This window comes from Pongo abelii, chromosome 6 (genome assembly GCF_028885655.2).
Source record: "Pongo abelii isolate AG06213 chromosome 6, NHGRI_mPonAbe1-v2.0_pri, whole genome shotgun sequence".
Classification (NCBI taxonomy): Eukaryota; Metazoa; Chordata; class Mammalia; order Primates; family Hominidae; genus Pongo; species Pongo abelii.
Window position 1 is genome coordinate 125,936,449 of NC_071991.2, and position 114,413 is coordinate 126,050,861.

Consider the following 114,413-nt stretch of genomic DNA (forward strand, 5'->3'; position numbering starts at 1 on the left):
TTGTTAGCATAGTACTACTCTCAAAAATCTATTTGGCTTTTTCTCTGGTTTCAGAGTTTCATGTGCCAGTAGTTACCCTCTTCTAGTCATACTTCTTATATTTGATATATTTTCTCATGCCTCTAATTTGGGGTATTTTTGAACCTTCAATTGGAGAGCCTGCACCTTAAGTCTCTCCTCCAAGTGGCTTAGTTTAATTGAAGTGATCTGTGTGCCACCACCCCCTTGTGGTTGGATGGGGCCATGTCATTAGTTCTGGCTAATGAGCTGTGAGTGGTAGTGGCTTGCGTTAATTCTACGTGAGAGCATTTCAGTGCTGGAGAAACTTGCGAGGCCTTCTTTTTCCCTCTGCGCAGTGACCAGCAATGCTTCCTATGGAACTGTTCATTAGTGTAGGTCCTGGAATGAGGATGCCGTGGTGCAGGGCCCTTAATCTGTCCAATCTGACTGTGATGTGGGAGAGACTTCTAGACAGGTTGCTTTCTCTAGGGCACGTTCTTATATTTCCCATTACCCCCCACCCCCTGCAAAAGGACTAGGCCTGTTTCAGGAAGATGACTGATACCTGCACTGTAGCACAGGAATTGTGCTACTGATATCTGGGGGTTTTGTTAACTGAAGTGTAACTTAGCTTATCCTGACTGGTGCGTTGTGTACAGCACCTATTGGATGCCAGGCATCAGCTAATACCTCATCGCTACCTGCCTCAAATGTACACAAGGTATTGGGAGGAAAGCATGTGAACAAATAATGTGTCATGGTTTTATGATAGAAATACATATACAGGATAGTGGGTACATAAAGTTATTTGTAGGCTGGAGGGGAATGTTCAGGAAAAGCTTCTTAGAGGATCTCAACCACTACCTGTCCCAAAATGTACACGAGGTAGTTGGGGGAAAGCATGTGAACAAATAATGTGTCATGGTTTTGTGATAGAAATATGTATACAGGACAGTGAGTACATAAAGTTATTTGTAGGCAGGAGAGGGGTATTCAGGAAAAGCTTCTTAGAGGATCTCAATTTTTAAAAATGCGTAGGTTGTAGGCTGCTGGCCAACTTAGGAAAATGTGTCTCAGTGGAGGGAACAATGGGAGCAAAGGCATGGAGATGAGCCTATGCACAGCTCATTTAGAAAACTGCAAGTGCAGGCCAGGCGTGGTGGCTCACGCCTGTAATCCCAGCACTTTGGGAGGCCGACGCGGGTGGATCACCTGAGGTTAGGAGTTTGTGACCAGCCTGGCCAACATGGGGAAACTCCATCTCTATTAAAAATACAAAAAATTAGCTGGGCGTGGTGGCAGGTGCCTGTAATCCCAGCTACTCAGGAGGCTGAGGCAAGAGAATCACTTGAACCTGGGGGTCGGAGGTTGCAGTGAGCCGAGATGCGCCATTGCACTCCAGCCTGGGCAACAAAAGCGAAACTCCATCTCAAAAAAAAGAGAACTGCAAGTGCAGGCCAGGCACAGTGGCTCATACCTGTAACCCCAGCACTTTGGGAGGCTGAGGCAGGAGGATTGCTTGAGCCCAGGAGTTCAAGACCAGCCTGGGGAACAGAGAAAGACCCCGGCTTTATTAAAAAAAAAAATTATTAAAAAAAATTTTTTTTTTTCTATTCAGGATCTCATTTTGTTGCCCAGGCTGGAGTGCAGTGGTGGGATTGTGGTTCACTGCAACTCCACCTCCTGGGCTCAAGCAATTCTCCTGTCTCAGCCTCCCCAGTAGCTGGGACTACAGGTGCACACCACCATGCCCAGCTAATTTTTGTATTTTTTTGTAGAGATGGAGTTTTACCATGTTGCCCAGACTGTCCTCGAACCCCTTGGACTCAAGTGATCCACCCGTCTCGGCCTCCCAAAGTGCTGGGATTACAGGTGTGAGCCACCGCACCCGGCCCACTACCCCCCCAACATTTTTTAAGCATTAGCTGGGCATAGTGGCGCATGCCTTTAGTCCTAACTACCAAAGGGGCTGAAGTGGGAGGATCACTTGAGCCCAGGAGTTTGAGGCTGAAGTGAGACATGATCATGCCACTGTGCTGCAGCCTGGGTGACAGAACTAGACCCTGTCTCTTAAAAAATTAAGGCTGGGCACGGTAGCTCACACCTGTAATCCCAGCACTTTGGGAGGCCAAGGCAGGTAGATCATTTGAGATCAGGAGTTCGAGACCAGTCTGACCAATATGGTGAAACCCTGTCTGTACTAAAAATACGAAAATTAGCTGGGCATGGTGGCAGGCATCTGTAGTCCCAGCTACTGGGGAGGCTGAGACAGGAAAATTGCTTGAACCTGGGAGGCAGAGGTTGCAGTGAGCCGAGACAGTGCCACTGCACTCCAGCCTGGGTGACAGAGTGAGACTCCATCTCAAAATAAATAAATAAATAATAATAAATAAATAATTTTTCAAAGTGCAAGTACAAATTTTAAATACTAGCTTGTGGCCTGAACTCTAGTGCCACCTAGTGGACCCTAAAGAAGGGAATATTTTATATACTGTATGCTGTGCAATGCTTTCTGAATTTGAATGACACTACCTCTGAAGCTTAAGATAACTATGAGAATATTAAGGGCTGGAAGATAAGATCTAGCCCAGCACTGTCCAATAAAAACATAATGCAAACTACATATATAATTTAAAATTTTCTAGTGTCCCATTAAGGAGTAAAAAGAAACTGAAGGTATTTTTAACATATTTAACACAATGTATTCAAGGTATGGTTCCAAAATATAACATAAAGTGTTATTAATGAGATATGTTAAGTACTTTTTTTGTGATACTAAGTTTGTATACTGGTGGGCATTTTATACTTAAAATATGTCTCTACTTGGATTTGCCACATTTTCTTTAGTTTTTGTTGGTGGTTTTTTTTTGTTTGTTTTTTGTTTTGAGAGTTTTGCTCTGTCGCCCACGCTAGAGTGCAGTGGCGCAATCTCAGCTCACTGCAACCTCTGCCTCTGGGTTCAAGCAATTCTCATGCATCAGCCTCCTGAGTAGCTGGGATTACAGGCACCCACCACCATGCTGGGCTAATTTTTTTTTTTTTTTGGTAGAGATGGGGTTTCACCATGTTGGCCAGGCTGGTTTTGAACTCTTGGTCTCATGTGAACTGCCTGCCTCAGCCTCCCAAAGTGCTGGGATTACAGGTGTGAGCCACTGCACCCAGCCTGGATTTGCCACATTTTAAATGCTCACCAGTCACATGTGGTAGGTTAGTGGCTGCTGCACTAGACAGTGCTGGTCTAGCTCAGTCTTTTTACTGCTGTGGAAATTGGCAGAAGATGACTAGGTCACTTAGACAGTATTATTGAGCTAATTAGTAGTCAATTCCCAGAATGCAGCTCTATTCCCTCCTTCATGCTTTTCTTTCTTCTTTTTCTAAGACTCTGAAATGCAGTATAACAAAGCATGTCAATAATGAGCTTTGTCACTCTCAGGACATTCTTAGGTGGAACATGTTCTTATTACTATTTCCTTTTAGATCATGTCCATACACATGGGGATTTTTATTTATTTATTTATTTTTTGACAGTGCCTCACTCTGTCACCCAGGCTAGAGTGCAGTAGTGCCATCTCAGCTCGCTGCAACCTCCGCCCTCTGGGTTCAAGCAATTCTCCTGCCTCAGCCTCCTGAATAGCTGGGACCACAGGCACCTGCCACCACACCCGGCTAATTTTTGCATTTTTAGTAGAGACGGGGTTTCACCATGTTGGCCAGGCTGGTCTTGAACTCCTGACCTCAAGTGATCCACCCGCCTCGGCCTCCCAAAGTGCTGGGATTACAGGTGTGAGCCACCGTACCCAGCCAGGAATTTCTATATTGTTTTAATAGCATGAATGCAATTTGGCCTCTTGTTTTCTTTTTTACTTACCATTATAACCTGCGGAATTAAATAATTAATAAAACTAGGTAGTCCAATGTAATCTGAGGAATTCTAATTTGGAGAACATTATACTCATATAAGACTTATTAGCAAAATATAATGTTAAATAAAGAAATACTATATAAACTTCTCAGGCTTTAACAGATCTTAGGTGCCCAGGGGTGACAGAAATTAATAATTGGATGGAAGAATACAGAGAAGGCAAGACAATTCATGCTGGAAATGTGCTAAAAGTGCTTCAAAGGGAAACTATTACCCAGTAACCAAAAAGAAACCTGCTTTCCTCTCCCTTTTTATGTAAAGCTTTCCCTTCTTTTTTGGATATTTCTTCTTGGTAGTGGTGGTGGGCTGCATTTGTTGGGGTTAGTATATTAGTTGTCGATTGTTGTGTAACAAATACACCTTAACTTAGCAGTTTCAAGCAATTATTGTCTCATACAGTGGCTGATGGTCAGGAATCTGGGAGTGGCTTAGCTGCATGGTTCTGGCTCTGAGCCAGAACTGAGGTTGCGGTCAAGCTGTTGGCTGGGACTGCAGTCATCTGAAGTCTCATCAGCAGCTAGAGGATTCATTTCCAAGTTAGCTCACATGGCTGTTGGCAGGCCTTCATTCCTGGATGGCTATTGGCTAGAGGCCTAAGTTCTTCACCATGTGGACTTCTCCACAAGGCTGCTGATGACATGGCAGATGGCTTCCCCTTGGGTGGAATGACAGGAGGGCGAGGGCCAGGGTGAGGGTGGTACAGAGAGAGAAAAAACTACCAAGATGAAAGCTGCAGTGCCTTTTATAACCTAATCTTGGAAGGGACATATCACTCCTTGTGCCTTATCCTTTCAGTCACACAGACCAACCCTGATATGTTATGGATAGGGACTTGGAGACTGCTCCAAAGACCAGGAGGTGACGATCACTGGAGTCCTCTGGGAGACTGGCCACCACAGTTGCCTTTTCCTTTTCAGGTCACTTACAAGGGTCTTTGTTGCTATGGAGGTGGATGTGGGCATAATCAAAGGATAAGTGTTGTACAGGCCTTTATTACAAACCTCTGCAATAAAACAATGAATAACACATCACTGCCAAGACAGTTATACAGTGTTAAATTGGAATGGAAAGGAAGGAATCAGAATTTCATGTGATAGAACACTTAAAGTCTGCCTGTGCACATGTATGAATATGCATTAGGGAGAAGTAAAAGAGTGGCCTGAAAATCTTCCTAAAGTAATATTGTCTAGAAAGTTTGAGAGGTTTAACTGTGGCTAACAAGAATTCTTGAAGATAAAATGTTCCTGGGGCCTTAATAGTTACAAGAACTTTACCAAATCAAGAAAGCAAATATAAAGGAGTCTAAAACTTATTTAGTTTTGCGTATTCATTTCAGAGTACCAATTATAACTTTATTTCTTTTTAATTTTTAAAAGTTTAGAAAAAAACGAGAACCAATTACAATGTTAAAAGGAAACAGGAAGGATAGATTTGGGGCCAATTATATTCCCATTTGGGTTTTTGTTACTATAAAAATGGAAATATTAAAGATTTTTAAAAATGAGTATGGTAATAGAGTACAAATCTGCAAATGATGAATCAGCAATTATATTTTTATATCAAACGGTATGTTTGTGATATTGATATAGTATTAATGCACTGTGAATTTATTTATTTATTTTGAGATGGGCTCTTGCTCTGCCGTGCAGACTGGTGTGCAGTGGTGCGATCTCAGCTCACTGCAACCTCTGTGATATGGTTTAGCTGTGTCCCCACCCAAATCTCATCTGGAATTCCTATGTGTTGTGGGACGGACCTGGTGGAAGGTAATTGAATCATGGGGGCAATCAATTCTTTCCTGTGCTGTTCTTATGATAGTAAATAAGTCTCACAAGATCTGATGGGTTTTTTTTTTTTTTTCCGAGACAGAGTCTCACTCTGTCACCCAGGCTGGTGTGAAGTGGCGCAATCTCAGCTCACTGCAGCCTCTGCCTCCCGAGTTCAAGCAATTCTCCTGTCTCAGCCTCCCAAGTAGTTGGGATTACAGTTGCCTGCCACCATGCCTGGCTAATTTTTGTATTTTTAGTAGAGAGGGGATTTCACCATGTTGGCCAAGCTGGCCTTGAAGTCCCGACTTCAGATAATCTGCCTGCCTCAGCTTCCCAAAGTGGTGGAATTACAGGCGTGAGCCACTATGCCCAGCTGAGATCTGATGGTTTTAAAAAGAGGAGCTCCCCTGCATGAGATCTCTCTTTTTGCCTGCTGCCATTTATGTAAGATGTGACTTGCTCCTTCTTGCCTTCCGTCATGACTGTGAGGCTTCCCCAGCCGTATGGAATTGTAAGTTCAATTAAACTTATTTTCTTTGTAAATTACCCAGTCTCGGGTATGTCTTTATCAGCAGCATGAAAATGAAGTAATACAGTAAATTGGTACCAGGAGTGGGGTGTTGCTGAAAAGATACCTGGAAATGTGGAAACAACTTTGGAACTGGGTAATAGGCAGAGGTTGGAACAGTTTAGAGGGCTCAGAAGAAGACAGGAAAATGTGGAAAAGCTTGGAACTTTCTAGAGACTTGTTGAATGGCTTTGCCAAAAATGCTGATAATGATATGGACAATAAGACCCAGGCTGAGGTGGTCTCAGATGGAGATGAGGAACTTACTGGGAACTGGAGCAAAGGTGACTCTTGTTATGTTTTAGCAAAGCGACTGGCGGCATTTTGCCCCTGCCCTAGAGATTTGTGGAACTTTGAACTTGAGAGAGATGATTTAGGGTATCCGGCAGAAGAAATTTCTAAGCAGCAAAGCATTCAAGAGGTGACTTGGGTGCTGTTGAAAGCATTCAGTTTTAAAAGGAAAACAGAGCATATAAGTTTGAAAAATTTGCAGCCTGGCAATGCGATAGAAAAGAAAATTCCATTTTCTGAAGAGAAATTCAAGCCAGCTGCAGAAATTTGCATAAGGAAGGAGGAGCCAAATGTTAATCCCCAAGACAATGGGGACAATGTCTCCAGGCTATGTCAGAGGTCTTCACGGCAGTCCCTCCCATCACAGGCCCAGAAGCCTAGGAGGAAAAAGTGGTTTCATGGGCTGGGCCCAGGGTCCCCAAGCTATTTGCAGCCTGGGGTTTGGGCCACTGCATCCCAGCTGCCCCAGCTGTGGCTGAAAGGGGAAAATGTAGAGCTCAGGCCCTGGCTTTAGATGGTGCAAGCCCCAAGCCTTGTGGTGTTGAGCTTCCATGTGGTGTTGAGCCTGCAGGTGCACAGACATCAAGAATTGAGGTTTTGGAACCTCCACCTAGATTTCAGAAGATGTATGGAAATGCCTGGATGCCCAGGCAGAAATTTGCTGCAAGGGTGGGGCTCTCATGGAGAACCTCTGCTAGGGCAGTGCAGAAGGGAAATGTGGGGTTGGATCCCCCACACAGAGTCCCTACTCGGGCACTGTCTTCCAGACCCCAGAATGGTAGATCCACCGACAGCTTGCACTGTGTGCCTGGAAAAGCCGCAGACACTCAATGCCAGCCTATGAAAGCAACCAGGAGGGAGACTGTACCCTGCAAAGCCACAGGGGCAGAGCTGCTCAAGACCATGGGAACCTACCCCTTGTATCAGCATGACCTGGATGTGAGACATGGAGTCAAAGGAGAACATTTTGGAGCTCTAAGATTTTACTGCCCTGCTGGATTTTGGACTTGCATGGGGCCTGTAGCCCCTTTGTTTTGGCCAGTTTCTCCTATTTGGAATGGCTATATTTACCCAATGCCTATACCCCCGTTGTATCCAGGAAGTAACTAACCTGCTTTTGATTTTACAGGCTCATAGGTGGAAGGGACTTGCCTTGTCTCAGATGAGACTTTAGACTGTGGACTTTTGAGTTAATGCTGAAATGAGTTAAGACTTTGGGGGACTGTTAGAAAGGCATGATTGGTTTTGAAATGCGAGATCATGAGATTTGGGAGGGGCTGGGGCGGAATGATATGGTTTGGCCATGTCCCCATTCAAATCTCATCTTGAATTTCCATGTGTTGTGGGAGGGACCGGTGGGAGGTCGTTGAATGATGGGGGCAAGTCTTTTCTGTACTGTTCTCGTGATAGTGAATAAGTCTCATGAGATCTGATGGTTTTAAAGAGAGGAGTTTCCCCGCTCAAGCTCTCTCTCTTTGCCTGCTGCCATCCATGTAAGATGTGACTTGCTCCTCCTTGCCATCTGCCATGATTGTGAGGCTTCCCCAGCCATGTGGAACTGTAAGTCCAATTAAACCTCTTTTCTTTGTAAATTATCCAGTCTTGGGTATGTCTTTATCAGCAGCATGAAAACAGACTAATGCACTCTGCCTCCCAGGGTTCAAGCAGTTCTCATGCCTTAGCCTTCCAGGTAGCTGGGACTACAGGTGTAGACTACCATGCCTGGCTAATTTTTGTATTTTTAGTAGAAACAGGGTTTCACCATGTTGGCCAGGCTGGTCTTGAACTTCTGCCTCAAGTGATCCACCTGCCTCAGCCTCCCAAAGTGCTGGGATTACGGGCATGAGCCACCGCACCTGGCCTGCACTGTGAATTTATAATCCCAGTGATTAGATGTGGATATTAATGTTATTCATTTCCTTTTTTACCTTATTTTATGTTTGTTTTTAATAATAATAATTTTGTAACATTTGAAGATATAAATATCCTTAAATACTTTTACAGTCATATTAAAAATTCTTCGGATTTCAAAAACAATGACAAAATTGATAATGCATTTGGAAATTGTAGAAATATGAGAGAGTCCTAATTTTGAAAATGAGGCACTCTGATACAGGTCAGTTGTACAAGGACATTAGTACATTAGTACTGTTGATTCCTTCATGTTTGGCAATTATAATCAGGTACTTCTTTTATGAATTTAAAATTAGTAATTTATTTTATGACCAACTTTTCAGGAGCTGTTATTGTGAAAGTCTTTTTGCTACTATGAGTTTTATCCACTCAGAAACAGGAACCAATTGTAAACAATTACTTCTATTGCTGCAAACAATTTTTGAAAAACCTGCCAAATATGCAATGCCTTGCTATTCAAAAGAAAAAAAAAATTCATTGGTTTAACTCCATAGTTTTTTTGTTTTTGTTTTTGTTTTTTTGAGACGGAGTCTTACTCTATTGCCCAGGCTAGAGTGCAGTGGCACCATCTTGGCTCACTGCAAACTCCGCCTCCCGGCTTCAAGCGATTCTCCTAAGAGTAGCTGGGATTACAGGCCTGCGCCACCATGCCCAGCTAATTTTTGTATCTTTAGTAGAGACAGGGTTTCACCATGTTGGCCAGGCTGGTTTTGAACTCCTGACCTCAGGTGATCCACCCACCTTGGCCTCCGCAAGTGCTGGGATTATAGTAGTGAACCACTGTGCCCCAAAAGAAAAAAAAATTCAAATTTCATACCTTAAAAATTATCTCCTTCATGAGATTAACACCTGTGGAAAGAAAAGAAAAAAGAAAACATTATTTCCTTCCAACTAACCTGGTAAAGTTTGGAAATACTATAAATCCTCAATATTTAAAACAGTGTAGTACCAGAGTGTGAATAGACAGATCAAAGCAATGTAAAATAAATTCTGAAACTGGCTCATTATAGTTAAGACTTTTGATTATGAGAAAGGTGGCATTGTCCTCATGAATCTCAATGAGGCTTAAACTGACCAGTCTATTTAATAGCACAGCCTTCCACCACATCCATCCCCAACATTCCTGGTCCCCCTCATCCTGTTCTTCTTTTCTTTCTATAGCACTTACTACCTCCTAACACAATATGTAATTATTTATTGTGTTTTTTTTAATTCTTGGAATCCCCTCACATAAACGTAGCCTTTTTATTTTGTTCACTGATCTATGCCAAGCATCTAGGAAAGTGCCTACCATATATAGTAGATACTTGATAAACATTTGTTAAATGAATGAATCTCAAATCAGTGGTGAAAGATGTAACATCCTATACAATAAGTGACACTGGACAATTGATAGCCATCTGGGGAAATACAGACAAACACATTGGTTCTAGACTTTACATTACACACCAGGAAAAAATCTAGATGGATTAAAGGCTTAAATAGAAGGATAACAACCGTAAAAGTCATTCAGGAAACCACGGGGAAGTGATTGTATAACCTTGGAATGGGGAAACTTTGTCAAAATATACAAAAATCCAAAAGCCATAAGTGAAAATATTGATAAATTTAACTACCAAAAGAAATTCCACAAGGCAAAAACACAGTAAACATATTCGGAGACAAATAAAAAACTAGGAAAAAATCACAAGTCAGTCTTTCCAATATAAAAAGATTGCCTATAAAATAGATAAGAAAAAGACCAACAGCCTAATAGAAAAATTGACAAATGTTATGAATTAAAAATTCATAGAATAAAAACCAATGAGATAAATGAAAAGATACCTAATTAAAATTACATTGAGATATCATTTTAAAAACTCAGCCTGATAAGTTCAAATGCTTGATGACATACTGAGATGGTGGATTTATGAGAAGCACAAACTCTCAAACATTGTTGGTGGAAATTTAAATTTGTATACTTGTGATGAAGTTCATCACAGTAGTATTCATCAGCATATACACTCTTTTTTAAAAAAAATATTTATTTGTTTTGAGACAGGGTCTCACTCTGTTGCCCAGGTTGGAGTGCAGTGGCATGATCTTGGCTCACTGCAACCTCTGCCTCCCAGGCTCAAGTGATCCTCCCACCTCAACCTCTTGAGAAGCTGGGACCAAAGGCATGCACCACCATGCCTAACTAATTTTTTGTATTTTTTGTAGAGATGGGAGTTTCACTGTGTTGCCCAGGCTGGTCTCAAACTCCTGGACTCAAGCAATCTCACCTCAGTCTCCCAAAGTGCTGGGATTATAGGCGTGAGCCACCACACCCAACTCATATGCATCCTTTCACACAGCAATTCTACTTTCAAGAATTTTTTCTTGTTACCAGACAGGATTAGCTAGGTTAAGTTGAGGTAATAAACAATCTCAAAACATCAATGGCTTAAAATTACAAAGGGCTTTTAAAAATGTCTCACTAGTGCCATGGAAAGACTATCCTTAAAAAAGTATCTCAAAAATATGTTTAAGAGAAAAGAGCAAGTTGAAAAAAAAATAGTGCCATTAGTCGTTATGTCAATGTAGATCTAAGCTGCCATCTGGTGGTGTTTTTCTTCCTCCTGAAGAACTCTTAGTGTTTCCCGTAGTTCGGGTCTACTGGAAACAATTTTTCTCAGCTTTTGTTTGTCTGAAAAAAATTTTTTTTTTTTTTTTTTTTTTTTTTGAGATGGAGTCTCACTCTGTCACCCAGGCTGGAGTGCAGTGGTACGATTTTGGCTCACGGCAACCTCCGCCTCCTGGGTTCAAGCGATTCTCCTGCCTCAGCCTCCTGAGTAGCTGGGATTACAGGCACGCGCCACCACACCCGGCTAATTTTTGTATTTTTAGTAGAGAGGGGGTTTCATCGTGTTGGTCAGGCTGGTCTCGAACCCCTGACCTTATGATCCACCCACCTCAGCCGCCCAAAGTGCTGGGATTACAGGCATGAGCCACCGCACCCAGCTGAAAAATTCTTTAGTTCACCTCAAATTTTTTTTTTTTTTTTTTTTTTAAAGATGGGAATCTCAATATGGTGCCCAGGCCAGGTGGGACTTGAACTTCTGGACTCAAGCAATCCTCCCACCTCAGCTTCCCAAGTAGCTGGAACTATAGGGATGCACCATGGCATCCAGCTTACTTCATCTTTATTTATTTTTATTTTTTTATTTTATTTTATTTTTTTATTTTTACTTTTTGGAGAGAAGTCTCACTCTGTCGCCTGGGCTGCAGTGCAGTAGCATGATCTCGGCTCACTGCAACCTCTGCCTCCTGAGTTCAAGCGATTCTTCTGCTTCAGGCTCCCAAGTAGCTGGGGCTACAGGCATGCACCACCGCACCTGGCTGATTTTTGTATTTTTTAGTAGAGACGGGGTTTCACCATATTGGCCAGGCTGGTCTCGAACTCCTAGCCTCAAGTGATCCATCTGCATCAGCTTCCCAAAGTGCTGGGATTACAAGTGTGAGCCACCACATCCAGACATTCATCTTTATTTTTAAAGGGCATTTTTACTGAATATAAAATTATCTGAGTTGGCAGTTTTTTCTTTCAGCAATCTTAAGATGTTTATGCCTTCTGGCTTCAAGAGTTGGAGCAAGAAGACTGCTGTAATTCTTATCTTGGCTCCTCTGGATATTTTTAAGGTTTTCTTTCTATCAGCAATTTGATTATGATGTGCCTCATGAGGATTTATTTGTGTTTATCTTGCTTGGGGTTTATTGAGCTTTGTGGACTTGTACATTTATAGTTGTCACTACAGTTGGAAATTTTTCAGCCATTATTTCTTTAAATACATTTCTATCTCAAGAAGTACAGTTATCTCCAAAAGAGCGTCATCTGCATGTCCACAACTCTGATCAGACCACTCTTAGAGCCAGTAATGATTATTTTAATACCTACCATACTTTGTGTATATTTACTCCTCAGTAAATATTTGTAGAGCTGCACATAGGGAATTTCTTTAACACCTTTAAAGTTTATTTATTTAAATAAGAAATATATGCCCATGGTAAATATTTCAAATAGTACAAAAAAGGAGGTATTCTGTGAAAAGCAAGTCTTTGTTTCACCAAAGATACCAATCCCTGCCCCCTCCCCATCCAAAGGCCATCACTGTTAAAATTTCCTTTTTTTCTCCCAAAATTGTCTGTGCATGTTCAAGTATATATGGATATATATCCTTGTGCTAGCATACTATATACACTGTTCTGCATCTTTTTAAAGTTTAATAATCTTGGCGATCGTTCTATATCAGTGCATATAAAGTGGGCTTTTTATTAGTGGCCTAACATTACATCATATAGCTGTATCATAATTTAATTAAGTGGTGCCCTGTTGGTGGATTTTCAAGTCATCTGGTCTTTTGCTATTGCAAATAATGTTGCAGTAAAGTAAAATGTAAAATAAAAGTAAATGTTTTACTTACTTAAAAACCTACTTCAAAAGTAAATGATGGACTTTAGGGGGTTAAGAATTAAAAATTAATAAACATATAAATAAATGAGGTACTCTAGCACTTGGGGTCATGCTGATGTTCTTGTCATCTAAATTTTTGGTTTATATGCTGCAAACATTGTCAAAGAAATTTCCTATTTCTTTTACAAGGAAAAGAGAAAAACATGTCAAGAATAGGGAGTACTATTATAAGAAAGCAAAAGTAACAACTTTGAAAGTTTGAATTTCTAGTGTTATAAACTTTGTACACTAAAAAAAGATAAATGTTAGTTTCCGCTTCTAATGATCAAGTCTTAGGAAGATATAAGCCAATAAGATATGAGCACCTGCTTCTGATGGTACAGCTTCAGGGAAACAACAGTGAGAAGCAGGTGTCTCCCCTGATGAGAAGAGAAGTGCTAGGAGATTGAGCCTCAGTCACAGGCAGATGTGTGTCTTGACAGCCACGGTGTGTGTCTTGAGAGTTTAAAATACGTGAAAGAATGATTTGACCCATTGGCTTGCTTGCTGAATAAGCACCAAGGCAAGAGAGCCTGGTAGTTGTCCTGCATAGTCTAGGAAGGACATTCTGAGAAGGATAACTAATACTTCATCCCTCTTCAACTTGATGCAACCTGAAGAGCAAGTCCTTGGGTGAAAGTTTCTTGTCTGGTACCAAAGATAGGAGATAGCAGGTAAAGGGAACAAGTTGGCACCACAGCAATGGTGTCCTAGTAAATTTTTATTTTGTTTTGTTTTGTTTGCAAGAACAGTATGGGATAAACAATAGCAAATATACAGCCTTGGTTTCCCCAAATCCTACAATCTCAGTGCAGGAAGGTCATCTTCAGCAGTCAGCTCAGAATAGCCTCAAGGGACATGATGTCTACAGCTTCTGGCTTCAGAATAATGTCCTATTACTGTCAAGTGGCACCCCCCGCCATTTCTTCAAAGGCTGTGATAAGTTTTGCACAGATGAGGGCAGCAGAAAGGAGGTAGTTGCTGCTAGACACCATCCTTCTCTGTATATTCCACAATGACCTTGCTCTAGGCAAAGGCCCCCACCACAAAAACAACAGGGTCACTGCTGAACACCAGCTCTTACACCTACCTCGCTGATGCCCGGAATGGAAAAAGAAGTGCCGATTTTCTTTTTCTTTCTTTCTTTTTTTTTTTTTTTTTAGACAGAGACTCACTGTGTGGCCCAGGCTGGAGTACAGTGGCACAATCTTGGCTCACTGCAACCTCCGCCTCCCAGGTTCAAATGGTTCTTTTGCCACAGCCTCCTGAGTAGCTGGGAATACAGGCGCACGCCACCACACCCAGCTAATTTTTGTATTTTTAGTAGAGACAGGGTTTCACCATATTGGCCAGACTGGTTTCAAACTCGTGACCTCGTGATCCTCCCTCCTTGGCCCCCCAAAGTACTGGGATTAAAGGTGTGAGCCACCACACCCAGCCAGAAGTGCCAATTTTCATACATCTAACTGGGAAGTGATCTGATGTTGGATTCTTTTGTCTTTCTTTCTTTTTTTTTTAGACGGAGTTTTGCTCTTGTTTTCCATGCTGGAGTGCAATAATGGTGCGATCTCAGCTCACTGCAACTTCCGCCTCCCAGGTTCAAGTGATTCTCCTACCTCAGCCTCCCGAGCAGCTGGGATTACAGGTGCCTGTCACCATGCCCGGCTAATTTTTTATATTTTTAGTAGAGATGGGGTTTCACCATGTTGGTCGGGCTGGTCTCCAACTCCTGACCTCAGGTGATCCACCCACCTCGGCCTTCCAAAGTGCTGGGATTACAGGCGTGAACCACTGCACCTGGCCCTGTTTCTCTTTTTAAATATACAATTTTAGGATCCCTTTTTTTTTTTTTTTTTTTTTGAGATGGGAGTCTCATTCTGTCACCCAAGCTGGAGCGCAGTGGCACAATCTCTGCTCACTGCAACCTCTGCCTTCTGGGCTCAAGTGATCCTCCCACCTCAGCCTCCCAAATAGCTGGGACCACAGGGTGTGCCACCACGCCCGGGTAATTTTTGTATTTTTTGTAGAGACGAGGTTTTACTATGTTGCCCAGGCTGGTCTTGAACTCCTAAGTTCAAACAATCCACCCACCTTGGCCTCCTAAAGTGCTGGGATTACAGGCATGAGCCACGGCACCTGGCCTTATAATACTCTTTATTGTAAATTTCATATGACCAGTTGATTCTTACCGAAAGCTTTTGTTGATTTTTGTCAAATGCTGGTATTTCTAGCCAACCTATGGTTGCATCTGACAAGCAAGTATAGTTCTGACATGAATATTGGTTGATATTTTGATTTACATTAATGAGCAAGGCAAAAGTGAAATAACAAAGTTGTGTATTGGAACTTTATTTATTTGTCAATGACGTGGGCAACTTCTTTGCTAAATTAGGTAACAATCTTCAAATACTGGAAGGCTATTTTCTCAGATTTTTCTATGCCCAAAATATAATAGCTACAGACACATCTTTAAGTTTAATCTGCATAATTAACATTTTCTCTATCACTTTAGTTTAGACAATCAACAGAACAATAAATCAAACCCTGATTTGTAGCACTTGCTGATTTCAAGCTAGCTAACAACATGAAGTTCCTGAACACACCCTGGGAAGAGATATGCAGCAGCCCACCACTGTATACTGTTTCTTTTCTTTTTTTTGAGACAGAGTCTTACTTTGTTGCTTAGGCTGGAGTGCAGTGGCACCATCTTGGCTCACTACAACCTCCACCTCCCGGATTCAAGTGATCCCCCTGCCCCAGCCTCCCAAGTAGCTGGACTACAGATACCCACCACCACACCCGGCTAATTTTTGCAGTTTTAGTTGAGACGGGGTTTCACCTGTTGGCCAGGCTAGTCTCGAACTCCTGACCTCAGGCGATCCACCCACCTCGGCCTCCCAAAGTGCTGGGATTACAGTCATGAGCCACCAAGCCCAGCCAAGTTTATATCATTTAAGTTTTAAAGGCTGGGCACAGTGGCTCACACCTGTAATCCCAGCACTTTGGGAGGCCGAGGCAGGCGGATCACCTGAGGTCGGGAGTTCCAGACCAGCCTGACCAACATGGAGAAACCCTGTCTCTACTAAAAATACAAAATTAGCTGGGTGTGGTGGTGCATGCCTGTAATCCCAGCTACTTGGGAGGCTGAGGCAGGAGAATTGCTTGAAGATGGGAGGCAGAGGTTGTGGAGAGCCGAGATCACGCCACTGCACTCTAGCCTGGGCAACAAGAGCGAAACTCTGTCTCAAAAAAAGAAAAAGTTTTAATAATTGCTGTGTTTAACAACTGGTTTGTAGCATTCCTGAAAATGCAACAACCAGCTCTCGTGACCTGTTTTGGTCTGGCTCCAGCATACAACTGTGCCACTGCCTTCTCCTTTGCCCACTGTTTCCAAATAAATAAGCTTCTTAGTTTAGTTAACAGGTGTCCATTTCTTAAAAAAAAAAAAAAAAAAAAAAATCTCCTTTTCTCCCATGAGATGGGGTAGGGAAGATGAACTCCCTTTTTCCTATCCTTAGACTTCCCTGGGCAGGTGAACAAGTCACATGGAAGTTTGGTGAGAGGCTTCACTGGGAGGCAAGAGGATTAAAGCCTGTGTGCTCCCGAGAGCCTTCCTTGCGTCTGGCCAGCTCACTGCTGCCTTGGCATAACTTTGGGAGGGTCATTTTCCCCATTTGGGATAAGGGTGAATGTTTACAAAGTGGAATAGGCTGCATTACTGCTGGTTTGTAGTTGGTGGAAAGAGGGAGAAAAGAGCCTGGCACATTCTCTGTCCTTCCTCTCCTCTTCTTCTTTTTTTTTTTTCTTTCCTTTTCTGTTGTCACCATCACATTCCTTGATGTCATTCCTGCCATTGTGAGCTGACAGGCCCTCCCAGCCCTGGTGGACAGCCCATAAGTAAATGGGGAGGAAATGCTGGGGAGGTGGGGGCAGATCACATCAACATCTTGGCATTGGGCTGGGTCGGCGTGGAGCCCCAGAAATGTTCCCAAGCCCATTCTTACCAAGAACCAATGAGTAAAATCAGAGGCCTCCCACCTGAGGTCAGGGAACCAGGCCCTGGAATGGAACTTGGGGTGGAAAATGGCCTTCTTTGTCAACTGATTCATTCTCCAGAATTCAATTTGTTCTCCAACTCGGTGGTGTTTGAAAGCAACTTTATCCAGGTACCCTCGTGGAGCTCAGGGCCAGCTGTCTTTCTGTTTCCAAAACCTGTTCCTTGGTTAGGAGATGCTGTGGCCTTTTAAAGCCCTGGGCGGGGGGTGGGGGGCCAAAGAAGCCACCAAAGCTAGAGAAAACCAGAAGGTCTGGGTCCCAAGTTCACCTTCATTTGTGCCTACCGTATGATAGAGCTACCTGCAGGTCATCTGCTCTAAGGAAATTGATTTATGCCTTACAAAAGGAGAGATCAGAGCTCAGTCTCCAGGCAGGGTTCACAGGCCCTTTCTGGGCCACTTGTCCAAAGTGGATGGTTACAGGGAATGAAGGTTGCTGTTAGAAACTCTGCTCTGAAATCCATCCTCCTCACTCTGGGATGGTTTAGAAACAGCCTTGTTTGAAAGCAAAGACACTGGGTAAATAGGTCTTGCCCAGATTCTACCATTCCCTAAAAGGATGGTGGAAGTGAGCCTGGGATGGGGCCACTGGGAGTGGAAGGTGGTCGTTTTCATAAGTATCAAGTCTTACGCGGGTGCTGCCTGCCTCCCTCTAGCGGTCTAGCCTGAACCCGTGCTCCTGTGCAGGAGAGCATAACCAGTTAATCAGCCAGTAAGCACACACTAAACTTCTACTGAGTGCAGGGCAGGAGGTGCAGAGAAAGATCAGAGTGTCCCTGGCCAGGAAGCCTATGAGTTTGGTTTACCTGATATTTGGTAACTGTCTAAGCAAGCTCTATGTCAGAGAGTTTGGGCCAGCTGATGCACCAGGCATGACAGCAGAGAGCAGGTGCTGGGGGCATTCAGGGCATTCTCTCTGGACTTTGGCAGTTGAAGAAGGCTTTCCAGAAGGGTCTTAAGCCATTCTTTGAGAGACTGCTGAGATTTTGGTAAGTGGAAGAGCAGTGGGGAGGATATCCCAGACAGAGGGGCTTCAAAGTACCTAAGGAAAGGCAGGGAGGCTGGAATGCAAGGTCTGCAAGACACATACCCATTCAAATGGAGTGGGAAAGCAGCCAGGGGTTATAGGAGAGTAGGTGGGAACAGTTTGAGGTGGGTCTTGGGCTTAATTTGGAGACTCTTCACAGAGCAGTGAGCTACTCCCTAATGGAGTCCCCGGATTTTGGAGAGCTGTGTTTATGGCTCCTGCCGCTCCACGGTCCCTTTGCTGCGCCCCAGGAGATGTGTAGTTGGGTGATCAGCTGGCAAACCTGGGGCGAGCTCATTCCTAACATACCCTTGGTGGAGACAGAGCAGTAACATGGGAAGTCCAGTCTCAGGATCCAATTTCTAGTCATTTCTATTTGGGTGTAATGATTCAGCTGCAAATTTCTTTTCTTAATGTGTGCTTTTTTTTTTTTTGAGACGGAGTCTCGGTCCATTGCCTTGGCGTGATCTAGGCTCACTGCAACCTCTGCCTCCTGGGTTCAAGCAATTCTCCTATCACAGCCTCCCAAGTAGCTAGGACTACAGGCATGCACCACCTCACCCAGCTAATTTTTTTTTGTTTTAGTAGAGATGGGGTTTCACCATGTTGGCCAAGACGGTCTTGACCTCTTGACCTCATGATCTGCCTGCCTTGGCCTCCCAAAGTGCTGTTTTCTTTGGCCTAATATTAAAACTGTTTAGATTCTCTGAATGGACACTAAGTGACCTGGGTAGCAGCAAACTCAGAACGTGCTAGGGAGAGGCTGACCCGCACAGAAAAGTTCAAAGTTTGATTTTTTTAAAAAAATTTTTTGATAGAGACAGGGTCTCACTATGTTGCCTAGGCTGGTCTTCAACTCCTGGCTTCAAGTGATACGCCTGCTTTGGACTCCCAAAGTGCTGGGATCATAGGCATGAATGACCGCACACAGTCCAAAGTTTACTTGAAGTGATGCAATCCACATACTAGTTATAGTTATAGTTGTTATAGTTACAGTACAGTTACACTGCATCCTCTCTCCCCCTTCCTGCACATCGCCATCACTATCATCATCTCAAAGCAGCATCACCCACAAACATTTATTGAGCACTTACTCTCAATGTATACAACCCTCTGTGTTTTGCAGAGGACATGAATTTCATTCCTCAACATGGGCTCCAAGAAGTGTCACTTTTTTTTTCAAAATCAAAATTCACTTTTCTGGGAACACCATTCTGGTCAGGCTGGTGGGAAATTACATTTCAGTCATCCCTGGGGCTTTCCCTTGTCCCCAGTTCCACCAAGGACTGTGCAATGGTGTTGATGGTTTTACAAAGTCTAGAACATTGGCTGGGCATAGTGGCTCGTGCCTATAATCCCAGCACTTTGGGAGGCTGAGAAGGGAAGATCACTTGAGCCCAGGAGTTTGATACCAGTCTGGGCAACATAGTGAGACCCCATCTCTATTTTCTAAAAAAGATGTAGAGCATTGGGAGAAGGCCCTCTGGCCTTGGAAACATAGGGGTCCCTCCTCATATGTTCCTTACCCAGGTCCCTGTGGCTCCTTAGTGGCCACAGCTCTGGTGCTTTTCTGCCAGCCGTGCACAGTGAGGTGGGGGGTGTCTTAGCTGAGGCACTGTGCCCAGTGGTGGGCATCCAGTCTTTCTGTCTTGTGATGGCCCCCTTCTGCTTCAAGAGAATAGGTCCTCATTCCACTCAAGACCCAGCAACAAGATGGCCCCTCCATCATCCTGGGAGAAGTGCTCCAAACCTCCCTCAACTCAAGCTGTCTGGGTCTTCCCCATTCAACAGCTTTTTCCTCACTTTCCTCCCCTTCTGGGACTTTCTTCACACAATCTCCCTTTTGGGCCATTAGAAACCAGTGCTGGCTTCTCCTACCCAAAGATGGGGGAATGAAAACTTCAATGCCACTCAGCTTTTTCTTGCTAGTGCATCTTTTTACAGTTAGATGAAACAGAGGACCCAGAGAAGGATGACACAGGGTTTCTGCGGCCAAGGACCTTAAAGTGTATTTGGGGAGACCAACAAAAAGGATCAATAGCAGGTCAGGGCCCAGCCCAGTGTGCTGCACACCTGCCCCCAAGATGACATGCCACTTTCCAGCATCTGTATTCTTCCACCCCTTGTTTTCTGCTCCTTTCTGACCCATGCACCTGAGGCTGATTTCCAGGTCACTAAGCCCGGGAAATGGAGAGATGTCTGTGAAGGGTCTGCCACCGTGATCCTTGGGGTGACCTCCTCGGTGCCCTCCCTGCCTCTCCCCAATGTCCTCCTGATGGCCAATGTTACCTGGCCCCAGGGTCCGTTTACCACCTGGAGCACACCTGGTGATGCCCCAGTCATCAACCTCAGCAGGTAAAGGCTTGAGGGAGGGCCGGAAGGGATGGAATGATTGAATGGGATATGCATTGCTTTGTAGCTGGATTTTAGATCAAAAGAAAAGACAGTGTTCTTTAGTGCATAAACCCTGTAGAACTCATTCATTCATTTGTTTAGCAAGTATTTATTTAGTATCTTTTTTTTTTGAGACAGAGTCTCTCTCTGTTGCCCAGGCTGGAGTGCAGTGGTGCGATCTCGGCTCACTGCAAGCTCCGCCTCCCGGGTTCACGCCATTCTCCGAGTAGCTGGGACTACAGGCGCCTGCCACCATGCCCGGCTAATTTTTTTTTTTTTTTTGTATTTTTAGTAGAGACGGCGTTTCACCGTGTTAGCCAGGATGGTCTCGATCTCTTGACCTCGTGATCTGCCTGCCTCGGCCTCCCAAAGTGCTGGGATTACAGGCGTGAGCCACTGCGCCTGGCCTTATTTATTTACTACCTATATTTACCGAGCACTGTGCTTCATTCTTGGATAGGGCAGTACACAGTCCTTGTCTCGAGCCTGGTTTTTGAGAATCTTGGCTTCCTTTTCTGTAAATGTGTGTGTGTGTTAGTGTGTGTGTGTGTATGTGTGTGTGTATACGTGTGTGTATATATAGACACGTTTCCATGTCTTTTAAAATCTTTTTAAATATTATTTCGATAATTTCTTTAGTAATATGAATGAATTAAAATTTACTTGACAAGTCCCTAATATTAGACATTTAGAAATGTTTCTTTGTCAATATAGATAGAGGAGGTTTCCAAGGAAAAGGTGGGGATACGAAAGTCAAACATGACTATGAAATGCTGAGATTGAAAAAAAAATACTAGATATATAGGAGACAGCTATCCTTTTCCTTGCCCTTTCGACACAGTAAGTCAGGATATAGGGAGAAAGAGTCCTAGAAACTGAGTCAGGAAATCTTAGTTCCAGGTCATACTTAATAAGATGTAAACTTGGGCAAATCACTTAGCCTCTCTAAGCCTCAGCCTCGAAATCTGTAAAGCGGAATTAATCATACTTATCTTGGCAGGGCACAGTGGCTCACATCTGTAATCCTAGCTCTTTGGGAGGCTGAGGTGGGAGGATCGCTTGAAGCCAGGAGTTCAAGACCAACCTGGGCAACATAGGGAGATCCTGTTTCTACCAAAAAATACCAAAAAAATTAGGTGGGTGTACTGGTACACACCTGTATTCCTACTAAAGTCCTGGAAATTGGAGAAGAGTCAGTCTTAGTAATCACCCCCACTTTCATTACATGAGCTTTCTCCCTTCAGCATCCCCCAAGCAGAGAGGTAGGAGGCCAGTGACGCTGAGCCACCTCTAGGTGGGCACCCACATGGTCGATTGAAACCATGAGCTCTCCCATGGAAATGTCCTGATTATGTCCAGGCTTCTCCCCCTGAAGTATGTGGAGCTACGAATCTACGACCGGCTCCAGCGCATCCTGAGGGTTAGGACGGTGACTGAAAAGATCTACTATCTGAAGCTCCACGAAAAACACCCAGAGATTGTGTTTCAGTTCTGGGTCCGCTTGGTGAAAATTCTGCAGAAAGGCCTGTCCATCACCACCAAAGACCCGAGAATCGAATTCACTCACTGCCTGGTGCCCAAGATGCCCACCAGCTCCACAGAAACAACAGTAAGTGGGCCTCCCTCCAGGACCTGTCGAGAAATAAGTATATATACATATATATGTAAATGTGTGTGTGTATATATAGACATGTTTCCATGTCTTTTAAAAGCTCTTAGTAAATATCATTTTGATAATTTCTATTCAGTAGTATGAATGAATTAAAATTTATTTGACCAGTCCCTAATATTAAGACATTTAGAAATGTTTCTTTTTTTTTTTTTTTTTTTTTTTTGAGACAGAGCCATGCCCTGTCACCCAGGCTGGAGTGCAATGGCGCGATCTCGGCTCACTGCAACTTCTACTTCCCGAATTCAAGCGATTCTTGTGCCTCAGCCTCCAGAGTAGCTGGGATTACAGGCGTGTGCCACCACACCTGGCTAATTTTTGTATTTTTAGTAGAGATGGGGTTTCACCATGTTGGCCAAGCTGGTCTTGAACTCCTGTCCTCAAGTGATCCACCCGCCTCGGCCTCCCAAAGTGCTGGGATTACAGGTGTGAACCTCTGTGCCTGGACTGTATTTGTTTATTATTGTAAATAATGCTAAAACAAGCATTTATATGTATGATCTACATTTCTGAGTATATTCTCAGATAGGTTTTTAGAAGTAGAATTCAAAGAGCATGAACATTTTCAAGGCTTTTAACACATATTGCCAGATTATTTCCATAAATATCATACCAAATTATACTCTCACCAATCATATGAGTGTCTGTGGGCTGGGTGTGGTGGCTCACACTGGTAATCCTAACACTTTGGGAGGCCAAGGCAGGTGGATCACCTCAGGTCAGGAGTTCAAGACCAGCCTGCCCAACATGGTGAAACCCTGTCTCTACTAAAAATACAAAAATTAGCCAGGCATGGTGGCAGGCCCCTATAATGCTACTCAGGAAGCTGAGGCAGGAGAATTGCTAAAACCCAGGAAGCAAAGTTTGCAGTGAGCCGAAATTGTGCCACTTTACTCCAGCCTGGGCAAGAGTGAAACTCCATCTCAAAAAAAAAAAAAAAATAGTATGTTACTCTGTATCCTATTACAATTGAGCAGTAAACATTTTAATAAATTTCCTAGTATAATAGGTCAAAAAAGTGGCATCTCTGATTTTCAATGAGTTTCAGCATTGTTACATATATACATATGTAACAATTGTTACATTGTTATGTATTTGTAGTTATATACAACACAAGATTGTTTTAATATTTTTATATATATATTAATGCCATATATATGGCATTGTCTGTTGTGTTCTTTGGCCATTTTTCTGTTGGCAATCTTGCGTTTCTCTAAATTGATTTGTAAAATAAAACTTTTTTTTTTTTTTTTTTTTTGAGATGGAATCTCACTCTGTCGCCAGGCTAGAGTACAGTGGTGCAATCTTGGCTCACTGAAACCTCTGCCTCCCGGATTCAAGTGATTATCCTGCCTCAGCCTTCCGAGTAGCTGGGACTACAAGTGTGCGCCACCACGTCCAGCTAATTTTTGTATTTTTAGTAGAGACGGGATTTCACCATGTTGGCCAGGATGGTCTCGATCTCTTGACCTCGTGATCCAACTGCCTTGGCCTCCTGAAGTGCTGGGATTACAGGTGTGAGCCATTTGCGCCCGGCCTAAAATAAAACTTTTTATACATTGGGATTTTTGACCCTTACAAGTTTTTACAAATATTTCCTCAAGTATTTGCCCTTCCTCTTTGGTTTATTTAGGGTACATCTTTGATACACATAAGGCCTTTGCAGGTCCTGCTTGGTGTAGAAGCACAGGAAGGAAGGCCAATAGATTGGACTGTTCAAAACCTTCAGATTTCAGAATCTAAACGCTTTCCTCCTCTCGCTTAAGTTCTGTGCTTCAGGCATGTTATTGACTTTGAAGGTCAGCAGTTTTACAGCCTGACGGCTCTGCCTCTGAACATTCAGATCTGCACTCTGGACAGAGCAGCCACTGCAGTTAATCAGGGAGCGGGTATGACCCTGCCAGGGGTCTCATTTTTTGTTGGATGATTCTCGGGGCTTAATGCTGAAGGAACAGGTTCCTAGGGTTAGGGTGTGAAACTCAACTGTAATATCACAAAACCCTTCAAAGTTCTACCCCGAGGAGGCCAAGAACTCTCTGAGCAGACCTAGCCTTCTGACGCTAAATTTCTCCATCCAGCCTGAAAACAGCCTCCTGTCATCCCCCCAGCCCAGCGAGTCCCTCGTGCTGCTGGCGGCTGAGCAGACCAGTGGCAGTTTCTCACAGCTCTCAGGAAAGCCCCAGCTCACAGCAGACAGGTGGGTCCTCCGTGGGGTCAGCTCCAGATCCCTTCCTCCAGCATGGAATCATGGGGTCAATGAACCTATCTCAGTTCCTTCTTTGTATTCTTTGTATTTTAGATAGTCATGCACATGGCTTTTTCTGTCAATTTTATTGTAAGCCTGCCTTTGAAAACAAGGTCTTTGGCTCTTTGATCTGAATATTCACTTCTTAGGCAAACTCCAGTGTTTTCTAATGACAGGTGTTCAATAAAAGGAATGAGGGATGAGAAAATTAATTCAAAGAAGTGTAAGCTAACAAAGCAGGCTCATGGTGGAGTTAGCTATTGACTATTTCCAATCCAAGCTCACAAGGATCCCTGGGGTAAAACCCTAGTTCTCTTTGCCTCATCTGCCTCTTCTTTTTTAGTTTTCTTTTTTCTTTCTTTTTTTTTTTTTTTTTTTTGGAGACAGAGTTTCACTCTTGTTGCCCAGGCTGGAGTGCAATGGCGTGATGTCAGCTCACTGCAAACTCCACCGTCTGGGTTCAAGCAATTCTCTTGCCTCAGCCTCCCAAGTAGCTGGGATTACAGGCGCCCGCCACCACACCCGGCTAATTTTTTGTATTTTTAGTAGAGACAGGGTTTCACCATGTTGGCCAGGCTGGTCTTGAACTCCTGACCTCAGGTGATCCACCCACCTTGGCCTCCCAAAGTGCTGGGATTACAGACATGAGCCACTGCGCCTAGTCCTCACCAGCCTCTTCTGCAAAATGGACAGAATAAGGGAAACAACCAGTAGCTCCAAAGTCTCATTAATTTACTAATAATTGTATTAGATTCTTTCTGTAACAAGTGATAGAAACTCAAAGCAAGATAGTGCAACCAATATGCTGCACAAGTGCAACTTGTAGGGTATCATCAGAATGCAAATTTATTTTGTCTGCCCTTCATAACTTTTTCAGTGGGAGAAGGTTTCCTCTTGCCCCTGGATAAAAGCTGGCTTTCTGGGCAGGCCACATAGCATATGGGCTCTCTCTGAGAATATAAAAGGTCCTTTGGTCCATTTAAATTGCAAAAGCAGCCTCGATTCTGAAATTAAAATATCTAATGTCTAAAAACTATCAAAACCCTGAACTTATCACATCTTCTCCTTACCCTCAGTCTGGCTCCCTATCAAGGTGACCTTTCCTAGGGGGGAACTGGGTTGTCATTCTTCTTCTCTTTCTGTTTCCTAATATTTAAAGCTACCTTTTTTCTCTTAGGAGCTTTCTTTCTTTTTTCTTTTTCCTTCTTTCTCTCGTTTCTCTCGTTTCTTTCTTTCTTTCTCTTTTATTTCCCCCTCCCCTCCCCTCCCTTCCCCTCCCTTCCCCTCCCTTCCCCTCCCTTCCCCTCCCCTCCCCTCCTTTACCCTCCCCTCCCCTTCTCTCCCCTTGCCTCCCCTCCCCTCCCCTCTCCTCTGCTCTGCTCTCCTCTCCTTTCCTCTCCTTTCCTTTCCAACAGTGTCTCACTCTGTTGCCCAGGCTGGAGTGCAGTGCCATGATCTTGGCTCACTACAGCCTCAATCTCCTGGGGTCAAGCAATCCTCCCGCCTCAGCCTCCCAAGTAACTGGGACTATAGGCACGCACCACCACGCCTGGCTAATTTTTTAAATTTTTAGTAGAGACAGGGTCTTGCTATGTTGCCCAGGCTGGTCTCAACTCCTGAGCCCAAGCGATCCTCCCACCTTGACCTCCTAAAGTGCTGGGATTACAGTCATGAGCCACCACAGCTGGCCAGGAGCTTTCTTATGTTCTTTGAAATCTCCTTTCTGGCCCCTCAACTGCAACACCTCCCTTTCATCTGGCCACACTGCACCCCCCCACCCCCGGCCATGGCTCTGCAGGGACCATGCTCCCCCAGGCACTAGCTGTCCCCTCACCCCTTTAAGAAGTCCTCCTGGGTAGGGCTTACAGTGGCTCCAGGCTGGTGTACACTTGCTCGCTCTCTCTCTCTCTCTCGTACAGTCCACATCTGGTCCTCAGGAAACATCCTCTCATATTTTGACCAGCCATTGGAGAGGAGGACATTGCTTCCTAGCACAGAAGCAACTCTTCTCCCAGAGCCCAAGAGCCACAGCTCAAGCTCCCTGGGTTGTCCCAGGAAGGCTCTGTCTTTCAGCTTGAGGAGAAGGAGCCAGCAGCTCTTTGCAAAGGACTCTCTCCCCACGTGACAACCCAAGCCCTTGGTTACCAAGGCTGGCAATCCCACAGGCAGCCCAGCTCACTCTCACTTCTCTGATCTTAAATTTTTAGTCCCCAGGATTTTGTCTTTGAGTCATAATACATTATATTCTCAACACATCAAAGTAGTACTTAAGGTTTGAAGAGTTGTTTGTTCCTCCACAGGGCAGGCCTTAGCTCCAGGCTCCCTCCTCCTCCTTGGGTTGCCCTTAACATTATTGCATGTGTGCATATTGTCACTGCCCCACATTTCCATATTTCTACATGTGCTTAAAGCACTGCCTCTGGAAAAAGCCGTGATTAGAAAGTGAGTTTTTGGTTTTGTTTTTTGAGAAGGAGTCTCACTCTGTCACATAGGCTGGAGTGCAGTGGTGCCATCTCTGCTCACTGCAAGCTCCGCCTCCTGGGTTCAAGCAATTCTCATGCCTCAGCCTCCCGAGTAGCTGGAATTACAGGCGTGTGCCACCATGCCTGGCTAATTTTTGTATTTTTAGTACAGACGGGGTTTCACCATGTTGGCCAGGCTGGTCTTGAACTCCTGACCTCAAGTGATCCGCCCACCTCGGCCTCCCAAAGTGCTAGGATTACAGGTGTGAGCCACTGCACCCAGCTGAAAGTGGTTTTTAAGTTAAATTTTAACAATGTTTTCTTTTTCTTCTATTGCTTTCAATAACCCCAAAATTCCCTGGGCTCCAACAGGAACAATGACACTGCCATTGAAATAGACAACTGGAGCAGCTACAAGATACCCTCACCAGTGGCATCTCCAATCAATTTGAATATACCCATGAGAGCTGCCTTAAGCTACAGCCTCTGGGAACAAGAGGACCAGAATGAGCACCTTCTACAAGTTCCTATAGCCAGTTCCCTAGGAGAGCACTTGTTGGGAGCCTGACACCTAGGCAAAACGTGCTCTTCCTGGCATATGAGTACTTGCTACCACCTCTTATAATGCTCCTTTCCCACTGTCAGCCAAGTGACCTTGGGAGAGGTAAGATGGTGTTTCCAACAAGGTGCTTCTTTACTTCCACCAATAAACTTCCAAGTGAGTCCCTAATTGTTGTAGGTTGTGCTATAGGGAGGCTCCAGTTTGGGAAAGGACTGACTGAGAACAGGAGCAGTTTTTGGAAAAATAGGTGGGAAAAGTTACTGTCTGTGTATTAGTCCATTCTTGCATTGTTACAGAGAACTACCTGAGATGGGTAATTTTATTTATTTATTTATTTATTTATTTTGGAGATAGAGTCTTGCTCTGTCGCCAGGCTGGAGTACAGTGGCGTGGTCATGGCTCACTGCAACCTCCACCTCCTGGGTTCAAGCAATTCTCGAGCCTCAGCCTCCCAAGTAGCTGGGACTACAGGCACACACTACACCTGGCTAATTTTTTGTATTTTAGTAGAGATGGGGTTTCACCACGTTGCCCAGGCTGGTCTCCAACTCCTTAGCTCAGGCCATCCAGTCACATTGGCCTCTCAAAGGGTTAGGATTACAGGTGTGAGCCACCAGGCCCAGCCTCGAGTCTGGGTAATTTATAAAGAAAAGAGGTTTAATTGGCTCATGGTTCCCCAGGCTGTACAGGAAGCATGTCTTGGGGAGGCCTCAGGAAACTTACAATCAAGGCAGAAGACAAAAGAGAAGCAGACCTGTCCTACATGTCTGGAGTAGGAGAAAGAAAGAAGTGGGAGGTGCTATGCACTTTTAAACAACCAGATCTCGTGAGAACTCACTATCATGAGAACAGCAAGGAGGAAATCCACCCCCATGATCCAATCACCTCCCACCAGGCACCTCCTCCAACATTGGGGATTAAATTCAACATGAGATTTGAGCAGGGAGACAGATCCAAATCATATATCAGTCTGCTCAATTGAAACCACACAATAGCCAAGCAAAGCCAAGAAAGCCAGTCCAAGGCTGGCTTGGAAAGGGCCTCTGAGGAGAGGAAAGGGCCTCTGAGGAGAAATCAACTTTCAAAGGGGCAGGGGGAAATAGAGGCCGAGCTACTACAAGCCCAGAATAAAAGAAATCCTGAGAAGGATGGTAACCAGCTGGAAGATTCCTTTGTGTTGCTCCACTATATCAAGCAAGAAATTGAGTCTTTGGCTGGGCGCGGTGGCTCATGCCTGTAATCCCAGCACTTTGGGAGGCTGAGGTGGGCGGATCACTTGAGGTCAGGAGTTCGAGATCAGCCTGGCCAACATAGCAAAACCTTGTCTCTACCCAAAATACAAAAATTAGCTGGATGTGGTGGTGCACGCCTGTAGTCCCAGCTGCTCAGGAGGTTGAGGCAGGAGAATTGCTTGAACTAGGAGGCAGAGCTTGCAGTGAGCCGGGATCATGTCACTGTGCTCCAGCCTGGGTGACAGAGCCAGACTCCATCTCAAAAAAAAAAAAAAAGAATAAATTAGGTGTTCATCACCCTGTGTTAGTGTAAAGCTATGAAGGCTCCCCCTGGCTCATACAACATTTCATTGCTAATGAAAACATGGTAAGGAAGATATTGACTGCCCATCACCAGAAATTCTGATTAATTTGACTATTTCTTACCCAGAACCTAATGAAAGTGAACTGGAAGACATGGCATCTTTGAGTATTGGGAATGGGGCAGGAGCTTTGGCCAACCTTTATACACATACGGAATACTTACAAAGAAAATACCACCACTCCTTTTTTTTTTTTTTTTTTTTGAGACAGAGTCTTGTTCTGTTGCCCAGGCTGCAGTAGTGTGATCTCAGCTCACTGCAACCTCCACCTCTCAGGTTCAAGCGATTCTTGTGCCTCAGCCTCCCAAGTAGCTGGGATTACAGGTGTGAACCACCAGTCCGGCTAATTTTTGTATTTTTAGCAGACACAGGGTTTCTCCATGTTGGCCAGGCTGGTTTCGAACTCCTGACCTCAGGTTATCCACCCTCCTTGGCCTCCCAGAGTGCTGGGATTACAGGCATGAGCCACCACGCCCAGCCCCACCACGCCCACTCCAATATTTAATAAGTATTTGTCAGGCTCCTGCTAGGTGCTAGACACTGCGTTTGATGCTAAGTATATTGGAGAGAACAAGACAGATGGACAAGTTACCTGCCTTTAGGGAGGGTCTGGGAGAGATGCCAAGCCCTATTTTGGAGACACAGGGAAGCCATTAATGTTGACCTGATGTCTGAGCCACCCAGTCTACAAATGAAGGCTGGAGGCCCTGCCTTCCAGCATGTGTGGTTCACATCCTATGTGGTGCAGAGAGAAAGAACATGGTTGCCCTCTCTCTTGTGCATGCTCAGTTGGGCTGAGTAGTCACATCTGGCCGAATTGAGTCAGAAAAGACATTTGAGGTAAGAGGATGCCTGATGCTTGTTGGTTTTGTCTTGCCTCCAGTAAAATTGAAAACAAGTTTCCTTTCAGCATGTTACAATCGAATAAGCTGAGCATTGTTGGTGCTGGTGAGGGACATCTAGAAGCTGAACTTAGAAGAGACTAATGTGCAGGGTGATTGTACTTCCCAATGCATGCCTGTTGTCCTGGTATCATTATTAATACATACCCATTTCACTCTGAGAAGTGTCCCTCAGTGAATCACAAATCATGTGGCCATCCTATCTATATGGCATACTTACAAACATTTAAAGGCTTGTCATCCCCACTTCTTTGTCTTGGTTTAAGCCTTCATCAGCCTTCACCTAGACTATTGTATTAATAGTAACCCCAGGCCAGGCATGGTGGCTCACACCTGTAATCCCAGCACTTTGGGAGGCTGAGGTGGGCAGATCACGAGGTCAGGAGTTTGAGACCAGCCTGGCCAATATGGTGAAACCCCATCTCTACTAAAAATACAAAAAGTAGCTGGGCATGGTGGCGCACACCTGTAGTCCCAGCTACTTGGGAGGCTGAGACAGAAGAATCGCTTGAACCTGGGAGGTGGAGGTTACAGTGAGCAGAGATGGTGCCACCACACTCCAGCCTGGGCGACAGAGCCAGACTCCGTCTCAAAATAAAATAAAGTAAAATAGTAACCCCAATTGGTCTCCCATACTTTATCATCATCATAATAACAATAGCTAACATCTTTAGAAATTTGCTACCTTCTAAGCACTATGCTGACTTTACAAAGATCACATAAACCACACCACAAGCCATTGAGAAGTAGATCTTATTATTACATTTTATAAATGATAAACCAGAGCCACAGAGAGGTTCAAGAACTTGCTTAAGGTCACACAGGTAGTAAGTAGCAGAGCCAGGACTTGAAGCCAGTCTGTCTAACTCCAAAATCCAAATTACTCTTGATGCCTCTCCAGTGTCTTCCCAACTCATTCCATTTTCATACCTCTAAAAGAGCAACCTTTTTGACACATAAATCTGACAGAAAGGGCCAGGCACGGTGGCTCATACCTGTAATCCCAGCACTTTGGAAGGCCGAGGTGGGCAGATCACTTGAAGTCAGAAGTTTGAGACCAGCCTGGCCAACATGGTGAAACCCTGTCTCTACTAAAAGTGTGAAAATTAGCCAGGTGTGGTGGTGCGCGTCTGTAGTCCCAGCTACTCAGGAGGCTGAGGCAGGAGAATCTCTTGAACTGGGGAGGCAGAGGTTGCAGTGAGCCGAGATCACTCCACTGCACTCTAGCCTGGGCAACAGAGCGAGATTCCATCTCAAAAAAAAAAAAAAAAAAAAAAATCTGACTGAGCTTGCTCCTTAATAAAATCAGACCCTTTGACATGAAATGACTAGACCCCTGCCTCTCTCTCCAGCCTCTCCACTGGCCACTGCTGCCATAGACTGTTATGCTCCCACCATGCCAAGTTTCTTGTGGTTCCCTAAATGCACCATGTTTGAAGATACTTTGAGGACATTATATATACTTTTGTTCTACCTGAGATACCTTTGTTTACTTTCTCTACATATTGCCTTCATGACACTTATCCTTATTGATGGATTTCTTCAATGCTACTATTGTGCCTTTCATGTGCCTTGTATTATAGCATTTTTATAGCATTTCTCACCCAATTGTGGCTATTTGTTTACATGTCTGTCTCCTTGGTGGAACTATGAACTCTTTGATAACAGATGCCATTTTATGTCAGTTAGACTTCTTTGGTTGCCAGTAAGAGAAGCTGACTCTAATCTAAACCAAAAGGAATTCATTGGAAGGATGTGGGTTGGCTCACAAAATCAAAGAGACAACTGCAGAGCTGGTCTTGGAATGCTCTGACACCAGAACAGCTCTGCGAATTCAGATAGGGGTAGTGAATTGACCATTTCATCAAATGCTGCAGCAGGCTAGGTGGTTTCCCCAAAGGAAATTGAGAAGTGTTACAAGAAGACCAGAAGGGGAACGGGTATCTGGTGGCTGATAATAACAAATTTCCATGGCAGTCTCTTTGCTTTCTGTTGGAAGAGGTACTCCACCGTGGGCCTTGAGCATCTCTACACATCCTTGCTAAGCGTGTCAGATTTCAAGTCCTAACTGTCCTCTGTCTCTGGAGGAGAAGACAGGTTTGGTTACTGTTTGTTGTAAAAATTACTGAGCCCTTCGCCATGGGTGCCTTGGCTGTATGCAAAGCCCCTTGTGTTGCTGGGGGACAGAGCAACTGGTACTGCCATGCTGGTGCTCCTGCTGTTTGCTGTTGGCAATAAACTATTCTGTTTTGGTTCATTGAATCTCTGTCTAGTTTGGGCACCTATGTGATCATGGTAAGTCAACCTGCTTGCTTGCTTAGTCATTTTTTTAGAGTATTGTTACTCCTTGACATCCTCTATGAGACCTAGATTCTTCTCTGACACTGTCCAAACCCACATACAATCTTTTTTTTTTTTTTTGGAGATGAAGTCTTGCTCTGTCGCCCAGGCTGGAATGCAGCGATCTCGGCTCACAGCAACCTCCGCCTCCCAGGTTCAAGCAATTCTCCTGCCTCAGCCTCCCGAGTAGCTGGGATTAAAGGCACATGCCACCACATCCAGCTAATTTTTGTATTTTTAGTAGAGATGGGGTTTCACTAGGTTGGCCAGGATGGTCTCTATCTCCCGACCTTATGATCTGCCCACCTCGGCCTCCCAAAGTACTGGGATTACAGGTGTGAGCCACCACACCTGGCCCCCCTGGTTTCTTTCTTACCTTTGTATCCCCAAACTTCTAGACCAAACAGTAAATATAAATGCCACAAGCATACCTTATGCACAAAATGAGAGAAGGATTTAATTTAAATAACATACATCACTGCAAAGAAAGAAATACAGGTGGAAGTTTTAGTTCTTTCTGCTTCTTGGTTACAAGTCAGTAGTAGCTGTTATTTCTTACTTCCCTCCTATACTACCATTCCAGGTACCTCTTGCTTTGACCGGGTTCATTCCCTGGTAGGGAGTCCACAAACTTTCACTCCTGAAAATCCTAAGCCCTTGATGGTTTTGCACATGTAGAGTTGTGTGATCTTCTTTTGACTTGGCAAGAGCTGTAAAGAGGCATCTCAGTTTCCTCTGAGTACCATTCCTACTCCTCTCTGCCCCCATTCTGTAGAGCCATCTTTTTGCTTTTAATAATAACAGTCAATCCATTCTAACAACTCCAAAACCCCCTTCTACACATAACGCCATGCTCTCCTAATGGTAGGAGGAGACAAAAATGGCAGCCACAGCTCAGTTTTCAGTTGGTGGAATGATTTTTGTGCCCCTGGTGAAATCACTTTCACCCTTAGGTATTAAAATCTCCAAACTTCATACATGCAATTAAAAATTATTTTTTATTTTTAAAAAATCTTTTCCCACATGTTCTATGCAATTTTTCATACAACTCTTCCTTAAGAAACTCCTAGAGGATGTACTCAATTAAAATGAAGTCAACTCAGAAAAACACAGCTCCAGGAAAGGGGTGGGTTCAATGTAGGAAAAAAGTGAAGGCAATATCCAGGTGAAGAGAGATGAAGAAAGAGTCCAGAATGACAGGAGAACAGCAGCCCCAGAAAGCAGTCAGCTCTTACTGGAGCAGGAGAGAGGATTCTGCTAAATGCATCTCCACAAGGATCAAATTGATGGAATACCTGATGTGTTTGAATGCACTGAGAGATTTACACTTATGGCAAAGTTTAGGGGTGTGTTAGGAATAGGACTATTAAGCCAAGCAAACAAAAAATAATATAAATATTAACTCCAAGAGGAAGAAGTTGTACAAAAAAAGAAATATAATTCAAGTATGTACTGTATCTTTATTCATAATACTGTACACATCGAATATAGATTGAATCAAAGCAGAGGATGGTTGAAGGTCAATTTGGGGGATGGGGGGAAAGGGGAAGGGAAAAAAGGTGAAGATTAAACGCTCCTCTTCCGTGGCTGGAAGTTCTGTGCCCCAGAATATCCTTGGTTCCTGCATGTTCTCCAAGCTGATCTACATCTAAGAGCTCATCGCCTCCGGTTTCCAGGTGAGTTTGGCCAGTGGGAAGCCCAGGCAGGAGATCAGAGAGGATGAGGAGAATGGGGTCAGGACAACTATTTCCTCCCTTGTGGTGATATAAGGTAGGCTGTTAACAGAGGGAAACTGTCAGAAGTATTTGAACCAGAGCAACGCCATCTTGAATGGGGGCTGGGTAAAATAAGGCTGAGACCTACTGGGCTCCATTCCCAGGAGGCTAGGCATTCTTAGTCGAAGGATTAGATAAGAGGTCAGCACAAGATACAGGTCACAAAGACACGCTGGCCAAGACCCACCAACACTAAGATGGTGATAAAAGTGACCTCTGGTCATCCCCACTGCTCATTATATGCTAATTATAATGCATTAGCATGCGAAAGGGCTGCTATTCTCTAATAAACTTGCTTTCACTTTATGGACTGACCCTGAGTTCTTCTTGCACCGGGTCCAAGAACCCTCTCTTGGTGTCTGGATCAGGACCCCTTTCTGGTAACAAAACTGCTCCTCTTGTGGTGGCTTCCTCTACTAGACTCTCCTGGATCCAGTAACCACTCCCTCCCTTCACCCTTCAGATCCCTGGTATGGACTTAGCTAGCTGGATGCCCCCTTCCTGAATTGTGTAATGTGAGCAAGAATGTCACTCATCTCCATGCAGGCGTCGTCGCAGTGGGGCCACCATCCTGGCCAGGCAGTCCCGGCCATGAGACAGTCGCTGGGCTTCCCTCCAGCTTACTGCTTTTTGGTTCTGGCCTATTCTCCACACCTGGTTCTTTTAACCTTCAGTTGGTATGAAGAGCTTCCCAATAGTCTTCCAATAAATTCCCTTTGGCTTGGGTTGGCTGCATGTTTTCTACGTGTACACCCATGAAGTCTAATTGATGTGGTTCTGTGCCCAGAAACGTGGATGCTGTGTAGGGAAACGTGCCAGCCATACGTGTGTATCTGCCAGTGCCCGGGTCCTGCTAGACTGACCCAGTTAAATTGTCTATTTCTTGTTAAATAAATCCATTTCTGCCATAGCCAGCTCTGGCTGCTCCACATTGTTTCTCCCTCAAAACGAGGGAAGAAACAACAGCCCTTGCTGACTGGGCTCATCCTTGAAGTTGATTTCTCAGAATCTGTTTCTTAGATGAAAACACCACCACACAAGGGATTGGTGAAATTTCTAATGGCCAATACACACACCATTTAAAAGAGAAAAGAAACAAAACATTGTTATCCGGAGTTAATTATACTCCACCAGGACATGGCATCTGCAAAAACAATCCCCAAGACAAAGTAAAAATGCATCTTAAAGTTTCTGACATGGAATTCAGAGAAAAGAGAAAATGTCCTCAAGGAATAACACCCAAATGGACCCTCTTAAAAGATGTGGTGGAAATTATATGAAAGCTTCATAAATGCCTTTGTAAGTCTTGAGAAAAATAATAAGCAGCGGGTTAATTAGGGCTGTACTGGTGTTGGTGAGGCAGCCGGCAGGGAAGCAGAGAAGCTGAGAGCATGAATATATAGAAACACGTGGTTCTGGGTTCATTAGTGACCTCCCAGAAACACAGGTCATCAATTTAGAAAAAAACAAAACACAAGGGGCTCATCTCGAGAAATCCAAGACCATGGCTTCAAAAGTGGTTCCAATCACTGAGAGTAGTAAAGCGTCATAATTTAAAATGAATATTTAGAGTTATTAAGGCTGAGGCCATTTACAGAAGCTGTAACTTGAAACTACCAGAATTACCACAATCTACAGATAGTCTAAGAGAAGGTGGTTCTGGATTTTGCTCTGTCTCTGATTCCTGCCTGATTTAGAACAAATCAATTTATTTCCCCATTGAGGATACAGATAATTTTCTTTTAGTAAACTATCACTGAATTTTTGAATTATGTCCAAACAAAACATTGTTTTGTGGTGTTAATGATTGCAACAGCAGCCAGAAACACACCATGTATCCATTACATGCAAAGAAATAGTCACAGAGTATTCTAAGTTGCTTTTATAACCTTTCTAAAGTCTCCAAATTAAGTACACTGCCTTGGACAAGGAAGGAAAGAAATGTCTGTGACCTCCATCCCTCCTCTCACTCCATTCAAGGGCCATATCTGGATGCAAGAGGAATGTGGTGTTTTGGGGTCCTGCCACTCTGTCTGCAGTCATTGTGGTGCTGAAGCTTAAGTTCCATGAGCAGAAGCTGCTGGAGCAGATCGACTTCCTGAAATGGGAGGTCACCGACCACAACCTCCACGGGCTGCCTCCCTGGCTGCAGAGGGAGGCTGACCCGTGCTGCTGCCAGCAGAGCCTTGCGTGCCAGAGCTGCCCAAGTGCTGCTGCACAAGCTGTATGCTCTGCGCCTGGTGCCCACACACGGCTTGCTCGAACTCTGTGACATTGTCAGGGCTTTGTCCAGGCCTTGTCCTTGTCGTTGTCGCTGCTGCCTCCTCCCCACCACTCTCCTCAGGCTGCAGGGCCTTCATGGAGCAAAGCCATGTGCTTGTGGGTCCTGGATGTGGTTACCGACTCCACCTTTCTTTGCCACATGCCTCATGGAGGACTTTGTCACCTGGGTTGGCTCATCCAAGATCAAGCAACACATGCTGTCGTACAATGGGGAGTGCAATGACTTTGATCTGGAAGCCTAGCTGGTCTCCCAGTCTCCACGGCTGCCTGTCTTTTACAGATGCGAAAACCAACGCTGGAGATTCTATGAGGGCGCTCCCCGCAAGAGTGTCAGCCGGTTGTAGGTTCTTAGGTTCCTCAATGGCAGGCCATGCACAGAGCCAAGGAGGGGAGAGGGCGTGGTGCCTGTTTTCAAGGAAATTTTCTTAGTATTCTTAGTACTTGGACTACTGATTATTAAATGACTGTGCCTTGGGAGACAGTGAAAAGTGGTTTGGTGCTGTACTGTAGAATTGTTAGCTTCTTGTGTTGGAAACTTTTTAGTGTAAAAGCAAGAACTCCAGCCGAGCACGGTGGCTCACGCTTGTAATCCCAGCACTTTGGGAGGCCGAGGCGGGCGGATCACTTGAGGTCAGGAATTCAAGACTAGCCTAGCCAACATGGTGAAACCCCATCTCTACTAAAAAATACAAAAATTAGCCAGGCATGGTGGTGGGTGCCTGTAATCCCAGCTACTCGGGAGGCTGAGGCAGGGACAATTGCTTGAACCCTGGATGTAGAGGTTGCAGTGAGTCGAGATTGTGCCACTGGACTCCAGCCTGGGCAAGAGAGTGAGACTCTGTCTCAAAAAAAAAAAAAAAAAAAGAAAGAAAGAAAGAAAAAACCCAGCACATGGACTTTAGTCCACGTGTAACATATAACCCATGATAATGTAAGTAAACTTTGATAGGACAATTCTATAAGGGGTACTGGTCACAAGTGTTTTTCCTCTCTAAGTGTAAGAATTCAGTCCACCCAGTCCATGCATCTATATGTAACAATACTTTGGGAGGTTATAAGCACAGGAAAAGGGTTTGTGGAGAATGACTAAACTCACAAACTGAAATGAAGACTAAATATATTTTGCAAGGCAGTTAATTTAGGCATAAATATAGTCACTTAACTGTGAATATCATGCATGGAGTTCTGAAGGCTGAACTTCCAGCCTTCTTCACTAAAGACTGAAATTTGCTTTGCTCAGATCTTTTCTGAACTCCTTTCTTCCTAGGTCCCTTGGTCTTTGTATACTCACATTATCTTCATAGCAAGTTGGCTTCTTGCTTTAAGGTCTATACCAGTCTCACGTTTAGCTGCAAACAATGAGAAACCAATCAACAAGGGCTTAAGGAACTCTATTTACTACGTCTAACCTTTAAAGAAAAAGATGTTACTATCCTTGCAGGCCAAACCAAGTCTTTGGTAATATGCTGGGTGTTTTCTAAGCTCCTGCCCCCATCCCACCCCAGGCCAGGCCAAGCCACTCTCCACCCTCTACCATCCAGCTCTCTGCCCCAGAGGTTGGGAACCTCTATGGACTGTGTCAAGGGAGGCGCACGCTGTCCAGCTTTGGTTGGATTTGACCAATGGGAAATCAAGGAGGACTGGGTATGAGAGTCTCAGGCTGCAGCACAGTTCCAAGAAAGTTTCAGCAGACTGACAAGGAACCCTTAAATCCAGTGCACATTAGAGGAATCTGCGTCTCTCCAGAATGGGCCTCCCTGCAGCTGGAGGTCTGAATACAGCATCTTCACAGTCACCACAAGGAGAAGTATAGATTACACCACTGCCCAAGTCCACCTGAACATTTTTAAATTTTATTTTTATTTTTTTTCTTTGAGACGGAGTCTTGCTCTGTTGCCCAGGCTGGAGTACGGTGGTGTGATCTCGCCTCACTGCAGCCTCCTCCTCCTCCCAGGTTCAAGTGATTCTTATGCCTCAGCCATCCCAGTAGCTGCGATTACAGGTGTGGGCCACCATGCCTGGCTAATTTTTGTAGTTTTTTTTTTCTGTAGAGACAGGGTTTCATCATGTTGGCCAAGCTGGTCTTGAACACCTGGCCTCAAGTGATCTGTCCGCCTCGGCCTCCCAAAGTGTTGAGATTACAGGTGTGAGCCACCATGCCCAGCCATATATTATTTTATTTATTTCCTTTTCTTCCAGTAGAATAAATTCCATACCTATACTACACATTGTGCAAAATAATATTTTTCAGGTTTTAAGACATACTCCCAAGGAAGTGTAGATACTTGTGTGGAATTTCCCTCCCTTCCTCCCTGCCTGCCTTCCTTCCTTCCTTTTTTTTTTTTTTTTTTTTTTTTTGACAAGGTCTCACTCTATCACCCAGGCTGGAGTGCAGTGGCACAATCATGGCTCACTGCAGTCTCGAATGCCTGGGCTGAAGCTATTCTCCCACCTCAGCCTCCTATGTAGCTGGGACTGCAGGTACGAAAAGATGCCTGGCTAATTTTTTAAAATATTATTATTTGTAGAGGTGAGGTCTTGCTATGTTGCCCAAGCTGGTCTCGAACTCCTGGGCTCAAAGTGATCCTCCTGCCTCAGCCTCCCAAGATGCTGGAATTACAAGCGTGAGCCACGGTGCCTGGCTGCTTCTGTGGAACTTCTATACACCTTTTTGTCCATTGTGTTTTGAAACTGCCCGCTGCCCCTCCTGTCTCATTTTTCTAATCCGTCCCATAATCTCTATGTCCTCTTGGCCATTTTAGATGTGTCTTTGTATCAACTTTCTCTAGTTCTCTAGTCTCTCTGTCAACACAGTTTTTTGTCTGGACTGAGATGTGTGACAAGATTATTAACTTTTTTCAGGTCTAACATTCTAAGTCAGGCCAGGTGTGGTGGCTCACGCCTATAATCCTAGCAGTCTGGGAGGCTGAGGCAGGAGGATCACTTGAGGTCAGGAGTTCAAAACCAGCCTCCTGGGCAATAGAACAAGACCCTGTCTCAAAAAAAAGAAAAAAGATTCTAGGTCAATGAGTCCCAGTGGGCAGAACTCCACCATAGGAGGTGTTTGGAATTTCTTAAATGATGGGGTGTCTGGGGAGTCACCGCGGCTGGAGGGCACTAACGGCATTCTAGCAGTTGAGGGCCATGATGCTGGAAGCCCTACAGAGAATAAATAATGATCTTCTTATGCCATTCTGACCATTCCGGCAGGTGAAGAACATGTTTACAGCTACTTGAGTCTAGACCCTAACTCCCCCAACCCACTCACCCAGTTTTAATAAACACACAATTGTCCAGGAATTTAACCATCATGTAAATCAACGGAAGATGGTACTTTGGGGTTTGTGCGTGTGTTTTGTTTGTTTGTTTGTTTCTTTTTGGTGCTAAACCAAAAGTTGTTCACAGTTTGGAAAATCATTACAAAGTTGTTCCTAGGACAGTAAAACCTATTTAATAAGTGGGGTTCAGATACCCTACACAACCCTGGTTTTAGTTGGGATTCACTCTGAGTGGGGCTTGGAGGGAAGGGCAAAGCCAGCAGGAAAAGACAGGCCGCTCCTGCAGGGCAGCTCCCCTGGGTCCAGAATTCTCCCTGCAGTTCTCCCCAGATCAAGCCAAGGAAATGGGCGCCAAGTAACCAGAGACTGCTGGAATCATTGCCAGTGGTCCCATGAATCACAGCCAGCCTCAAGACCTCAATTTCTTCACCTGGCCATGTAAGCAGAGCGGACAACCCTGCGGGCGTGGCTGGGCCGGATTCTTGGGGTAGCCCGGCGCCACTGCCGGCATCTATGCACCCTGAACGCGCCCGATCTGGTCTCATCTCGGAAGCTAAGCAGGGTCGGGCCTGGTTAGTACTTGGATGGGAGATCGCCTGGAAATACCAGGTGCTGTAGGCTTTTGGCTAACCGCTCCCTCCCTCTTCCCTTTTGTCGCCGCGCTTTTCAACCGCCCCCTAACTCTGCTCCCCCTTTTACTCCGTCGCAGCCCGGGACCTCCTGGTGGGGGTCCGCCACTGCAGCACCAGGCGCCACTGCCATACCACCCTGAAAGTGCCCAATCTGGTCTGATATCAAAAGCAAAGCACGGTCCGGCCTGGTTAGTAGTTGGATGGGAGACCGCCTGGGAATACCAGGTCCTGTAGGCTTTTGGCTTCCCGCTCCTCCCTCTTTCCCCCTTTTGTCGCCGTGCTTTCCAACTGCCCCCTGATTCCGCTCACTCTTTTCCGCCCGCCTGCGCCCCCGCTACAGCCCGAGAGGATGGGGATCTGCAACTGCAACACCAGGCGCCACTGCCATACCAGCCTGAATGCGCCCGATCTCGTCTGATCTCGGAAGCTAAGATGTGGCCGCATTTAGGACCCCACCGGATTGGCTGTGCCTCTCCCAGCCCCCTGGCGGAGCGGACTAACCCTAGCATTTCATTGATTCATAATAACGCCACCCCACCCCGACTGACTATTTTGAGCCCCATTTGCCAATCTGTAGTGGATCTTTACCGTTTTGGAGTAGTAAATTCAATACACCTTTATGGGTCTATTTCTGTAACTACTGCGTTCTGGGTACAAGCTTCTGATTCTATATTTCATGGCTTCGAATGACGTCGTGCACAAGCATTTACATATTGACATGCGTTGTTTTATATTTTCCTTGTATATTACAGTGGGGGCAGGATATCGATTTTTAAAATTTATATGTATAGGTAGGTTACAATCATTATGAATTTTATTTCAGGCTGGTGAAACGGTGTGACAAAATATTTGTCGTAAAAAGAGGACTTGGGTCTGACAGGGTTGAGAACCACAACACTGGAGGAGTGTTGACCTCCCCAGTACTTCTCTGTGGACTTTGGTGGCACTGAGACAGCTCCTGCACCGTCTCTGCCTCCTCTTACCCCCACCCCACACTGGGGCTGCTTCTCTAGGCTCCTCTGCTCTGCTCTTCCCACACCTTCTCCTCAGCCCTCAGGTCAGCGAGTCCTGGGCAGCCTCTCCTGCTCCCTAGTTCAATCCCAGCCATGCCATCACCCACGCCTCAGAATCTCTCCTGCTCCTCCTTAGCCCATGCCATCCTGACTCCAACTAGGTCCTATAATCTTCAATCTCTTCTGGGCTGTCTGTGGGAGGGAGGGTTCCTGCCTAGATTCTGTTCTGTCCATAGAATCAGGTTCCAAAGCTCCCTCATTTTTATTTGTTTTACTTTATTTATTTATTTAGAGACGGAGTCTCACTCTGTCACCCAAGCTGGAGTGCAGTGGCCCAATCTTGGCTCACAGCAACCTCTTCCTCCTGAGGTCAAGCAATTCTTCTGCCTCAGCCTCCCAAGTAGGTGGGTCATGTCAGGGAATAGGGGAACATCCTGTATCAGCTAACTTATTGACTTCTCCTGAGGGCTCTTGCTCCTGAAGTCCTGGTTTCTGTCCTTATCACCACAGTATTCCAGGGCAGCCAGGTTCAAGTCCTCATAGTCATCTCTAACTCTTTGTCTCTTACATTTAACAAGGCACCAACTGAATTAAACTCAATGAACATTTAAATGAATTTTTAATGTTCATTAAAAATGAACATTAAAAATGTTAAAACATTAAACGTTAAAAAAACATTAAAAATGTTCAAATATGTATTACAAAAATATTGTTCATAAAGATTCCAATAATACAGAACTAAAGTAATTTTGGGGCCTGTCTGTCCATCCCTGCCGCCATCCCCACCAAAAACAACCCACTTCATTGAAACAAGCACTTCAACTGCTTTTCATTTAACAATTCATTTGTTCATGTGTAATCTGAGGGTGTCAAGTTCTGTAACCTTCTAAGGTCACTGTTTCTTTTATTATCTAAATGAAGTGACTCAAGCCCCTAGGCTACTCCTGTCATGCCTGAGGATTTTCGGGGATGCTCGCACTCTCCTGATTTACAATCACTTTGATGTCTGAATCTCACTGAATCCCACGGCCTAGTGATTTTTTGTTTGATTTATAGCTTAAGTGCATTGCGATCTAGATTTGAATATTGCTACATGCAATTCAGTGATTGAAATTTGCTGAAACTTGCTTTATTGCTCATAATCTGGCCATTTTTTACTTGTAAATTTCCCTATGTACTTAAAATTAAAGCATATTCCACAATTGTTGGGTGTAGTGTTCTCTGCCTGTGGTCTATTAAATCAAGTTTGTTAATCATGTTTAAATATTCTATATCCTTACTGATCTGGTCTGCATACTATATCAATTACAGAAAGGCATTAAAATCACCTTCTGTGATTATTACTTTGTCCATATGCAGTTCTGTCAATTTTGCTTTATATAGATTGAGACTACTATACATTTGAGTTTTTTTTTATGTTCCTGGTGAATTGAACATTTTATCATTCCACAGTGGTCCTTTGTCTTTTTAGCAACAGTTTTTGGTTTAAAGTCCATTTGACTAACATTAATATAGCTCATCAGCTTTCTTTTGTTAGTACTTATATGGTATATTTCTCTTTCATTCTTTTAATTTCAAGCTTTCTTTATACTTTTGTTTTCCTTTTTCTTTTTGAGATGGGGTCTCTCCCTGTCACCCAGGCTGGAGTGCAGTGGTGCATCATAGGATATTTTCCTCTTGACTAATTAGCATGTGAATTGTAGTTATGTAATTTGTAATCTTCAATTATTCTTGCTTTCTTTAATACTGACATTTAGTAAGGTTTGTTTTGTTGTTTTGTATTTTGTTTTTTGGGTTTTGTTTTTTTTTTTTTGAGATGGAGTCTCTCTCGGTCACCCAGGCTGCAGTGCAGTGGCACGATCTCAGCTCACTGCAACCTCTGCCACCAGGGTTCAAGCCATTCTCCTGCCTCAGCCTCCCAAGTAGCTGGGATTACAGGCATGCACCACCACACCTGGCTAATTTTAGTAGAGACGGGGTTTCACTATGTTGGCCAGGCTGGTCTCGAACACCTGACCTCAGGTGATCTGCTCACCTCAGCCTCCCCAAGTGCTGGGATTACAGGAGTGAGCCACCGTGCCCAGCCTTAGTAAGGTTTTATTATTCTTTTAATACAAGATAGATTCTATTTGCTGCCATTTTATTTAGATGTTAAAATCAATACTAAAACATGAGCTTGAAACATACATACATACATAGCTGGAATCCCAGGAGAAGGGAAGAAATGGGATAGGAGAAATATTTGAGGAAATAACAGCCAAGAATTTCTCAGAATTAATGACAGCCATCAAACCTCAGATCCAAGAAACTCAGCGAGCAGAAAGCAGGATACACTAACACGAGCGCGCACACACACACACACACACACACACACACACACGATGCACTACCTACACAGTTTAAGTTCCTGCTGCTGAAAACAAAACAAAAAGAAGACATCTTGAAGGAGCAAGAGAAGAAAGAAACACAGTTGTCCCTCAGTATCCACAGGGGGCTTGGTTCCCCCACAGATACTAAATCTACATAGTCCTAAGTCCTGGTGGAACCAACTGATAGGAAATGTGAGCCCTCCATCTAGGCGGGCTTTACATCCAGCCAATACCATATTTCACATAATGTGTTTAGTTCTGGATGTGGAACCTACCCACATGGAGAGTAAACTGTGTGTATTTTTAAAATCTGGGTGTAAGTGGACCCTCAAAGTTCAGACTCATGTTGTTCAAGGGTCAACTGTATTCCATACAGAGAAACAAATGTTGGAAGTAAATGCTTGCTTCCACCAAGTGAAAATGGCACTCAGGCAAAAGTTTTCTCAGCAAGGCAGTTTACTTCTATAGAAGGGTATGTCTTGTGGATAGAGCAATGGTGAGAGCACGCCGGACAAGGGAGGGGAATGGAAGGGAAGGGGAGGGAAGGGGAGGGGGTCTTATTCCTAATGTAGCTCGTCCCTACTGCTGTGTCTTTCCCCTGTTGGCTGGGATTGGATCACACAGTCTAAGCTAATTCTGATTGGCTATTTTAAAGAGAGCGAGAGGGTATGAACCAGAGTAGCAGTGTGAGTAGTTTTGGCAGAAGGGATGGTTGCAGAGCAGGTGACTAAGGATAACTAAGGACAAAGCAGGTGACTAAGAACAGAGCAGGTGATAGAGGCTAGGAGGGGGTTGTTTACTGAAACTAGGGGCAAGAAGACATAAAGAATGAGGAAATCAAACTTTAAAATGGAGAACAAAGAACAGAGGAGCTGAACATACTGATACATTGGTTCTTTGGAGAGGAACTCAGAACTCATTGTACTTAACAATTTTCTCCCTCTTGAATTTTAAAGGAAATTAACAGGCTTAAATCTTTGAAGAGGAATTTATTATATCCTACACAAAAATAAGAATTACAGTAAACTTCTTATCGGAAACCACAGAAGCCAAAAGAAAATGGTCTGATTTTCTTTAAAGTGAAAATGAAACAAAACAAGACAAAAATCTCTGGCAACCCAAAATTCTATACTCAGTGAAAATATCCTTCACAATACAAAAGAGGTAAAAAACCTTTCCCAGACAAATGAAAACTGAAGGAATGCATTGCCAGCAGACCAGCTCTACAAGAAATGTTAAAGAATATTCTCCAAGCAGAAGGAATGTGATATCAGACTGAAACTTGAATCTGCACAAAGAAATGAAGCACACTGGAAATGGAATAAAAGAAGATAAGACAATCAATTTTTTTACAAATTTTAGTTTCTCTAAAAGATAAAGCGAAAATAGTGGCAATAGATTGTAGGTTTATAACATATATAAAAGTAAACTGTATGACAACAATATCAGAAAAGACAGGAGGGAGATATTGGAAGGACCTGTTGTAAGATCCTTACACTACACACAAAGCAGTATAATGTTATTTGCAGTTGGATTTCAGTTAATCGTAGAAGCATATTATGACTATTAGGGCAACCACTAAAATTTCTTGAAAAGATGTTTTTATACGTTATAAATATGATATATATGTATAAGATAATAGAGATGATAAAATTGAATCATAAAAAATGATCAATAACCCCCACAAAAGGCAGAATAAATGAAGGAAAGACGCAGAGAGCAGATGGAACAAATAGAAAACAGTGATCAATATGGTAGATGTTAATGCAGCTATAGCAATAATCACAGTAAATGTGGACAGTCAGTCTAAACACATCAGTTAAAAGTCAGAGATTGTCAGATAAGCTTTAAAAATGGACAAAACTGTATGCAATCTACAATAAATCTTTTTTAAAAATGTAAAGGCAGGAAGGTTAAAAGTAAAAGGACAGAGAAAGCTATGTAACACACACCAAAAGAAAGCTGGTAGCTATTTTAATATTAGATGAAGTAGACTCCCAGGCAAGGAATATTAGCAGCCATAAGGAGGACATTGTATAGTGATAAAGGGATCAATTCTCCAAAAAGATAAAATAGTTTTGAATGTGCAAGCATGTAAAAATAGAGCTTCGAAATACTTGAGACAAAAACTGTTAGAACAGAAAAATAAAAGACAAGTTCACAATTATAGATCAAGACTTCAATATTCTTCTCTCAGTAAGTTGATAAAATAGGCCATAAAAATCAGTAAAAATACAGAAAATGTAAACAACACTATCAAATAACTAGACTTAATTGGCATGCATTGAACATTCTATTCAATAGTAGTACGATGCACTTTCTTTTCAGGTACACATGAAATGTTTATTAAGAGAGACCACATTTTGGGCCATAAAATAAACCTCAGCAAATTTCATGCAAAGTGTACCATGACAAAATTAAACCGTAAATCAGTAACAGAAAGATTTCTGGGAAATCCCAAAATATAAACTACACACTTCTACATAACCCATGGATCAAAGAGGACTAAAGGGAAATTTTAAAACAGTTTGCGCCCAGCTGAATGAAAACAAAAATACAGCATATCAAAATGTGCAGGGCAGAGCACAGTGGCTCATGCCTATAATCCCAGCACTTTGGGAGGCCAAGGCAGGAGGATCACTTTAGACCAGCCTGGGCAACATAGAGAGATCACGTCTCTACAACAAATTTTAAAAATTAGCTGGGCATGGTGCAGCAGCTTATAGTCCTACTGACTCGTGAGGCTGAGGCAGGAGGATCGGTTGAGCTGAGGAGTTCAAGGCTGCAGTGAACTATGATCTTGCCACTGCACTCCAGTGTGGATGACAGAGCGACATCCTGTCTCAAAAAAAAAAAAAAAAAAAGAAAAGAAAAAGAAAGTGCAGATTAGTAAACAATTCAGTGGGGCCAATTAGGGCTTGGGGGAAGGTTTCACTACAGAGGAACAGCACGAGAGGTGACTCGATGTTGGAGGATACATTACCCTGTGCATTTGTCAAAACTCATAGAAAGGTATGCCACAAAGAGTGAGTTTCACTGTATGCAAAGGAAAAAAATCAATTGAATGTCAGGGGAACCCAGGTTGGAATGCAGACTGTGACAAATGAATCTAACTGTACTATACTGAAGGGAATGGAGAAGAAAGAGCTCACCTCAGTAGATTTGGGAAACTATACTGATTGGCTAAAGACCAAAAGAAGTGCATAAAAGCTGTGCTTTAATTCAGTCGTCCCCAACCTTTTTGGCACCAGGAACTGGTTTCTTGGAAGACAGTCTTTCCACAGATGGAGGGTGGGGTGGCGGGGATGATGTTGATGGTTTCGGGATGAAACTCTTCCACCTTAGATCATCAGGCATTAGTTAGAGTAACCTTTTTTTTTTTTTTTTTTGAGACAGAGTCTTGCTCTGTCACCTAGGCTGGAGTGCAGTGGCACCATCTCGGCTCACTGCAACCTCCATCTCCCAGGCTCAAGCAATTCTCTTGCCTGAGCCTCCCGAGTAGCTGGGATTACAGGCATGTGCCACCACACCTGGCTAATTTTTGTATTTTTAGTAGAGATGGGGTTTCACCATGTTGGCCAGGCTGGTCTCAAACTCCTGACTTCAGGTAATCTGCCTGCCTCAGCCTCCCAAAGTACTGGGATTACAGGCATGAGCCACCGCTTCCGGCCTAGTTAGAGTCTTATAAGGAGCGTGCAACCTAGATCACTCACTCACATGTGCAGTTCACAATAGGGTTCGCATGCCTATGAGAATCTAACGCCGCCGCTGATCTGACAGGAGGCCGAACTTGAGTGATAATGTGAGCAATGGGCAGAGGCTGTAAATATAGATGAAGCTTCACTCACTGCCAGCCACTCACCTCCTGCTGTGCGGCCCGAGTTCCTAACAGTCTGCAGCAGCCTGGGGGCTGGGGACCCCCGCTTTAGTGGGTAAATTTGTTTCTCACACAATATGGGTTAGCAATTATGAAACTACATTACATTATAATGTTCAGCATATTAGGATTGAACAAATAAGGAACCATCATGAGAGCCAGCTTTCTCACCGTCAGAGGAAGGAGTTCAAAATAGGTCAATGGAATCCTACAATATGGAGCTTTCTGTCTTCTTTCACTTAGCCTTGCTGTTGCATGAGTCAATAGTCTGTTCCTTTTTGTTGCCAAATGGTATTCCACTGTGCAGATGTAACGCGGTTTGTTTATCAACTCACTTGCTGAAGGACACCTGGGTCATTTCCAGTTTGGGTGATAAAGCTGCTAGAAACATTTCCCTCACGAACATACATGGAATTTGGTTTCCATGTGTTGTCAGCATGATCCTTCCACCCCATCCCCCAATCCGGAACAGTTTCTTGGCCTTTCCTTGTCTTTCTTGTTCTCAACTGTCTTAGACAGCACAGGCTTTACCTTTTCACGTGGGTCTGTCTGGTGTTTCCTCATGATCAAACTTGGGTCTTGTTTTCTCGGCAGGAGTGCCCTGGGAATGGAGCCGTGCCATTCTCACAGCTACACAACGGGGGACTGATTTTGTTGTCTGCCAGATTTTTCTACCATAACATTATCATTTCCCCTTCTATAATTCAGAAGGTTTTTCCAAAAATATATCCCAAGATTGCATTGATACCAGTTCTTCATCAAACTTCCTCTACTCATCAGCCTTAGCCTCTATTGAAAACTTCTGCCTGAATCAGCCGCAACTCTGATGGCACCAAATGGTGATTTTTTTTGGTGGGTTTTTTTTTTTTTTTTGAGACAGGATCTCACTCTGTCGCCCAGGCTGGGGTGCAATGGCATGATAATAGCTCACTGCAACCTCCACCTCCCAGGCTCAGGTGATCCTCCCACCTCAGCTTCCCAAATAGCTGGGACCACAGGCTCGTGCCACTACACCCAGCTAATTTTTGTAGAGACAGGGTCTCGCTGTGTTACCCAGGCTGGCCTCAAACTTCATGCTCAAGTGATCCACCCACTTCGGCCTCCCAAAGTGTTGGGATTACAGGTGTGAGCCATGGCGCCCTGCCAAATAGTGATTTTCTGCTTCCATTATCCCTTCTACAATTAAGAGCTGGCATTCTACTATAAGGAAGAGGTTCCTCTCTCTCTCTTTCTCTCTGTCATCAGTATGACTCATATGTTCCAATTTTATTCAAGAGTTTGTAACTCATTACTGTCATTATCTGCTTTGACATTCAAACAGTCCCGAATTTGGCCTGCAGGAGCACCTCCAGGCTGTCTTCTGCATTCTTTTGACTTGTCTGCATCATTCTTTGAGCACTTCCTTTCTTTCTGGCAAACAAGAGGCTCCACCCTTATCTTGTACTTTTCCTGCCCCAATCTTGGAATCAGCCATTTCTCCAAGAAATCCCGGTTCTTTAGAGTGGAAGATGGTATTTGGAAACCAATCTACACACTTAGTGTGCTTCTTCCTACTGTGGTGTCACTGCTTGTAGGCCCTCTCAATGGACAGATTTAGAAAAACACACACACACGCACACACATCCATATATGCACAGACATTTTTATATACTCATGCACCTATAACTATATATCTCCATCTCTCTTTCTCTCTCTATTTATTTATATATTTTAAACTGAGTTCATTTTGATATCTCCAGTTTCAGTCTACCACCTCAGGGTTCTTTCTAGCCTTCCCAAGCTTGCCATGCTTACAAGGACCTCCTCCCACAGTGAGAAACCTGGCTACCATTATCCTCAATATGTTTACTTATTTGCTCATGTAACTAGTCTCCCAATCACACTGGCTGACTCCCTCACCCGCCACTGCCCCTACTGAGCAAGCCCTCTGTCTTTGAGGAGTTCTCTGATCTGCCTCATCCTTCATCCCTGGGCATCCTGCGAACCCAGAGCCTTGTGGGCTCACCTCTGTCTCCTTCCCTGCTTGCTGTCACACAGCAGGCAGTAAGGCAGCTCCTCATGGGACTCTGGGAAATGCAAAGGGCTACAACAGGGTTGGAAGGCTGCAGGTTGTATTATTGACATTCACTCTTCCATAGGCTGAAGGTCCTGGGGTGATGAGGACTCAGGGGCCTGTCTGTAGCCTTTGTCAGAGGACATGGGGTATGCTCTCTCCTAAAAGTTTTTTTTTTTTAACCATTTTATTGAGGTATGATTGAGATGTAAAAAGCTGTATATATTTAATGTGTACAACTTGATGAATGTGGGTTAAGTATATACCTGTGAAGCCAACCCTACTACCATCAATGCCATAGACATACCCATCACCTCCTAAATCCTCCTCTTGCCCTATCATTATTATTATTGTTGTTATTATTATTATTTGTGTGTGTGTGTGTGTGTGTGTGTGTGTGTGAAGAACATTCAATATAAGATCTACCCTCTTGGGAAATTTTAACTATATAGCACAGCATTGCTAGTGGTAGGCATGATGCCTCATAGTAAATCTCCAGAACTCATTCATCTATCCTACAACTGAAACTTTGTACTCTTTGACCATCATCTCCTCATCTTTGCCTCCCTACCCAGCCCCTGGCAACCACTGTTCTACCGTCTGCTTCTATGAGTTTGACTAATTTCTTTTCTTTGAGACAGGGTCTCTCTCTGTCACCCAGGCTGGAGTACATGTGGCACGATCATGGCTCACTGCAGCCTCAATCTCCTGGCTTCAAGCAATCCTCCCGCCTCAGCCTGGGAACACAGGCCCTGCTAATTTTTATTATTACTATATTTTATTTTTAGAGGTGGGGTCTCACTATGTTGCCCAGGCTAGTCTTGAACTCCTGGGTTCAAATGATCCTCCCACCTTGGCCTCCCAAAGTACTGGGATTACAGATGTGAGCCACCCTGCCCGGCCAACTATTTTTGATACCATGTATAAGTGACATCATACGGTATTTGTCTTTTTGTGTCTGGTTTATTTCACCAGGTCCATGCATGCTCTTGCCTATGACAGGATTTCCTTTCTTCCTTCCTTTCTTTTCCTTCCTTCCTTCCTTTCTTGCTTTTTCTTCCTTCCTTCCTTTCTTTCCTTCCCTTCCCTTCTCCCTTCCTTACTTCCTTCCTTCCTCCTTCCTCCTTTCTTTCTCTCTCTTTCCCCTTCCTTCCTTTCTCTCCTTCTTTTCTTTTCTTTCCCTCTTTCCAGGATCTGTGTGGCCTAGGCGAGAGTGCGATGGTATGTCATAGCTCACTGCAGCCTTGCTCTCCCGGGCTCAAGCGATCCTTTTGCCTCAGCCTCTCAGGTAGCTGGGGCTACAGGCGCATGCCACTGCACCTGGGAATTTTTTTTTTTTTTTTTTTTAATTTTTAGTAGAGACAAGGTCTCACTATGTTGCCCAGGCTGATCTCAAACTCCTGAGCTCAAACAGTTCTCCCACCTCGGCCTCTGAAAGTGTTGGGATTACAGGTGTGAGCCATTGCACCGGGCCAATTTCTTTCTTTTTTAAGGCTGAATGTCTCCTGAAAATTTTTAAAGAGCTCTCTTTTCTATTTGGAGGTGTATCCTATTCTCATGAGGTAATCCTTCCGTCAAATCAGCCTGAAGAACTGAACAATGGTGAACCCAGCTGGGCTTTTCTGTCTCTAATGAGACAGTGCTGTGACTGATAGAGGATTTCTGAAGGTTTTTCTTGAATTGTTTTCTTCTACTCTTGAAGGTTTTCTTGAATTGTTTTCCTGAGCTGATTTCTCACTCCCTCAGACTGCTCTTCTCCAATTTGGGGAGAGGGAGGGAGTAATTTGTGAGAACACGGACAATTTTATTAATTAGCATTCTTTCTCTATTATCAGGCTATCTCCAGATTTTATGTCTTTTCTACCCTTTGGCCACCTGACTTAAACTTTTTCTTTGTTAGGTTATCAATAGTTAATCTTTTGTTTTTTAAATAAACTACATACTTAATGTGTATGGCAAGGGGAGTCATTCTGTGACATAGCTTCTTCCCACGGGTTGCTAATTGTCCATCAATATCCCTCATCCTTAAATAATAAATAATTCTCCAGTTCTAGGTGGGCTCATGGCCACCCAGTGAAAAGCTACATTTCCCAGCTTCCCTTGTATCTGGGTGTGGCCCTGTGTCTGAATTCCGACCAATGGGATGTGAGCAAAAGTGATTATGCCATTTTCAGGTCATAGCCTTAAAAGGAATGAGTGTGAACTCCCCATTCTTTTCCCCCTTCTCACCGGCCAGGATGCAGACATAATGATGGCAGGAGCTGGAGCAGCAACCTGAGGACCCAGAGCTCAAAGCCACATGTTGAGAAGGGCAGAGATACTGTATCCACTCTGGACTGCTGACCTTTGAACTATTATGTAAGAGAAAATCAAAATTCTATTATAAGTCACAATACTTTGGGGTCTTTGACTACCTGGACTACATCTTAAGTAGTACAGCTTCATGCCACTACCTTCACCCAGAAGCCTGTACCTCTCCTTTATTTGCACATACTTATGTTTTCTTATTTCATGTTTTATGTTCATGTTTTTACAAAGTAAAATGTTCAGTGGTCCAACTAATTTTTTTCAAAGAACCAGCTTATGGATTTATTTTGGTGTGCTTAGTGTTTTGAGATTATTTTTGTTATATTTGAATGAATTTTAAGCCATTTATAGAATCATGGGGTCACGTACTTTTCTTCTCAACATTCTTTCTCCATTGTGTCATTGTCCTATGCCATCTAAACTTGCTGGAAAGAGGTCTGAGGCCAGTCTCCTTTTATCCCCTGGGTAGACTGCTTCTTCTTTCTGGATGTTTGTAGTATAATGTTGTTGTTGTTGTTGTTTTTAATATGGGGTTTTCCAGTGGAAACCAGAAAACATGCTAGACAAATTCTCTCTCTCTCTCTCTCTGTCTTTTTTTTTTTTTTTTTTAGACGGAGTCTCACCCTGTCACCCAGGCTGGAGTGCAATGGCGTGATCTCAGCTCACTGCAACCTCCGCCTCCCGGGTTCAAGCGATTCTCCTGCCTCAGCGTCCCGAGTAGCTGGGATTACAGGCGCGTGCCACCACGCCTGGCTAATTTTTAGTATATTTAGTAAAGATGGGGTTTCACCATGTTGGCCAGGCTGGTCTCAAACTCCTAACCTCATGATCCACCCGCCTCCATCTCCTGGGTTCAAGCAATTCTCCTGCCTCAATCTCCTGAGTAGCTGGGACTACAGGTGCCTGCCACTACAGCTGGCTAATTTTTGTATTGTTTGTAGAGACAGAGTTTTGTCATGTTGGCCAGGCTGGTCTCAAACTGGCCTCAAGTGATCTGCCCGCCTTAGCCTCCCAAAGTGCTGGGATTACAGGTGTGAGCCACCACACCCAGCCCTGCTAGACAAATTCTAAAAGAGCAGTGATACTTAGCTAATGCATTCTTTATCCCTAAGATTTAGGAACTTCACAAGAGCCAGTGGCTTCTTTGCTAACTTTACCTGCAATATAGTACATTCTGTTCTTTTGCTAAATCAGGACTTTTTTTGGTTTGTTTCAGAAATGGCTGTTTCTTTTTATGTTTTTCATTACTTTTTTGAATTTCATTTGTTCCCTAGTTACTAAGGACTCAATCTGTATGTTGGATCAACATAACTATTTTCTATATCTCTCATTTCTCCCCAGTCAGTTCATCTCTCTCCCCAGCTTTATTGTATGATATTTATCCCAGCTTTATTGTGTCATATTCTCAAGCCTGTCATCCATGTTGCTGACTCAGTTTTCTGTCATGCCAGCTCTACTTCTTATGGCTTCTAACATGACTTCCAGATCTTTAGTGAGTTTTTCTTGTTTCTTTTTTTCTTTTCTTTTCCATTTTTTTTTTTTTTTTGAGACAGAGTTTTGGTCTTGTTGCCCAGGCTGGAGTGCAATGACGCAATCTGGGCTCACCGCAACCTCCACCTCCCTGAGTAGCTGGGATTACAGCCATGTGCCACCATGCCCAGCTAATTTTGTATTTTTAGTAGAGACAGGTTTTTTCCATGTTGGTCAGGCTGGTTTCGAACTCCCAACCTCAGGTGATCCGCCCGCCTCAGCCTTCCAAAGTGCTGAGATTACAGGCGTGAGCCACTGCGCCTGGCCTGGTTTTTCTTGTTTCTTCGCTTACCTCTTTTGGTCTTAATTTCATCTTATTTTGATATGTCTATATTTTTGTTTCAGAGGGTCCATATTATATTTAATTTCCTTGAGAGTGCAGAGAAGAGTCTTGTCAAATATTTTCTTCCACTTCCTGAGATCATTATTCTTTTGATATGTAGTCATCATGTGTACTTTCCTCCTGGCATGCTTTGGGAGAGAAGAGTAGCATCTTACGGAGATCCCGTGATAGAGCTTTACTAAGAAATAGTGACTATTTTAATTCAAAAAAAAGTTTACCTTGAATCCAGTAACCCTTTAGATAGAACTTCTATTTCACAGGAAATGAGTAGCTAGAGAATCAAGCTAAACATCACCCCATGGAAGCAACCAGACAAACCTATAAGGTAGGACGTGGTATGGGACAACTCACTCAACTGCTCTCACTAATAAGTGTCCTAAAAAGGGGGATATACTAGATTAAAATGAGTTAAGGGAACATGCTTGGTCCTGGATTGGGTACTGATTCAGATAAGCCAGCTGTAGTAATAATTTTGGTTAATTGGAGAAAGTATAATATGGCCTGAAAATTAGATAAGATGAAAATATAGGGAAACTTAAAGGCAGAGAGTGTCAACTAAATGAACTAGGTTGTTAAAAAGAGTGTCAACCAAACGAACCAGGTTATTAAAAATTCATAAAACAATATTTAAAGTATGATCTCATTTTGGTTTTACACACACACACACACACACACACACACACACACACAGTTATAGTGATGTTCTCCAGGAGGCAGGACTATGCTGAGTTTTATTAAAAACTTGCTGCATTGCTGGCCATGGTGGCTCACGCCTGTAATCCCAACACTTCGGGAGGTCAAGGGGCATGGATTGCTTGAGGTCAGGAGTTCAAGACCAGCCTGACCAACATGGTGAAACCCCGTCTCTACTAAAAATACAAAAATTAGCCAGGCGTGTTGGCGAGTGCCTGCAATCCCAGCTACTCGGGAGACTGAGGCAGGAGAATCACTTGAACCTGGGAGGCGGAGGTTGCAGCGAGCCAAGACCACACCATTGCACTCCAGCCTGGATGACAGAGCAAGACTCCATCTCAAAAACAAAACAAAACAAACAAAAAAAAAACCTTGCTGTATTTTCCAATATTCTACAAAGCTTTGCACTGCTTATGTAATAATAAAGTGTTTTAAATAGTGACATAGATTTAAATGGGACAGACTTACCACAAAGATAATAAAACTTAAATCTTCGGGGCCTCTAATTCATATGGGCCTTATGAGGCCCTAGGAGGACCTCTAGCAATTTTGTATCATACTTTTGTGGGGGTTTTAATTTTATTTGTTAAGTTCTAGCATATTTTCACTGTGGTGAAATACACACAACATAAAATGTACCATTTTAACCATTTAAGGTATGCAGTTCAGTGGCATGAAGTACATTCTCACTGTTTTGCAACCATCACCGCCATCCATCTCCAGAACTTTTTCGTCTTCCCTAACTGAAACTCTGCACCCATTAAACAGTAACTCCCTATGACCCCCTCCATCCAGTCTTTTTATTTTTAAGAGTTTCCAAAATTGTATAAACTCTTAGCTTCACAAAACCTGGGTCCAGCCCCAACTGACAACCAGATGTCCTGGTAATTCCTGTGCAAGCTACAAAGTGATACCTTGCACTGCCAAAGTGGCTTTAGCCTCAAACCAAAGGACAGTCAGCACAGTTGAGGCTGTCACCAAAGTTTTCTTCACTAAATGTGCAAACAGTAGTGATTGTGGCAGCATCAATATTACTGAATACACAAGGAGGAAAAAGCAATGTTTTCTCAAGTTATTGGAACTTACATCTATATAACTTTCCCCAGAAGCTTGTTTGTAATTTCTACAGTCCTAATTTCCTGTAAATTAACCCTATTTTCTTCATTGCTTAAAGTTATTGGTAAATAATTTTACATGTTCTTTTTCAGAAGGTAGTCACATGGTCTTACCTAGCTGCAAGGGAGGCCAGGAGATGTAATCTTTCTTGCAGGAGACCTGCGCCCAACTAATGATCAAGTATTCTATTACTAAAAAATCAGAATGAGCCAGGCATGGTGGCTCAGGCCTGTAATCCCAGCACTTTGGGAGGCCAAGGCCGGTGGATTACTTAAGGCCAGGAGTTCGAGACCAGCCTTTAGTAGAGATGGCAAAACCCCATCTCTACTAAAAATACAAAAATTAGCCAGGCATGGTGCTGCAGGTGCTGCACGTTTGTAATCCCAGTTACTCGGGAGGCTGAGGCAGGAGAATTGCTTGAACTCGGGAGGTGGAAGTTGCAGTGAGCCAAGATTGTGCCACTACACTCCAGCCTGGGCCACAGAGTGAGACCTTATTTCAAAAAGAAAAAAAGGAAGGAAACAGAATGGGTGTTGAGACTGACAACTAATAGACAACTAAGTATCTGTCACATGGTTTCTAAAAAGATTCAATATGCTTGTTTTTGAGGTTTGCAGGGGAAGTAGGAAGGGGTGCACATCTTTTTTTTTTTTTTTTAATAGAGACAGGATCTCATTCTATTGTGCAGGCTGGAGTGCAGTGGCAAGATCACAGCTCACTGTAGCCTTGAACTCCTGTCCTAGAGTGATCCTCCCAGGAGCCTAGGCTTCCCAAAGCACTAGAATTACAGGTGTGAGCCACCTTAAAGCACCATTTATACAGCTACTTAGCATCTTGTTTAGAGCTAAAAAATCATTTGCTCACAATCAGCTTTCTAGACTGGGCACCCAAGCCTTCTTCTTCTGAGGGTTGAACACCATAGAAGTGGGCTTAACAGACTTGTATGGAAAAGAGAAGAAGTCGTCTCCCCAACTGACTCTTGGGTGTCTCAGTGGCCAAGAATACTCAAACTGTATGTCTAAACCAATGAGCTTTATTGTTGTGGTTAAGCTTTAACTGTGAACAGCAACATATCAATTTATTAATTACTACGCTTTTGTGCTGTGTGTTCCCTTTCTAGGTTATTTCCAGGGAAATGCAAACCAAAGGACGTGGTCTCTGATCTAATCCTTAGAGAATGTGACCATGAAGACAGTTTTCCTACCTAGTAAACAAAAGATAATGAGAAAAGTGAGGTTGGAAGTTGGTTTACTGAGCCAGGAGCTATAACAGGTGCTGGAGCAGGGGTGTGATCTGAACGACCAGAGGGAAGGACTGATGGAATTGGATGGGGAGAGCCTCCAGGCCCTTTAGGCTTCTCCCTGACTTTATAATGAAATACAAAAGTCAGTCTCCATGCTTGTCCTTTGTGTGTAATGGTTGTCAAACTGTTTCTCTACATGTGTTACATTTGACCTTGATGGTTAATGCATTATGTAATAAGTTCAGAATTTGGGCCGGACACAGTGGCTCATGCCTGTAATCCCAGCACTTTGGGAGGTCGAGGTGGGTGGATCACCTGAGGTCAGGAGTTCGAGACCAACCTGACCAACATGGAGAAACCCTATCTCTACTAAAAATACAAAAAATTAGCCAGGCGTGATGGCACATGCCTGTAATCCCAGCTACTCAGGAGGCTGAGGCAGGAGAATCGCTTGAACTCGGGAGGCAGAGGTTGCGATGAGCCGAGATCGTGCCATTGCACTCCAGCCTGAGCAACAAGAGCTAGACTCCATCTCAAAAAAAAAAAAAAATTTAGAATTTGGTCCAAATTAGAAAACAGTTTCTCCCAGGAATGGCTTTGAATAGTGGTCAGCCTGCTTGGTTCTTTCTCCCTGACCTAGCAGCCCATGATTTGGGCTCTTTCCTCCTCTGGTTCAGGGGTGAGGGATGCTGTCACTCTCCAAGAGGGTGAACAGCTTGGGACCGAGCAGAGCTGCTCATCGGGGTTCTATTCCTCCTAGCCAGCGCCCTGACAAAGCCAGCCTCTGGATAAGAAACTAATTACTTCTCCTGCTTCTTCAGTTTGACCTCCTAAGGGAAATAAGTCCTGCAGAAGTAACCAGCCTGCCGAGGCAGAACACAGAGCAGGTATCAACTGCCCTGCAACTGCTTCCATAACCTGCAGATCCGCCAGGGTGTCGGAGGCCCACATGCTGCAAAGCTTAGGAAGTTGGGGTTTTCAATGGACATGCAGCTTTTAAAGTTGTGTGAGATAGGCTGCATTCAGAGTAAGGAAGGGTTGAAAGGCAGGAAGGGCATTTTCCTCTTAGCAGTGGAAGGAGCTTCCTGACAGCCCTCCTTGCTTGCTTTCTGCCTGGCTCACTGCTTTCTCAGCAAGTTCTGGGAGGACTATGTCCTGGGGTTCCGAAAAGGGCTGGGGAATGTCAAGGCACGGATAAGGCACACAAGCTCTCTGGAGGAAAAGGGAGGCTCCTCTGCACTTCCCCTTCCTGCAGGTCCTCCTGGTTTTTCATGATGTCATCCATTCATCATTGTGAGCTGACTGGCGGTCCCAGGGCTTGGCCAGCTGCCCAAGGCCAGGAGGGGGAGAGAGATCCCAGGACAAATGTGCAGCAGGCCCCTAAGCATGTGTAGAAATGTTGTCATCATTTCCACATAGAAAGACTTGGAGGAAATCAAAGAAGACAGTAAAAGTCACAAGATCCTATCCAACCTTCCCTTCCCTGAATGACTGGGAAGAATTCAGGGGCCTCTTGCCTGTGGATCGAGAGCCGAACCCTGGAGTGGGCCTAGGTGTGGAGGAGGGACTGCTCTGCCAGGTGGTTCATTCTCCAGAATTCAACCTGTTTCCTGACTCCGTGGTGTTTGAAAGCAACTTCGTCCAGGTACTCTTGGGTGATGCAGAATAGCACTTTTTGATTCTTCTAAACCTGTTCCCAAGATATGACTGAGAGAGTCCATCCCTGAAACTGGGGCGGAGTGAGAATCGAGGCAAGGAGAAGCTAGTGGACCTGGAATGCAAGGCCACTCTCATTGACCTGGGCTTTGCTGAGCCCCAGACGAGGCTTCTCCTACAGACAGCTGTCACCCAGGGAGAAAGGTCGGGGTCCTCTGCTCTGAGTGGAGAATTTGGTATTCTAATCCCCCAGTTTACTTCAGCCCCCAGGCTGTCACCTGAAGTAGATGAACAAAGAGGCAGTATAAAGAGAGCTTCTTGAGAACAATAATGCGGATTGGAGAAAGAACAGCACCTGGGGTCCCAGAGACAGCTGGGCTCAGATACCAGTCCTCTGCCTTCTCCTTGGGAGGTGACTGTGCAAGTAACCTGTGCAGCCTGAATCTGGCCCCTTTATTGTAAAAGGGTTGAACTGACCTGAGGATGAAATGCAAATACAGCAAGAAAAGTACCTTGTCTAACAGGCACTCGGTGCATGTTTGTCTCCTTGCCTGGGCTCTCCTCTGGTTGGATGGAAGCAAGAATGAACAGCACTTTGGAGTTAGAGAGGACCTTCCTGTTCAGTGAAGGTGCAGGAGATAATAGGGCCCCTCAGGGAAGGACCAAGAGGATACATTTTTCAAAGAAGGCCAGGAAACAGTCCAGGGAGGATTGGCAGAAATGACAGATGGCAGGGGACTCCTGGGTTGTAACTCCTGTGGGCAATTGTTAACAAATGGGTGGTTGAAATATTGTTTAAATACTAGTAGTTGTTTAACCAACATAGTGGCTATCAACAAGAATTGATTTTTGGCCCCAACTGCCAGGGAACATTTGACAATGTCTGGAGACATTTTTTGTTGTCATGATTTGGCTGGTAGTGCTACTAGAACTAGTAGGTAGAGGTCAAGGATGCTACTCTAGTGTGCAGGGCAGTATCCTGCCCTCAACAAAAATATGCAACCCAAAACATTAATAGTGTCGAGGTTGAGAAACCCTGGGCTGAAACAGACTGCAGCTTTTGCCAAATGCTCAGGTTGTGCCTGGGGACTGTGTTGCAGGTCAAAAGGGGCAGGAATTGGAGAGACATCTACAAAGCTTCCAACACCATGGCCCTGGGGGTGACCTCCTCGGTACCCTGCCTGCCCCTCCCCAACATCCTACTCATGGCCAGTGTCAAATGGCACCACGGGCAGAACCAGACATGGAACAGACCATCCATAGCCCCCAACATCTTCCTGAAGAGGTGAGCAATGCAGATGAGAATGGAGGACAAGAGGGGTGAGGGGTGGATGCAAAGTGGAGGTTGCTTGACTACTAAACTCAAGGAGAAGATAGAGATGTCATCAGCAGTGACATTGATTTTTTTAGACAACAGTATCCTAAGACAGGTGGTGCACTGGAAGGACAGAGGCCAAGTGGGACAAAGGGAGATGTCATGTGGACAGGAGTGAGGGGCTAGCTACCTGCCCACTTTCTTTCTCGCTGCACAGACGCCACTGAATTCATAGGAAATCTCTCAGCATTGGGCCCAAGGGCAAGGAGGCAGTGAGTCTGGCAGATGGAGCACTGGTTGGGGAAAGGAGATTATTTCTAGTTCTTGGTATGCAACTAACTGGACTCAATTTTTTAAATCACAAGTTATTTGCTGCTCCTCAGTTTTCTTTTTCTTTTCCTCTCTTTCTCTCTTTTTTTTTTTGAGACTGAGTCTCAAAAAAGACTGTCGCCCAGGCTGGAGTGCAGTGGCGGGATCTTGGCTCACTGCAACCTCTGCCTCCCAGGTTCAAGTGATTCTCCGGCCTCAGCCTCCCGAGTAGCTGGGATTATAGGCGCCTGCCACCACTCCTGGATAATTTTTGTATTTTTAATAGAGACAGGGTTTCACCATGTTGGCCAGGCTGGTCTTGAACTCCTGACCTCAGGTGGCCCACCCTCCTCAGCCTCCCAAAGTGCTGGGATTACGGGCATGAGCCACCATGCCCGGCCAGTTTTTTTTTTTTGTTTTTTTTTTTTAATCAGTAAAATAAGTGGGACTAAGTCTCACTTAGAGCTGTAGCATATAGTGACATCATGCTTGTCTGGGACGAAGTAGCCTTTTTAAATTTTGGGGCCTCTTTAAATAATCTGTAGGATATCTCAAGAATCTCTAGAAATTCCCAAAAGTCCAAGAAAACCCTTCATTTCTCCATGCTACCTCGGTGACACACCTCTCCATGATGTTCTTGGTGTACCTGTAGCAAGTACCGCCCAGTCCCAGCTGACTAATATTAGATCCAAAGCCAGATCCTTGAACTTTAACTCCCTTGGGAAGACTAACTGTGGCATTAAACTCAATAAACGCACAAGCCAGACAGTGGGGCAAGATCCTTTGGTGCTTTCAAGAAAGAAATTTTGGCTGGGCACGATGGCTCATGCCTGTAATCCCAGCACTTTGGGAGGCAGAGGCAGGTAGATCACCTAAGGTCAGGAGTTTGAGACCAGCCTGACCAACGTGATTAAACCTCATCTCTACTAAAAATAAAAAATTAGACGGGCCTGGTGGCACATGCCTGTAATCCCAGCTACTGAGGAGGCTGAGGCAGGAGAATCGCTTGAATCCGGGAGGCGGAGGTTGCAGTGAGCCAAGATCGTGCCATTGCACTCCAGCCTGGGCAACAAGAGGAAAACTCTGCCTCAGAAAAAAAAAAAAAAAAAAAAAAAGAAAGAAAGAAAGAAAAGAAAAGAAAGACAGAAAAAAATTGCAAAATCCTATGACTCTAGCCACCTTACCTCCTAGGCTGTCTCTCTCAAATAGGGTCTAGGGCACATGAGAATCATGGCAGGGTAGGTAGAAGTTGCAATGCAAATTCCAGGGCCACACCCAATTCCTACTGAATCTGAATCTTCAGTGGTGTCTTCAGGTGTCTGCATTTTAAACAAGCTCAGCAGGTGTATTTGGTCTCCCCAACAGTTGAGCAGCACTGTGCTAAAGCACCCTCTTTTCTACCTCCAAATGCCTTAGTCCTAAAGGAGACCTTCCTCATTTTAATGAAGACAGGGTCAGATCGGATGCAATAGGGTTGCCAATGTGTGTCTTCCCTGGTGGCTTCAGGATTCTCCCATTGAAGTTTGTGGAGCTCCAGGTATGTGACCACCATCAACGCATCCTGCAGTTGAGGACAGTCACTGAGAAGATTTATTACCTAAAGCTCCACCCTGACCATCCTGAGACTGTCTTCCACTTCTGGATCCGACTGGTTCAAATTCTGCAAAAGGGGCTGTCCATCACTACCAAAGACCCTAGGATTCTTGTCACTCACTGCCTGGTACCCAAGAACTGCTGCAGCCCCTCAGGAGATTCGAAGGTAAGTGAGCACCATTGCCAGCCTGCAGCCAAGGCCAAAGCAGTGAGGTAGAGCTTAACCCAGCTGGTATGTGAGTGCCCTATGAAGGTGATCTCAGCGCGAGGCCTTTTCTAAACAGCTTTATTGAATATCATTTAGAACCATAAAATCCACCATTGTGGATTTTATTGTTTTATAATTGTTTTGTTTTATATATATTTCATATAAACAATTCTATATAAATTGTTTATTGTTTTATAAAATCCACCATTGTGGATTATGTTGAAACCACAGTTTCAACACTTTCAGTAGATTGTATAGAGTCATGTAACCATCACCACAATCCAGTTTCAGAACATTTCCATTACCCTAAAAAATTCCCCTTGCCCATTTGCAGTCATTCCCTGTTCCTACTCTCAGCTGTAGGCAACCATTATCTGTTTTTAGTCTATACACATTCATCTTAGGCATTTCATATAAATGGAATCTTACAACATATAGTCTTTTGTGTCTGGCTTCTTTCACTTAGCATAACATTTTTCAGGTTCATCCATATTGTAGAATGGGGTCAACTCCAGGGCAGAGTCACAGAATATTTGTAGTTTTTGTTTTGTTTTGCTTTTTTTTTTTTTTTTTTTTTGAGATGGAGTCTCACTCTGTCGCCCAGGCTGGAGTGCAGCGGTGCGATCTTGGCTCATTGCAACCTCTGCTTCCCAGGCTCAAGTGATTCTCCTGCCTCAGCCTCCCAAGTAGCTGGCATCACAGGCACAACCACGCCTGGCCAATTTTTGTATTTTTAGTAGAGACAGGGTTTTGCCATGTTAGCCAGGCTGGTCTGGAACTCCTGACCTCAGGTGATCCACCCACCTCAGCCCACCAAAGTGCTGGGGTTACAGGCGTGAGGCACTGTGCCCGGCGTTGACTATTTTTCAATTGGGTTTTTTCTTCTTATTGCATTGTAAGAATTCTTTGTATATTCTGGATACAAGTTCTTCATCTGATATATGATTTGAAAATATTTTCTCTCAGTCTATGAATTGCCTTTCATTTTCTTAATGATGTTTTTGAGGAGCAGAAGTTTTTAATTTTGATAAAGTGCAATTATCAACTTTTTCCTTCTTTATTTTTTTTTTGTGACAGTCTCACTCTGTTGCCCAGGCTGGAGTGCAATGGCACAATCTTAGCTTATTGCAACCTCCACCTCCTGGGTTCAAGTGGTTCTCCCACCTCAGCCTCCCAAGTAGCTGGGATTACAGGCATGCACCACCACACTCAACTAATTTTTGTATTTTTTGGTAGAGACAGGATTTCATCATGTTGGCCAGGCTGGTCTCGAACTCCTGACCTCAACTGATCTGCCCGCCTCAGCCTCCCAAAGTGCTGGGATTACAGGCATGAAACTTTTTCTTTTATGGATCAGGTTTTCTATGCATATCTAAGAACTCTTTGTTCATTCCAAAGTCACAAAGATTTTATCCTATGTTTTATTCTAGAAGTTTTATAGATTCAGCTCTTACATTTAGGTCTATGATCCATTTTGAGTTAATATTTATGTATGGAATGAGGTAATGATCTAAGTACTTTTTTTGTGTATGTGGATATGTAATTAGCCTAGCACCATTTGTTGAAAAGACTATTCCTTCCCACATTGAATTGTCTTAGCACCTTCATCAAAAATCAATTTACTATCAATATAAGAATTTATTTCTGAATTCTCAGTTCCATTCTGTTGACTTATTTGCCTATTCTTGTGTCAATACAACAATGTCTTGGTTAATGTAGCTTTATATTAAGTTTGAAAATGGGTGATATAAGTCTTCTAATTTTGTTCTTTTTCAAACTGTGTTGGCTATTCTAGATCTGTTGCATGTTCATATAAATTTTAGAATCAGTTTGTTAATTTCCACAAAAAAAACCTGTTAGAATTTTGATAAGCACATGTTGAATTTATACATCACTTTGGGGAGAAGTGCCATCTGATAATATTGTGTCTTCCAATATCTGAATATGGAATGTCTTTTCATTTATTTCAATACTTTAGTTTCTCTTAGCAAAGTTTTGTAGCTTTTGTTTTGTTTTTAATAGAGATGAGGTCTTGTTGTGTTGCCCAGGTTGGTCTTGAACTCCTGGGCTCAAGCAATGCTCCTGCCTCAGCCTCCCAAAGTGCTGGGATTACAGGTGTGAGCCACATGCTCGGCCTATTTTGTAGTTTTTAGTAGACAAATTCTGCAACTTTTGCACTTATTTTATTAAATGTTTTCCTAAGTATCTTATTGTTGTTGATGCTGTTGTGACCAGAACTATGTTTGTGTTTTCTTAATTTCATTTTTGGGTCATTCATTGATAGTATTAGAAATACAATTGGTTTTTTAATATTAACCTCATTATACATTATAGCAGTTTTACAGATTCCTTGGGATTTTCTACATACATACACCACACACACACACACACACACACACACACACACACTCTCTCTCTCTCTCTCATGCCTTCTGCAATAAGGACAGTTTCACATCTTCATTTCCAATCTAGATTTGTTTATTGCTCTATTGCATTAGCTAGAACCTCCAGTACATGTTTAATAGAAGAGGCAAAAGCAGTCATCCTTGTCTTGTTCCTGATCTTAGAAAAAAAACATTCAGTTTTTTGCTATTAAGTATGATGCTTATTATGAATATTTGTAGATGCCCTTAATCTGGTTGAGGAAGTTCCCTTTCTTCCTATTTATTGAAAGGGTTTTCTTTCTTTTTTTTTTTCATCATGAATGGGTATTAGATTTGTTAAATGCTTTCTCTGCATCTATTAGGATGATTATGTGGTTTGTCCTTCATTCTGTTAATATAGTATATTACATGAATTGATTTTTTTTAACGTTAAACCAACTTTGTGTTCCTGCAATCAAATCTGCCTGCTCACGGTGTATATACTTCTTTTTTATATGTTACTAGATTCAGTTTGCTTACATTATGTTAAGGAATTTTGCATCTATGCTCATGAGAGATATTGGTCTGTATTTTTCTTGTGATATCTTCGTGATCCCCTAGCTTTGGTATCAAGTTAATATTAGCCTCATTGAAGAAGCTGGGAAGTATTCCCTCCTCTATTTTCTGAAAGAATTCATGAAGCATTGCTATTACTTCTTCTTTTAATATTTGATAGAATTTACCAGTGAAGATACCTGGGCCTTTTTGCCCCAGAACATGATGAATGTAAGTCTGACTTTGGCTACAACACAAACTCCATGAAGGCAGGGGTTTTTGTCTGTCTTCTCTACTGCTATATCCCTAGTACCTGGCATCTAGTTGGCGTTCAATAAATATGGAATGAATGAGTGACTATGGACATGGACAGCATGTACAACTGGGGCACTTTTGAGTATCACAGGCCGCAGGAAAGAAATTAATTTTGCCCCGATGTAAAAAGCAGCACACTATAGGATATTTCTTAGAGAAATTAAGTTTTAAAACACTAATTAGGCCAGGCACGGTGGCTCACGCTTAGAATCCCAGCACTTTGGGAGGCCAAGGTGAGCAGATCACGAGGTCAGGAGATCAAGACCAGCCTGGCCAACATGGTGAAACCCTGTCTCTACTAAAAATACAAAAATTAGCCAAGTGTGGTGGCAGACACCTGTAGTCCCAGCTACTTGGGAGGCTGAGGCAGGAGAATCGCTTGAACCCAGGAGGCAGAGGTCTCAGTGAGCTGAGATCGCGCCACTGCACTCCAGCCTGGCCATAAGAGTGAGACTCTGCCTCAAAAAAATAACTCCACTAATTAAATTTCTATAACAAATATATGATTCCCCTACATTTAAGTATAAAACCAAACAGCATAAACTTTATTAAAGCTTATATTAATAGGCTATTCATACATTATATTAAGGTATATTAATAGGAATAAGTATCTGTTAAGTAATGTTAAAAGTATGTAATGAAGATATTACCCTTAAGGCACAAAAGGACATTTTTACCAATACGAGGAGGGTAAACCAAAAAATAATGGCCTCAGAATTGCCTCTGTGAGCAGCTGGTGTGGCTGCACTTTGGAAAATTTTGAGTTCCAACACTTTAGAGTCTGGACCATGATATTAGGAAAATGTGAAGACCCCAAGGCCTTAACCACCTGGTTCTGCTTTTTTCTTCATATAGTTACTACAGAAGAAACTCCAAGCCTCCCAGCCCAGCGAGAGTCTCATTCAACTAATGACCAAGGGGGAGAGTGAAGCCCTGTCTCAGATTTTTGCCGACTTACACCAGCAGAACCAGTTGAGGTACATGACTTAAATCAAGCCAGCCTCTGGCATTCCTTCCTGCAACCCAGATGGTCTGGGCTGTGAGATCCAGAAACCAAATATCTTGGTTAATGAGCACAGGGTTTTACCTGACCAGGCACGGTGGCTCACGCCTGTATTCCTGGCACTTTGGGAGGTCAAGGCAGATGGATTGCTTGAGGTCAGGAATTTGAGACCAGCCTGGCCTCAATATACTGCCACTCACTATCCAGTCTTTTTTTTTTTTTTCCTTTTTGAGACAGACTCTCACTCCGTTGCCCAGGGTTCAAGCAATTCTCCCACCTCAGCCTCCTGAGTAGCTGGGACTACAGGCATGTGCCACCATGCCCCCAACTAATTTTTGTATTTTTAGTAGAGACGGGGTTTCACCATGTTGGCCAGGCTGGTCTGGAACTCCTGACCTCAGGTGAGCTGCCCGCCTCAGCCTCCCAAAGTGCTGGGATTACAGGCATGAGCCACCGCGCCCAGTCACTGTTCAGTCTTTATCCTTGACTCAGGACAACCTTCCTCCAGCTCTCCTTTGCCTTGTTCTCCTTCTCCACACAGCAAGCATGGTGGGCTTGACTCCAGAGGAGGACTACTATAAAAAATGAAAAGTAGCTCTCCAACAATGAGGATAAGTTAGGTATACAGGTGAAAAAGTAAAACCTAATTTCTTTTTGTTGTTGTGTTCATTTGTTTATTTGAGACAAGAGTTTCACTCTGTTGCCCAGGCTGGAGTGCAGTGGCACAGTCTCGGCTCACTGCAACCTCTGCCTTCTGGGTTGATGTGATTCTCCTGCCTCAGCCTCCCAAGTAGCTGGGATTACAGACACACATCACCATGCCCAGCTAATTATTGTATTTTTAGTAGAGACAGGGTTTCACCATGCTGGCCAGGCTGGTCTCAAATTCCTGACCTAAAGTGATCCACCTGTCTCGGCCTCCCAAAATGCCAGGACTACAGGCGTAAGCCACTGTGCCCAGTCACGTAAAACCTAATTTCTAATCCAGTTTCTAGTCCTACAGGGAAATAACCAAAACCATTGTTTAAAACATTGTCAACTTATTGGATTTACTTACCTACTCACCCAAGGTCTCTGCTTGGACTTTATGGAGTTTCTGTGGTCGTTTTCTTAATATAGAGTCTGTTCTGGAAAGCTCCATGCTACAGATCTATCTTCTTTATGGCTGAGGAAATGTTGCTGTATGTACAGATGACTTAGCATTAAGTCTTGGTATAAAACTGGTTGGTATAAAAGAGACAGGAGTTGAGCGTACTTAGACCAGAGGGTACCACAGAATATTCAGTCCCAGATAAAGTGGGATCCAGGGTCCTAGTGCCTGTTACTTATGGTTTAATAGAAAGGGGAGAACAGAAATAAATTAGCAAATGTCACCAGGAGAGAAAAATGAGGTGTCAGAGAGGAGAATTTTGTCACAACAGGAACCAGTTGGACCAGCAGTTCAGAGGCAGAACAAATTCCCTTTCTTTCTGAGCACTGGTAATAAACTGAAAACCAGTACAGCTTGGAGGAGGCAAGCGCTTATAGCAGCGAAGAGCTCACAAAGACATGGGCCCAAGTCATTGCTCTGACTGCACCCTTGAGCATATCGAAACTTGGGGGCTCAGTTTTCAGATCTGTAAAATGGAAATGAAAATAGTGCCAACGTCATCCAGATGTCAGGATCCAATGAGCTCATATGCGTCAAGCACTTAGAATGCCACTCAGCAGATTTAGAGGCAAATTGTAAGTAAGCTCTCAATAAGTATTAACTTGTATTGTTAATTCTAACTTGGCTGGAGGTAGAAAACTATTAACACAAGAAAAAGACTTATCTGTTGCCCAGTATAAAGAATATATCCTGGAGATTGTCACTCCATATATCATACAGAGCTCTGTAATTAAGGAACTTCTCGATGAGATGTCATATTGCTGAGCTAGAGGGCACTGGACTCTAATAGAGCAAGGTATTTTGAAACTGCTTTTTGGCTATCTCAAAATATCAAATCACTTTCCTTCCTTCCTTCCTTCCTTCCTTCCTTCCATCCTTTCTTTTTCTTTCTTTTTTGAGACAGAGTCTCACTCTGTCGCCCAGGCTGGAGTGCAATGGCATGATCTCAGCTCACTGCAACCTCAGCCTCTCGGGTTCAAGCGATTCTAATGCCTTAGCCTCCAGTGTAGCTGGGGTTATAGGCACTCACTATCATGCCTGGCTAATTTTGTATTTTTATTAGAGATGGGGTTTCACCATGTTGGCCAGGCTGGTCTCAAACTCCTGGCCTCATGTGATCCATTCACCTCAGCCTCCCAAAATGCTGGTATTATAGGAGCGAGCCACTGTGTCTGCTCAAATCACTGATTTTTAAATTACTATTTAAAGAACAGCTTCTGTTTATACCTCATTGGCCACACTCAGTCACATGACCTCACTCAGCTGCAAGGGAGGCTGGGAAATGCATTCCCCATTTTGCATAGCCATGTACACAACACAAAATTAGGCACTGTGCCCCCCAGGGAGAAGGCAAAAAGGGTCACTGGGGGCCTACTGGCACTCTCTGGCACAGACAGCTTTTAATATTTCTAGAAGTTGAGAGGAGGCTAAGGTCTGAACGAGAAAATAGGTAATAGACAGCTAAAGAAAGGGTGAAGAAGGGCCAGGCAGGTTAAGGGAATGGGCAGGTGCAAGGCTGAGGCTTCCACAAAGGAAGAAGCTTGGTGGAAGGCCAGTGGGGAAAAGCGGGTAGTGGTGGAAGAGAATAAATAGAAGAGGGCAAGGAGTGAGCCAGGCGGGGCCTGGGAAGCCATGCGAAGAAATTTAGACTTCTAGTGTCATGGGAGCCTTAGCAGCATTTTAAACAGGGAAGTGACGTGATCCAATTTACATTTTGAAAAGGTCATGCTAGCTGTTGCCTGACAGTTAATTTGAAGGGAAGGAGAGATGTGGAAAAACGAGCTAGGGAGCTATGGCAACCTACTCTGGGCAGATCAGAAAGATGTAAGAAACGAGCGGAGGAAGGGATTGGTTTTTGCTTCACTGCTATCTTGATAATTGCTTTGTACAGACATTTAGCTCCTTCTCATCAGTTTCCCAGAATGAAGCCCCTGAGTGATGATTTTTCTCTCATTTGGGCTGGTTCTAGTCTGGTTGCAATTATTATCAGTTTTTGCACATTGGCAACAACATGCAACTTAACAGCAAATAAAATAAATAGCTGAGATGCAGAAGTGAACAGATGGAGTCACCCCCTCCTCCTCAGCAAAATCAGCAGCATGGGCTCTGCTTCCCACCTCCCACCCCATTCCACCTCCCCCTTCCTGATTTTTTTTTCTGGAACTTTAATATGCGTCACACCCATCCAATATAGCCACAGCTGGCCTTTTTCATATTTATATCTGTCTCTAAAGCTTTGCATCAAGAACTTTGGAACAAGATCTGAAATACAAATTTAATGTTCTTTTCCTTTACTTTCGACTTTCATTTCCTTGATCCTTAAATGGCTCGAGTTTCAGGAGCAGCAAAAAGGTGGAGACCAGCAAGAACAGCTCAGGTAAGGGAGGGCACAGGGTACCATGCCTCAAAGAGCTTTCTACTCTGGATATAAGAATAAGATCCCCTCCAGCCCCCATCCCGGTTGTCCTGGTGCTGTCAGTATTGCCATTGTCCTTCCATGCCTTAGTTTGAATTCCTTTAGGCTCTCTGGCCACCACAATCAAGTTGGCACCAAGTCCTAACCAATTTCTTTCTTTGCAATGTATCTTCTATTCTTTACTTCATTTCTACACCCACAGACCCTACTCCAGCCCAGCCCTTCTCATCTCAAGGCTGTGGCACTCTTCCATAAGTTCATTTATCCATTTATTCATTCAAAACCATGCACCGAGTGCCAATTACTGTGATGGGCTTTAGGGTCACCATGTAGAAAGACACCATGTTCCCTCAAGAAGTTTATAATTTGGTGGTGTCAGATGGGAAAATCCCCGAATTACAAAACGTCTCCTTCCAGGCAACATTCAAAGCTTATGCCTAGGGTGCCAAAGGAGCACAAATAAGGGGGTCCCTCATTCCTGCCAGGAAGCTTGCCTGGGAGGCGTGGTTTCTGAACTGAGTCATAGACAATGAGTGCAGGTGAGCTGGCTGAAACAGGTAAGGCAGGGCATTCTAGGAAGAGACAGAGTCTGCATGAGGGAGCATGACACATTCTGGAAAAAGCAGCCAGTTCCCTATTTCCAGGTTCTAGTTCACCCCACATCCACTCAATTTGGCATGCATGGCCCTGCACAATCTTCCCCCATCTTGCCCATCTCACCTGCTCACTTACTCTTCCTCTAACAGCAGCCCTCTGCCTAATCATCTTCTCCAGCCCAAATCTTCTGCTCCAGCAAACCTTAGCCATCCCATGCCTCCTTCATCCCCCATCCACTCCCTTCCCCCGATGTTTCACTCTATATCCTCCCTATCCTTCTAAATCCTACCCTTCACACAACACCTTCCTGCCAGGCTAATCCTTCCTTGGTCATAACCTCTCTTTCATTATTCCCTGGTTGTTTTATAGGTTTGAGGGCTATTTCTTCAGTTAATACTAAATTGTTTTCAGGCTTCTCAATTATCCACAGCATGAAGCAGAGGGCTGAGAACACAATGGGAGGCAATAAATACCCATATACCATGCCACTAATAAATTATTCCTTCACGTTGGCTCAGTAGGCAGCCAGAATATCATAAGATATTTATAAATTTAGAGAAGGCTGTAGGTCCCAGGGAAACTCTGCTAACTTTCGTCTAAATCAGGGATTACAAATGCATAGGACTGCAGGTGGTATAAATGGGTAAAGAGGGCAGGATGCGGTGGCTCACGCCTGTAATCCCAACGCTTTGGGAGGCCGAGGTGGACGGATCACGAGGTCAGGAGTTTGAGACCAGCCTAGCCAACATGGTGAAACCCCATCTCTACTAAAAAGACAAAAATTAGCTGGGCATGATGGCGCGTACCTGTAGTCCCAGCTACTCGGGAGGCTGAGACAGGAGAATCGCTTGAATCTGGGAAAGTGGAGGTTGCAGTGAGCCGAGATCATGCCACTGCACTCCAGCCTGGTGACAGAGTGAGACTCAGACTTAAAAAAAAAATGGATAAAGGGCTGGGTGACATGGATGTAAGAAAAGGTTAACTTTTCTCTAAATTCTGTTACAAGTAAAACAATTGCTGGCAGCTGACACTTGGTGTCAAAACTGAGAAGACAGCAGGGAGTGGTGGGGATAGTGGCAATGAGAAAGTGAAAGCTTCAATTAAGACTTCCATTAGTTGTTGCCATGCTGGAATCCAGGCCAAATATTCTGATTTTTCAAGAGAAGCCAAAAGATCTGGACGTATGTGGCATACCACCTTCCCATAAAATATTCAAGCATAGTATTGGCTAACACTTAGTGGGCAAACGAAACGTATCTGCAGACCACATTCAGCCTGGAGGCTGCCAGCTTACAGCCCCTGTTCTAAATGGTGAGCACAGCTGTGGCTGCCTCACATTTTGTCCAAGCCTAAGAATGTTTTCTCATGTTATGCGACTAATGACATGATGGTGATTCATTTCTCTGCATTTAAACATACATTCAAACACACATATGTATAAACATACACACTCAAAACATACCCCATGGCATTAGGGTTGAAGAATGTGAGGAATATTTCAAACATTTCTGGGACTTGAGAAACATTCTGGGACTTGAGAAAACAGCTAGAATTTTAGGGTCACAGGGTATCTGGCATCATGGGACCTACCACAGCCAAGATGTTCCTAGGCTGAAATTGAATTGAAATTAACCATCTCAGGTGGCCTCCAGGCCCTCTTTTCTCATTGGGCGAGGGAGTGTAGTCTCTCAGTTTAAAAAGACTGTTATACCCCAGCCTCTGGAACTTTTGGATGAAAAAGAGAGACTTAAAATTGGAAAAACCAGAGGCCCGACAGCACCTGTGTGGCTGAATCTTTCCACTCACCACCAGCAGGTGGTATGGCCTATTATTGCAGTGCTTCCCAAACTTTAATGTCCAAACAGTCCCCCATAGATCTTGTTAAAAGGCAGATTCTAATTTCTTGGGTCTAGCGGGCTTGAGACTGTGATTCTAACATGCTCCCAGGTAATGCCCAAGGTGCTGGGCTGTGGGCCATCCTTTGAATAGCCGGGGCCAAGTGGACCAAGAACAGGCTCTGGCTTAAGGCCTTCTGGGTTCAAGGCCATTGCTAGTTCAGCTAGATGAGTCTCCTGGGGAAATCCACTCAGTTAACCCATCTGAATCATATTGGGTCTCTCCTTTTACTGGTGCTGTCTTGTTCACGTGACACAGTGGTAAGAACGTGGACTCTGGAGCCAGGCTGCCAGGCTTGGAATTCTGACTCTGCCTCTCCTTGTGTGACAGTTGGTAAATTACTCACCCTTTCTGACCTCACAGAGGTGAGGATTAAAGGACCATGAATGCATGTAATTGTTTGGAATTGTGCCTGGCACATCATAAGCACCCCCCCAAATGTCAGCTGTAACCTGTGAGTGCTCTGTGAACCAGTATACAAGCAAATGCATTTCTTTACTTGATCTAGGGAAAGATTCTTCCCGTGAAGACAGCATCCCTTGCACCTGTGACCTACGTTGGAGGGCTTCATTCACGTACGGAGAGTGGGAAAGAGAGAACCCCTCCGGCCTGCAGCCCCTCTCACTACTCAGCACTCTGGCAGCCTCCACCGGGCCACAGCTGGCCCCACCCATAGGTACAGCAATGGGAGGAATCCCCTGCCATTGTGGGGCAGCCCTGGCATTCAGCCTCAGGGCTGGGTCAGATCCTGGGGTCCTGAGGGTGATTCCAGAAAGCTGTGGGGTGTGGTCGAGGAATGCTGGCTACAGAGACCTCAGCCTTCTTTTCCCAACTAGGCTGAGCAAAACCATGATGTGTGGCACCTCCAGGGCCCCCAGAGTTCCCCCAGATGCTGTTGACGCTATAGCTGCTTTCTCTTGCTGTATGGGAGGTGTAAGGGATCTCCTCTGCAGACTCCCCATGTGGTCTTTCCTCTCTTTTCCTTTCCTGGAGCTCTTGAAGAGCCTTCTTACTGCTTGGGTTGGGATGCAGAGAGTGAAAAGGAAGTAGGCTCAGGGGGCTGGGGGGTCAGACCTCCCTAAGGTCCCAGTCCTTCTGTCTTCATGCTCAAGGCCCATTCGTCCATTCACACATTCATTTAACAAACATTTGTGAAGTACTTCCTATGTGCCTCTGTCTGACCAGAGATGGATTTCCTTAAAAGGGAAGGATGATTTCTGTTTTCTAAAGTAAAATATCATGAATAAACCACCAACTCTTTTTTTTTTTTTTTTTTTTTGAGACGGAGTCTCACTCTGTCACCCAGGCTGGAGTGCAGTCAGTGGCATGATCTCGGCTCACTGCAACCTCCGCCTCCCAGGTTCAAGTGATCCTCCTGCCTCAGCCTCCGGAGTAGCTGGAATTACAGGCATGCACCACCACACCCAGCTAATTTTTGTATTTTTAGTAGACACAGGGTTTCACCATGTTGGCCAGTCTTGTCTCGAACTCTCGACCTCAGAACTCTCAACCTCAGGTGATCTGCCTGCCTTGGCCTCCCAAAGTGCTGGGATTACAGGTGTGAGCCACTGGGCCCGGCCACCACCAACCCTTATAAGTTACCTATTATAGGTAGTTGACAATTTTTTTAAATTAGCCTAAGTATCTGTGTGCCCACAAAAGAGCTTTTTAGGTAATTTATATCCTATCAAACACTTTTCTCTCCTACACTCACAGGAAATTCTATCTGAGCCACCCTTCCGCACTGGGGAGAATCTATGCAAGCCTCATCAACACCACTTTGCAGCATTCAGCTGCTGAGGGATTATCGGGATGGAGAGGAGGAGAAAACTGCAACCAGGGAAAAATAGAGTCATCTCACGGTGACAGCAGAGCCTTTCCAGCTATACATAACCATGTCCTCGCCACTGCACCTCGGCATACGCCACCTCCATGCCACTACCAGAGCTCGCCTAGCAAGATGTGCTCCCAGAATGGCCGGGCCCAAGAGATGGAGGAAAGGAGTGAAAGGGAAGCAGGACCAGAGAAGTGGAAGAAGGCAAAATGGAGGTGACCAGAAAGGTGGCGGGAGAAAGTCAAAGCAGATGAGAGACACAAAGAGAAGTGGTAACAGGAAATGGAAGAGACTTGGTAGACAGATAAGGAGGACAAGAAAAGGGACACACCCCTGAGAGATGCTTACAAAGCTTCTATTTATCTAATTTAAAACTTGAAAGTAAAGCCATAAACAAAAAAAAGAAATATGTTTTCTTCCCTTCTCAGACCATTCTGGACAAATGTGAACTGCCAGACACCTTCCATTTCCCTTTCTGTCTGTTTTTCTTGCTAGTTCCTGTCTTCTGATTAAAGCTTCATTCCTTCTTTGTTGGCCTGTTCCCTAACTTGGACTTGCTAGCCCTGTTGTTCCTAATAGAGGTTTGGGTTTGAGCTGCAGAAAGGTTCTTATAGGAGGTAGTAAGACAAGGTATGTAAGGTAGGGCGAATTTCTCTTTTGTGTTCAAATTCCCTAAGTTTGCTATTATCTCCGTGCCGCAAACACTGGCTCAACTTCTTTTTTGTATAACACTCCCTTGAAATGTCGACATACCTTGTTAGTGCTTTTTAAATTAGAGATTCCAGAGATAGGAGATATAGGCTCAACATACAGGTTAATCAGAGGTTTACCAATTATAGATGAAGGGAGTCATGAAGGAGTGTTTGTCAGATGGTCTATGGACTGGCCTCTTTGTTTAAAATATACAATAGTGTCAGCAGCAGTAGCTCGTGCCTGTAATCCCAACACTTTGGAGGCTGAGGCAGGTGAATCACTTGAGCCCAGAAGTTTGAGACCAGCCTGCGAAACATGGCGAAAACCCATCTCTGCCAAAAATACAAAAAAATTAGCCGGGAGTGGTGGCGTGTGCCTGTAGTCCCAGCTACCAGGCAGGCTGAGATGGGAGGACTGCTTGAGCCCAGGAGGTCGAGGCTGCAGTGAGCAATGAGTGTGCCACTGCACTTCAGCCTGGGTGACAGAGTGAGATCCTGTCTCAAAAAAAGAAAAATTTCACATTTAATGAGAAACAGACTATGAGTATTTCAGGAAAGCTGTCCATCCCCCAACTGGGGAGGGTATTTTGATTTGACTTAAGATATCCTAGCAGCGTCTTTTTCCTCACTGAAGTAGTTTTCAGCCTGAAATTGTTGGAGGGCTAAAAAATAAGCTCCTGGATCACCGTTACTCAAAGGCTGAGTTATGTCCTTATTCTTAGTGATTTCAACATCCACATAGATGATCCTTCCCATACTTTGATCTCTGTTCCCTGAACTCCTGCCTTCCAGCAATACTTTTTCCACCCTCCTCAACCACTCTCTCCCTTGATTTTACCCTAGTGTTTGTCATTAATAACTGCACCTAACCCCATTGTTTCCACTCCCTAGCCATACCACTTCCTATTTTTTCCTGAGTCCAATAATCCATTGACCCACCAATCCTACAATCTATTGCTTCTACCAGGTTTTCACTGTCCCTCGCTCTCTTCATGTTCTCATTTCCTTCCCCTGTAACCTAGATTACCTGTGATCAGTCATTATTATTATCACTTCCTGGCATGCATTCTCAACATCTTTGTGACTCTCTCATTTTCTTCCCTTGGCTAAATCCAGTTCTCTACCAGCTCCATGCCTGTGTGATGCTGCTGAACTTGCCACTGAACCTCTCTGGAGAAGATCACATGACATACTAACCAGTCTCCCTGCAAAGTCATCATCATGGCCTCAAGGGGGTCCTTGATGTTGCCTGGAAATCATCATACATTCCCCTAAATCTGTTCACTCCACTGAATGGCTATTTCACACCTTCTCTCTCCTCTAACTGCCAATGCCTCCTGATGACCCTGCTTCCTATTTCACTGAGAACATAGTCAGAATTGAAAGAGAATTTCAGGCTCTCACCACCATATCTACCAATTACCTAGGTCCAGACCCGTTGACTCTAGCTTCTCTCCTTGTTACTATGGAGGAACTGTCTCTCCAAGCAAAGTCCAGCTCTTCCCCTTTTGTTGTAGATCCCATTCCATCTCACCCAAAGATATCACACCAGCAACTTTTCCTTTTTCCTGCATCATCAGTTTGATCTATACTTCTAGATCCTTCCCATCAGCAACAAACATACTGGCATGCCTCCTAAACATACTTATTTCTTACATTAAAAACAGAACAAAATAAAACAAAACCTCTCTTGGCCCCTCTGCCTCCTTGCTCCAGTTTTCTCCACCCCTTTATGGCAAACTCCGTGAAGGGGATCCAACTTTTAAAAATCTCCATTGTCTCTTGAACTCCTTCAATCAGGTTTTTGCATCCACTACCTCGACAAACCTGTCAAAGATTCCCACATTGCTAAAGCCCACGGCCAACCAGGCCCCACCTCACTGTCAGCAGCATGCTTTCTCCCTGAACCTTTTCTTCACTTGGCTTCCAGGACACTCTCCTGGCTTTCCCCCTCCCTCATTGGCCTTTTTCTCTGTTCCTTTGCTGATTCATTCTCATCAACACCACCCAATCATGTCTGAACATCAGAAATTCCCAGGATTCAGTCCTTAAGTCTCTTGTAATCAAAACTCACAGATTTCATGCCATAATTATACTCTTAAATTTATATCTTTAGTCCAGACCACTATGTACTCCAGAGATACATATCCAACTGCCTAGTGAATATCTCTGCTTGAATGTCTAATATGTATCTCAACATGCCCAAAACAAATCTCTCAATATTATCCCTCAAATTAGCTGGGTGTGGTGGTGCATGCCTGTAATCCCAGCTACTCGGGAGGCTGAGCCAGGAGAATCACTTGAACCCAGGAGGTGGAGGTTGCAGTGAGCTGAGATCACACCACTGCACTCCAGCCTGGGCGACAGAGAGAAACTCTGTCTCCAAAAAAAAAAAAAAAAAAAAAAAAAAAATTATCCCTCAAAATTTTGTTCTCTCTAAAGTCTTCTCCATCCTAATAAGTGGAAGCCTCATTTTTCTACTTGCTCAAAACCTTGGAGTCATCCTTAACTCCTCTCTTTCTCTCCACCCTATTTCCAACCCATTAGGAAATCCTTTCAAACTACTTTCAAAATATATTCAGAATTTGATATTCTCACTACTTCCACTGCTACCAACCTGGACCAAACCATCATCATCACTCACCTGGATTGTTGCAAACACCTCCTAAATGCACTCCATTCCTAACCTTACTCCCTTTCAGTCTAATGTGATCCTTTAAAAATCTTAGATCATGTTTCTTCTCTGCTCAAAACCTTCCAATGGTTTCCCTTCTGTATTAGTTAAGGAAATGCTAGCTCTGAAAGAGATAAATCCTAATATATCAATGGCATAAAATAGCTAATAGAAGTTCTACTTCTCATTCACAAAGAGTCCAAAAATGGTGTTCCTGGTTCAAAAGCTAAGTGGCAGTTTCACAGGAACCTGGGCTTCTTCCATCTTGTGGCTCTGCCATCTGCAATACACAGCTTCTAGCCACAGAGAGAATGAGCTTGGAGAATTACACATGGCAGGTCTGTACGGCCAGTACTGGAAGTAGTGTACAACATCTCCACCCTCCTTCCTTCAGTCAGAGCTCAGTCATATGACCACACTGCAAGGGAGGCTGGGAAATGTAGTCTAGCTGGGTCCACAGAAAGAAGAAGAAACAATTTAGCGAATAGTCAGTCTTCATATCCTCTCACTCATCATAGCAAAAGCTAAAGTCCTTGCAATAGCCTAAAGGCCCTACATGGTGTCCCTCTCTCCCCCCCCATTCCTGTTGCTCCCTCTCTGACCTCATGTCCTCTACTCTCCTTGCTACTCTACTGCAGTCCCACTGGCTTCCAGTTGCTCCTCAAACACTTCAAACATACTCCCAACTCAGGGCCTTGCCTTGGTGTTCCCTTTTCCTGGAATGTTCACCACCTTCAGATGTTCACTCACGTGTCACCCTCTCATGAGCTTCCCTGGCCACCTTTTCTGAGATGGCAACACCACTCCTGATAGTCCCAACACTCACTGTTCTCCTTTCCTGCCTTATTTTTCTCCTTATGTAAGCAGACAGAGAGGGTCTGTATTAGTCCATTCTTGTATTGCTATAAAGAAATACCTGAGACTGGGTAATTTACAAAGAAAAGAGATTTAATTGGCTCACAGTTCTGCAGCCATACAGGAAGCACAGTGGCTTCTGCTTCTTGGGAGGCCTCAGGGAAATTATGGCAGAAGGCAATGGGGAAGCAGATACGTCTTGCATGGCTGGAGCAGGAGGAAGGGGCGGGGGAGGTGCCACAGACTTTAAATGAACAGATCTCATTAGAAATCACTCACTATACAGTACCAAGCGGGGATGGTGCTAAACCATTCATGAGAACTCCGCCCCACGATCCAATCACCTCCCACCAGGCCCCTCCTCCAATACTAGGGTTTACAATTTGACATGAGATTTGGGCAGGGACACAGATCCAAACCATATCAGGGTCTCCAAGGATAAAAGGAATTCAGTCAACTCGAGCAATCAGCCTGTTTTACAGCTTTCTGCCCTGCAGCCTGTTCTTCCCCAAACCCTGCATGAAATGTGGTCACCTTGTTGGTTTGAACCAGCTCCTTGCTCCTGGCAATTTATAGATGAACTGAATCAACTTTTCTCTTGACCATGCCAAAGTCTCCACCCTAGGAGGAGCTATAGCTTCATTGCCATAACATGCCATCTATGTTCTGGCATAATGACTCACTCGTCTGTGCCACTGGGACCCCTCCTCTACATGTGATTTTGCACCCTCTCCATCACCCCGTAAAACCCTCCTGTCACTTTCCCTTGGGGAGACACTGCTTTAGAGAACATTCCCAGTATCCTTCTTACATACGCCAAGTAATAAAACTGCTATTGATCAAAAACTGAGTTTTGCATTGTTTGTTACTCACTAAGCGAACAAACCCTGGTTTTTCAGATAACAGCACCTGTCACCACCTCTCATTCTATGTATGTTGCTTTTTTATCTTGTTTATGGGCTGTCTCACCTACCTCTACACACCAGAATATAAGCACCATGACAGACTTAATTTTGTTCACTGCTGTATCCCCAGTTCCTAGAACAGTGTCTGCACACAGGAAACATTGAAGGTTCAGTAGCACCCATGAGCAGAGATGGGAAGCTTGGAGATGAATGTCAGCCTTTTGTGGTGACACCATCATGCTGGCCACAAGCAGTCCTTCAGTGCTGCTCTCACTCGATGGCCTTGGGTGCAGCTATTGGCAGCATTTCTAATATGTGTTGTCCCTCAGGTCCTTTTCTTCCTTCCTCCACCTACTTTCTAACTCTGGGGCTCCCATGAGGCCTAATCTGCTTTCGTCTCCTCAAAAAGTTTATCTGTTCTCATGGCTCCATCAGCCATCTCCTGGCCAACAACCCCTCCCAAGTAAGTATCTCCTCCCGGCTCTTGGCTCTTTCTCTTTAGATGTCGCACCGTCGCATAGACTTCCTATGTCTTGAACTCAACGGACTTCCCTCATTCCATGCATCTAGCTCATTCTCCTAGTCTCGCATGATTAAACCTTTTAACTTTTGTGTGCTCCTTCTTCATTTCTTTCATTCAAGTGGTCACTAAGCTCAGGATTTATTTCCACTTTTGAAATCTCTCTTGTGGCCGGGCACAGTGGCTCATGCCTGTAATCCCAGCACTTTGGGAGGCTGAGGCAGGCAGATCACTAGAGGTCAGGAGTTCGACATTGGCCTGACCAACGTGGTGAAACCTTGTCTCTACTAAAAATACAAAAATTAGCCAGGCGTGGTGGCACATACCTGTAATCCCAGTTACTTGGGAGGCTGAGGCAGGAGAATCACTTGAACCTAGGAGGCGGAGGTCGCAGTGAGCCAAGGTCACACCATTGCACTACACAGCCTGGGCGACAAAAGCAAAACTCCATCTCAAAAAAAAAGAAAAAAGAAAAAAGAAAAAAGAAAACAAACAGACAAAAAAAACTCTTGTATATAAGGGTTCATTTCCATTTCCCTTTCCCTTGCTAGGCCAGGCCCTTCTCCACTAGGTAACCTCAGGGTTGGAGGGCCCCATCTCTGGCACCCTCATTACCTGTTTAGCCTTTACTAGGACAATTCCAGGATGGATGGCACACCATTAAGCTGAGTTCCTTGAGGACAGGGACGATGTTCTATTTACTTTGGGTTCACCAGCACCTAACACAGTGCCTGACTTTAAGAAGTTATTATTTTTATTTTTATTTTTTAAGAGAAAGGGTCTTGCTCTGTTGCCCAGGCTGGAGTGAAGTGGCACAATCATAGTTCATTGCAGCCTCAACCTCCTGGGCTAAAGCAACTAGCTTGAACTACATGTGTGTGCCACCACACCCAGCTAATTTTTAATTTTTGTTTTTAGTAGAGATAGGGGGAGGAAGGGTCTCGTTATTTTGCCCAGGCTGGTCTCGAACTCCTGGCCTCAAGTGATCCTTAAGGAGGTATTTTAAAAACTGGTTTTGAAATAATGCCTCCTGAGGCAGCCTGTTTTATTGTTAATACCCATTAGATGGCTTCCCCGTAGGCACAAGCTTAGAAACCTTCCCAGGAAGACCCACAGTTCCCACTGTCTTCGGTTCAGCCTCCTCAAATTGACAAGATCTTCCATTATCTCTCCAAACTTACTATCCATGCTTTCCTTTCATTGTTTCCCCCCACCCCTTTTTTACCCATTTGCTACCTGGCCTGAGAATTTAACTCCCACTCTGCCCTCCACTTGTCCTTATTCCTATTACTCTTCTTGCTGAATAGTCCATTTGGGACTTCCTTAGTCCAGCCTTAGTCATATCTTCCTCTGAAGCCTTCCCTGACTACCACCAAGGGTCACTGACACTCCTTTGAATGCCGGAAGGATTAGTTGTAAACCTTTCACGTTGACAGTAACGAGCTTGCTTTCATCAGCTTAACTGTTTCATGAGCTTACAACTTATCTCAATTTGATTTTAAACTATAGAGGCTTTATGTGCTAAGAATGCCACAGGTTTATATTCCATTTGTGTTGAAGCTATAGTAGCCTTTATTTGATACTTGTTTTAATTTCATGACATGAAATTAAATTTTCAGGGACGTGCAACGGGTTCGGCCCATTCCCTTCACTTAACATTACAGAGCTGGGCAGTAAGCTCAGAGCTGCAGATATAAAGATGAATAGACAGATACCTACCCAGGAGCTTACTCTAGAAGAGGACAGATGGATAAGCTACATTTTATAGCAGAATATGGCAAAGCGTACTGAAGCTATAAACAGCTATGATGGTAAATAAGGTTAAGAATTATGCTTAGTGAGGTCAGGGAAGGCTTCTAGAGCTAACATCCGAACCGGGACTTCTATTGGCAAGGCAGAAAATCAGGAAAACGCACTTATTCCTGGCAGAGGAAGCCTCTTGATCAAAAATCTTAAGAGATGAAAAAGGACCGGTTGTTAGGAAACAGATGATGATGCCCAGAGCGCAAGATGAGGGGGAGTGTTGGGAGATGGAGCTAAAAGATACACTGGTGCCAAAGACTGAAGAGCCTCCTGTAGATAGCACAGGACGCAGAGATGAAGGGAAAGAAAAAGTTGGGATTGTTCAATAAAGTTAGTGACTGATTCAGTCGGATTAATTCCGCCCTGGTGGTCTTGTGGGAATGAAGATAACTAGCAGGATAGTCTAAGAAGCCCTGTGGAAGCAGAGTCATGAGCTGTGAATGGGGACGTGGCGGCCACACGGCCGCGCCCACGCCACCCGCAGTACTCAGCTGGGGATGGGGCTGGGGCTGGGGCTGGAGCCCGCCGTCCCAACAAGCCCGGGGACGAGAGTTGGGCGGGAATCCGCTCCACGCAACTCGGCGCGGTCCCGGGGACGTGGCGCTTTCCAGCCAATCCCAGCTATGCGATTGTTAGACCAATGGCTACTCGGGGAAGCTATGCGTCAGCGGCGGGTTTGCTGATGATTGGTCGGAAGGCCGCCGGCGAGGCGGATGAGGGCGGGACGCGGACCCGCTTCCGGTTGGGCGGTGCTTGCGCGCGTGAGCTGAGCCGGTGGGTGAGCGGCGGCCACGGCATCCTGTGCTGTGGGGGCTACGAGGAAAGGTAAGTACGGTGACGCCCAGCCCCTTCACCACTGCCTCATCTTTATTCGCTTTCTTTCTGTCCCCGGTCTTGTTCTCGGCGCGGCAGGAGACTGCCTTACTCGGGGCCGCTGTCTCTGCTGGCGCCCGGGTCCCAGGCCTGATCCTGCTGGAGATCCCGGGGCCCTCGGTGTGCAGCCTGGGATGGAGGCCGCCGCCCGTCTTCCCGCGCGCTCTGGGAAGGGGGCTGGTCCGGTCGAACTCCGTCCCGTTGGGTACTGTTCTGTGCCTGGTTTGCTGCGTCCTGGTCCTCCGTCTCTAGTTCATGCCACTCACCGAGTCCCTGGCACCAGAGGGTCACTTTTTGCCTCCGGAAGGTCGGAGGGCATTTAGATGGTGTTATTGTAACAGTTCCTTGCCGCCTCCCACTCACCATCCTGCTTGTATCTGCCAGCCCCGCCCCAAGGCCACATCCCGAAAGTAGGGTGCATCTGCCAAGGTCGTGTTCACTCACCTAAAGGGTGCAGAAACAAGGGGGGAAAGAACGAGTGACGACACTAGGTGATATCTATGATTTTAAAGAAAAACCGAATGTTTAGCCCTTCCATATTTGGCTACGTACTTCAGTTAGCGACGGAAAATAGTTTTTAAAGCTTTATTGGGGAATTAATTTTTTTTACGTTTTTCATTGCGTCTAGCCCCATATCCTACTGATTTTTAGCATGCTGCGGTCAGAAATAAACTTAATTCCCTATAGCTGCCGTGATTAAGCGTAGAGTGGCTTGCAGTTTCAAAAGCTGCTTTTACATCAAGGCACAAGCTCCGTGGGTCTCCTGCTAAAACTTTTGAGCCTGTGATCTGACTTCCTAAGTGTATAAAATTCTAGAATAGTGTCTTTGAGAATTGAATTGCATTCATTTTCTGGCATGGACCATGAAGTCAACGTTAATGAATTGGGAATAAAGTGGCTTCTAGTTATTTTTTGTTCTGGTAGCTTATTCAGCTTGGAGGCAGAGAACCTTGGAATCTCTGTTAAATTAGTCTTTGCCATAGAATGGAACTTGACACAAGACAAATGCAAGTTTGACCTCACTCAGTAGATTTAATTAACCAAATACCAAACGACAGTCATCACTGAAGAATTTATATAGTATAATCCAAATGAGGGACCAGCTATAACCTCTAAATTGTATTTGTCAAGAAAATGAGTTTGCCAAGACCTAATCTGAGGTTTTACTGTGGTTGGGGGGTGGGGGGGGTTCCAATAGGATTCTTTTGAGAATCACGAGTAGGAAAGCCATGAGTTCACAAAAATGTATTGAGTATGCCTGAGTGAATAGTACTCAATATAGCTTTGAAACCAACTCATTGTCACTCTCAATATAATCATTGTTTTCATTCATCCAGTGATGTGTCAAGAAGTATTTATTGATAGCACTTAATATCCATTAGAGCAGTATTGGGATCTATATATTGGTGTTATTTTTTAAAATTTATTTATTTTAGAGTTGAGGGTCTCACTGTGTTGCCCAGGTGGAGCCTTGAACTCCCATGCTCAAGCAGTCCTCCTGCCTCAGCCTCCCAAGTAGCTGAGACTAGAGGTATACAACTCCACACCCTAGTACATTGGTGTTAACACAGATTTTCTGTAACGTAGGTATACCAGGGATATTGAAAAGACAGAGGTGTAGCCAAGGATAGCCATTGGAAATGCTAGCTAGGCCATAAGGCCCTAGATTCTCACTCTCTGAACTCTTAAGTATGGATGTTGCTGATGCAGTAATTTATGTATTAGAGTTAAGACAGCTGAAATAACACTTTTGCCTGTTCCTGGCTGATTGCCAGATCCAGTAAACGGAATTGGAAGTTGGAGAACACAAGCAGGCAGGAACCACATTGCTGCCAAGTACCACCCAGTTAATTCAGTAAGATGTATTAATCCAGTAAAATGTATTGGTATCAAAAAAGTGCAAGACAGTGTATTAGGGACAATATAGGGATAATAATTTGTATTAGCTGATATGTAGACATTCTTCCAGAAATGTAGATTCTAAAGGGGAGCTAAGGAGATAACTTAAAGTAACCTATGGTCATTGTTATTGAGTGGTTCAAACGAGTTTTATAGAAGTTTTGATTGGATCATACCCTTTTTGTCCAAAAAGAAAAAAGATAACAGATGGCTTCCAGCTAGAGTGATCATAGTAGGTAGGTCTTCTAGGATCTTAAATTTATTTATAGACATCTGGCACTGAAGGAAGGTTGAGCTAAAATAACTACCAAATTCTCAACAATGTCATGCATGTTACACATGCACAGCAAAATTACAACTAGAAACCAAGGCTCCTGTCCCTACATTTCAAATAGCATTTCTCTCACAATTGATTATGTATTAAGACTTGTCAACGAAAAGGAAACTTTTTTCTCTCAGAATTTCTAGAACTTTTTTCTTTAAAAAGTTTTTTATTCTGTAGCCAGAAAAATTTAAAGTTTGTGCTGGGTTGCTTTGGTTATAGAACTAATGAAGCTTGAGTAATAGTTTCAGACATTCTCAGGGTTTTTCTTCTGCAGCCAGATTTTACACTTTTATTATCTCAGCTGTCTTATAAATGTATTCCCTCCATCACACAATATAATTAGAATGTGTTGATGAACAGATGTAACTTCATCACTAGAGAGACATTAAATAAATTATGTGTTGGTATCATGACTTTTATCAAATCATGAAGGATGCCATCACTTTTATGTGATAGTCCATTGGTATAGTACTAAAGTTTGTAAGTAAAGAATGTCAGATAGATAACAAGATAACTTCATTTTCTAAATCTCATAACCTGGGCCTTAGTGTAGTTGAATTGCTATCAAGCTGTTCCCTATAATCTCCAATTGAAGTAAACAGTTAAACAATGAGATCCTGCTTTTGCTGCATTATGGAGAAATAAATGCCTTTTCTGGTGAATATCCATCCAGCTCAGAGAACTGGAATTTTACTACCACACCCATTTCTCCCAATTGTTAACATTGAGCAATGGGTCTTTGGTCAACCAGAATAACTGTTGGATCACTCAGTGTTAATGTTCTTGTGAAGTTGAATTTAAACGTCTAAATTTCCCTGAAACAATTTAAGTATTCTGTGACCAATGGCAGTTTACCAAAATTGAAAGTTTGGGCCATGTATCGATCACAATACTGGTCCAATGGATACACTATGGACACTAAGGACAAAAACTTCCTTGAAAGCTCTAAGTTCTTACCTGAAGGGTGGGGTAGGGAGAAGTGATAAGAATTTAGAGCTTTTAAGGACATTTTTGGATGGATCGAGGAAACTAATTCTTAAGACTCATTATTATTAAAATCACACTTAACCCAGTTAATCTTTTCTCTTTATAAATTACTGGAACGATTCATGAAAACAACTTTATAGAAGACCATTATTGGTGACATACTAATACTACAAAAGGATCGGTAGCTACTGGATATATTTTCTGTTCTAATCTTTTGTCTAACGTGCTGTCCAATAAAAATATAATACAAGCCACATATGTAATTTTAAATTTTCAGGTGAAAATCTAAAACAGGTGAAAGTAATTTTAATAATATTTAATCTAATATGTATAAAATACCATTCTTTCAATGTGAAATGTAACACTTATACCAATCTCAATTCACACTAGCCACATTTCAAGTGCTTAATAGTCACATGTGGCTAGTAGCTACTGTACTGGGCAGTACAGGTCTAGATTTTTTTTTTTCCCAAGAAAAAAATATTAGATGTTACCCTTTCTGGAAGAGGGACAGAATTTTAGAGAGGGAAACTCGTTTGAGAAACGGGAGGTGGGGAGATTCAGTTTTCACAACCATTGGTTTACTTTCTAGATCTCATGATAAAAGCTCATACAGCTAGGTCTTTTGTTTATATGTATCATATTTTTCCTAATATTATGTTGTCCGTTATGTCCATAGTATATCCATTGGACCAGTATTGTGATCAATATATATGGCCCAATGGGTACACAAAGATCTTTCCAGCTAGAAGTGATCTGTACCTATTCCTCTAAACTTTTTTTTTCTTTTTGGACAAAAGTATCCAATTTAAACTTTTTTTTTTTTTTTTTGAGACAGGGTCTTGTTCCCTCACCAAGGCTGGAGTGTGGTGGCATGATCATGACTCACTGCAACCTCGTGTCTCCGGGACTCAGGCAGTCCTCCCACCTCAGCTTTCCGGGTAGCTGGGACTATAGCTGCGCCACCACATCCAGCTAATTTTTTGTATTTTTGGTGGAGATGGGATTGCCTAGGCTGGTCTTGAACTCCAGCATTCCATCCGCCTTGGCCCCCCAAAGTGCTGGGATTACAGGCGTGAGCCACTGCTGCTGGCCCAATCTAAACTTATAAAGTGTTGAAGTGGGTGAGGAAAATGAGAAGGGCCATTAACTTTGTATCATTTGGTTTCAATTTGGTTGAAAAGACAAAGATGCTTCAGAAATGAAGTGTACTGGCTGGTCATGGTAGCTCACACCTGTAATCCTGACACTTTGGGAGGCCAAGACGGGAGGATCACTTGAGGTCAGGAGTTCGAGACCAACCTGAACAACATGGTGAAACCCCGTATCTACTAAAAATACAAAAATTATTCGGGCGTGGTAGACCATGCCTGTAATCCCAGCTATTCAGGAGGCTGAGGCAGGAGAATCACTTGAATCCAGGAAGTGGAGGTTGCAGTGAGCCAAGATCACACCACTGCACTCCATCCTGGGCGACAGAGATAGACTCAGTCTCAACAAAAGAAAACGAAGTGCACTAATGTAGTTTTTCAAATGCTGTGTATGAAGTTATTTTTTACTGTTCCTTTCACATCTTCCCACATAAAATATCTTTTGTCTTAGATGTCCTTTGTTTCTGCTTGAACATACATGCTCCATACCAAAAACCATATGGTTTTAGATAAATCTAGTACAGTTTTGGTATGGATGGTGTTTTTTGTTTTTAGTGTCTATATTCATAAAACAAGAGGCCTTTTGTTAAAGTTTCTAATAGCCAGGAGTTGGTATATATGTGGGCACAAAGGACATTTTGTTTTTTTTTTTAAGTAGAACTTATTTAAAGTGCAGATTTTTCATTCCTCCCTGCAGAAAGATAAAGAAGTAAAGATGGACCATTGGCTTTGTCCATCTGGGTCCTTGATGACCCTTGTAGGCAGTTTCATCAATAGGAAGCCAGGTTTCAGGGTAGCATTGGACGGTGAGGAAGCAGAGGCAGCAGGGTAGAAACTGGGTGAGGGAAAGGGAGGAGCAAGCATGAAGGAACAGCACAGTCTGGGAAAGACTGTGGGTAGTGGAGACCTGAGAAGCACTGATGGACAGAATGGAGGAGCCTGTTTAAGGGGTGAGATTGGAAGTTTAATCAGGAGAGGGGAAGGAAGGAGAAATGGGTGAGTGATAAAGCTAAATCACTTGGCTTTTACTCTTTGGAATTCTGGTATCCTTGTGTCAAGATATTAAGCCTGAAACATAAATGTAGTTTTCCCTCTAAATCACAAAGTGAACCAATCTATTACATTTCTGTATGCTACATGTCTCAAAACTTGGTACAGTATCCTTTCCAGGCCCTGATAATGTTAGAGTACATAAGTATTTATTCATATTGTAATATTTGGGGTTGGCAAGAATTGTTAGGGTATTATGCTGTATTTTATTTTGAGAATGTAATCATTTGTAAAATTTTCCTAAAGACAAAGTCCCCTTAGGCATAAGGAAAATCCTTTGTTGCAAGTGACTCTTGATTTTACTTGATTCTGCAAGCCTCTGTCATTATACATATTGTTGGGATATATCCCAAAACATCAACAACATATAATTTTGTTTTTTGTTTCCGAAGTTTTGTTTATCTAAAGAATTCTTTGTTTATAGGCTGGGTATGGTGGCTTACGACTGTAATCCCAGCACTTTGGGAGGCCAGGGCTGGAGGATCGCTTGAGACCAGCCTGGGCAACATAGTGAGACTCTACATTTTTTTTTTAATTAGCTGTGCATGGTGGTACACACTTGTATTCCCAGCTGCTTGGGAGGCTGAAGTGGGAGGATGGTCTGAGCCCCAGAGGACCAGACTGCAGTGAGCTATCATCACACCACTATATCTAGCCTGGGTGACAGAGTAAGACCCTGTCTCAAAAAAAGAATTGTTTATAGTTTGAGATAGAAGTTTCATTTTGCCCTGAAGTAAAGGCATACTCACTTTAATGTTGTATTTATAGAGCCACTAAATCTTGGATTTTCTGTTTACTCTTTAACTGATTTGATTGATCAGTTGAATTATTGGAGGGTCAGCCAGTGTTATTCACCCAGAGCAATATTTTACAAGTGGTACACACAGAAAGCTAATAAACATGAGAATGTGCTGTTCATACAAATTAGACAGTACAGCAGGATACAGTATTAAAGTTCACTTTCACACCAATCTTACCAGCCCACCCCATTCCTGTCTCTTCTCCCATGAACCTTGAGATTACCACTGTTTACACATGGGTGTTTATCTTTCCACACCATTTATGTGCATATTATATTTTATACAAATAAAAACAAGCTGGGGAGATTGTTTAATTTTGTTTTGCTTTTTATGTAAATGAGATCTTGACATTGTTTTGCACCTTGCTTTTTTTGTTCTCTTGACATATCTTGGTGAATTTTCCATTTCACTGCAGATAGATGCATCTCATTCTTTTTTTTTTTTTTTTTTTGAGAAAGGGTCTCGCTCTGTCACTGAAGTGCAGTGGCGAGATCTCAGCTCACTGCAGCCTCTGCCTCCCGGGTTCCAGCACTTGTCATGCCTCAGCCTCCTGAGTAGCTGGGACTACAGGTGTGCGCCACCACACCCAGCAAAGTTTTGTATTTTTAGTAGAGACAGGGTTTCACCGTATTTCCCAGGGTGGTCTTGAACTCCTGACCTCAAGTGATCCTCTCGCCTCGGCCTCCCAAAGTGCTGGGATTACAGGCATGAGCCACCATGCCTGGCTGCTTTTTTTTTTTTTTCCGAGACAGGATCTCTGTCACCCAGGCTGGAGTGCAGTGGCACAGTCTCAGCTCACTGCAACCTCCACCTGGTGGGTTCAAGCTATCCTCCCACCTCAGCCTCCTGAGTAGCTGAGACTACAGGTGTGTGCCACCATGCCCAGCTAATTTTTGTATTTTTAGTAGAGACAGCATTTCGCTGTCACCCAGGCTTGTCTTAAACTCCCGGATGCAAGTGATCCGCCTGCATTAGCCTCCCAAAGTCTTGGGATTACAGGCGTGAGCCACCACCCCCGGCCTCATGTCATTCTTTTTTTTTTGAGACGGAGTCTCGCTCTGTAGCCCAGGCTGGAGTGTAGAGGCGCGATCTCGGCTCACTGCAAGCTCTGCCTCCTGGGTTCACGCCATTCTCTTGCCTCAGCCTCCCAAGTAGCTGGGACTACAGGCGCCCACCACCACGCCCGGCTAATTTTTTGTATTTTTAGTAGAGACAGGGTTTCACCGTGTTAGCCAGGATGGTCTCAATCTCCTGACCTTGTGATCTACCCGCCTTGGCCTCCCAGTGTGCTGGGATTACAAGCGTGAGCCACTGCGCCTGGCCCATTCTTTTTAACCTTTGTGTATTTTTCCATAATCGAGATTTAATATATTTTACCAATTCTCTGTTTTTGTTTTTCGATTTTTTAATCATTATGAACTGTCATCATTGAACATCTTAATACAAGTATCTTTGTCTGTAAATGTGGGTGTTTTAATGGGATTGAATAAAACAATGTTGAGAAACATAGCCAAGTTCTAACATTGATAGGAATAGAGTAAGATAAGTACCATCTTCTGCCCCTTTCTCTGTGGGTTTCATGGTCTTGCTTTCACATTGCTTCTTCTGATGGATTTTCCTAAGTCTTAACCTTCACATCATCAGTAACAGTACCTTTTTTGAGGCTGGGGCACTTGGGAATGACTGCCCCCCACCCCCCACCCCATTATCTCATTAGGTACATTTCTGTTTGTCTTACTGTGTTGTCGTATTTACTCTAGAACACTTTACACTCTCTACTGATATGTCCTCCTCTGCCATTTCAGGACCTCCCACCCTCCCTCACTGAGCTGCTTTCCCAGTGATGAAAGAAAAAAATGTAAAAGCCTGAAAACCCTTCTTCTTGATTTTTAATTTTTTTTTTTCCTCTGAGACCTTAACCACTCTGGATAGTACCATGGGGTATCAGTAGAGTGTGCTAAACAGATGTCTACTTTGCAGCTTCTTTGCAAGTTTTTTGTCAAATTTTTCAGTCAAGTGTTCCAGCTTTGTGCTTGTACATTAGGGTCACCTGTGACTACAGAGATTCTGGAAATTTGAATCAGGGCCTGGAAATCTGTACTTTGAACAGTACTACAGGTGGTATTTATGCCTAGGCAAGCATGGGAAACAACTGTGCAGAAGGATAAAGAAGTTCTTATCTATGACCAGGCCATCTGAATGATTTGGCCTTTGAAGGTGACTCAAGGTTGAGCCTGGGTGTTGGAGACTTGGTGCTATAGACCAAGGAAGCTGCCAAGTATTTCACTGGTTCCTAATCTCATGAACATCAGAATCACCTGAAAAACATTTAAAGTTACGAATGTCTGAATTCAGCTTCAGAGATTCTAAATCAATAGGAGAAACTTAAAGCTTCCTAGATGATTCAAATAACCAGCCATGTTTGAAGACCAGACCACCAATGCATACCAAAAGTAAAGGATTTGGAGTCAGCATTTAAGTCTTGGTTCTTTCATTTTTAATTCTTATGAACTTGGGCAAAAGGATTAAAGTTCTACTTTGGTATCTTTTGAAAGAAAACAGAAAGTGGACATTTTAACTATAAGTTTCTTATCAGCCTACAATCAGATGAAGGAAACTGGTAAAAATTTCTCACCGTAATAATTGAAGAGTCTGATATTCCACCATACTTATTTTATGGATTAAGTAATATTTTGGATAATATAAAAGACTTGCATAGATGTGTATCAAATTAATAATTTAACTCGGATGTGAGCTTTTAATTTCTTATTTAGTTATTAAGCATACTGCCTCCTGAATTAACTGCTTTTCATTTTCTTTAAGATCTAATTATCATGGACCTGCGACAGTTTCTTATGTGCCTGTCCCTGTGCACAGCGTTTGCCTTGAGCAAGCCCACAGAAAAGAAGGACCGTGTACATCATGAGCCTCAGCTCAGTGACAAGGTTCACAATGATGCTCAGAGTTTTGATTATGACCATGATGCCTTCTTGGGTGCTGAAGAAGCAAAGACCTTTGATCAGCTGACACCAGAAGAGAGCAAGGAAAGGCTTGGGTAAGGTACCAGCTCTCAGGGGTCTAATGTGGGTAATGACATTCTTTATAAAGGCTAATTCTTTTCTTCTTTTCTGGCTCAGTTATGAGTAAAGTTACATTGAACTATTAATACATCTTCTGAAAGCTAACCATGGAATTAGTACCTCTAAAATTTCATTAAGTGCCTGATTTCATACATTTTTAATTGAATAACAGTTTGTGCCTCATTCTACAAAGCATCATTTTTGCATAAAATACCAAGTACTGCAAGACCCAACTTGAACTACATTATCTTGCTACCAGAAGAACATAGCGTGGGGGGATTTCTCATCTCTTCTCATCTCTACTGCTTTTAATTTTTAAAAACTATGTGTACCCTACTGACCTGGCACAAGCCAAGTCTTTGATGGGCTAATAAACTGCACATTGGATCCCTATAAAGTTTATGATTTCCCAAGGTGTCCTTCACCCTCTTTATTTTCATTCTCAGATATTTGCTTAATTAAAAAACAAAAATCAAACCAACTTTGTCTTTTAGAAAATTGTAACTTAATGTCTGAGTATGAGTTACTGTTTCAGTAACAGCGGGGCCATAGTCAGGTTCTTTGGCTCTCTCGGTAGACAGCTTTTGAACTGAAAAATGGATTTGGTAGAATCCCAGTTGATTATTTCTAATTGGGGATCTGAGAATGTCTTTTTTGGTCCTTCCAAAGCCTTCCTTTTGAAGAAAATGCAGGTCAATTTTGTAAAAATATTCTTCTCAGTGAGTACTGTTGGTGCAACTTTCTGAATTGTATTCAAGAGATTTGTGTGGAAAGTTGTGCCACACATAGCAATTTCTAAAAATATTTTGCCTTGATGGGTAGCATTTTGATCATAAGACATTGTAGGATTTGCCTTGGAAGATGCTGCAGAATAGATTTATTTTTTCATTGGGTTATCTACTGACTGAAGGGTACAATGTTTTATTCTTCAACATTGACAGAAATAATATTTTGCTATGTAGAATGAGCACTATCACATAACATTTGAAAGTATAGATAGATAAGCATCACAGAGTTAGTTTTCTATTAGGTTGCTTTCCTTTGAGAGACCATCCTCACTTTCAGTTTTAATCTAATAACTGTACTAACGTTCCAGGCTGAAAATAGAAATGCAGGGCAGGAACGGTGGCTCACGCCTGTAATCCCAGCACTTTGGGAGGCCGAGGCGGGTGGATCACGAGGTCAAGAAATCAAGACCATCCTGGCTAACACTGTGAAACCCCATCTCTACTAAAAATACAAAAAAAAATTAGCTGGGCGTGGTGGCGGTTGCCTGTAGTCCCAGCTACTCGGGAGGCTGAGGCAGGAGAGAATGGCGTGAACCCGGGAGGCGGAGCTTGTAGTGAGCCAAGATCGCGCCACTGCACTCCAGCCTGGGCAACAGAGCTGTCTCAAAAAAAAAAAAAGAAAAGAAAAGAAAATAGAAATGCAGAGGGTATTCTAAGTCTTCATGTCACGCCCATTAATATTGTGCACGTCCAACCCACATTTTGGTCTGCACATATTTTTTCACAGAATTACTCTAAAGTAATGAAAGGCCCTTAGGTTGGTGTCATTTAGGGTAGATGGTACTTTAATGAGGATGTTCTGGCTCCTTGCAGGTAGGGATAAAGCTCTGCTGGCAGTTTTCAGTAAAGGTATTCCTTTTTGTGATCAGTGAATGTTAAAAGTTCATCACATATGCAGATTCTGTATTTGATTAGAATAAGATGATAAAATCATGTTTTTTATGGAATGTGTGAATAGACTGTTTGCTTCTCCCAAATTTTGTTGGTAGTGACAAATATCCCTACTTTATACACTGTTGGGAGCAAGAATCCCACATGAACCTTTTAAAAAACTTATTTACTGTGGCATTTCCAAACATTGTTTTGGTAGAGTAATGTATACCAGCTGGGAACAACAGGTTCCCCCTTTTTTCCATCTGTCTATAAGGCACGTAATTATTAAGAGATAAGTCATTGTTTATGCCTTTAGTTGCAAAAATTCACGACTGTTTTTGAAATCTTTAATAATAATAGCTAAAAGAACACAGGAAGCATTTTAAAACAATTCAATATACAAGTTTCAGGTATTTTTTCTTATTAAGAATGTTGACAAATAGGCCATTTTATGTATCCTTAAAATGAAGATTTGTTTTGAGGTAGTGGTTCTTAATATTAGAAAAGTTCTCTGGCTGGGCGCAATGGCTCATGCCTGTAATCCTAGCACTTTGGGAGGCCGAGGGAGGCAGGTTATGAGGTCAAGAGATCAAGACCATCCTGGCCAATATGGTGAAATCCCATCTCTACTAAAAATACAAACATTAGCTGGGCGTGGTGGCGCGTGCCTGTAGTCCCAGCTACTTGGGAGGCTGAGGCAGGAGAATTGCTTGAACCTGGGAGGCAGAGGTTGCAGTGAGCCGAGATTGCACCACTGCACTCCAGCCTGGCAACAAAGCGAGACTCCATCTCAAAAAAAAAAAAAAAAAATCCTTGATATATTTACTATAGAAGTGAACTAGAGCAGTTCATTATCCTTTTGGGGATCACAGGCCCAGACCCTTTGGGAGTCTAATGAAAGCTAAGGACTTTTCCTCAGAAAAGTGCACACTTACATATACAATTTTGGGCCAGGCGCAATGGCTCACGGCTGTAATCCCAGCACTTTGAGAGGCTGAACCAGGAGGATTGCTTGAGCTCAGGAGTTCGAGACCAGCTTGGGCAATATAGGGAGACCCTCTCTCTACAACAAATTAAAAAATCAGCTAGGCATGGTGGCATGTGCCTGTAGTCCCAGCTACTAAGGAGGTTGAGAGGAGAGGATCCCTTCAGCCGGGAAGGTCAAGGCTACAGTGAGCTGTGATTGTACCACTGCCCTCCAGCCTGGGTGACAGAGCAAGACTATCTAAAAAAATAATAATAACAAAATAAGAAAATTTTGCATACTGAAAATTTCAGGAATATTAGTCACCCTTCTGGAGCCCATTTATTGATCCAAATTCTTAAACAACTGAAGGGTTTGCTTTATGCTCCTTGAAATGTAGAGATATGTGCTACCTCCTAAAAGAAATAACATGAGGTGCACTAATGCATTGTGTCTGTCCTAGAATAAAGGCTTATTTAGTGGCATCCATAGGGTTCTCCCCGTCACAGGACTATGACACCATTAGCTTTATAAATTTACACAGGCATTTAAAGATGATAATTTAGAGCCTTATGCCTAAAATAGGACGTGCCCACTTCCAGTGTACTTACACAACTGCCTGCAGGCTTGATGATCAGCAAGATAAGAATGACTTTCACATTTTTAGAGGCTTGTTAAAAAAAAAAAAAAATACACACACACCATACCATATGTTGCCCACAAAGTCAAAAATATTTACTATCTGTCCCTTTTTTAAAAAAGAAGTTTGCCTTGTAAACTATATTTCTGTTTAAGTAAAAAAAAATAAATTTTTTTCTTAAGTTTGCCAACCCCTAGGTTAAACCATTTGAGATGTTTGCATTGAATAGAATGCTCTTCAGCCAACTTAATTAAGAAAAGCCCGTCTTGAACAGTCATATGTCTTTTTTTATCTGGGCGATCCTTCTCTTCAGGCTATTTATAATAGTTTAAAAATATCTTTTGGGGATAGAAGAGTTTCTGGTTGCCCTTTTTCCTTGCCCTTTATTTCTGAACTGTACAGTGGCACTATTGGTAGCCAGTATCATTTGAACACAAACTGCGTCCCATTATAAATAATGTAGAACTTTTCAATATTGGTATAGCTTCATCTGTGAATAGTGTTAAAATTCTACAGGACTAAAGTTACAACAACAAAAATTGTCCTTATGTCTGTGTAGATAGAAGAGGATATATAAGAGATAACTTCTCTTTTTTTTTGAGACGGAGTCTCGCTCTGTCGCCCGGGCTGGAGTGCAGTGGCGCGATCTCAGCTCATTGCAACCGCCACCTCCCAGGTTCAAGAGATTCTCCTGCCTCAGCCTCCTGAATAGCTGAGATTACAGGCATGCACCACCATGCCCGGCTAATTTTTGTGTTTTTAGTAGAGACTGGGTTTCACCATGTTGGCCAGGCTGGTCTTGAATTCCTCACCTCCCGCCAGGTGATCTGCCCACCTCGGCCTCCCAAAGTGCTGAGATTATAGGCGTGAGCCACCGTACCAGGCCAGAGATAACTTCTTACTGGTTTACCTTTCCTGTTAACATTTTAGAGCAGTTACACATTCTCTGAAGGAAAATGCTAGTTACTTACAGGATTTAAGTAATAGTTGTATCTAACACCTGATCTGTATCAAAATGAGTCTCTTTTCATAGTGTTAGTAGTACTCTTCAATTCTGATCACTTTTCTATGTTGTATTCATGAAATGAACACAAGCTGGGGAAAGACATTATTTGCTACCAAGTGACAATCTTTTCAATCCTGCAAATAATAGAGCATAGGAGCATACCAAGATTTCGCTTCTGTTAGGAGTTTTGACTTCAACTTCGTATTCCAAACTGGGGTGCTTACTTGGGTGACATTACATAGGATGACTTTGCCTCTATAGTTAAGTGATTGCACCTTTAAACAGAAGTTTTCATATCATGGACATATTTTTAAATCCATAAGATGACAGATCTGGAAGAAAGACACTTATAAAGCTTCATAAAGCCACTGATTCTTTAGCTTTGTGGTTTTGCTTTGTAATCTACATACTAACCCTCTCAGCTTATTAACATTCTCATAATCAGATATACATTCTTACCACATCATTTCCTCAGAGTTCTCTGTTTTCCTGTAAAAATCCAGTTCAACACAGTATTTAAAAGCTGCTAGCCATTTTTTAGATAAGCATCTTCCTGTCTTTTTATCTGTTTTTTAAAAATAATCTTGCCTTGAGATATAAATGATCCCAGAACTTTTCTGATATCTTTGTATTTTTATCAAAAGTGTTACTTTTTCTAAAAGCAGCTAAATTTTTGAAGTCTGATGTAACTATTTTGAATTTTTAGAAAACCATGATTATTTACCAAGAATTGAAGTTTCTCTTCTGTAAGCAATAAAGAAAAATAAAGTTCAGCCACATCTTCATTAGAGAAAATAAAAACGAAAACAAGGAAAAACAAAGTTTTACATGTTGTTTGATGCAAAGAGTGGAAAACTTGGATAGGAATGGATATTCACTCCTGAATTCTAACCATAGGCTGAAATCTACCTGCAAAGAGATAGGCTGAGTTTGCTTTTGGATCCAAGTGCACCAGCCGTGACGGTGTTGACCTTATTCACGTGGCTTATTACAGACCAGTAATGGACCATTTTTTTCAGTTGCTGGCCTGGCAGTTTTGTTTTGGAGACAATTTTTTATTTCTGTGCATTAGCCCTGGGCACACACCTGGCAAAGTCCAGAGTTCTGTGTCTTTTTAACCTTTTGCTGGATTTCTCTGCATTTTCTACAGAAAGATTGTAAGTAAAATAGATGACGACAAGGACGGGTTTGTCACTGTGGATGAGCTCAAAGACTGGATTAAATTTGCACAAAAGCGCTGGATTTACGAGGATGTAGAGCGACAGTGGAAGGGGCATGACCTCAATGAGGACGGCCTCGTTTCCTGGGAGGAGTATAAAAATGCCACCTACGGCTACGTTTTAGGTAGGTCCCTACTATCTGGGGGAAAAAGCCTTGTGGAGCTGGCACCTTGAAACGTAACTGTTTTGTCTTGTAGAATGATTGTAGATAAAATAGACGCGGATAAAGATGGGTTTGTGACGGAGGGGGAGCTGAAATCCTGGATTAAGCACGCCCAGAAGAAATACATATATGACAATGTTGAAAACCAATGGCAGGAGTTTGATATGAATCAAGACGGCTTAATCTCCTGGGATGAGTACAGAAACGTGACTTATGGCACTTACCTGGGTAAGGGGCAAGATGTCATCCTGGCAGGGACTGTGGTCTTGAGTCAAAGAAACAAATGGGTCACACAGTAAAGGAAAGGAAGCTTATCTTTAAGTAATTCAATTCAGTGCTAAGCTGATTCCCTTTATTAATTTTAAATTTGTATATTATGTATTTTTAAATTTGTTTAATTGTCGTTTTCTGAAGTCTGGAAGTCTGGTATCTTCTACATTTTTAGCATTTTACATATATTTTACCATTTTTTCTTTATGTCATCCCTCATAGAGACAATTTTTGTAGTAGATTTCATTTAAAAGAATACATTGGGCCGGGTGCCGATAGCTCACGCCTATAAGCACTTTGGGATGCTGAGGCGGGAGGATTGCCTGGGCCCAGGAGTTTGAGACCAGTCTGGGCAACATAGAGACACCCTGTCTCTACCAAAAAAAAAAAAAAAAAAAAAAAAATTTAAATTAGCCAAGCATGGTGGCACATGCCTGTCCTAGATACTCAGGAGGCTAAGGTGGGAGGATCACTTAAGCCCAGGAGGTTGAGGCAGCTGCGAGCCATGATTGCACTGCTGCACTCCAGCCTTGGGGACAGAGTGAGATCTGTCCAAAAAAAAAAAAAAAGAGGCTATAAGGCTACATAGTTCCAACAGTGCAAAGCAGGGGGCTTTGAGATGTTTCTTGACATGGTCCCAGTAAAGTGTTGGACCTAAAATTCAAACCAAATTAGATTTCTTTCTAACTGGTGAGAAGTCTTAATAAAATAGTTTTCCTTGATAAAATTTAACTATTTCAGTATGTCTGCTTACTGAAGTTTGGAAATGAAAATTTCCCATTTGTTTTCTCTGGCACATGAGTTTATCAGCCTGCTTTGCAAATGCTTTAAGGCAAATAAATGTTAATTTGATTGCTTTTTGTTGATTTGATAGCTCGTATGCTTGGGCCACCTGTTAGTAATTTTCTTTTACTTGTAACACTTGCCTGCTGCTGAATACTAGGCAGTGAGTCTTACTGAGTTGATGACCCAGGGTGTTTTTATTTGTGAAACTCCTCTGTTGCACATGGTTACAGTTTTAAGACAAGAATTGTATTAATATAAATGGTACTTTCTCCATTTTAATCCTGGAAATTAGGCAACCTTCTGGGTTAAAGCAAGCATTCTCCGCCACTGACTAACAGTGAGTGTATAATGGATCTGTTTCCCCACAGATAGCCAGCTGTCTGCATTAATTACAGGACTGCGTGCATTTCTGGTAAAGAGACTTTTATTTCTGTGTCAGGCTTGTTCTCATTCCTAAGACTAAAGTGGCACTCTCTCTCAATGCTTGACACTTAGCCAAGAACCAAACATATCCTTCACCCAATTAAGAACACATGTATTAAACAGTCAGAACAGATGGAGAGGCATCCTGCTTCTTGCTCTGGCTGAGACCCAACACCTTCCTGATTTATTTGGAATTAATGATAAATATAAAGCAAAGAGTAGGCTATTGGTGGTCTAAACAAAATGGTGTGTAAATAAATCTCAGCTCTGACCTAGGCACTCACTTGCTGCCCAGAATGATTCTTCAGTGCTGTGTATGATTATGTGCATAAAAATCTGTTGAGAGCTCTGTTGCCTCACAAGGCAGATGATTCAACGTAATGGGTATTTCTGCTGCCTGAGACTGCATAAGCTGAAACACTGGCTGGAGAAGCAATGTCTTTATAAGGCATCTTTCCCCAGAGGCATGAGGGTGGACAGCACTGAGGGGGTCATGAGTCGGCTTAGAGAAGTGAGGAGGAGTTTTTGTTACTGTGTGTTCTTGATTCAATTTGGAGTTCAGGTATAAATCATCGTAGCTTTTAGTTAAAATCTGTCTCAATGAATCCGCTATCCATGAGAGAAAGGTTAACACTGTCTCTGCCACAAGTAAAATATGAAATACTGAGATCTACCCTGCCTATAGCAAAACTAGATCAAGAGCCTACCTAAAGCTGTATACAGGCCAGCTAGGGCCAAAACTGGTGCTTAGGATAAATACAGCATTCCAAGCAGAGCTATAGGAATATAGGTTTTGTCATTAAAAATAAAGTTTTGGCCAGGCACAGTGGCTTATGCCTATAATCCTAGCATTTTGGGAGGCCGAGGCAGAAAGGTTGCTTGAGTCCAGGAATTCGAGACCAGCCAGGGCAACAAAGCCAGACCCCATCTTTACAAAAAATTATATTAAAAATTAGCCAGGAGTGGTAGCACTTGTCAGTAGTCCTAGCTACTTGGGAGGCCGAAGCAGGAGGATTGCTTGAGCCCCAGAGTCCAAGACTGCAGTGAGCTATGATTGCATTGCACTCCAGCCTGGGCCACAGAACAAGGTCCTGACTATAAATTAAAAAAAAAAAAAAATTGTATCTTCCTGTTTCCCTCCTTATATATATATGTGCATGTTGCTATTAGGTTATTTGAGTCCAGTCACCATGTTTTACCCCAAGGAGGGGAGGAGAGCACTTATGTGAGAATCTAGTCTTAAAGTATAAGTTGTCTTGTTATGTTTCTTATTTGTGTTACATAGTACTGAAACTTTGTTTAGAAGAGACACTTTAGTATCTGAGAAAGGCTTGTTTGCCTTACGTTCTCCATCTCAACCTATTATGGCTTTGAGTGTGTGTGTGTGTGTGTGTGTGTGTGTGTGTGTGTGTGTGTGTGTGTGTGTGTGTGTACACAGGATCCCAAAGCCTTATGACTCATTAAGCTGTCTTACTGAATTTTTGACACTCAATAAAGAATGAAGCTTCAAAATGCTCAACTCTCAAAATAGTACAGTAGTTTTGTTTTTGTTTCTTTAAACTGTGCTTAAGGTGTGGAAAGATTGAACAGTCTCAAAGGTCAGCAGTAATGATGTTATTCTTAAAGGGGCCCTGTGGGTCTTTTTTATAAAACCAGTGTCATATCCTTTTTATGTAATCAATATGTTGCAGGAACAATAATTTCTTACCATTAATGTGGTGTCTTTTACTTTTTAAAATATCTTCACCAAAAAATTTTCATGTCTGTTATCTTAATTTGGTTTATACAGGAACTCAGATTGAAAAAAATTTTTATTACTTTTCTGCAGTTAACTCCACATTTTTTCAGCTAAAAAAACTAAATTTCACTTTTCTATATTCTTATATAGAGACTAGATAACTGCTGCTTGTGTAGCTCGATGTCATAACAGATGGGTATTTCCAAATTCAATTTGATTGTAATCTAAGGGTTTTTTTTTTTTGTATACCTTTGTCAAGTTATTATTGACATAAAGTGAACTGTTTGTATTTAAGTGCACAATTGTTGAGTTTTGACGTATGTATTTACCAGTGAAACCACCACTGCAATCAGGATAATGAGCGTATCCATTACCCCCCCAACATTTCCTCATGTACCTTGGTAATCCTTCTCATCCTTCCCATTCCCCTGTCCCTAGGCAATCACTCATCTGTTTTCTGTGACTCTAAGTTAGTTTGCATTTTCTAGAATTTTACATAAATGGGGATGAACAATACCTGTGCGTTGACTGAAAAAAAACAGAATGTGACCTTCAAAGTGGTGGCATTCTATTGCTTGAATCCAAGTGTCCATTATATGAGGTAGAAGGCCTTTGGTTTCTATCTTCTTAATGAGATCCTAATGTTTAATAAAAATAGCAGTAACTGACGTTTGTTGAAAGCCAACTATGTGCCAGGCATTGTTCTAAGCACTTAGATATATTTTCTCATTTAAGCCTTACAACAATCCTATGAAGCTGGCACCATTGCTGTCTCTATTTTACAGATAAAAGAGACCAAGGCACAGGCCAAACAGCTAGAAAATGGTAGAGTTCAAACTCAGGCAGTATGGGACTTGAGAGCCACCACTGCCTTCCAGATGTAACTAGAAAATTCAAGCCTTCTAGTAGCCTTAATACCAATAGTGAAGCATAACAGTGAGTTACATAGTTCAGGAGCCAGAGTTCCATGTGAACTAGGAGCTGACTCTGAGATCTGATGACTGGAGCTGTAGCCCAAAACTAAATGTCTTTGTACTGCTGCAGTTTTACCTGTGTAATCAATTATTTCTTCTTTGCATGGTTTATCTTTATTGGAAATTGATTTCCCACCCAACACATTTTCATGTTTTCTGAAAGCCTTTAAGATTTGACCTAAATTTTTGTTTTCTAGATGATCCAGACCCTGATGATGGATTTAACTATAAACAGATGATGGTTAGAGATGAGCGGAGGTTTAAAATGGCAGACAAGGATGGAGACCTCATTGCCACAAAGGAGGAGTTCACAGCTTTCCTGCACCCTGAGGAGTATGACTACATGAAAGATATAGTAGTGCAGGTGGGTGAGATGAAGGATTCTGAACAGGGACTCAGTTTCTCTTTTTGTGGCTTATTCTATCTTTCCCCTTTAGCCTTATATAGCATATCACTATATATGCTATGTAAGTACTGGCCAGATTCAGAATCCAAGGTCTGTCACTGTTTTTCTGTGACCTTGATCAAGGTGCCTTGGGCATTCTGTTTAGTATGATAATACCTTCTGTCATATAATGTATTTTGCCATTTCACTGGTAGCTTCATATTGTAAGAATGGGGGGAAATCCTATTATTTAAAATATCCCATGACCAGTAGTCAGACATTGAGTAATAACAGTGATACTAAAGAACTCTCACAGAAGGCAGTCACTGATAACATAGACTATCTATAGCTATACACATAATCACTGGTCACATCTCCTGTTAGTGTGACTTTAGCAAGACTAAGGCTACCAGGTAGATCATCAAGGGCTTGATGGGATAGTTTGTCATTAAGCAGTGTCAGTGTCCTGCCAGGAAGACTCGGTTATTTTAGATTGAAGCATAGGAAATTGCTCGTGTTTTACCATTTCTTGGCTAGAAATGGTTTTAACCATACATACACACATACATACGTACATCCATACATGCATACATACATACATACGTGTACGTGTGTGTTTAATGAATAATAAATGTTTGCCTAAACTAGATACTTTACTTTCTTCTGGCAAATTCAGAGACTAACTTAATAGTCTCTTCTTATTCTTTCCTGTTTAGGAAACAATGGAAGATATAGATAAGAATGCTGATGGTTTCATTGATCTAGAAGAGTATATTGGTAAGTCCCTGCTTCTAGTGTTTTTCTTAGAAAAGCTGAGAAGCTTTGAAAGATGTATTTGCTGGCTGGGCGCAGTGGCTCATGCCTGTAATCCCAACACTTTGGGAAGCCGAGGCGGGCAGATCACCTGAGGTCAGGAGTTCAAGTCCAGCCTGGCCAACATGGTGAAACCCTGTCTCTACTAAAAATACAAAAAAAATAGCTGGGTGTGGTGGCAGGTGCCTGTAATCCCAGCTACTCAGGAGGCTGAGGCAGAAGAATCGCTTGAACCCAGGAGGCGGAGGTTGCAGTGAGCCGAGAACATGCCATTGCACTCCAGCCTGGACAACAAGAGTGAAACTCTGTCTCAAAAAAAGAAAGAAAGAAAGATGTATTTGCCCATAGAAACAATTTACCCCAAGGGTCAATTCTCACTAGCTCATTAGCTGTCACCAGATCATTAACCAGACCAGTGTGATAGTGGGTTGTGATAAAGTATCCGTAGCTACACTGCCCAATCAAAATATAAATGTGAGCCCCATATGTAATTTTAACTTTTCTAATAGCCACCTTAAAAAGTAAAAAGAAACAGATGAAATTTCAGTAGTGTGTTATTTAACCTAATATTCTAAAATACTGTAATTTCCACTTAATGTAAATTATTGAGGGGTTTTTTTAATACTTAAAGCACATCCCAGCCACATTTCAAGTGCTTAATAAGCACCTGTGGCTACCATCCTCAACAGCACAGATATAGTGTATCCTGCATGCTCTATGGAACTGATGGTAAAGAGTTGCAGGGGGCCGGGCACGGTGGCTCACACCTGTAATCGCAGCACTTCGGGAGGCCGAGGCGGGCAGATCACAAGGTCAGGAGATCGAGACCATCCTGGCTAACACGGTGAAACCCCGTCTCTACTAAAAATACAAAAAATTAGCCGGGTATGGTGGCGGGCGCCTGTAGTCCCAGCTATTGGGGAGGCTGAGGCAGAAGAATGGCGTGAACCCGGGAGGCGGAGCTTGCAGTGAGCTGAGATCGCGCCACTGCACTCCAGCCTGCGCTACAGAGCGGGACTCTGTCTCAAAAAAAAAAGAGAGTTGCAGGGAGCCCAGACTGACATAGGGAAACCCAGGGAAAGGAGATAGGGAATAGATTAAGAGGTGGATAAATAAATCACGGGGAGTTGCTGATCCCTCTTGCAGCCATTCCTTTTTACTGTGTTCTGTTCATATTTTCTCTCTGATTCTCTGACTACTTTCCTTTTGTTTTTTAAGTTTCTCCCTTTTGACATTTCCCTTTTTAGTTGTCTGTCTAAATTTTTTGTAAAAAATTGTTTTGGATGTCACACCTTCAAGGCTAATTTCTCCCAAGTAAAGCTCTGTTTTATTATCATCAGACTAATTTTAACATATTCTCATTGTTTTTAAAAAAAATAAAAAGAGTTGTCTTTCTTACCAAGTAGTTGAGCAAATTGTTTCCCAATTACTGTGACAGAAATTAAAACGAGTAAAGGAGCTGGGTGTGGTGGCATACCCAGTTACTTGGGAGGCTGAGGCAGAAGGATCACTTGAGTCCAAGAGTTCTGGACTGTAGTCAGAAGTTCATCATCAATATGGTGACCTCCTGGGAGCAGGGGATCACCAGGTTGCCTAAGGAGGAGTGAACTGGCCCAGGACAGAATCAGAGCAGGTCAAAACTGCTGATTAGTAGTGAGGTTGTGCCTGTGGATAGCAACTGTACTCCAGCCTGAGCAACATAGCGAGACTCCATCTCTTTAGAAAAGTGAGTAAAGATGGAAAGTATAAGATTGTTATTACAAATGTCATTGTTACCAATACTTTGTTTAGAAAGATATTAGATATTTTTTAATATTTCACATACTTATTTTCATTTGTAGTAACTTATTCTAGCACACCATTGGTTTTGTGTTTCAGATAAGCCTGTTTGTTTTTAGACCTCTGATAGTTAACCTGAAATGTTTATTTTAAGCCTGAAAGGAAGACTTAATCCTTACCTCTATCACCTGTCATTAAACTGTATGGAGCAAGTCACTCCTTTACTTAGATGTTGTCTTATCATACCTGTTATTTACATGCTAGAGTTATTCCAATTGAATTACTCCTTGACTGTTTACCTGCGTTTTCTTAGGTTCAGTGATGTACTTTGAACTTTTTAAAGAAAGATGAGCAACGGAAGATAGGATGTTTTCCTAAACTGATTTTTTTTTTTTTTTTTTTGGAGAAGTTTATCAGGACAGTGGATCAATGCCTAGGTGCATTTACTGAGCCCATGTTGATGTTACTAGGGTTTTCTACTTTTAAATGATTTATCTCTTTATTCTTGGCTTTTGCCATTTTATTGCCATTGCTAAAACTGAGGTACTCATTTGAACCTCCCAAGGAGAGGAATTTTTATAACTGTTAACTACATCACTTATCAAGCATTGAGGCCAAATAAGGAGATATTTCTGTCTCCCTGTGTATCATATAGATTCAAGGGCAGAGCAGTTATATTTTGAAGCTACCAAAACTATCTTGTGCATGTGTGCTTTTTTTTTTTTTTACAAGTCAGTAACCAATGCAAACACTTTTACATCTGGGATGCTGGGGTTTGTAAATCTAAAATTCTCCCAAACAGTATCTTTCAGCTTCTAGTGCCGTGTTGAAGGAGATCATGAAGAAACAAAGTTCTTCGCCTCATAAATTTAGCATTAAAAAGAAGCCCCCATCAGTGCCTGAGGAAACAGGGAAAGAAAAAAAAAAACACCCAAAGTTGTGCTGATAATTATTTTTATTTTTAAAATTTATTATAGAGCATTGCAGACATACACTATTTATTTATTTATTTATTTATTTATTTATTATTTATTTTGAGACAGTCTTGCTGTGTCACCCAGGCTGGAGTGCAGTGGTGTGATCTCCACTCACTACAACCTCTGCCTCCCAGGTTCAGGCGATTCTTGTGCCTCAGCCTCCTGAGTAATTGGGATTACAGGCATGCACCACCACACCTGGCTAATTTTTGTATTTTTAATAGAGGTGGGGTTTCGCCATGTTGGCCAGGGTGATCTTGAGCTCCTGGCCTCAAGTGATCTGACCGTCTTAGCCTCCCAAAGTGCTGGGATTACAAGTGTGAGCCACTGCACCTGCCCCCAAATTAGAATAGTATAATGAATCCTCATGTACCTATGCCTAACCTCAACAACAATCAACTTACAGCCAGTTTTTTCTCAGCCACATCCACTTCCTTGCTTCCTTCTTACTTTGAAGTAAATCCCAATCATTATGTCATTTCATCTGTAAACATTTAGGTATATATCTCTAAAATATATATGTGTTTCTAAAAACATTTTTTTAAAGATAATATCAACCCAAGAAAATTAATAATCCCTTCAAATCATCAAATAGACTGAGTCTTTTAAAAATAGAAATTCGGCCAAGCATGGTGGCTCATGCCTGTAATCCTAACACTTTGGGAGGCTGAGGTGGGCAGATCACAAGGTCAGGAGTTAGAGACCAGCCTGACCAACTTGGTGAAATCCCGTCTCTACTAAAAATATAAAAATTAGCCAGGTGTGGTGGCACGTGCCTGTGTAATCCCAGCTACTCAAGAGGCTGAGGCAGGAGAATCGCTTGAACCCAGGAGGCGGAGGTTGCAATGAGCCGAGATCGCGCCACTGCACTCCAGCCTGGGCAACAGAGCAAGACTCTGTCTCAAAAAAATAAATAAAAATAGAAATTCAAATAGTTTATCATGGTCACCTAGCTTTAAAATGCACTTATGTTATAGTGTATTGTGTATTCTAGCTTCCTTTAAAACCATATCTTTTAAGCATGTATCTATTTCCTAATTCAGAACTTTCCAATCTGTATCCTGTGAGTAAGTCTTCTTGGCCTTCAGGACAGCTAGGGCAGGGAGCTGATCCAGTGGACCATACAAATACTACATTTTCTGAATGTGCTGTAGCATGGGAAAAAATTGGCAAGTCCTGCTGTGAGGAACTTCTCTTGTGAGTTTTAAGACAGAGGAGTACTTCTACCCTTAACCCTCAAGGTCAGGAAAATGGCAGCACTGACTAAATAATTACCTTTGCTTAGAACTTGCAGGAACTATTTAGACTTGTCTTTAGGTGTTTTCCCATACCTTACATGCAATGCAGGTACACTTAACTTAGATGTCGTATAACTCAGGCATTTTCAGACTTGTTCACTTACGTAACTCCTGAAAGAATTTGACCAACAGCATTCCCTTATGTGTTTTAAAGTTGGCATCTGAAATATTTAATTAAGAAATTTAAACAGTTGTAAAGAATAGTCTCTGTTGGGCCGGATGCCGTAGCTCATTCCTGTAATCCCAGAACTTTGGGAGGCTGAGGCAGGTGAATCACTTGAGCCCAGGAGTTTGAGACCAACCTGGACAACATGGCGCAACCCTGTCTCTACAAAAAATACAAAAAAAAGAAAAAATTAGCCGGGCATGGTGGCGTGTGCCTGTAGTCCCAGCAACTCAGGAGGATCACTTGAGCCTGAGGGTTTGAGTAACGGTTGCAGTGCACCGTTACTGTACCACTGCACTCCAGCCTGGGCAACAGAGCAAAACCCTGTCTCAAAAGAGAAAAGAATAATCTCTGTTGGTGATAAGCATTGACATTTTGAAAGTAATTCTGAAAGAAATCTATAAAATTTAAATACAAGATACCACAGCATCTTCTTACCTGCCGTCATTCATATGAATAATTTGGACACGACAACTTTAAAAAGATAATCAAGAAATTTACATTCAGTCTGGGTATTAGATGATACTAAGGAATTGATTTTGTAAAATTTGGAAGTGGCATTGTGGGTATATAAGAAAATATCTGTAATTTTTTACATTTCATAATAGTTAAAAAGGAAATGTTTGTTTGGTACTTTTTTTTTTTTAAATTATGGTGTTTGGTTAGCAACAATGTGACCATCACTTAATTGCCCTTTTTTGTTTAAATTTATAGGGATTTGGGGATATTTATACTACTTATCAGTCACCACATGGTATTGTCTTAAAAAAATAAATGAATAAACTGTTAACCAACTTGGACATTTTACACTCTTCCTATTTCTTCTTTTTTTTTTAAAAAGACAAGAGTCTCATTCTGTTGCCCATGTTGATGTGCAGTGGCACAATCACAGCAGCCTTGATCTCCAAGGTGGGGAGATCAAGTGATCCTGTCACCTCAGCTGGGACCACAGAAGAGCACCACCACACCCAGCTGATTTTTTTAATTATTATTCTTATAGACATGGGTCTCCTTACATTGCCCAGGCTAGTCTGGAAATCCTGGGCTCAGAGCTCTACCTGCCTTGGCCTCCCAAAGTGCTGGGATTACAGACGTCAACCACCCGGCCTCCTGTTTCTTTTTTTTCTTCTTCTTATTGAGACAGGGTCTCACTCTGTCACCTATGCTGGAGTGCAGTGGCGTGATCATGGTTCACTGCAGCCTCGATCTCCTAGGCTCAAGCCATCCTCCTGCCTCAGCCTCCCGAGTAGCTGGGACTTAGGTGCACGCTGCCATGCCTGGCTAATGTTTGTATTTCTTGTAGGGATTTTGCCATGTTGCCCAGGCTGATCTCAAACTCACAAGTCAGCCTTCTATTTGTTAGATTCATTTGCAGTTTACTTCCTCAACAGAATGATATTCTGACATATTTTATCTTGAAAGCCTTAGTCACTTTGACATTCTTATTTGCAAGAACATTGTGTATGTAAATTGAAATATGGAAAATGGTGTTCTGTGATATGGCTCTTAAGTGTTTTTAGAGTCTTCTGGGTTAAGTTACTATTACAATTATTAATACACAATTGAACAAAATAACATTTATTACAAACGTTTTATGTTTATATATTTTTAAATGCATTTCTTTGACACATTTTTTTTCAAATAGTTTCATATCCATGGATGACAATTACTTATCGCTAGAGTGAAATGGGATTCAGCACCAATTCCTAATTTTTATTTTTTAGAGGAAGTACTAACAGACCTTGTTTATATTAGTAAATAAGTTGATGGAAATGGAAGATTTGTCATAGCAATGTTGCTTAGTTCTTGGAACTCCTTTTGAGTTACATGCCAGAAATCATGTAATCTATCATCAAAGATTACGGGTTTTGTTTGTTTCAAGGTGGAGTCTCGCTCTGTCACCCAGGCTGTAGTACAGAGGCATGGTCTCGGCTCACTGCAACCTCTGCCTCCGGGGTTCAAGCGATTCTCCTGCCTCAGCCTCCGCAGTAGCTGGGGATTACAGGCGTGGGCCAGCATGCCCAGCTAATTTTATTTTTTATTTTTAGTAGAGACGGGGTTTCACCATGTTGGCCATGCTGGTCTCAAACTCCTGACCTCAAGTGATCCACCCGCCTCAGCCTCCCAAAGTGCTGGGATTACAGGCGTGAGCCACTGCACCTAGCCCAAAAATTATGTTTAATGATCCCTTAGCTAAAACTCAATTAGGCCATTTTTCAAGGTTTTTTTTTTTTTTAAAGCAAAGAATTTAAAACCTTTTGACATGCAAAAGAATTTATTCATTTTTTTCAGACATTTGCATTCTCAAGACTGACACTAGTATTTCTTTTTCTTTTTTTTTTTTTTGAGATGGAGTCTTGCTCTGTCGCCCAGGCTAGAGTGCAGTGATACGATCTCAGCTCACTGCAACCTCTGCCTCCTGGGTTCAAGTGATTCTCCTGCCTCAGCCTCTTGAGTAGCTGGGATTACAGGCGCGCACCACCATGCTCAGCTAATTTTTGTATTTTTAGTAGAGATGGGGTTTTGCCATTTTGGCCAGGCTGGTCTCAAACTCCTGACCTCAGGTGATCTGGTCTCGAACTCCGACCTCAGGTGATCTGCCTGCCTAGGCCTCCCAAAGTGCTGGAATTACAGGTGTGAGCCACCACGCCCGGCCAGACACTAGTATTTCTAATTGTTTCTTTTTCATTATCTTGGAGCTTTTTACACTCTAGTTTCAAAATGGTTGAAAATATGCCTTTCTTTTATAAAGTGGGACAAGGGCAGTTGTGAAAGGGGGGAGATGGGAAAAAAGCCTTGATGGCCAGAGGTACATTATTATGAAGATCAATTTTTGGAAAAAACTATATGTGGAACCGAGTATCTGGAATTTGATTCTCTCTTGACTGACCTTTCTCAGTGTACTCCTTGACAGTGTTCCTGTTTCCCCAGGGGCATGCTTGTCCCAACTGAAGGCCACTGGTATAATGGACTCTTTGTAAGTAATTGGCTACACCTTTCTAAAACAAGTGGTCCAGTTTAACTAGTTACCTAAGGGTGAAATGAAATGTAGGGAACGAGTCTAAGTCTTTCTTGATGGTAGCTCTTTCCTCTTATTTCTGCACTTATTAAGGTGTAAGGACTCTTTGCTCTCATGTAACTTAAAATCAGCAGCCGGAAATATTCTTGTTGCAAGATAAGTAATTAAGCCTCAGGAAAATACCTTGCTTTCTAAGGTCTGTCTGGCCTAAAATACCCTTGCAGCTGCTGTTGGGTTCCAAACAAATGGATGAGGAAAAATGGTTAGGCCAGATTAGCATGAGGCAGTTTTTGGGAAAAGACAAACCCTTCTTTTGTATGTATGTCTGTGTACCCAGGTGACATGTACAGCCATGATGGGAATACTGATGAGCCAGAATGGGTAAAGACAGAGCGAGAGCAGTTTGTTGAGTTTCGGGATAAGAACCGTGATGGGAAGATGGACAAGGAAGAGACCAAAGACTGGATCCTTCCCTCAGACTATGATCATGCAGAGGCAGAAGCCAGGCACCTGGTCTATGAATCAGACCAAAACAAGGTAAGTCTGGCCAGGCCCACACAATCTATCCTTGATTGAAGTATGCTTCTAGGGGATCACCTGAACAGTTTCTGTTAAGGTGCATAGAGCATTTAAGGTCTTAATTAGTCTTAAGTCAGCCAAGTATCTGAATCTGGCGATTAAAACCTTTCAGGGCAGCACTAGCTATCTGATCTCATTTTAGAAATCCTTTTGCCCAGTGCTGATAGCATTGTAGGAAATTTGGCTTCAGAAAAGAGCCTTTGTGTGTAGCCTGTGCCCAGCATGCATCATCAGGTATTTTTAGATCGCCAGGAATTTTTTTTTTCTTCTTTGTTACTTCATTTGTTCCTTTACCTATTACAGGCCCATTCTGTCTACTCAAAGCTGATTGTTTCCTTCTTAAATCAAATATGTTTTTTTTAAATTGGGTCCTTTGTGTGGGCTATAAATCAGCTTTTCTCTGGAGCCTGTTCAAATTGTCTTTGATCAATTAATTATCTGAGGTATTTTGTTAAAAGTATTGTTGTCCCTAAGCCCGGTCACCTGCTTCAGAGATTTTAATGCCCTGCTTGGAGTAAGCTGAAAATCAGTCTAAAGATGGAGATTTTCAGTGTTCTGAGTATACTTTTGTCTAGGCTAATCTTCAATTTCAAATTCAGTTTTTTATTTTAGAGCCTTTTTAAGTGTTGATCTGCTTTAAGTTCTTGCTCAAAGTCACTTTAGTAGCCAGGTGTTGTGTCCTGAGATGTATGAGAAAAGGAAATGCATGTAGTCATCCCTATCTAGGAGATGTTCCATATTTTCCTCTAAAGGGAGAGTTTTCTCCTCATGGAACAAACCTTTATCTCTAACATTGAGTTGTTGTGTTACATTCTTTCCACCCTTCCACTTTTAACTTTCTTGATAAAAGAAATGTTTAATTGGCCTGGCACGATGGCTCACGCCTGTAATCCCAGCACTTTGGGAGGCCGAGGCAGGCAGATCACCTGAGATTGGGTGTTCGAGACCAGCCTGACAAACGTAGAGAAACCCCGTCTCTACTAAAAATACAAAATTACCTGGGCGTGGTGGTGTATGCCTGTAATCCCAGCTACTCGGGAGGCTGAGGCAGGAAAATCACTTTAACACGGGAGGCGGAGGTTGCGGTGAGCTGAGATCGTGCCATTGCATTCCAGCCTGGGCAACAAGAGCAAAACTCCGTCTCAAAAAAAAAAAAAAGAAAACAAGGAACGTGTACTTGCTGTTTTCTAGAACCTCTTCGTATATATGTAGGGGGAATGAGGGCTGAGTAGTTCACACTTAATTTAGTAGAAATGAGAATCTTAACTTCTGATTAACCCCAATTCTTCTATAACAGTGTTTCTGAATTTTTAATGGGAAATATGTTCTTCTTCAATTCATTGCTATCTCTACTTTCAGGATGGCAAGCTTACCAAGGAGGAGATCGTTGACAAGTACGACTTATTTGTTGGCAGCCAGGCCACAGATTTTGGGGAGGCCTTAGTACGGCATGATGAGTTCTGAGCTGCGGAGGAACCCTCATTTCCTCAAAAGTAATTTATTTTTACAGCTTCTGGTTTCACATGAAATTGTTTGCGCTACTGAGACTGTTATTACAAACTTTTTAAGATATGAAAAGGCGTAATGAAAACCATCCCGTCCCCATTCCTCCTCCTCTCTGAGGGACTGGAGGGAAGCCGTGCTTCTGAGGAACAACTCTAATTAGTACACTTGTGTTTGTAGATTTACACTTTGTATTATATATTAACATGGCGTGTTTATTTTTGTATTTTTCTCTGGTTGGGAGTATGATATGAAGGATCAAGATCCTCAACTCACACATGTAGACAAACATTAGCTCTTTACTCTTTCTCAACCCCTTGTATGATTTTTAATAATTCTCACTTAACTAATTTTGTAAGCCTGAGATCAATAAGAAATGTTCAGGAGAGAGGAAAGGAAAAAAATATGTGCTCCACAATTTATATTTAGTCTTGCCTATCAAAAAGTCCAACATTTCATAGGTAGTAGGGGCCACATATTACATTCAGTTGCTATAGGTCCAGCAACTGAACCTGCCATTACCTGGGCAAGGAAAGATCCCTTTGCTCTAGGAAAGCTTGGCCCAAATTGATTTTCTTCTTTTTCCCCCTGTAGGACTGACTGTTGGCTAATTTTGTCAAGCACAGCTGTGGTGGGAAGAGTTAGGGCCAGTGTCTTGAAAATCAATCAAGTAGTGAATGTGATCTCTTTACAGAGCTATAGATAGAAACAGCTGGAAAACTAAAGGAAAAATACAAGTGTTTTCAGGGCATACATTTTTTTCTGGGTGTGCATCTGTTGAAATGCTCACGACTTAATTATTTGCCTGTTGAAATCACTGTAAATACCCCCATCCGGTTCCTCTTCTTCCCAGGTGAGCCAAGGAATTAATCTTGGTTTCACTACAATTAAAATTCACTCCTTTCCAATCATGTCATTGAAAGTGCCTTTAACGAAAGAAATGGTCACTGAATGGGAATTCTCTTAAGAAACCCTAAGATTAAAAAAAGACTATTTGGATAACTTACAGGAAAGCCTAGAACCTCCCAGTATAGTGGGGATTTTTTTCTTCTTCCCTTTCTCTTTTGGACAATAGCTAAATTAGCAGTATTAGTTATGAGTTTGGTTGCAGTGTTCTTATCTTGTGGGCTGATTTCCAAAAACCACATGCTGCTGAATTTACCAGGGATCCTCATACCTCACAATGCAAACCACTTACTACCAGGCCTTTTTCCGTGTCCGCTGGAGAGCTTGAGCTCACACTCAAAGATCAGAGGACTTACAGAGAGGGCTCTTTGGTTTGAGGACCATGGCTCACCTTTCCTGCCTTTGACCCATCACACCCCATTTCCTCCTCTTTCCCTCTCCCCGCTGCCAAAAAAAAAAAAAAAAAGGAAAAGTTTATCATGAATCAACAGGTTTTCAGTCCTTATCAAAGAGAGAGATGTGGAAAGAGCTAAAGAAACCACCCTCTGTTCCCAACTCCACTTTACCCATATTTTATGCAACACAAACACTGTCCTTTTGGGTCCCTTTCTTAGAGATGGACCTCTTGAGAAGAATTATTGTATTCCACGTTTTTAGCCCTCAGGTTACCAAGATAAATATATGTGTATATAACCTTTATTATTGCTATATCTTTGTGGATAATACATTCAGGTGGTGCTGGGTGATTTATTATAATCTGAACCTAGGTATATCCTTTGGTCTTCCACAGTCATGTTGAGGTGGGCTCCCTGGTATGGTAAAAAGCCAGGTATCATGTAACTTCACCCCAGCCTTTGTACTAAGCTCTTGATAGTGGATATACTCTTTTAAGTTTAGCCCCAATATAGGGTAATGGAAATTTCCTGCCCTCTGGATTCCCCATTTTTACTATTAAGAAGACCAGTGATAATTTAATAATGCCACCAACTCTGGCTTAGTTAAGTGAGAGTGTGAACTGTGTGGCAAGAGAGCCTCACACCTCACTAGGTGCAGAGAGCCCAGGCCTTATGTTAAAATCATGCACTTGAAAAGCAAACCTTAATCTGCGAAGACAGCAGCAAGCATTGTATGGTCATCTTGAATGATCCCTTTGGATTTTTTTTTTTTGGTTTAAATCAAGCCTGAGGCTGGTGAACAGTAGCTACACACCCATATTGTGTGTTCTGTGAATGCTAGCTCTCTTGAATTTGGATATTGGTTTTTTTTATAGAGTGTAAACCAAGTTTTATATTCTGCAATGCGAACAGGTACCTATCTGTTTCTAAATAAAACTGTTTACATTCATTATGGGGTATGTATGACCTTCATTTTCTAAGAAATAGAACTCTAGCTTAGAATTATAGATCCTCTAAAATGTCAGAATGGGAACTCTCTTTGAAGTTCTCCCAAACTCAGAGACAGCACTGCCTTCTCCTAAATGATTATTCTTTTCTCCCTGTTTTCTCGTATTTTCTAGCATCCTTCTCACCACAGCCATAACCCTTCTTTAATTCCATTAGACTGTATAACTGGAGAGACTTGCTGCTCGTTATGTAATTATCTGATACCAAACACAAGCGATT

At 43.0% G+C, this 114,413-nt stretch overlaps 3 protein-coding genes, 1 long non-coding RNA gene and 2 pseudogenes across 29 annotated transcripts; 4 read left to right on the forward strand and 2 right to left on the reverse strand.

The window, feature by feature from the left end:
- Positions 1-11,263: 11,263 nt before the first annotated feature.
- On the forward strand, positions 11,264-27,517 carry GARIN1A (golgi associated RAB2 interactor 1A). Of its 7 annotated transcripts, none has more exons than XM_054559789.2 (5): positions 11,264-17,101; positions 20,317-20,372; positions 21,771-22,020; positions 24,189-24,277; positions 27,160-27,517. In XM_054559789.2, the coding sequence occupies exons 1-5, from the start codon at positions 16,949-16,951 to the stop codon at positions 27,353-27,355; spliced, it is 744 nt and encodes a 247-aa protein (XP_054415764.1). In that variant the 5' UTR covers positions 11,264-16,948; the 3' UTR covers positions 27,356-27,517. The 7 variants fall into 7 exon arrangements, with proteins under 7 accessions (XP_054415764.1, XP_054415761.1, XP_054415760.1 ...); XM_054559786.2 differs by having other exon boundaries at positions 11,267-17,101; positions 20,188-20,372; XM_054559785.2 differs by having other exon boundaries at positions 11,493-17,101; positions 20,176-20,372.
- An 8,163-nt stretch (positions 27,518-35,680) lies between these two features.
- On the reverse strand, positions 35,681-51,807 carry LOC129060474 (uncharacterized). Its single transcript, XR_008527245.1, has 3 exons — positions 51,695-51,807; positions 37,407-37,592; positions 35,681-36,648 (listed from the first exon to the last, which is right to left on the reverse strand). It is a non-coding gene; the product is annotated as an uncharacterized LOC129060474 (long non-coding RNA).
- LOC112134523 (5S ribosomal RNA) lies at positions 40,025-40,142 on the forward strand (annotated as a pseudogene).
- GARIN1B (golgi associated RAB2 interactor 1B) lies at positions 51,632-74,454 on the forward strand. Of its 19 annotated transcripts, none has more exons than XM_063725784.1 (10): positions 51,632-51,823; positions 56,575-57,584; positions 58,117-58,342; positions 59,454-59,638; positions 61,394-61,736; positions 65,867-65,988; positions 69,498-69,541; positions 72,582-72,749; positions 73,356-73,631; positions 73,790-74,454. In XM_063725784.1, the coding sequence occupies exons 4-10, from the start codon at positions 59,502-59,504 to the stop codon at positions 73,801-73,803; spliced, it is 1,104 nt and encodes a 367-aa protein (XP_063581854.1). In that variant the 5' UTR covers positions 51,632-51,823; positions 56,575-57,584; positions 58,117-58,342; positions 59,454-59,501; the 3' UTR covers positions 73,804-74,454. The 19 variants fall into 19 exon arrangements, 17 of the variants coding, with proteins under 17 accessions (XP_063581854.1, XP_054415740.1, XP_054415747.1 ...); XM_054559766.1 differs by adding an exon at positions 53,906-53,970 and having other exon boundaries at positions 51,652-51,823; positions 56,575-58,342; XM_054559767.2 differs by lacking the exon at positions 51,632-51,823 and adding exons at positions 52,965-53,264; positions 53,906-53,970 and having other exon boundaries at positions 56,575-58,342.
- On the reverse strand, positions 52,792-52,859 carry LOC112134474 (U7 small nuclear RNA; annotated as a pseudogene).
- A 6,646-nt stretch (positions 74,455-81,100) lies between the features above and the next one.
- CALU (calumenin) lies at positions 81,101-114,135 on the forward strand. Of its 2 annotated transcripts, none has more exons than XM_009243206.4 (7): positions 81,101-82,181; positions 91,265-91,496; positions 97,210-97,403; positions 101,564-101,730; positions 102,468-102,528; positions 110,141-110,340; positions 111,742-114,135. In XM_009243206.4, exons 2-7 carry the CDS (start codon positions 91,276-91,278, stop codon positions 111,844-111,846), a joined length of 948 nt encoding a protein of 315 aa, XP_009241481.1. In that variant the 5' UTR covers positions 81,101-82,181; positions 91,265-91,275; the 3' UTR covers positions 111,847-114,135.
- The last annotated feature ends 278 nt before the right edge of the window (positions 114,136-114,413 follow it).

Coding starts and splice junctions, on each gene's coding strand:
- GARIN1A (XM_054559783.2), top strand. CDS start 16,949: ATGAGTAAAATCAGAGGCCTCCCACCTGAGGTCAGGGAACCAGGCCCT. Junction 20,373..21,770: donor CCAGTCATCAACCTCAGCAG/GTAAAGGCTTGA, acceptor GATTATGTCCAG/GCTTCTCCCCCTGAAGTATG. Junction 24,278..27,159: donor CCCCAGCTCACAGCAGACAG/GTGGGTCCTCCG, acceptor GGGCTCCAACAG/GAACAATGACACTGCCATTG.
- GARIN1B (XM_054559765.1), top strand. CDS start 58,094: ATGTTGTCATCATTTCCACATAGAAAGACTTGGAGGAAATCAAAGAAG. Junction 61,737..65,866: donor GCCCCTCAGGAGATTCGAAG/GTAAGTGAGCAC, acceptor TTCTTCATATAG/TTACTACAGAAGAAACTCCA. Junction 72,750..73,355: donor ACAGCTGGCCCCACCCATAG/GTACAGCAATGG, acceptor TTTTTTTTTGAG/ACGGAGTCTCACTCTGTCAC.
- CALU (XM_009243206.4), top strand. CDS start 91,276: ATGGACCTGCGACAGTTTCTTATGTGCCTGTCCCTGTGCACAGCGTTT. Junction 91,497..97,209: donor GAGAGCAAGGAAAGGCTTGG/GTAAGGTACCAG, acceptor TTTGTCTTGTAG/AATGATTGTAGATAAAATAG. Junction 97,404..101,563: donor GACTTATGGCACTTACCTGG/GTAAGGGGCAAG, acceptor TTTGTTTTCTAG/ATGATCCAGACCCTGATGAT.